We start from the raw sequence: 144179 nt of genomic DNA, 5'->3' as shown, positions 1-144179 counted from the left end.
CGTGTTCTGCAGGCATAGCCGTGTTCTGTTGCAGACATAGCCGTGTTTTGTTGCAGGCATAGCCGTGTTCTGTTGCAGACATAGCCGTGTTCTGTTGCAGGCATAGCCGTGTTCTGTTGCAGACATAGCCGCCGTGTTCTGCAGGCATAGCCGTGTTCTGTTGCAGACATAGCCGTGTTCTGTTGCAGGCATAGCCGTGTTCTGTTGCACGCATAGCCGCCGTGTTCTGCAGGCATAGCCGTGTTCTGTTGCAGGCATAGCCGTGTTCTGTTGCAGGCATAGCCGTGTTCTGTTGCAGGCATAGCCGTGTTCTGTTGCAGGCATAGCCGTGTTCTGCAGGCATAGCCGTGTTCTGTTGCAGACACAGCCTTGTTATCCAGGCATAGCTGTGTTCTGACATAGCCGTGTTCTGCAGGCATAGCCGTGTTCTGTTGCAGACATAGCCGTGTTTTGTTGCAGGCATAGCCGTGTTCTGTTGCAGACATAGCCGTGTTTTGTTGCAGGCATAGCCGTGTCCTGTTGCAGACTTAGCCGCCGTGTTCTGTTGCAGGCATAGCCGTGTTCTGTTGCAGGCATAGCCGTGTTCTGTTGCAGGCATAGCCGTGTTCTGTTGCAGGCATAGCCGTGTTCTGTAGGCCTATATAGCTGTGTTCTGCAGACATAGCCGTGTTCTGTAGGCTATATAGCTGTGTTCTGCGGAGATAGCTGGGTTCTACTAGCATACCCACGTTCTGCAGGCATAGCTGTGTTCTGCAGACATGGCCGTATTCTGCAGACATGGTCGCATTCTGCAAGCATAGCCGCATTCTTCAAGCATAGCTGCGTTCTGCAGGCATAGCTCTGTTATACTGGAATATCCACGTTCTCCAGACACAGTCATTCTGCAGACATAGCCGTGTTATCCAGGCATAGCCATGTCCTGTTGCAGACATAGCCATATTATCCAGACATAGCCGTGTTCTGAGATAGCCGTGTTATCAAGGCATAGCCTTGTTCTGCAGGCATAGCCTTGTTCTGACATAGCCGTGTTATCCAGGCATTGCCTTTTTCTGCAGGCATAGCCTTGTTCTGACATAGCCGTGTTAGGCTACGTTCAGACTAGCGTTGCGCGCCGCTGCGTCGGCGACGCAACGCACGACGCACACAAAAACGCGGCAAAACGCACGCAAAAACGCTGCGTTTTGCGACGCGTGCGTCGTTTTTTGCCGAAAATCGGACGCAAGAAAAATGCAACTTGTTGCGTTTTCTTGGTCCGACGCTAGCGGCAAAAAAGATGCAAGTGTTGCAAAACGCAACACACAAAAACGCATGCGTCTCCCATGTTAAACATAGGGGCGCATGACGCGTGCGTCGCCGCTGCGTCGCCCGACGCTAAGGCGACGCACACTAGCAGAACGCTAGTGTGAACGTAGCCTTATCCAGGCATAGCCGTGTTCTGTTGCAGACATAGCCGTGTTCTGTTGCAGACATAGCCGTGTTCTGTTGCAGGCATAGCCGTGCTCTGCAGACATAGCCGTGTTCTGTTGCAGGCATAGCCGTGTTCTGTTGCATGCATAGCCGTGTTCTGTTGCAGGCATAGCCGTGTTCTGTAGGCCTATATAGCTGTGTTCTGCAGACATAGCCGTGTTCTAAGGACATAGCCGTGTTCTGTAGGCTATATAGCTGTGCTCTGCGGAGATAGCTGGGTTCTACTAGCATACCCATGTTCTGCAGGCATAACTGTGTTCTGCAGACATGGCAGTGTTCTGCAGACATGGCCGTGTTCTGCAGACATGGCCGTGTTCTGCAGACATGGCCGTGTTCTGCAGACATGGCCGTGTTCTGCAGACATGGCCGTGTTCTGCAGACATGGCCGTGTTCTGCAGACATGGCCGTGTTCTGCAGACATGGCCGTGTTCTGCAGACATGGCCGTGTTCTGCAGACATGGCCGTGTTCTGCAGAACACAGCTATGCCTTCAGAACGTGGGTATGCTAGTAGAATTCTGCAAACATAGCCGCATTCTTCAAGCATAGCCGCGTTCTGCAGGCATACAGTTAGGGCCAGAAATATTTGGACAGTGACACAATTTTCGCGAGTTGGGCTCTGCATGCCACCACATTGGATTTGAAATGAAACCTCTACAACAGAATTCAAGTAGACACAAAAGAGAATGGTAAAACCAAAAACACTCAGTTTGAAAAAATGTTTGCAGTAATCCGCAAGTGCTAGTAAAAGATGTAAATAACAGGGTATTTGGTTGATACGTTTTTTGCAAAAAATGTATACTAAGCTGCTCTACCAATCTTCACGGTATACCCATATCAGAGCAGTCCTAACTAATGTATGCAATCCCTATCTGATGTATTTAAAAACCTGATCATCTGTATATTACCTGTGTGAACAGGGTTCAGAGAGGAAAAATCCATGTGTGCATACAGGGCAGAACAGCTTTTGTGCAGCTAGCCCAAGAGGAGTGGTGGAACTCCCCAGTCTTGTAGACACAAGAGAACAATCATGGAAACAGGAACACATGGGCTACTTGCACAGTGAACAAGTCTGTAAGAACATGTTCACATACCACCAAGAAACCTGAAGACACAAAAGAGAATGGTAAAACCAAAAACACTCAGTTTGAAAAAATGTTTGCAGTAATCCGCAAGTGCTAGTAAAAGATGTAAATAACAGGGTACCTGAGGTTCCACCACTCCTCTTGGGCTAGCTGCACAAAAGCTGTTCTGCCCTGTATGCACACATGGATTTTTCCTCTCTGAACCCTGTTCACACAGGTAATATACAGATGATCAGGTTTTTAAATACATCAGATAGGGATTGCATACATTAGTTAGGACTGCTCTGATATGGGTATACCGTGAAGATTGGTAGAGCAGCTTAGTATACATTTTTTGCAAAAAACGTATCAACCAAATACCCTGTTATTTACATCTTTTACTAGCACTTGCGGATTACTGCAAACATTTTTTCAAACTGAGTGTTTTTGGTTTTACCATTCTCTTTTGTGTCTTCAGGTTTCTTGGTGGTGTGTGAACATGTTCTTACAGACTTGTTCACTGTGCAAGTAGCCCATGTGTTCCTGTTTCCATGATTGTTCTCTTGTGTCTACAAGACTGGGGAGTTCCACCACTCCTCTTGGGCTAGCTGCACAAAAGCTGTTCTGCCCTGTATGCACACATGGATTTTTCCTCTCTGAACCCTGTTCACACAGGTAATATACAGATGATCAGGTTTTTAAATACATCAGATAGGGATTGCATACATTAGTTAGGACTGCTCTGATATGGGTATACCGTGAAGATTGGTAGAGCAGCTTAGTATACATTTTTTGCAAAAAACGTATCAACCAAATACCCTGTTATTTACATCTTTTACTAGCACTTGCGGATTACTGCAAACATTTTTTCAAACTGAGTGTTTTTGGTTTTACCATTCTCTTTTGTGTCTTCAGGTTTCTTGGTGGTGTGTGAACATGTTCTTACAGACTTGTTCACTGTGCAAGTAGCCCATGTGTTCCTGTTAACAGAATTCAAGTGCAGATTGTAACGTTTAATTTGAAGGGTTGAACAAAAATATCTGATAGAAAATGTAGGAATTGTACACATTTCTTTACAAACACTCCACATTTTAGGTCAAAAGTAATTGGACAAATAAACATAACCCAAACAAAATATTTTTATTTTCAATATTTTGTTGCAAATCCTTTGGAGGCAATCACTGCCTTAAGTCTGGAACCCATGGACATCACCAAACGCTGGGTTTCCTCCTTCTTAATGCTTTGCCAGGCCTTTACAGCCGCAGCCTTCAGGTCTTGCTTGTTTGTGGGTCTTTCCGTCTTAAGTCTGGATTTGAGCAAGTGAAATGCATGCTCAATTGGGTTTAGATCTGGAGATTGACTTGGCCATTGCAGAATGTTCCACTTTTTGGCACTCATGAACTCCTGGGTAGCTTTGGCTGTATGCTTGGGGTCATTGTCCATCTGTACTATGAAGCGCCGTCCAATCAACTTTTCAGCATTTGGCTGAATCTGGGCTGAAAGTATATCCCGGTACACTTCAGAATTCATCCGGCTACTCTTGTCTGCTCTTATGTCATCAATAAACACAAGTGACCCAGTGCCATTGAAAGCCATGCATGCCCATGCCATCACGTTGCCTCCACCATGTTTTACAGAGGATGGGGTGTGCCTTGGATCATGTGCCGTTCCCTTTCTTCTCCAAACTTTTTTCTTCCCATCATTCTGGTACAGGTTGATCTTTGTCTCATCTGTCCATAGAATACTTTTCCAGAACTGAGCTGGCTTCTTGAGGTGTTTTTCTGCAAATTTAACTCTGGCCTGTCTATTTTTGGTATTGATGAATGGTTTGCATCTAGATGTGAACCCTTTGTATTTACTGTCATGGAGTTTTCTCTTTACTGTTGACTTAGAGACAGATACACCTACTTCACTGAGAGTGTTCTGGACTTCAGTTGATGTTGTGAACGGGTTCTTCTTCACCAAATTAAGTATGCGGCGATCATCCACCACTGTTGTCATCCGTGGACGCCCAGGCCTTTTTGAGTTCCCAAGCTCACCAGTCAATTCCTTTTTTCTCAGAATGTACCCAACTGTTGATTTTGCTACTCCCAGCATGTCTGCTATCTCTCTGATGGATTTTTTCTTTTTTTTCAGCCTCAGGATGTTCTGCTTCACCTCAATTGAGAGTTCCTTTGACCGCATGTTGTCTGCTCACAGCAACAGCTTCCAAATGCAAAACCACACACCTGGAATCCACCCCTGACCTTTTAACTACTTCATTGATTACAGGTTAACGAGGGAGACGCCTTCAGAGTTAATTGCAGCCCTTAGAGTCCATTGTCCAATTACTTTTGGTCCCTTGAAAAAGAGGACGCTATGCATTACAGAGCTATGATTCCTAAACCCTTTCTCCGATTTGGATGTGGAAACTATCATATTGCAGCTGAGAGTGTGCACTTTCAGCCCATATTATATATATAATTGTATTTCTGAACATGTTTTTGTAAACAGCTAAAATAACAAAACTTGTCACTGTCCAAATATTTCTGGCCCTAACTGTAGCTCTGTTATACTGGAATATCCACGTTTTCCAGACACAGTCATATTCTGCAGACATAGCCGTGTTATCCAGGCATAGCCGTGTCCTGTTACAGACAGCCATATTATCCAGACATAGCCGTGTTCTGAGATAGCCATGTTATCAAGGCATAGCCTTGTTCTGCAGGCATAGCCTTGTTCTGACATAGCCGTGTTATCCAGGCATAGCCGTGTTCTGCAGGCATAGCCGTGTTCTGTTGCAGACATAGCCGTGTTTTGATGCAGGCATAGCCGTGTTCTGTTGCAGACTTAGCTGCCGTGTTCTGCAGGCATAGCCGTGTTCTGTTGCAGGCATAACCATGTTCTGTTGCAGGCATAGCCGTGTTCTGTTGCAGGCATAGCCGTGTTCTGTTGCAGGCATAGCCGTGTTCTGTAGGCCTATATAGCTGTGTTCTGCAGACATAGCCATGTTCTGTAGGCTATATAGCTGTGTTCTGCGGAGATAGCTGGGTTCTACTAGCATACCCACGTTCTGCAGGCATAGCTGTGTTCTGCAGATATGGCCGTGTTCTGCAGACATGGCCGTATTCTGCAGACATGGCCGTATTCTGCAGATATGGCCGTATTCTGCAGACATGGCCGTATTCTGCAGACATGGCCGTATTCTGCAGACATGGCCGTATTCTGCAGACATGGTCGCATTCTGCAAGCATAGCCGGATTCTGCAGGCATAGCTTTGTTATACTGGAATATCCACGTTCTCCAGACAGTCATATTCTGCAGACATAGCCGTGTTATCCAGGCATAGCCGTGTTCTGTTGCAGACATAGCCGTGTTCTGTTGCCGACATAGCCGTGTTCTGTTTGCAGGCATAGCCGTGTTCTGTTTGCAGGCATAGCCGTGTTCTGTTTGCAGGCATAGCCGTGTTCTGTTTGCAGGCATAGCCGTGTTCTGTTTGCAGGCCTAGCCGTGTTCTGTTTGCAGGCATAGCTGTGTTCTGTTGCAGGCATAGCCATGTTCTACGGACATGGTCGTGTTCTGTAGGCCTATATAGCTGTGTTCTGCAGACATAGCTGGGTTGTACTAGCATACCCACGTTCTGCAGGCATAGCTGTGTTCTCCAGACATGGCCGTATTCTGCAGACATAGCCGCATTCTGCAAACAGCCCCGTTCTGCAGGCATAGCTCTGTTCTACTGGATTACCCACGTTTTCCAGACACAGCCGTGTTCTGTTGCAGGCATAGCCGTGTTCTGTAGGCCTATATAGCTGTGTTCTGCGGAGATAGCTGGGTTCTACTAGCATACCCACGTTCTGCAGGCATAGCTGTATTCTGCAGACATGGCCGTATTCTGCAAGCATAGCCGCATTCTTCAAGCATAGCCGCGTTCTGCAGGCATAGCTCTGTTATACTGGAATACCCACGTTCTCCAGACACAGCCATGTTGTGCAGGCATAGCCGTGTTATGCAAAAAAAAAAAAAGGGAAGAAGCCAGCACTGCTTATGGTCAGAACGCAATAACTGAAGTGCAATTGCACATAAATTCTAACTGTATTTCAAATATGAGACATTTAGCAAACAATTGATCAATTCTTTGAGCTACCCCGCCACTTCACGGCAATCTCATAATGGGGCAGTCCTAATCTTCGTATTTTATTTACGTTGTGCCATTATGGCTTCCTGAATGTATAAAAAAAAAAAAAAAAAAAAAAAGGACCACATTAAATGCGAACTGTACCTGGAGCATTTTCAGAATCACTCCCTTGGTGCCAGGAAAGGCAAGCGCAGGTAAAGGCCGATCAGGTCCAGTGCGGACATTTCAGATCTGGCTTCCACACTGCCAAACCCGCACCAAAGATGAAGGGTGAGACAGGCTGAGACACAGGTGCCCTCTTTTTTTTATTTTTTTTTTTTATACTCTTTATACATTCAGGAGGCCATAATGACACAACGTAAATAAAATACGAAGATTAGGACTGCCCCATTATGAGAATGCCGTGAAGTGGCGGGGTAGCTCAAAGAATTGATCAATTGTTTGCTAAATGTCTCATATTTGAAATACAGTTAGAATTTATGTGCAATTGCACTTCAGTTTTTGCGTTCTGACCATAAGCAGTGCTGGCTTCTTCCCTCTTTTTTGCATAGCCGTGTTATCCAGGCATAGCCGTGCTCTACAGGCATAGCTCTGTTCTACTAGAATACAACGTTCTCCAGACACAGCCATGTTGTGCAGACATAGCCGTGTTATCCAGGCATAGCCGCGTTCTGCAGACTTGGCCGTATTCTGCAGACTTGGCCGTATTCTGCAGACTTGGCCGTATTCTGCAGACTTGGCCGTATTTTGCAAGCATAGCCGCATTCTTCAAGCATAGCCGCATTCTGCAGGCATAGCTCTGTTATACTGGAATACAACGTTCTCCAGACACAGCCATGTTCTGCAGACATAGCCGTGTTATCCAGGCATAGCCGTGCTCTGCAGGCATAGCTCTGTTATACTGGAATACCCACGTTCTCCAGACACAGCCATGTTGTGCAGACTTGGCCGCTCTGACTTCTCCAGTGATGATTTGCATCCGGTGCATTGGCCAGAACTGTTCACACAAGAGACTTCAGCTTGGAGAAGGTTATAAAATGCTTTACAAGGACTGAACACATTCTTAGTCAGTTTTGAGGGGGTAAGAGAGAAAACGAGAGCTCTGCGGGTGATAAATCCATTCCAGGGATCACTCTGCAGAGGGGACTGTATATGTAACACATGAGCATGGCGACACTCACCTACCAGCACTCACCTGGACCCTGTGCAGGCCGCTCTGGGGCAGGAAGCAGTGATGTCACTGTCCAACCACGCTGTGATTGGCTGCCACGGTCAGATGACCCGTGCAAAGTGTCATCGGATATTTTATGATGGTGTGCTGCTCAAAGTCACCTGACCGCTGCAGCCAATCACAGGCCACCTAAATCTAACGGTTGGTGGAGCGGTGACATCGACGTATTTTGTCTCTGCACAGACTACGGAGCAGCTGGCGCTTCGTACAGGTGGATGACAATAATTATCACCGAGGTTATTTTTTACATATCCAGTCCCCTCTGGAGAGACAATCCCTTTTATGCATTTGTCACTAGCCAGTGTTCTATTTTTCCCTCTCAGAGGTGACTTTGTTCTAGTTTATCAGGATTTTGGATGAGATTTGCCCATTTAAATCTACAGGTGGGCAAAAAATAACCCAGATCCCATACAGATCAACTATTTATCATCCGATTTTTACAGATACATTGCAATTCTTACCAGAGGGAACTGTATTTGTTCTTGTAAATGTTAATAACTGCTGATGTAAAACACGGAGTGCATACTGACCACCACACGGCTGAAAATGGGCTTTTTTTTTCTGGATGTGTGAACTTAGCAGAAGTTGTAGAGCATTGGTTCCAGCCATGACCAGAGATGAGACATGGTGGCATCACTGACAATGAAGTCAATGAGAGAACTTTCCATTTAGTGACCTCCAAGGAACAATGTCCTTCCCTTCACTTATAGAAAAAATTCCCGTTTCCCTCACCAAGATTTTCCAACAGTTTGAAGAGATTTCCCAGCACGTTGCATAATCTTGACGAACTCAATATCGGCCTTGAAAATGGCTTTTCTCCATGTTCCATCTTATCACTCAGACTGGTGAAGATCTCCTGTGTTGTGAGAAAACCTTCACATTAGAGTCTGTTCACAATAGTCCTTATTTCTTGCAGTATTCTACTGGTAACATCTAAAAAATCATGTACCTGCACATTTTTCTGGTGCTTTTTTGGATTTTGCAATTTGCTGAGCTTTTTTTTTTTACAGCCATTTTCATGTGCATTTTAGCAGGCAATTTTATAGCCTTACAGAAAAGCCTATGAGATATTGAAAACCTAAGACCTGTTGCTTTTTTTTTTTTTTTTTTTATAGAAAGATGACATTGACACAAAACAATACACCAACAGCTGTTTCATTATTGCATTTGAGCCTTTTTTTTGTCTCCTTTTTTGTTGTTTTTCATTCGCGCTTTATTCTTCTTTTAATTTGCACCTTTGTTAAAGTCTATTTTACATATTTTCACCTGTTGTTTTTTTGTGTTATATTTGATGTTCATCGGTGCTTGTGGGGTTTGTGGTTTCCAGTCGTTTTTGGCTGACTTAGCAATTGTGGCTTTTTAAAAAGTTGCTTTATATGAATTCCGGAGTGATGTTATACACCGCCTGAAATTTTTGCACAAATGTACTCCGCACCCCCCCCCCCCCCCCGGAGTGATTTCATACTCGCCTGAAATTTTTGCACAAATGTACTCTGCAGCCCCGGAGTGATTTTATACACCGCCTGAAATTTGTGCACAAATGTACTCCGCACCCCCGGAGTGATTTTATACACCGCCTGAAATTTTTGCACAAATGTACTCCGCACCCCCCCGGAGTGATTTCATACTCGCCTGAAATTTTTGCACAAATGTACTCTGCAGCCTTGGAGTGATTTTATGCACGCCTAAAATTTGTGCACAAATGTACTCTGCACCCCCCGGAGTGATTTCATACTCGCCTGAAATTTTTGCACAAATGTACTCCGCACCCCCGGAGTGATTTTATACACGCCTGAAATTTTTGCACACATGTACTCTGCACCCCCTGAAGTGATTTTATACTCGCCTGAAATTTTTGCACAAAATGTACTACTCACCCCCGGAGTGATTTTATACACGCCTGAAATTTTTGCACAATTGTACTCCGCACCCCCTCGGAGTGATTTTATACTCGCCTGAAATTTTTGCACAAATGTACTCTGCACCCCCAGAGTGATTTTATACATGCCTGAAATTTTTGCACACATGTACTCCATGGAGGTTAGTATAACTTCTCTTATTATTTTTCCAGCAATGCCTGCATTGTTTTGGACAGTCCAACAACATTTTTAGGCTATGTTCACACATTGTGCTTTTGCAGCATTTTTATTTTTTAATTCGGCTTTTTTATGCAAATTTTAAGCTGCCTTTCACAGTAGCGGCAAAGTCTGAGATTTCAGAAATATCATGCACACACATTGGTTTTAATTTCCTGGCTGTTTTGTAAAACTGCTTCGTTTTTGCAAACTGCCACATGTCACTACTTTTCAGCGTATTTGCAGCGTTTTTTTCACCCATAGGAAACAATGGGTAAGTGCAAAAACGCAGCAAAAAAGCAGGTATCAGTGTTTGCTGCATTTGTGGTGCACAAACCTAAGGTAGTTTAATCAGGCTTTTTTGGGGGTACAGTAGACTCTTATCAACATGCAAAAGAGACAATAAAAACGCAGCAATAAAAATGCAGCAAAAACTAAGCAAAACCTGCTTTTTGTAAGCAGCTTAAATTTTGCAAGAAAAAAATATATATATACAGCAAAAACGCAACATGTGCACATAGTCTTATTGTGGATCCTGCAGTTTTGGCAGCATACCCTTTACTACCTGCGTTTATTACAGTCACCTCGTGTTTGTAAGAGCCGACCAATGCAGATTGAGCAGGATCACTCTTGTACAACTAGAAAAAGCAGAGGTTACTAAAACCTTATCAGCTGGTTTGGATTTTCGTTTTTTGATCCCAGACTAAACAGTAGAAAGTTAGATAAGTCGTCATTGTCCATGTGACATCTCAGTACTCGTGGTCAGGTCATACAATCATGGTCCGGGCATGCACAGGAGATATATATAGAATGGATGTGTAACGGACACCATGTGATTGTACACATGGGCGCAATTGTTACGAGGTCCCACGAAAACTTTCTGGCTTTGAATCATTGGCCAAAATTGAAATTTGTTTTACAGTAGTCAGTTCCCTTTTTATTGAAGTAGGTCCACTGGCCGGGGGCCCAAGGTTATAATGATGTGGTCGTTACTTGGACTACCCCTTTTCAATCCCTATGTTGACCGCAGCAAAATTACAAGACTTAGGCCGGAGTCACACTAGAGAGGAATACGGACGAGTGCTATGCGAGAAAAAATTGACCAATGCTAATCTATGGGGCAGCTCCCATCAGCCGTATATTTCTCGGCCGTATTATACGTGCGAGTGAAATTGCAGCATGCTGCGATTTGCAGCGTATATGGGCTGAGACTCACCAATGCAAGTCTATGGGTGTGAGAAAAACTCGCACACCACATTGACCATCAGTGTGACTTGCGAGAAAAACGCATCGGTGTCCTATAGAAAAGCCAGCAATTCAGTGCGGTGTACAGTAAAATCACACTGACAGGTTGGAATAGAATAGATACATGTCTACACATAGTATAGGTATATATATATCTACTATATAATTGTCTATGGGTCACTTCCATCTTTCTGTCTGTCCTTCTGTCTGCCCTTCTGTCTGTCACGGATATTCATTGGTCGCGGCCTCTATCTGTCATGGAATCCTAGTCGCTGATTGGTCTCGCCAGCTGCCTGTCATGGCTGCCGCGACCAATCGGCGACGGCCACAGTCCGATTAGTCCCTCCCCTGCAGTCAGTGCCCGGCGCCCGCTCCATACTCCCCGCAGTCACCGCTCACACAGGGTTAATGCCGGCGGTAACAGACCGCGTTATTCCGTGGGTAACTCACTCCGTTACCGCCGCTATTAACCCTGTGTGACCAAGTTTTTACTATTGATGCTGCCTATGCAGTAAAAACATCTAATGTTAAAAATAATTAAAAAAAATAAAAAATCATTATATACTCACCTTTCACGACGCTCCAGTGACCGATCCATGCAAGTGGCAGGTTCTGGTGCCAAGGATGGTATGGGAGAAGGACCTGGCATGATGTCACGGTGACCGCAACATCATCACAGGTCCTGCGCGCCTGAGCGAGAAGGACCTCCATGACGTCACGGTCATGTGACTGAAATACAAGGGGCCCTCGGAAGGTGAGTATATGTTTATTTTTTAACCTGTGACATACGTGGCTGGGCAATATACTACGTAGCTGGGCAATATACTATGTGACTGGCCAATATACTACGTGACTGGGCAGTATACTACGTGTGCTGTATACTATGTTGCTCTGTGCTGTATACTATGTTGCTCTGTGCTGTATACTATGTGGCTCTGTGCAGTACTACGTGGCTGGGCAATATACTACGTGGCTCTGTGCTGTATACTACGTGACTGGGCAATATACTACGTGACTGGGCAATATACTACGTGACTGGGCAACATACTACGTGGCTGGGCAATATACTACGTGGCTGGGCAATATACTACGTGGCTGGGCAATATACTACGTGACTGGGCAATATACTACGTGGCTGGGCAATATACTACGTGACTGGGCAATATACTACGTGGCTGGGCAATATACTACGTGACTGGGCAATATACTACGTGGCTGGGCAATATACTATGTGGCTCTGTGCTGTATACTACGTCGCTGTGCAATATACTACATGGCTCTGTGCTGTATACTACGTGACTGGGCAATATACTACGTGACTGGGCAATATACTACGTGGCTGGGCAATATACTACGTGGCTGGGCAATATACTACGTGGCTGGGCAATATACTACGTGGCTGGGCAATATACTACGTGACTGGGCAATATACTACGTGGCTGGGCAATATACTACGTCACTGGGCAATATACTACGTGGCTGGGCAATATACTACGTGGCTGGGCAATATCCTACATGACTGGGCAATATACTACGTGACTGGGCAATATACTACGTTGCTGGGCAATATACTACGTGGGCATGCATATTCTAGAATACCCGATGCGTTAGAATCGGGCCACCATCTAGTATATATATATGTCAGTGACACACACACATATATACATATATCACCTCACCTACTGTATCCTCACCCATCCCTTGTAGATTGTGAGCCTTCACGGTCAGGGTCTTCTCTCCTCCTGTACCAGTTGTGACTTGTATTGTTCAAGATTATTGTACTTGTTTTATTATGTATACCCCTCCTCACATGTAAAGCTCCATGGAATAAATGGCGCTATAATAATAAATAATAATAATATATATATATTTCATAGAGAGTTATGTAGCAGAATAGCCGATAATTCAATTGTTGGGTTCAGTAAAATCATTACAGAACCCGACAGGATAGGAGACATGGTTTACATACAGTTAACCTTTGCATATCCGTTAGATTTTTATATGTCCCTCACTAATAATGTTAGTAGTGTGTGTGTGTGTGTGTGTGTGTGTGTGTGTGTGTGTGTGAAATTTTGGAGATGTAGATGTTAAAAGATTAATTCACGGAAAAAACTGGCGTGGGCTCCCGTGCAATTTTCTCTGCCAGAGAGGGAAAGCCAGTGACTGAGGGCAGATATTAATAGCCTAGAGAGCGACCATGGTTATTGCCCCCTCTGGCTAAAAACATCTGCCCCCAGGAACCCCAGAAAAGGCACAACTGTAAGATGCGCCAATTCCAGCACTTACCCGCTCTCTTCCCATTGCCCTGTAGTATTGGCATATGGGGTAATAAGTGGTTAATGTCACCTTGCTATTGTAAGGTGACATTAAAGGGAACCTGTCACCCCCCAGGCGTTTGAAACTAAAAGAGCCACCTTGTGCAGCAGTAATGCTGCATTCTGACAAGGTGGCTCTTTTAGTTATTGGTGCTGTAAAGGCAGAAATAATCCGTTTTTTAATTTGTCCGAAATACCTGTCTTCAGTCCTGGAGGCAGGTCTTTCCCCCCCGCTGCAGATGCCTCACAGCCGTCACTCAAGTCTTCTTGGCGCCGGGCGCCGCTTCCTCGGCGCTGTTTTGAAATCTGCCGGCGCCTGCGCTCTTTTGTCTTGCCTGGGGCAGGCGCAGTGAGCGCTGCCCATCTGTCCTCATATGCAGTCTCGCTGACCTGTGCGGCCGCCCTGCTTGTGAATCCCAGCCCCTCAGTGTCTTATGATTTATTCACACTGCGGGGCTGGGATTCCTGGGCATGCGCACTTTGACCTGGGTGAGTGGCTTAGACACGCAGTGCGCATGCCCAGGAATCCCAGCCCCGCAGTGTGAATAAATCATAAGACACTGAGGGGCTGGGATTCACAACCAGGGCGGCCGCACAGGTCAGCGAGACTGCATATGAGGACAGACGGGCAGCGCTCACTGCGCCTGCCCCAGGCAAGACAAAAGAGCGCAGGCGCTGGCAGATTTCAAAACAAACAGTGCTGAGAATATGTCTCATATCCTGTCGGGTTCTGTAATGATTTTACCGAACCCGACAACTGAATTATTGGCTATTCTGCTATCTAGCTCTGTGTGAAATATATATATACACTGCTCAATAAAATAAAGGGAACACTAACACTTAAACAACAGAATATAACTCCAAGTAAATCAAACTTCTGTGAAATCAAACTGTCCACTTAGGAAGCAACACTGACAATCAATTTCACATGCTGTTGTGCAAATGGAATAGACAACAGATGGAAATTATTGGCAATTATCAAGACACCCTCAAAGGAGTGGTTCTGCAGGAGGGGACCACAGACCACATCTCAGTACCAATGCTATCTGGCTGATGTTTTGGTCACTTTTGAATGTTGGTTGTGCTTTCACACTCATGGTAGCATGAGACCGACTCTACAACCCACACAAGTGGCTCAGGTAGTGCAGCTCATCCAGGATGGCACATCAATGCGAGCTGTGGCAAGTTTTGCTGTGTCTGTCAGCATAGTGTACAGAGGCTGGAGGCGCTACCAGGAGACAGGCCAGTACACCGGGAGACGTGAAGGGGGCCGTAGGAGGGCAACAACCCAGCAGCAGGACCGCTACCTCAGCCTTTGTGCAAGGAGGAACAGGAAGAGCACTGCCAGAGCCCTAGAAAATGACCTCCAGCAGGCCACAAATGTGCATGTTAGAAACTGACTCCATGAGGACGGACTGAGTGCCCGACGTCCACAGATGGGGGTTGTGCTCACAGCCCAACACCGTGCAGGATGCTTGGCATTTGCCACAGAACACCAGGATTGGCAAATTCGCCACTGGCGCCCTATGCTCTTCACAGATGAAAGCAGGTTCACACTGAGCACGTGACAGACGTGACAGTCTGGAGACACCGTGGAGAGCGATCTGCTGCCTGAAACATCCTTCAGCATGACCGGTTTGGCAGTGGGTCAGTAATGATGTGGGGTGGCATTTCTTTGGAGGGCCACACAGCCCTCCATGTGCTCGCCAGAGGTAGCCTGACTGCCATTAGGTACCGAGATGAGATCCTCAGACCCCTTGTGAGAGCATATGCTGGTGCGGTTGGCACTGAGTGTGTCAGCAGTTCCTGCAAGATGAGGGCATTGAAGCTATGGACTGGCCCATCTGTTCCCCAGACCTGAATCCGATTGAACACATCTGGGACATCATGTCTTGCACCATCCACCAATGTCACGTTGCACCACAGACTGTCCAGGAGTTGGCGGATGCTTTAGTCCAGGTCTGGGAGGAGATCCCTCAGGAGACTATCCACCGCTTTATCTGGAGCTTGCCCAGGCGTTGTACGGAGGTCATACAGGCACATGGAGGCCACACACACTATTCCGCATCATTTCCTTGCCTTGAGGCATTTCCACTGAAGTTGGATCAGCCTGTAACTTAATTTTCCACTTTGATTTTTAGCATCATTCCAACTCCAGACCTCCGTGAGATATTAGTTGTGAGTTATGCTGATAATTTTTAGATTTAATTGTTCTCAACACATTCCACTATGTAATGAATAAAGATTTACAACTGGAATATTTCAGTGATATGTAGGATGTGGGATTTTAGTGTTGTATAATATATATATATATACTAGATGGTGGCCCGATTCTAACGCATCGGGTATTCTAGAATATGCATGTCCACGTACTATATTGCCCAACTACGTAGTATATTGCCCAGTCACGTAGTATATTGCCCAGCCCACGTAGTATATTGCCCACCGCGCGTAGTATATTGCACAGCCCGCGTAGTACATTGCCCAGCCCATGTAGTATATTGCCCAGCCCGCGTAGTACATCGCCCAGCCACGTAGTATTTTGCACAGCCCACGTATTATATAGCAATGTCAATGTGGGCATCATATCCCTGTTAAAAAAAAGAATTAAAATAAAAAATAGTTATATACTCACCTTCCGTTTGCCCCTGGATCCAGGAAGCGTTAAGGCTGGTTTCACATTTGCGTTTTTTACAGCTGTGTTTAAACGCATATAAACACATGCGTTTTTTTTCCTTTATTTAACATTAAAAACGAATGGCCGCGTTTGACGACGCATGCGTCGTTTCTATGCTTGCGTTTTTTTGCGGAAATGCAACATGTAGTAATTTCTAGATGCTTTTTTTGCCGCAAAAAAAAGCATACTTTTTTTGCGGCAAAAAAAGTATTGCTGTTTATGTAAACGCATGCGTTTTTAAGCACGTGCGTTTGGTTGTGTTTTTAAACACATGCGTTTCAATAGAAAAAAACAAGTCTACACACTGATAAGCCACCCCCCACCATCAAGGTGATAAAGGGATCCAAACCCTAACACTAACCCTAGGGATCCAAACCCTAACACTAACCCTAGGGATCCAAACCCTACCCCTACCCCTAGGGTTCCAAACCCTAACCCTACCCCTAACCCTAGGGATCCAAACCCTAACCCTAACCCTACCCCTAACCCTAGGGATCCAAACCCTACCCCTACCCATTTTTATTTATAGTGGGTTTTATAGTTGATTTTTATGATTGGCAGCTGTCACACACTAAAGACGCTTTTTATTCCCAAAAATATTTTTTGCGTTACCACTTTTTGAGAGCTACAATTTTTCCATATTTTGGTCCACAGACTCATGTCACACACCCTCTGTAGTCCCATTGGCGGTGTCTGAATCTTGATTTTTCTCTTGTGAAATTTCTCATCATGCGTATCAAAAACATGAACGTAGGAAAAAACGCATGTAAACGCGTAAAAACGCGGCGGTTTTTTACCGCATACGAAAACGCATGCGTCTAAAAAACGCAGCGTTTGTATGCGTTTACATGCCTTTTTTTCACCACCTGCGGATGCGTTTTAAACGCTACGTTTTTAAACGCAAATGTGAAACTAGCCTTATCGACGGTCCTCGTGCGCTCCGGTCTGAAGATGGCATTGCGGTCTTGCGAGATGATGACGTAGCGGTCTCACGAGACCGCTACGTCATCATCTCGCGAGATCGCAATGCATGAACTGGTCGCCGGAGCATCGCGAGGAGCGGGAAAGGCGCTGGAAGCTGAGTATATGATGATTTTTTTATTTGTTTTATTATTTTTAACATTAGATCTTTTTACTATTGATGCTGCTTAGACAGCATCAATAGTAAAACAGTTGGTCACACAGCGTTAATAGCAGCCTTATTGGAGTGCGTTACACCGCGGCATAACCCGGTCCATTAACGCTGCCATTAACCCTGTGTGAGCGCTGACTGGAGAGGAGTATGGAGCGGGCACTGACTGCGGGGAGGAAGGAGCGGCCATTTTTCCGCCGGACTGTGCCCGTCGCTGATTGGTCGTGGCTGTTTTGCCACGACCAATCAGCGACTTGGATTTCCATGACAGACAGAGGCCGCGACCAATGAATATCCGTGACAGACAGACAGAAGTGACCCTTAGACAATTCTATAATTATATAGTAGATATAACATGATATATATATATATATATATATATATGTGTCTCATTATATAGACTTTATATATGTTTTCACAAATATTTGAGGCCATGGATCCATTATACAGTATGTCCATTTTGCAAGCCGGCGAGAAAATATCGCCATACGGATGTCACACGGATAATTAGATGCGAGAAAATCGCATCCTCGCATTGCACACGAACATACGGATCACTGTTCAGAGAACATTTGTGCGATTCTCGGCTGTGAAAAACGGACCGACTTTTTTATTTTTTTAGACGTTATGTGCGACTGCAGCCTTATACCTCTGTTCCAGCGGTGTCGGCACTTGCTCTCCCGGTGATCGTGTGACATTGTTATGTTACGTGATCCCGGCGTCCAGTCTGCACTGGTTTTAATTCCACCACGTGTCACCTACATCCTGAAGAAGTGATGTCTTGATTTGTCCGAAGCCGGGGAGAGTGACGCCATCACCGATTGGATGCATAACAATGTCACGCCATCCCCGGGAGAGCCTCTGCCAACACCGCTGGAACTACTCCGACAGCTGAGGTGAGTATAGGTGATATTACTTTACAAGGGGAAAACATAGGGATTGAGAAGGGGTTGTCCGAATAGTAGACAACCCATTTACTGATTAATTCCAGTTTACTTCACTAGGAGCTGAGTTGCAGCGCCTGAGAACGGCCACTGCACAGTACGCAGAGCTGGTGCATGCCGTAACATATTTATCACGTGAATTACTCCAGTTGTTTTTGCTCCAAAATATTGTAATTTGTGCAAAGTCTTGCAAAAAAAATAAAAAATAAATTTACACAATTTTTTTCAATTTCTGCACCATGCTCACTAAAAGTAGAATGCAAACTAATTATGTAAAAATCATACAATGTGATTTTCTGGTGTTTATTTTTAGATTGTGTCTCTCACAGTTGAAGTGTACTATGATAAAACTACAGACATCGACAATCTCTGTCGGTGGAAAACCTGCAAAATCTGCGGCAGAGTATCACATACTTATTATCCCCACTGTATAGACCGGATGTACACAGTATACACCCCATGTACTCCCCTGTATACAGTATACTCCCCGTGTACTCCCCTGTATGCAATATAGACCCAGTGTATTCCCCTGTATACAGTATACACCCCGTGCCCTCCCCTGTATACAGTATACACCCCGTGTACTCCCCTGTATGCAGTATAGACCCAGTGTATTCCCCTGTATACAGTATACACCCCATGTACTCCCCTGTATACAGTATACACTCCGTGTACTCCCCTGTATGCAGTATAGACCCAGTGTATTCCCCTGTATACAGTATACACCCCATGTACTCCCCTGTATGCAGTATAGACCCAGTGTATTCCCCTGTATACAGTATACACCCCGTGCACTCCCCTGTATACAGTATACACCCCATGTACTCCCCTGTATACAGTATACACCCCTTGTACTCCCCTGTATACAGTATACACCCCGTGCACTCCCCTGTACACAGTATACACCCCATGTACTCCCCTGTATGCAGTATAGACCCAGTGTATTCCCTTGTATACAGTATACACCCCGTGCACTCCCCTGTATACAGTATACACCCCTTGTACTCCCCTGTATACACCCCGTGTACTCCCCTGTATACAGAATACACCCCATGTACTCCCCTGTATACAGTATACACCCCTTGTACTCCCCTGTATACAGTATACACCCCGTGCACTCCCCTGTATACAGTATACACCCCATGTACTCCCCTGTATACAGTGTACTCCCCTGTATGCAGTATAGACCCAGTGTATTCCCCTGTATACCGTATTCACCCCGTGCACTCCCCTGTATACAGTATACACCCCATGTACTCCCCTATATACAGTATACACCCCATGTACTCCCCTGTATGCAGTATAGACCCAGTGTATTCCCCTGTATACAGTATACAACCCATGTACTAGCCCTGTATACAGTATACACCCCGTGCACTCCCCTGTATACAGTTTACACCCCATGTACTCCCCTGTATACAGTATACACCCCATGTACTCCCCTGTATACAGTGTACTCCCCTGTATGCAGTATAGACCCAGTGTATTCCCCTGTATACCGTATTCACCCCGTGCACTCCCCTGTATACAGTATACACCCCATGTACTCCCCTATATACAGTATACACCCCATGTACTCCCCTGTATGCAGTATAGACCCAGTGTATTCCCCTGTATACAGTATACAACCCATGTACTAGCCCTGTATACAGTATACACCCCGTGCACTCCCCTGTATACAGTATACTCCCCGTGTACTCCCCTGTATGCAGTATAGACCCAGTGTATTCCCCTGTATACCGTATTCACCCCGTGCACTCCCCTGTATACAGTATACAACCCATGTACTCCCCTGTATACAGTATACTCCCCGTGTACTCCCCTGTATTGCAGTATAGACCCAGTGTATTCCCCTGTATACAGTATACAACCCATGTACTAGCCCTGTATACAGTATACACCCAGTGTACTCCCCTGTATACAGTATACACCCCATGTACTCCCCTGTATACAGTATACTCCCCGTGTACTCCCCTGTATGTAGTATAGACCCAGTGTATTCCCCTGTATACAACCCATGTACTAGGCCTGTATACAGTATACACCCAGTGTACTCCCCTATATACAGTATACACCCCATGTACTAGCCCTATATACAGTATACATCCGGTGTACTCCCCTGTATACAGTATACTCCCCGTGTATTACCCTGTATACAGTATACAACCCTGTCCTCCTCTATATACAGTATACACCCCATGTACTAGCCATGTATACAGTATACACCCGGTGTACTCCTCTATATATAGTATACACCACAGGTACTCCCCTGTATACAGTATACTCCCCGTGTACTCCCCTGTATGCAGTATAGACCCAGTGTATTCCCCTGTATACACCGTCCTCCCCTATATACAGTATACACCCCATGTACTAGCCCTGTATACAGTATACACCCGGTGTACTCCCCTATATACAGTATACACCACAGGTACTCCCCTGTATACAGTATACACCCGGTGTACTTTCCTGTATACAGTATACACCTGGTGTACTCCCCTATATACAGTATACACCCGGTGTCCTCCCCTGTATACAGTATACACCCGGTGTACTCCCTTGTATACAGTATACACCCCTGTCCTCCCCTGTATACAGTATACACCCCTGTCCTCCCCTGTATACAGTATACACCCTGTGTACTCCCCTGTATACAGTATACACCTTGTACTCCCCTGTATACAGTATACACCCCTTGTACTCCCCTGTATACAGTATACACCCAGTGTACTCCCCTGTATACAGTATACACCCCGTGTACTCCCCTATATACAGTATACACCCCGTGTACTCCCCTATATACAGTATACACCCCGTGTACTCTCCTATATACAGTATACACCCCGTGTACTCCCCTATATACAGTATACACCCCGTGTACTCCCCTATATACAGTATACACCCTGTGTCCTCCCGTTTACAGTATACACCCCTGACCTCCGCTGTATACACCCCGTGTCCTCCCCTGTATACAGTATACACCCTGTGTCCTCCCCTGTATACAGTATACACCCCTGTGTCCTCCCCTGTATACAGTATACACCCCTGTCCTCCCCTGTATACACCCCATGTCCTCCCCTGTATACAGTATACACCCCTGTCCTCTCCTGTATACAGTATACACCCGTCCTCCGCTGTATACAGTATACACCCCTGTCCTCCGCTGTATACAGTATACACCCCGTGTCCTCCCCTGAATACAGTATACACTCGTCCTCCGCTGTATACAGTATACACCCCTGTCCTCCGCTGTATACAGTATACACGCCATGTCATCCGCTGTATACAGTATACACCCCTGTCCTCCGCTGTATACAGTATACACCCCGTGTCCTCCCCTGTATACAGTATACACCCCTGTCCTCCCCTGTATACAGTATACACCCCTGTCTTCCGCTGTATACAGTATACACCCCATGTCCTCCCCTGTATACAGTATACACCCGTCCTCCCCTGTATACAGTATACACCCGTCCTCCGCTGTATACAGTATACACCCCTGTCCTCCGCTTTATACAGTATACACCCCGTGTCCTCCCCTGTATACAGTACACACCCGTGTCCTCCGCTGTATACACCCCGTGTCCTCCCCTGTATACAGTATACACCCCGTGTCCTCCGCTGTATACAGTATACACCCCGTGTCCTCCGCTGTATACAGTATACAACCCTGTCCTCCGCTGTATACAGTATACACCCCTGTCCTCCGCTGTATACAGTATACACCCCGTGTCCTCCCCTGTATACAGTATACACCCCTGTCCTCCGTTGTATACAGTATACACCCGTCCTCCGCTGTATAGAGTATACACGCCATGTCCTCCCCTGTATACAGTATACACCCCTGTCCTCCGCTGTATACAGTATACACCCCATGTCCTCCGCTGTATACAGTATACACCCCTGTCCTCCGCTGTATACACCCCGTGTCCTCCCCTGTATACAGTACACACCCCTGTCCTCCGCTGTATACACCCCGTGTCCTCCCCTGTATACAGTATACACCCCGTGTCCTCCCCTGTATACAGTATACACCCATCCTCCGCTGTATGCAGTATACACCCGTCCTCCGCTATATACAGTATACACCCGTCCTCTGCTGTATACAGTATACACCCCCTGTCCTCCCCTGTATACAGTATACACCCCGTGTCCTCCCCTGTATACAGTATACACCCCTGTCCTCCGCTGTATACAGTATACACCCCTGTCCTCCGCTGTATACACCCAGTGTGCTCCCCTGTATACAGTATACACCCCTGTATACACCCGTGTCCTCCCCTGCATACTGTATACACCCCGTGTCCTCCCCTGTATACAATATACACCCCTGTCCTCCGCTGTATACACCCCATGCCCTCCCTATATACAGTATACACCCCGTATACAATATACACGCCGTGTCCTCCGCTGTATACAGTACACACCCCTGTCCTCCCCTGTAAACAATATACACCCCGTGTCCTCCGCTGTATACAGTACACACCCCTGTCCTCCCCTGTATACAGTATACACCCCTGTCCTCCCCTGTATACAGTATACACCCCTGTCCTCCCCTGTATACAGTATACACCCCTGTCCTCCGCTGTATACAGTATACACCCCTGTCCTCCCCTGTATACAGTACACACCCGTCCTCCCCTGTATACAGTACACACCCGTCCTCCGCTGTATACACCCCGTGCCCTCCCTATATACAGTATACACCCCGCTGTATACAGTATACACCCCTTGTACTGCCCTGTATACAGTATACACCCCGTGTCCTCCGCTGTATATAGTATACACCCCTGTCCTCCGCTGTATACACCCCGTGCCCTCCCTATATACAGTATACACCCCTGTCCTCCCCTGTATACACCCCGTGTACTACTCGCTCTCTCCCCGCAGCACTTCTCCCTCCCTCTCTCACACTCGGTCACACATTTGTGCCGTGGGAACAGGGGCGGGGCGCACGTCGTCCACTGTCCTGGTAGCGGCGTCTGGTGGGCGTGGTTAGGCCTCGTATGGGCGGTGCTTGGGGGCGTACTACCAAACAACAGCCTGCTTCTCGCGAGGTTTGGAGTTTTGGCGAGAGTTTGTGGAAGATGGCGCCTGTTGTGACAGGGTAAGTCTGGGGAGTCGGGGCGGCTGGTAGGGGGGAGTTTGTGGGCCGGAGGGAGCGGGGCTCAGCGGAAGTCTGTGCGGGCTCGGCTCGCTGGGCAGGGGGAGGCTCCGGGCCCGGGCTGCACGGCGGCGGTAGTTAGCGGCTGTAGGGGCTCGGGACCCGGGCTCCGGGCTCGCTGGTGGCTGTGCGCTCCGTCTCCTGTGTCTGCGGGGGAAACGAGTCTTTGTCTGTCCGGCTGTGTGCGGAGAGGCCGGTGCTGCAGAGAACCCGGGTCCGGAGACATGTGGCCGGCCCTCCTGCTGGGATCTCTGCGGCCGGCGGTGCCCTGCTGTCCCTGTGCCCCCCGGTGGGGGTGCCCTGCTGTCCCTGTGCCCCCCCCCCCGGTGGGGGTGCCCTGCTGTCCCTGTGCCCCCCGGTGGGGGTGCCCTGCTGTCCCTGTGCCCCCCCCCCGGTGGGGGTGCCCTGCTGTCCCTGTGCCCCCCGGTGGGGGTGCCCTGCTGTCCCTGTGCCCCCCCCCCGGTGGGGGTGCCCTGCTGTCCCTGTGCCCCCCCCCCGGTGGGGGTGCCCTGCTGTCCCTGTGCCCCCCGGTGGGGGTGCCCTGCTGTCCCTGTGCCCCCCCCCCGGTGGGGGTGCCCTGCTGTCCCTGTGCCCCCCGGTGGGGGTGCCCTGCTGTCCCTGTGCCCCCCCCCCGGTGGGGGTGCCCTGCTGTCCCTGTGCCCCCCGGTGGGGGTGCCCTGATGTCCCTGTGCCCCCCCGGTGGGGGTGCCCTGATGTCCCTGTGCCCCCCCGGTGGGGGTGCCCTGCTGTCCCTGTGCCCCCCCCGGTGGGGGTGCCCTGCTGTCCCTGTGCCCCCCCCGGTGGGGGTGCCCTGCTGTCCCTGTGCCCCCCCCGGTGGGGGTGCCCTGCTGTCCCTGTGCCCCCCCCGGTGGGGGTGCCCTGCTGTCCCTGTGCCCCCCCCCGGTGGGGGTGCCCTGATGTCCCTGTGCCCCCCCCGGTGGGGGTGCCCTGCTGTCCCTGTGCCCCCCCCGGTGGGGGTGCCCTGCTGTCCCTGTGCCCCCCGGTGGGGGTGCCCTGCTGTCCCTGTGCCCCCCCGGTGGGGGTGCCCTGCTGTCCCTGTGCCCACCCTACAGTGCTCTGCACTCCTGGAATCTCTGCGGCTGTCCAGTGCCCGGCCCTCCTGAGATGAGGCCGTCCAGTGCCCGGTTCGCCCTGTGCCTGCCGTCCAGTGCCGGCAGGGCTGCTTGCATCGCAGCGGGGGCTATGCTCAGTGTGACCGGAGACCACCTGACCCAGGACCACTGGAGGTTTCTTCCAGATCTGTGCAGAAAATACAGCGGCTCCAGCTAGTGCTGGAGGACCCCAGTGATGTAGAGGCTGAGGGTCTGTTATCCGCAAGGTGACGTTCACTTTGCGGATTTTTTTCCTGCAGACTTGTCCCTTTGGATGTGTAAGGTGACTGTAGAAGGAGACACCAGCAGAACTTCTGTAGAGATGGGTAATAACTGGTCGCAGATGTCTGACCGCCGGCCTCTGTGCTGAGCGCCTGTTATCACTTTTATGCCCTTTGCAGGATGGCGTGTCAGGTTGGATGCTCGACCGCCGCTGCTTCATCCACCTGCTGTACGGCCCCGGAGAAAGGTGAGAGCAGCCATTGCCATGTGCCCTGCCGCTCCTTTCTAACAGGATGAGTTCCCCATTCGGTTGATCAGTGCAGGTCACGGTGCTCGGACCCCCATGATCTGTAGGTTTTCCTGTGGAAAGTTGGTAATTTGTTTTCACCGAACATCCCTTTAAAAAAAATAAACAACAAAAGCAATGCTTATGGACAGAACTTCGCACGTGTGTGCATGGAGGGCTCCTAACATAAACCTGCTCCATACATGACCGGTACCATTCAGATTGTGAGCCCCATCGGGGCCGGCGATGATAATGTGCAAACTGTAAAGCGCTGCAAATGTTAGCACTGTGTAAAAAATAAAGATCATTATTATTACCAGCTGTTAAACAGCCGGGACCTGAGCTCGGTCTGATCGCTGCTGTGTAACAACTTCATTGCCCCTCAATCTCTGACAGCAGCAGATAAATGGCTCAGTTGCCCTTGTGCATCGGCGCCCATTCTCCCCCCTCCTTTCTTATGTGGGGTGTCAGAGGGTTGCTATAGGAGTCGGGGGTCTGCTAAATCCCACATCCCCCTTTAGTTATCCTTTGATTTCCGGCCTCGTAATTGGACGTCATATTTACAGTGTGCAGTACAAGTGTACTTATGGAGACAAAATTGTTTTAAAAAAAAAAAAGCCTATTAAAAGAAAAAAAAAAACCTGCCGTCCTTTTCCCAATTAAAAAGTTAAATCAAATGAACTCTTATTTCCATATCCGTACTATGACCAACATGGTTTTCAAGCCTTAAAGGGAACCTGTCACCAGATTTGGCCGATATAAGATATGGCCACCGCCTTTCAGGGATTACCTAGAGCATTCTATAATGCTGTATATCTGCCCCCGCTCCGACCTGTGAGAGAAGAATTATAACTTTTATTATCCTCACCTGCGGTACGGTCCGATGGGTGTCGTAGGTCTGGTGCTTCCCATCTTATGATCGCCGCCCTCCTGTTGCTTCATGGTCCCCGGCATCGCGCTCCGGCGCAGGCGTACTTTATCTGCCATGTTGAGGGAAGAGCAAAGTGCTGCAGTGCGCATGCGCTGGGAAAGGTCAGAGAGACCCGGCACCTGCGCACTGCGGGAATTTACTCTGCGCTCAACAGGGCAGAAAAGCACGCCTGCGCAGGAGTGCGATACTGGGGAGCTATGAATCAAGCATGGGAGGCGCCGGACTCCGACCGGGGGGGGGGGAGTATAATGAAACGTATTATTCTTATCTTGCAGGTCGGACCGGGGACAGAGATATATATATACTTTAGAGAATGCAGAATGCTGAAAGGCAATGGCTGCATCTTATAGCGGCCAAAACAGCTGACAGGTTCGCTTTAATTGACAGGATGTGAATGTGAAATCCACCGCGCGGGTCAGTTTCTGTAATACTGTTGATGTGTATGCTTACATATCTGTACAGTATACAGTGACATGTAAAAGTTTGGGCACCCCTTGTCAAAATTACTGTTATTGTGCACAGTTAAGCAAGTTGAAGATGACCTGATCTCTAAAAGGGCTGAAGTTACAGATGACACATTTCCTTTGTATTTTAGGCAAAAAAAAAATGTATTTTCATCTTTCACATTTTAGAAATAACAAAAAGGAAAATGGGAAGATGCAAAAGTTTGGGCACTCTGCATTGTTAGTACCTAGTATCACACCTTTTGGAAAGTATCACAGCTTGTAAACGCTTTTTGTAGCCAGACAAGAGTCTTTCAATTCTCGTTTGAGGGATTTTCATCCATTCTTCGTTGGAAAATTCTTCTAGTCCTGTGAGATTCCTGGGTCGTCTTGCATGCACTGCTATATTGAGGTCTAGACACAGATTTTCAATGATTTTCATATCGGGAGTGTGAGGGCCATTGTAAAAGCTTCAGCTTGCACCTTTTGAGGTCGTCTATTGTGGATTTTGACGTGTTTAGGATCATTATCCATATGTAGAAGCTTTTTACAGATGTTTACATCAAGAATTTAACATTTCATCAAATTCATTCTTCTCTCTACCCATGAAATGTTACTTGCGAAATTGGCTGCAACACAACCCCAAAGCATGATTGATCCACCCCCATGCAAAATGCTTGATGAGATGTTCTTGTCCTGAAATTCTGTGCCCTGTTTTTTCTACACTTACCTTCTTTAATCATTGTGGCCAAAGATATTTATTTTGACCTCATTGGTCCACAGGACTTGTTTCTAAAATGTATCAGGCTTGTTTAAATGTTCTTTTGCATGCTTCTAAGGCCGGCTTCACACTTGCGAGTTTTACGGACGTAAGAGCGCAGAAACTACGTCCGTAAAAAAACTCGCAAAACATACGGCACAATTATTCTCTATGCCCCTGCTCCTATCTGCCGTATTAAACTGATCAGTATTATACGGCTTTCTACGGCCTTAGAAAATCGCAGCATGCTGCGTTTGTCACCGTATTGCGCAAATAAAACGTCAAAGAAAGTCTATGGAAGCCCCAAAAATACGGATTACACACGGACCAGCAGTGTGACTTGTGACAAATACGCAGCAGTGTTAGCGAGAAAAGCCGGTAATTCATTGCGGTGTACAGTAAAATCACACTGACAGCTGACATTAGAATAGGTAGAATAAATGTGTACACATAGAATAGAGATAGATATATATATATATATATATATATATATATATATATATATATATATATATATATATATATATATATATATATACATACAGTATATATGTTTTTTTTTTTTTTTTTTTTGTATGTCGGTTTTGCAAGCCTGCGATAAAAACACGCAGTACGTCTGCCATACGGATTACATACGGAGGATGCCATGCGCAAAAAACGCTGAAACACCCTGCCTACGGAGGAGCTACGGACCACTATTTTCGGGACTTTTCAGCGTATTACGGCCGTAATATACGGACTGTATTTTCATACGCTGAGTGTGAAGCCGGCCTAATGCTGAATTTTATGGTGATGACGCAGAATAGGTTTTCTTCTGATGACTCTAACATGAAGGCGATGTCTGTGCAGGTTGTCTCTGAACAGTAGCACAAAGTACCACAGCTGCATAGTCTGCTTAATCTTTCTAAGGGTATGTGCACACGTATTCTGGAGGACTGCGGATTTTTCCGCAGCGGATTTGGAAAAATCGCAGTGCAAAACCGCTGCGGTTTCTACTGTGGATTCCGCTGCGGCTTTACACCTGCAGTTTTCTATTGGAGCAGGTGTAAAACCACAGCGGAATCCGCACAAAGAATTGACATGCTGCAGAATATAAACCACTATGTTTCCGCGCTTTTTTTCCTGCAGCATGTGCACTGCGGATTTCGTTTCCCATAGGTTAACATGGTACTGTAAACTCATGGGAAACCGCTGCAGATCCGCATCTGCGGAAACGCTGCGGATACGCAGCAAAATCCGCAGCGTGTGCACATACCCTAAAGGTATTTTGAGTCAAGCAGGGGTTCTGATTTGCCTCTCTAGCAATCCTACAAGCCGCTCTCAATGAAATCTTGCTTGGTCTTCCAGACCTTGTCTTGACCTCCACTGTTCCTGTTAACTTCCATTTCTTAGTTACATTTGGAACCGAGGAAACTGCAACTTGTAACCTCTTTGCGATCTTCTTTTAGCCTTCTCCTGCTTTGTGAGCCTCCACCATTTTCATTTTCAGAGTGCTAGGCAGCTGCTTAGAAGAACCCATGGCTGCTGATTTTTGGCACAAGGTTAGACTAGGTTCACATTGCGTTAGGGCAGTCCGTCTAGCGCATAGCGCTACGGACTGCTCTAACGCAATGTCCCAAAAGGGATCGCGTTTGCCGATCCCGCTAGCGCATATGCCCGATCTGCAGTAGCGAGGAACAAACCGCGAACGCTGTAAGCAGCGTTCGAGGTCCGTCACTCAAATGACGGCATATCGCTAGCGCACGCCCAATGTGGGCGTGCGCTAGCGATGCGTTCGCCATTACAAGCAATGGCGGCGTTAACGGACTACGTTACACCGCGTTATGCTGCGGTGTAACGTAGTCCGTTAAGCGTACCACCATAACGCTATGTGAACCTAGCTTAGGAAGCTGGGTTTTTATAAAGAAGGGAAATTTGCATTACCTGGCCTTTCCTAAGGATTACCGTGAACAAGCCATAACCCTAAGGCTACTTTCACACTTGCGTTGTGTGACGTACGTCGCAATGCGTCGTTTTTGAGAAAAAACGCAACCTGCAAAGTTGCCCCCAGGATGCATTTTTTCTCCATAGACTTGCATTAGCAACGCATTGCGACGTATGGCCACACGTCGCATCCGTCGTGCATGGATGCGTCGTGTTTTGGCGGACCCTCGGCACAAAAAAAGTTACATGTGACTTTTTTTGTGCGTCGAGTCCGCCATTTTCGAGCGCGCGTGGGCGGATGGAACTCCGCCCCCTCCTCCCTGGACCTTACTTACAATGGGGCAGCGGAAGCGTCGTAAGACTGCTTCCGCTGCCCACGTCGGACATTTCTTTCACAACGTGCGTCGGTACGTTGGGCCGACTCATGGCGACGGCCCCGTACCGACGCAAGTGTGATAGTAGCCTTAGGGGCTACTTAAGGTCTGAAACCTTGGTCAAAGTTATAGAAATCTCTAAGGTTCCAACATGTTTGCATCAGCACACTTTTCATATTTGTAATTTTTAAAATGATTATATATATATATATATATTTTTTGCCTAAAATAGAAAGGAACTGTCATCTTTCATGCTAATGAACTGTTCACAATAACAATGATTTTGAGCAGGGGCGCCCAAACTTTACATTCCACTGTCAGTGTGGTATGATCAGAGCCCACCTCAAGTCCCATATACACAGGCCTATTTCAGGCCGGTATCAATTGCTGATCGACTCTTTAATGCTTTTAGTGACCAAACCATATTTTTCTTATGGCATGTGGCAATAATTCTGGAATGTTTCCACACATCCACTGTTTCTATATGTCAAATGTCCTTTTATTTTTTGAATGTGTAAACCTTTGTTTCTCAAGGAAATTTTCAAAACTTTTTTTTTTTTTTAAGGACCTATTCAATTTTGAAGTGATTTGGGGGGATTGATATATTGGAAAAAAAATTAAAAACATCACCACTTGGTATATCCAGACCTGTTGTCAAGTCAGGTAGTTTATTAACCCATCAGGTGCTTTTCATGGATGAATGCAAAGTGGCATTTGCGGGGAAAAGAAAATGGCCCACTGCCCTCACATCCTCTGAGAGGAGGGGATTGGGCTGTACAGCAGCTTGCCTCCACTTGGAATGGAAGGATGGGGCATGCTAAATCCAACATGTCCAACCCTTTAGATGGTCTACTGATGTTCAGTAAATGTTTTTTTCTTTATCAGTGTAACTAGTTAGTTTTTTTTCTCCCCGTCACCAGATGGGTGTGATGAAGAACACAATGGTCCTTTATTCTTCTGATAATGCGGCGATCTGATGCGTGCACCTGCTTTGTGTAGTCAAAATAGCAGAAATGACGGGCGCTTTGTATGGCGATGTGATGAGCAGGTTCTGCCGTACGCTTCCTCTGATCACAGGCAGCAGAGGGAAAAGCAGCTCGCCGTCCCCGTATAATTATAGTGCGGGTGAATGCGGCTTCTGTATAGGAGCGTCCATAAACCCCGTGTTTACTGCCGCACAGTTATTACTGAGCCTGGGTGTACGTCAGTTTACTGTCCTGGCTCGCAGCGTGCGGAGCTACCTGCTGCTGACTTGTCTGCTGTATGGATATTACGTGTCGTACTGCCTGTAACCCACAGTGGCGATATGTGAGGCGTAGATGTCCTGATCCTGTGCTTCAGTGTCGGCGTAAATGGGGCTCAATTTGAGCTCTGTATCCAGCCACAATGTAAGAGTGCGCTCACACTCCTCAGGTTCACCTTTGGCATAGTTAAATCCAGAAATCCAAAGCGGACACTGCCATCTCTGCTGTGCTGGCGGACCCCACGCAGATTAGTGGCCGCTTAGGGCCAATTAGGTGACATGCGTTTTTGCCTTTTTTTGGCATGTCACACTTTGTCTTTTTTTCCCTGATATTTGGCTATTGGCAAAGCTTTATTGATACTATCATTTGTTGATTACCAGTGTTTTTCTTTTTTTTTTTTTTACCTATTGATTTTCTGCCTCTAATACATATCTATGGGGAAAATCCAAACGCAAAACTCGGAGAACCCGAAATTAATATGTTGCGAGGTCAGAAAACGCACCAGAAGTTTGCACTGTTTAAAAAAACCAAAAACCTTAGATTTCTATAAATGTCATCAAGTTTTTGTGCTTAGTGAAAATATGCAGGATGAAATACTCATGTCGGGAACATACCGGTATAAGGGAGGTCCACTACAACCCCTTCTCAATTGCTGTATTTCCTCACATAAATAAGAAGTGGCTATACTCGCCTCCGGCGCCCTTACAGCGATGATGGTATTGGCTTTTTTGTGCTCGCATGTTATATCTTGTGAACCCTGCAGCTAATCAGCGGCTGCTTGCTTCCTGCCAAACTGGAGAAAGTCTGAGAACAGCAGCAGAGATCTTCTAGGTGTCCGTTCTATCTGAAGGAAGTGTCACAGGGCTCATGTAGCATAATAGCGTCACGTGAGCCCAGGGAGAGCAAGTGCTGACATCTCTGGAGCTGCGTCCCCGGCGTCGGCCGGCTGGCCCTCATCCCCGGCGTCGGCCATATTCTTATGGCTATGTCCCTTTAGCACTGGAAGTAGTACCGGACAGTATGGCTTCTGTGGCTGAACTTGCGGCAGAAAATCAGCTCTGCGGCAGCCATTCACGCAACGCTCTGGTGAAGTTGTAGTAGACTTGTCAGACTTATTTTGTATATAAAACTTGTATTTGGATGCGAGATTCCTCCGCACCCGGTGGTGATAGGCTGGGCATGTAGGGTAGTCCTGTGTCGGAGACGCCCCGTGATGTGTGTGCATGCTGTACTGTACAATATTAATGGCTTCTGTTTAATGCCATGGCCACAATTGTGGGGAAAACTGCCAGACAATAAAGCCTGCTGTGCATACATAAATCAGTAATGGTGCCATACTCTGCCTTCCCATTCCCAGCGCCTTTCTGTGGATGTTTCGTGTGGCGTGACCTGTGAGGAGCAGATTGTGAGAGTGCAGGCATGTTCCCCTTATCAGGGCTGAGATAGGACATATGATCAATGGTGTTGTTGTGCGGCCCACCTGCTGGATTCCCACAGTGGTAAGCCAAGCCGTGACCACGAGCTCTCGTCATTATCCTGCATGACAAAGGCTTGTGGTTTTCTGAGCATTGCACTCATTTCCAGCAATATAGTAAATGCATTAGGTATGAGTGGCCTTACTGTGTAGGTGATTGTAACCCGACATGGTCAGGGGGTCTCATGCTTACTTATGTGGTCTCCTGTGTACGGTGCCCCTATAGTTCGGGCAGTGCCACCTGTTTTACAGTCATAGCAAAGTGAATGAGGTTTCTGAAATCTGATGTACACATGCTGCTTATTTTCCCTTGTTTTTGTATTTCTTGCATATTTGCACCTTCAAAGCATTTGTTCCTGTTGACACTATAGTATTTGCAACAGAGGTTTTTTTTTTTGCTGCAAATACCAAACGTGCATGTAATCTTCCACGTTAGATCCTGCATCACTGTTCTTTTTATTGTAGACCTGGACACATCTGAGCTCTAGGGCTGTGTCCTTTATTGTAGACCTGGACACGTCTGAGCTGTAGGGCCATGTCCTTTATTGTAGACCTGGACACTTCTGAGCTGTAGGGCTGTGTCTTTTATTGTAGACCTGGACACGTCTGAGCTCTAGGGCCGTGTCCTTTATTGTAGACCTGGACATGTTTGAGCTGTCGGGCCGTGTCCTTTATTGCAGACCTGGACACGTCTGAGCTGTCGGGCCGTGTCCTTTATTGCAGACCTGGACACGTCTGAGCTGTCGGGCTGTGTCCTTTATTGTAGACCTGGATATGTCTGAGCTGTCGGGCTGTGTCCTTTATTGTAGACCTGGACGTGTCTGAGCTGTCGGGCTGTGTCCTTTATTGTAGACCTGGATATGTCTGAGCTGTCGGGCTGTGTCCTTTATTGTAGACCTGGACACGTCTGAGCTCTAGGGCCGTGTCCTTTATTGTAGACCTGGACACGTCTGAGCTCTAGGGCCGTGTCCTTTATTGCACAGTCATGGCCAAAAGTTTTGAGAATGACACCAAAATTCTATTTTCACATGATCTGCTGCCCTCTGGTTTTTATTAGTGTTTGTCTGATGTTTATATCACATACAGAAATATAATTGCAATCATATTATGCGTACCAATAGGTTATATTGACAGTTAGAATGAGTTAATGCAGCAAGTCAATATTTGCAGTGTTGACCCTTCTTCTTCAAGACCTCTGCAATTCTCCCTGGCATGCTCTCAATCAACTTCAGGACCAAATCCTGACTGATAGCAGTCCATTCTTGCATAATCAATGCTTGCATTTTGCCAGAATTTGTTGGTTTTTGTTTGTCCACCCATCTCTTGATGTTTACCACAAGTTCTCAATGGGATTAAGATCTGGGGAGTTTCCAGGCCATGGACCCAAAATCTCTATGTTTTGTTCCATGAGCCATTTAGTTATCACCTTTGCTTTATGGCAAGGTGCTCCATCATGCTGGAAAATGCATTGTTGGGCGCCAAACTGCTCTTGGACGGTTGAGAGAAGTTGCTCTTGGAGGACATTCTGGTACCATTCTTTATTCATGGCTGTGTTTTTAGGCAAGACTGTGAGTGAGCCGATTCCCTTGGCTGAGAAGCAACCCCACACATGAATGGTTTCAGGATGCTTTACAGTTGGCATGAGACAAGACTGGTGGTAGCGCTCACCTCTTCTTCTCCGAATAAGCTGTTTTCCAGATGTCCCAAACAATCGAAAAGGGGATTCATCAGAGAAAATGACTTTGCCCCAGTCCTCAGCAGTCCACTCCCTGTACCTTTTGCAGAATATCAGTCAGTCCCTGATGTTTTTTCTGGAGAGAAGTGGCTTCTTTGCTGCCCTCCTTGAAACCAGACCTTGCTCAAAGAGTCTCGGCCTCACAGTGCGTGCAGAAGCACTCACACCAGCCTGCTGCCATTCCTGAGCAAGCTCGCCACTGCTGGTAGTCCGATCCCGCAGCTGAAACAGTTTTAAGATATGGTCCTGGCGCTTGCTGGTCTTTCTTGGGCGCCCTGGAGCCTTTTTGACAACAATGGAAGCTCTCTCCTTGAAGTTCTTGATGATGCGATACATTGTTGACTGAGGTGCAATCTTTGTAGCTGCGATACTCTTCCCTGTTAGGCCATTTTTGTGCAGTGCAATGATGGCTGCACGTGTTTCTTTAGAGATAACCATGGTTAACTGAAGAGAGAGAATGATACCAAGCACCAGCCTCCTTTTAAAGTGTCCAGTGATGTCATTCTTACTTAATCATGACTGATTGATCGCCAGCCTTGTCCTCATCAACACCCACACCTGTGTTAATGGATCAATCACTAAAACGATGTTAGCTGCTCCTTTTAAGGCAGGACTGCAATGATGTTGAAATGTGTTTTGGGGGTTAAAGTTCATTTTCTGGGCAAATATTGACTTTGCAAGTACAGTAATTGCTGTTAAGCTGATCACTCTGACATTCAGGAGTATATGCAAATTGCCAATAGAAAAAATGAAGCAGTAAACTTTTGAAAAATTAATATTTGTCTCATTCTCAAAATTTTTGGCCATGACTGTAGACCTGGACATGTCTGAGCTGTAGGGCCGTGTCCTTTATTGTAGACCTGGACATGTCTGAGCTCTAGGGCCGTGTCCTTTATTGTAGACCTGGACATGTCTGAGCTCTAGGGCCGTGTCCTTTATTGTAGACCTGGACATGTCTGAGCTCTAGGGCCGTGTCCTTTATTGTAGACCTGGACATGTCTGAGCTCTAGGGCCGTGTCCTTTATTGTAGACCTGGACACGTCTGCGCTCTAGGGCCGTGTCCTTTATTGTAGACCTGGACACGTCTGCGCTCTAGGGCCGTGTCCGCACCACTCGTTAATAACAATTGCTGCAGTTTTCACCTAATGTCATGCAAATGGTGGTGATCTCTAGACAGATATTGTGCCGTGCCGAGATATGCATACATGCACGATTTGGATGTCTGTGGGAATTTTTCCCATTCATTCAGAAGAGCATTTGTGAGCATTTGTGAGGTCAGACACAAATGATGGAGGAGATGTCGGGCTCACAATTTATTTTGTAGATCGTCATAATGATGTAAGATGGGGTGGAGGTCCGGGCTCTGTGCGACCCTTTTTATGCCTGTATGGACCTTGTGCACTTGGCACAGTCATGGAGGACTGTTCCTACAAAGGTGGAAGCTATAATAGTCCATAATGTCCTGTATGCTGCAGCATTAAAGGGAATATGTAATCACGTGACCTCTGTAAACTATTGATATGAGCATACGGGCAATAGACCGCTCCCTGTATGTCTCATATCGGATGTCTTGTTGTGGATAAATCCTATTTTATGACTTTATATAAATGACCTCTTCTTTGGAGATAACTCTGCCTCCATGATACATGCAGAGGAGTACCAGTGTGATGGCCGCTCTCCTGATCTCACTGTGGCTGGCACATCTGACAGGCAGCCATTGTAGACCTTACAGTACAGCAGAGCTGAGAGGGCCGCGAGGGGCCGGAGGTTATACAGGTGGGGCTGAATGAGAAGCAAATTCATTGATCAGGACATGTGTCCGAATACTTATGTCCATGGAGTGTGTGTAATATATACAAGATAACTTTTGCTAAAAACTCTCCTGGGAGTGTAGCTGTATTTGTAGAAAACAGAAGTGCAGTGTGCACCCTTGATCGATGGGGATGATTATACACAGATCCCTATTTTTTTTTTTTTTTTGTTCATCTTACAGAATTAACATGAAAGGTTGTGTTTTTTTTTTTTTCGTGTATTATAGCTGCAAGCATATCTAAAAAAAAAAAAAGCACAAAAGTAATCAGATACAGTAATATAACAAATGTATGAAATCCAATATAAATATAAAGACACAGAATGGGCACATGATTAACAATATCATGAACTACACGATTTGTGGAGAAAAAAGGGGGTTTCCTTATTGTCAAGAGAATCACACAGCTGAAAAGACAATAAATTAATATTTCTCAGTCGCCCATGACAGCACTACCAGAGCGAGGGGATCCGCCCTTCAGGGACAGGAAACCTACAGGATAAAAGGGCGGTACCTCTCCCCTGCATCAGTTTGGTTTCCTGTCCCTGACGGGGAACCTTCTCGGACGGTACCTGTCATGAACGACCGGAAGACTAACCTGGCGAAGATCCGGAACCGGCCAGTCCGAGTTCTGGCGGCGGGGAGGCCCCTGCCACGGCTGGTCCGGTATCCGAAGCCGCCACGACTTCGACCGAGGGGTCTAGAAGCGTGAGCGGGGGGAAGCGCCGCCGCCACTCCGGATAGGAGTTGGAGCGCTCCAGCACACTGCCGCAGGACGCCAGGATCCAAGATGGCGCCGCATCGGAAGTAGTGGAGGGACTTCCGGTTCGGGGGCAGTGAGGTGAATGGCTACACCAAGATGGCGCTGCCCCGAAACCGGAATCCTTCATTTTCCTATCGCCACGACAGCACCCATACGAGAGAGGGGATCCGCCCACCATCTGGACAGGAACCTACAGGATTTAAAGGGGCGGTCCCCCTCACCACTCCAGTTTGGGTTCCTGTCCGGATGGTAGGACCCTGCAGGATGTCTCTTACCCAGGTCCACCAGGCCTCTGCGCGGTATCCTTGAGAACGGCAGAATCGGGGACTCTGGAAGCAGCGTCGGGGGTGTTCTTTTTCAGACCCCTCCTCGTCTGGCCGTACGGATGCGATCCCAGGGGTCGGGCAGTGCCGCCCTGGGTCGCGTGAGCGCGCTCAGCGTCCCTTCATACCGATGACCCGGAAGTGGAAGGTAGGACTTCCGGGGGAGGCTGGGGGAGGAGGCGCGGCTGCGGGTATTAAGCGGCAGAGGCTGCAGAGCAACGTGCGGCAAAGAAATGTCCTCGGTTGCGGACACAGAGCACCTTCAGGTGGAGGTGCCTGACCAGCGCAAGAAGAGCGACAGCAGCCGCTCCAAAAGCAGCAGCAGTGTGGTACGGGGGCAGCAGCATGCGGGTGCCTCAACGTCACATACGGATTCCCCTCAGAGACCGGTACTGCGCAGTTCAGCCTTGGTGAGTGTCATGACGAAAATCACCTGGTAGCTGATATAGTCTGTCTGTCATTGTGCTTTGTTTTAGGCAAAGAAATCAGCCAAATCTAAGCACAGGCAATGTGCCCTATGTACAGTTCCCTTACCTGATAGTTATCAGAAAAGGCTCTGCCAAACTTGTATTTGCCAGACCTTAGAAGAAGAGGCTCCCCTTCGTGCATCAGATCTCAGAGCAGTTATAAGGGAGGAAATTGATTGTTCCCTTAGAAGCAGTCGGCATGAGAGATCCAGGGGAGTATCACCAGGATCCAGTCCGTTGTTGCAGGAAGGTGAATGCTCACGTTCATCATCACCGTCCTCTTCGGACGAAGAAGGGAGACCTTGTTTTTCAGTAGATGGAATGGACGTACTGGTTAAGGCAGTTCGCACAACCATGGGGGTTGTAGAGAACAAGGAGCCAAGGTCAACCCAGGACTTAATGTTTGCAGGGTTGTGCCAGAGAAGCCGTAAATCGTTTCCTGTGGTAGATACTGTGAAGGACCTTATTAAGCGTGAGTGGGACAAACAGGATAAGGGTTTCCTACCATCATCAGCAAAGAGAAGGTACCCTTTTGATGATAAAGTCCTAGCAGAGTGGGTGAAAATACCTAAAGTGGATGCGGCTGTGGCCTCCACATCTAAATCAGGCACCTTACCACTGGAGGATGTAGGTCTTCTGAAAGACCCTTCGGATAGGAAAGCAGACATGTTTCTTAAAAAAGTTTGGGAAGCATCGTCAGGTGCTTTTAAACCAGCAATCGCAGGTACCTGCACAGCCAGATCAGTTATGGTCTGGGTAGCCCAGCTGGAGGAGCAGCTTAAAACTAAAATACCTCGTGATAAGTTGCTGGATTCACTGTCCCAGATTCGGGATGGTGTGGCGTATTTGGCGGATGCCTCGGTGGATTCCTTGAAACTGGCGGCCAGATCAGCAGGACTTTCAAATGCTGCCCGGCGGGCTTTATGGCTTAAAACCTGGAAAGGAGACGCACAGGCTAGAGCTAAACTATGTACCATTCCATGCAGGGGTGAGTACTTATTTGGCCCGGTGCTAGATGACATCCTAGCTAAGGCTGAGGATAGGAATAGAGGTTTTCCTAAAGTGTTCAATCCCACCTTTAGGAATACCTTCAAGAAACGCTTCCCGTACCGGAGACCCTACTCAGCCCGAAATTGGGAGGCGCCAGAGCCGAAGAAGAGAAGTTCAGACTTCAATACATCATCTTCCTCAAGACGTAGGCGAAACTATCGTTAATTCAAATCTTCCTGTAGGGGGCAGACTAAAACATTTCTATACTCAGTGGGCCAGGATAACTTCCAGTAATTGGATCCTGGGTATAATTAGGTCAGGATTGAGATTAGAGTTCCGGGAAAAACCTTCAAATTATTATATATTGACTGCCCCTAGTTCCTTAGACCAACAGAAGGCCCTGGAAAAAGAGATTCAGACACTGAGACAGAAAGAAGTTATTGTAGAGGTTCCAAAAGAGCAGGAGGGGGAAGGATTCTATTCCCCTTTATTTTTAATCTCCAAACCTGATGGTTCCTTTCGAACCATCATAAATTTACGGAAACTGAACAAATTCCTACAATACCATGCTTTTAAGATGGAATCAATTAAATCAGCGACTAAACTTCTTTTTCCCAGGTGTTATATGACAGTCCTGGATCTAAAAGATGCGTACTACCATCTGCCCATTCACGAAGATCACCAACGGTTCCTCAGAATGGCGGTGTGCTTAAACAATCAGGTCAGGCACTTTCAGTTTACGGCAATGCCATTTGGATTATCTATGGCGCCAAGAGTGTTTACTAAAGTCATTGCGGAAGTAATGGCTCATATCAGAGAACAGGATACATTAGTTATACCCTACTTGGATGACTTCCTAGTAGTGGGTAATTCGTTTGTTCAGTGTAAAGATCGCCTAAACTGTATAATATCTTCCCTACAGGACCTAGGTTGGCTGGTCAACTTAGAGAAGTCAAAACTAAACCCATCAACAAATTAGATTTTCCTGGGTATTTTGCTAAATTCAGAACATCAGCTGTGTTTTCTTCCAGAGGAAAAGAAGCAGAAGATTATACACAAAGTCAGGACTGTGATAAAGAAACCGGATCTGACCTTAAGAGACGCAATGCCCCTATTGGGATCGTTAACATCATGCATACCGGCTGTTCAGTGGGCTCAATTCCACACTCGGATATTGCAAGCCCAGGTCCTGGATACAGAGAGGAGTCTTCAAGGTCACTTAAGCGGAAGACTCAAGCTATCTACCACCACTCTAAAGAGTCTAGAATGGTGGCTAAATATGGAACATCTGGCAAAAGGGGTACATTGGGAAATAGTTCCAGACAACACGGTCACAACCGATGCCAGTCCAATAGGATGGGGAGCTCACATAGGAGAGGTTTGGGCTCAAGGACAATGGTCTCGCTTAGAGGCCCAAAGATCCTCAAATTGGAAAGAGCTTATGGCAGTAAAAAATACCCTGCTCAGATGGCTACCGTTCCTGCGGGGCTCGCATGTAAGAGTTCAGTCGGACAACACGACAGTGGTCGCATATCTCAACCATCAGGGAGGAACGAGGTCAAAGTCTCTGATGATCACCACCGCAGACATATTCAACATAGCCGAAGCTCATTTTCATTCTCTTTCAGCGGTTCACATACGAGGAGAACACAACATAGAGGCAGATTACCTCAGCCGTCATTCTCTGCGTCAGGGAGAGTGGGTCCTAAATCGGCTAGTTTTCAAACAGATAGTGGGTCTCTGGGGGTTACCTGTTATAGATCTGTTTGCTACGAGGGAAAACAGACAAACCAAGAAGTTTGCATCCCTTCGGGTAGCGGACAAACCTTCTGTAGTAGACTCCCTTCAGATTCATTGGGATTTCCCTCTAGCCTACGCATTTCCCCCACTATGTCTGATCCCTCTAGTTCTCAGGAAGATCAGGAAGGAGGGGGCGAGAGTAATCCTAATTGCCCCCTTCTGGCCCAGAAGGGCATGGTTCTCCTTACTCAGGGCAATGTCCGTGACCGACCCCTGGGTGTTGCCGGTGAGTCCGGAACTCCTTTCTCAGGGTCCATTTCGTTATCCGAATGTGGAATCTCTGCATTTGACGGCATGGAATTTGAGAGGGAATTATTAAAAAGGAGGGGTTTTTCTGACGCTTTAATATCTACCCTTTTAAGTAGCCGGAAAGAAGTCACTACTAAAATTTACTGTAAAATCTGGAAAAAATTCCTTGCCTTTTATCAACAGCCCTTTACGGATAAAATTCCAATTCCGGCTATTCTGGAATTCTTGCAGAAAGGCCGAGAATTGGGTTTGGCGGTAAATACCCTTAGAGTTCAGGTATCTGCCCTGGGGGCATTATACAATAGCAATGTGGCAGGAAATAGATGGGTATCTAGATTCATGAGAGCTATGGAACGTAGTAACCCTGTACATATTGTTAGATTACCGCCATGGGATCTAAATTTGGTTTTGGATGCTTTAACAGAACCCCCCTTTGAGCCATTAGATTCTGTCTCCATTAAAAATTTAACTTTAAAGACGGCTCTGCTAGTGGCCTTGACTTCTGCTAGAAGAGTGAGTGATATGCAAGCGTTGTCGGTAGACCCTCCTTATCTAATGGTCTTTCAGGATAGGTTAGTTTTAAAACCGGATCCAGCATATCTGCCAAAGGTAGCTTCTAAATTCCATAGAAGTCAAGAAATATATTTACCATCATTTTGTGATAATCCAGTTTCAGCAGAGGAGCAGAAATGTCATATGCTAGACGTTAGAAGAGCAGTATTACAATACCTGCACAAAACAGAACCTTGGAGGCAGAGTAGGGCTCTGTTTGTTTCCTTTCAGAATCCAAGGAAGGGGGCGAGTGTAACAAAGGGCTCTATTGCCAGATGGATCAGAGATGCGATATGCCTTGCCTATACTGCCAAAGGTCAAATTCCACCAGAAGGCATCAAGGCCCACTCCACCCGAGCCATGGCCTCATCCTGGGCGGAGAGAACGGACGTCTCCATAGACGTGATATGTAAGGCGGCAACATGGTCATCTCCTTCCACCTTTTATAATCATTACCGTCTTGATCTATCATGTAAGGCCAATTTAGACTTTGGCCGTTCAGTACTTAGTGCTGTAGTCCCTCCCAGGTGATTGGTCTTTTAAAGTCTCTCGTATGGGTGCTGTCGTGGCGATAGGAAAACCGGTTTTTACGTACCGGTAATAGGATTTTACAGAGTCCACGACAGCACCCGCACATTCCCCCCCGTAGTTAATCACTGGTTTCCTGCACTCTATTGGAAGGTGTGCTTTTAATTGTCACTCTCTAGAAGGTGATGGTATTTAGTAATGTTTAAGTATTTATGATTGTGTACTAACTCAATGGCGGTGTCCCTTATACTCTGAAACACAAACTGGAGTGGTGAGGGGGACCGCCCCTTTAAATCCTGTAGGTTCCTGTCCAGATGGTGGGCGGATCCCCTCTCTCGTATGGGTGCTGTCGTGGACTCTGTAAAATCCTATTACCGGTACGTAAAAACCGGTTTCCGGGTCGTCTAGCTGCGCGCGCATGCGCAGTGGCTAGGAATGGGAAAAAAAAAAAAAAAAAAAAGAGCGCTTCCCCCAAACAGTGCAGCCACGGGGGGAGGGGGCCAAGCGCCACCCTTTAAAAGAAGGTGCGCTTGACAGACCCTTGCTGCATGCTGTTCCAAGATGGAAGACAGCGATCTGCAGCTCCAGCCGCCGCCACCGCAGCAGCAGCAGCGCCATCATCAGCGCCAGAAACCAGATGCCCAGGGGAAGAACTTCTGCAAGCAACCGAAGTTCCCGATCCAGTAGCTATTCCACACCATGTAGTTCCAGTGTGGTAAACCTGCGGCCGGCCACGGATCATACGCCTCAGGATCCTACCCCTCCTCCAGAACCGGTACCTGTGGCTGCGTCAGATTGGTGAGTGATCTTCGTGAAAGCTCATTTTTTGTAATTGGGGTTCCCCTTCTCCCTTATCTAGGCAAGGAAGAGAACGGGGAAGATGAAAAATAGGACCTGCCCCTTATGTGAGAAAGCATTACCACAGTCCTGGGAGAAGAAATTATGCGACTCCTGTATTGAGCGAGTCCTCTGTGAGGAGACCCCGAACTTCGCCTCTGAGTTACGCTCTGTAATTAAAGCGGAGGTTGAGACGGTGTTTAACTCCCTTAAAAGCGACAGGAGATCTACTAAGAAATCAGTTCCTGATAGAAATTCCTACTCTTCTAGCTCCGAGAGTAAAAACTCGGATACGCAAGATTTATCCCTCTCCTCTTCAGACAGTGAAAGTGGGGGTCGTCATTGCTTCCCCTTAGATGAGGTTGACGGCCTTGTAAAGGCTGTAAGATCGACGATGGGGGTGTTAGATCCTCGTCCTGATAAAACGGTACAGGACATTATGTTTGGTGGTCTTTCCCAAAAAAAAGCGTAAGGTGTTTCCCCTTAATGAAAATATTCAAACGTTAATTAAGAAGGAGTGGGAGAAACCTGAGAGGAGAAATGCATCGGTTCCCTCTATTAAAAGGAAATACCCCTTTGAAGAAGAGGCTTCGGTCTCGTGGGATAAAGCCCCCAAACTCGACGTTGCGGTAGCTAAGGCCTCGAAAAAGTTTGCATTACCATTTGAGGATATGGGAACCTTGAAAGACCCTCTTGACAAAAGAGCAGATACTTTTCTTAAGGGGGCCTGGGAGTCAGCCGGAGGATGCTTAAGGCCAACTATAGCAGCGGCATGTACGTCACGTTCCTTAATGATTTGGGTCGACAACTTAGAGAAACAGATTAGAGATGGGGTCCCTAGGAATAAAATTTTAGAGTCCATCCCTATGATTAGAGGAGCCGCGGCATTCTTGGCAGACTCTTCGGCCGACTCCATTAAATTAACATCTAAATCGGCAGCTCTCTCAAATGCGGCACGTAGAACCCTATGGTTAAAAAGCTGGCCGGGGGATTTACAAACTAAACACAAACTGTTCAATCCCCTGTGAAGGTAAATTTCTCTTTGGAGAGACTTTGGACGATATTCTGCAAAAAGCAGGTGATAAAAAGAAAGGTTTTCCCATCCTGGCCCCAACATATAATAAACGGCCCTTTCGGAACAGAAAATTTTTTAGAAGGAGACCACCGAGGGAGCAAAACCGATGGGATGACGGGAGAAGGAAAGACAGAGGTTTCCTTTTTGGTAACTCCCCTCGAGATAGGAAACCCCCCCCCCCCCCAAGTGACGTCTTCCCCAGGGTGGGAGGGGGATTGACTCAATTCCTCCCGGCCTGGGAGAAAATTTCGACCAGCCCTTGGATATTGAAATTAATAGGAGAAGGGCTTCGCATAGAATTTTTATCCTTACCCCCACGGAATTATGTGGTAACACCGCTGAGATCATCTCCTCATCAACAAGAAGCTCTAGAACTAGAAATTGTAAAACTAGTAAACAAGGCTGTCATCCAAGAAGTCCCCCCTCTGGAGAGAGGGAAGGGATTCTACTCTCCATTGTTCCTGGTTCCCAAACCGGACGGAACCTTCCGAACTATAATAAACTTACGGAAGTTGAATACCTATGTAAAAAACTACAGATTCAAAATGGAGTCAATAAAATCAACGATAAAAAATCTGTTTCCCAACTGTTTTATGATAGTTCTAGATCTCAGCGACGCATATTATCACGTCCCCATCCACAAGACCTCTCAGAAATTCCTCAGACTGGCAGTAGTCATAAAAGGACAGACCAGGGAATACCAATACAGGGCTCTTCCCTTTGGCATATCAATTGCTCCCCGCATCTTCACAAAGTTGATAGCGGAGATGATGGCACATCTGAGAGAGGAAGACGTCTTGATTATTCCATATCTAGACGATTTTCTGATTGTGAGCAACTCGGCCGAACTCTGCCGTCAACAATGCGACAGAGTCATAGACACCTTAACAAAATTGGGCTGGCTGGTGAACCTCCAAAAATCAAAACTGGAACCAACCAAGGTTCAAGAATTCTTGGATCTCATCCTGGACTCAAGTTCTCAGGTTTGTTACCTACCAGACAAGAAAAAACAAAACATAATCCACCTAGTGTCACAAGCGCGTGCAAACCCTACCATGACTCTAAGAAAGGCAATGTCATTACTGGGATCCCTGTCTGCCTGTCTCCCAGCGGTTCAGTGGGCACAGCTCCACACAAGGACACTTCAGTGGGATATTTTAAGGAACCAAAAAATACTAGGAGGACGGTTAGAAAATCGAATGACTCTAAGTTTACCCACTATTCATTCCCTGGGCTGGTGGCTGAATCCCAACAACTTATCAAAAGGGATTCCCTGGGTAATAGAGGCGTCTCAGATAGTTACCACAGATGCAAGTCCCACAGGGTGGGGGGCTCACCTAGACGACAGAGTCACTCGGGATATGGACAATTCAGGAGCTCAGATCTTCCTCAAATCAAAAAGAGTTGAGGGCCGTGAATCATGCACTACTGTACTTCCTAGACCAACTGCAAGGCCATCATGTCCGAGTATTCTCGGACAACAAAGTAGTAGTAGCTTACTTAAACCACCAGGGGGGAACCGGGTCTCAATCATTAATGGAAACTACCTCCGAAATTTTCAGCCTGGTACAAAACAACTTCCTGTCCCTATCAGCCCTACATATAAAGGGGGTGGAAAACCAAAAAGCGGACTTTCTGAGTCGTACCCAACTAAAGCAGGGGGAGTGGTCTCTAAATCAGGACATATTCAACAGAATTACAGATCTATGGGGAACCCCTGTAATAGACCTCTTTGAAAATATGCACAACAAGAAAGTGGAAACTTTGTTCCCTAGATCCCAGGGGGAATCCTCAGGCCGTGGATGCATTCACAATACCCTGGACACAGACCCTAACATATGCATTTCCCCCTACTATTCTCATTCCAGCAGTTCTGAGAAAGATCAGGCAGGACAAATCCAGACTCATCTTGATAGCCCCCTTCTGGCCCAAGAGAGCCTGGTTTTCATGGCTGAGGATGTTATCAATCACCGATCCCTGGGTGCTTCCGGATCTTCCAGACCTCCTGTCTCAGGGACCGGTGTTCCACCCTCAATCAGAAAATCTCCATCTGACAACGTGGCTTTTGAGAGGTCACTATTGAGGGAAAGAGGGTTTTCTGACAAACTAGTGTCTACACTAATGAAAAGTAGAAAACCTGTGACCACAAAAATATACGGCAAAACATGGAAACAATTTTTGTCCTCCTCTGGGGTAAAATTGCAAGATGGTGTTCCAGTGTCTGAAATACTAGAATTTCTACAGAAGGGCTTAGACTTAGGCCTTTCGGTAAGTACCTTAAAGGTACAGATAGCAGCTCTAGGAGCTTTATACTGTGAGAACATAGCAGCCAATCCTTGGGTTATACGGTTTATCAGAGCAGCCGCAAGGTATAAACCGCTAACTATAAGTAGATTACCAACCTGGGATCTGAACTTAGTTCTGTCAGCCTTAACAGACTCCCCGTTTGAGCCCATAGAATCGGTACCCCTTAAAATTCTTTCTCTTAAAACGGCCCTCCTAATAGCCCTGACTTCGGCCCGTAGGATAAGTGACCTCCAAGCCCTGTCTGTAAACCCTCCATTTACACAAATTCTGGATGATAAAGTTATATTAAAAACAGACCCTTCCTATCTACCGAAAGTTGCGTCAACATTCCATAGATCCCAAGAAATAATCCTTCCTTCTTTCTGTCAAAACCCTAAAAATAAGAAGGAAGAGAAATTCCATACACTAGACGTTAAAAGGTGCCTGGTCCAATACATAAAAATCACCCAGCAGTATAGGAAGGAAGGGTCTCTTTTTATCTGCTTCCAGGGACCCAGGAAAGGACTCAAAGCTTCTAAGGGCACTATAGCTCGATGGGTCACAGACGCAATAGCTTTGGCGTACTCATCCTCCGGGAACGCCATTCCGCAAGGACTGAAGGCACATTCTACAAGGGCTATGGCGACCTCCTGGGTCGAAAGGTCAGAGGTACCATTAGATCAGATCTGTAAGGCGGCCACCTGGTCATCACCTTCAACCTTCTTCAGACACTATCGCTTAGACCTAGCCTCTTCGTCTGACCTAACCTTCGGGAGAAGGGTTCTGCAGGCTGTGGTCCCTCCCTAAGCAATGATCTCTGTAATTCTCTCTGGTAGTGCTGTCATGGGCGACTGAGAAAAGTGTAGTTACTCACCGATAACGGTGTTTCTCAGAGCCCATGACAGCACCTGCTTATTACCCCCCTCATCACGTGTGCGGTGAGCACATTATTTGTGTGAAGTGGTTTTTTACATATAGACACGGTGTTCACTGTTAAGCATTATGATTAAATTGCATATTTTTTGTGTTGTTGTGACTAACATAGTAACATAGTTAGTAAGGCCGAAAAAAGACATTTGTCCATCCAGTTCAGCCTATATTCCATCATAATAAATACCCAGATCTACGTCCTTCTACAGAACCTAATAATTGTATGATACAATATTGTTCTGCTCCAGGAAGACATCCAGGCCTCTCTTGAACCCCTCGACTGAGTTCGCCATCACCACCTCCTCAGGCAAGCAATTCCAGATTCTCACTGCCCTAACAGTAAAGAATCCTCTTCTATGTTGGTGGAAAAACCTTCTCTCCTCCAGACGCAAAGAATGCCCCCTTGTGCCCGTCACCTTCCTTGGTATAAACAGATCCTCAGCAAGATATTTGTATTGTCCCCTTATATACTTATACATGGTTATTAGATCGCCCCTCAGTCGTCTTTTTTCTAGACTAAATAATCCTAATTTCGCTAATCTATCTGGGTATTGTAGTTCTCCCATCCCCTTTATTAATTTTGTTGCCCTCCTTTGTACTCTCTCTAGTTCCATTATATCCTTCCTGAGCACCGGTGCCCAAAACTGGACACAGTACTCCATGTGCGGTCTAACTAGGGATTTGTACAGAGGCAGTATAATGCTCTCATCATGTGTATCCAGACCTCTTTTAATGCACCCCATGATCCTGTTTGCCTTGGCAGCTGCTGCCTGGCACTGGCTGCTCCAGGTAAGTTTATCATTAACTAGGATCCCCAAGTCCTTCTCCCTGTCAGATTTACCCAGTGGTTTCCCGTTCAGTGTGTAATGGTGATATTGATTCCCTCTTCCCATGTGTATAACCTTACATTTATCATTGTTAAACCTCATCTGCCACCTTTCAGCCCAAGTTTCCAACTTATCCAGATCCATCTGTAGCAGAATACTATCTTCTCTTGTATTAACTGCTTTACATAGTTTTGTATCATCTGCAAATATCGATATTTTACTGTGTAAACCTTCTACCAGATCATTAATGAATATGTTGAAGAGAACAGGTCCCAATACCGACCCCTGCGGTACCCCACTGGTCACAGCGACCCAGTTAGAGACTATACCATTTATAACCACCCTCTGCTTTCTATCACTAAGCCAGTTACTAACCCATTTACACACATTTTCCCCCAGACCAAGCATTCTCATTTTGTGTACCAACCTCTTGTGCGGCACGGTATCAAACGCTTTGGAAAAATCGAGATATACCACGTCCAATGACTCACCGTGGTCCAGTCTATAGCTTACCTCTTCATAAAAATTGATTAGATTGGTTTGACAGGAGCGATTTCTCATAAACCCATGCTGATATGGAGTTAAACAGTTATTCTCATTGCGATAATCCAGAATAACATCCCTCAGAAACCCTTCAAATATTTTACCAACAATAGAGGTTAGACTTACTGGCCTATAATTTCCAGGTTCACTTTTAGAGCCCTTTTTGAATATTGGCACCACATTTGCTATGCGCCAGTCCTGCGGAACAGACCCTGTCGCTATAGAGTCACTAAAAATAAGAAATAATGGTTTATCGATTACATTACTTAGTTCTCTTAGTACTCGTGGGTGTATGCCATCCGGACCCGGAGATTTATCTATTTTAATCTTATTTAGCCGGTTTCGCACCTCTTCTTGGGTTAGATTGGTGACCCTTAATATAGGGTTTTCATTGTTTCTTGGGATTTCACCTAGCATTTCATTTTCCACCGTGAATACCGTGGAGAAGAAGGTGTTTAATATGTTAGCTTTTTCCTCGTCATCTACAACCATTCTTTCCTCACTATTTTTTAAGGGGCCTACATTTTCAGTTTTTATTCTTTTACTATTGATATAGTTGAAGAACAGTTTGGGATTAGTTTTACTCTCCTTAGCAATGTGCTTCTGTTTCCTTTTTGGCAGCTTTAATTAGTTTTTTAGATAAAGTATTTTTCTAACCTGGAGGACCTCCGATGCTCTGTAAACAAAACTGATGCAGGGGAGAAGTACCGCCCTTTTATCCTGTAGGTTTCCTGTCCCTGAAGGGCGGATCCCCTCTCTGGTAGTGCTGTCATGGGCTCTGAGAAACACCGTTATCGGTGAGTAACTACACTTATTCTCATTATACCCAAAAAATAGAACGGCCTATCTGTATGACGCTTCCAAAACGAACCACAGAAATCCAACATATGCAAAATATGGAAGCACTAGTCATAAATATAATCCAAAAAATGCTTTATTAAAGATAATAAGTTTATCCACAAGTAATAAAAAAATAGTACATAAAAAATGGAGATGCACATGGAACACCACAGCAGGTACATCATCACATCTATAGGTAAATCTCTAACTTTGCATACACAGAGAGTATATATAAAGCTATTGCACACACAGTACATATCTAAGCCCAACTCCATGTTGTATATAAATGAAATTAAGTAAAGGTGATACGTGACCTGCACTAGCTGTGAAGAGCCCCAACGCGCGTTGCGCGTTGGCTTCGTCCGGGGGTTGCTAGTGTGGGTGTTAAAATGTGGGGTTTTTATAGTTATACCTTCATTTACTTAATTTCATTTATATACAACATGGAGTTGGGCTTAGATATGTACTGTGTATGCGGCAGCACTTTGTGATTATTAACATTTGGCTACTACCTGATGGACTGTCTGATAGGGCGTCATGAGAACTTTACCTGTGTGCACTGGCATTTGTTATAAGAACGCGCAGCATTGTTCTGGCCTCACTGGCAGATGCTAATGTGGCCTGTATATGTCATTTAGTTCAGCTTTCCGTAATTACTTGGATGGTGTGTGCAATAGCTCTATATATACTCTGTGTATGCAAAGTTAGAGATTTACCTATAGATGTGATGCTGTACCTGCACCTGCTGTGGTGTTCCATGTGCATCTCCATTTTTTATGTACTATTTTTTTATTACTTGTGGATAAAATTATTATCTTTAATAAAGCATTTTTTGGATTATATTTATGACTAGTGCTTCCGTATTTTGCATACGTTGGATTTCTCTAATATATTCTCATAATGATACAATAATGATACAGTAAAGGCTGAAAACACAAAGTGGTGAGCAAACAATAAGGTCCTGTGACCATCAGGTATCAGAGAGAAGTGTGTAAAAGGTGGTCTGCAGAGGATAAAAATCAGAGGAGCCGGGGAGTGCGGAAACAGAGCGGTCAGATAGCCGCCATACCTGGTTTGTGCAAGAGGGTGGAAAACAAAGATCGTGCGACATAAAGAAAGTCTAGAGTCAGAAACGGTCACAGTATAACAGTAATTACCTGGTGGGAACCAGGACTGACCCAGGCGGTGGGGGCAGGTTGCCATGTGCTTGTAACCAGGACGGACCCAGACGGGGGTGCCACCACCGCCTGGGTCCGTCCATGTTACAAGCACATGGCACCCTGCCACCACCATCTGGGCCGTCCTGGTTACAAGCACATGGCACCCTGCCACCACCGCCTGGGTCCGTCCTGGTTACAAGCACATGGCACCCTGCCACCACCATCTGGGCCGTCCTGGTTACAAGCACATGGCACCCTGCCACCACCGCCTGGGTCCGTCCTGGTTACAAGCACATGGCACCCTGCCACCACCGTCTGGGCCGTCCTGGTTACAAGCACATGGCACCCTGCCACCACCGCCTGGGTCCGTCCTGGTTACAAGCACATGGCACCCTGCCACCACCGCCTGGGTCCGTCCTGGTTACAAGCACATGGCACCCTGCCACCACCGCCTGGGTCCGTCCTGGTTACAAGCACATGGCACCCTGCCACCACCGCCTGGGTCCGTCCTGGTTACAAGCACATGGCACCCTGCCACCACCGCCTGGGTCCGTCCTGGTTACAAGCACATGGCACCCTGCCACCACCGCCTGGGTCCGTCCTGGTTACAAGCACATGGCACCCTGCCACCACCGCCTGGGTCCGTCCTGGTACCCACCAGGTAATTACTGTTATACTGTGACCGTTTCTAGACTTTGTCGCACGATCTTTGTTTTCCACGCTCTTGCACAAACCAGGTATGGCGGCTATCTGACCGCTCTGTCTCCGCACTCCCCGGCTCCTCTGATTTTTATCCTCTGCAGACCACCTTTTACACACTTCTCTCTGATACCTGATGGTCACAGGACCTTATTGTTTGCTCACCACTTTGTAGTTTCAGCCTTTACTGTATCATTATTGTAGATGTCGGGATGTCCCCGAGAATATATTCATTTATTGTTTATTCAGCTGTGTGATTCACTTGACAATAAGGAAACCCCCTTTTTCTCTACAAATCGTGTAGTTCATGATCTTCTTAATCGTATGTCGATTCTGTCTCTTTATATTTATTTGATTTCACACATTTGTTATATTATTTGATTACTTTTGGGCTTTTATTTAGATAATCTTGATAAAGGCCAAATTATGGCCGAAACGTTGTGTTCTGTTATAATAATCTTTATAATAATCTTTATTTTCTGTTAAGCATTGAGTAAATAAACACACATTTTGCAAGCAAATTGTGCTTTGTGCCTCAGGTTTTTTTATTAGCTGACTTAGTTTTTTCCTGACTTCACTGCTATTTAGAAAGCATTCCCTGTTCTCTTTGGTATGTAGCTGCAGGTATGTTTGGTGCTGCAGCCACAAGGTGGCGCACCCTGACAGAGCAGCGTCACCGCGCTACTTGTGATCTAGGCCTTACAGTTGGAATAGGAATGTGTAAGAGATTAGGACATTTATGAGTTAATTGCGGGCGGCCTTCATCAGGACCACGAGCAGTGATTGCCCAGTGTCTGACATGACAGTGCATTACTGGAATCCCACTGGTTTCATTGACTATAAGAAAATGACACAGTAATTGCCCCCAGATGGCAGCCCACTGGCGGTAGCCCCTTTAGTAGGATAGATTGTATTACATGGATTATCCATAGCCGAGAACCCTTGAAAAGCCAACTTTACAGGCCGGTGCGAGCAGGTCTGTGCATAATGTCTCTGTATAATGTCTATATATGTGGCGGGCTCTACAGCTCAGTAGTGGGAGCTGGGACTATTAGTCCGCACGCTGTTTTGCCGGCCGCTCCTCTTATTGGTCCTGTTTGATCTGTTACTGACCCTCATGTCACAGGGAGGTGGCGTTCTGAACCCCAACACACAGGGATTTGCAGTATTTTTTGAGGACTACTTAAAGGTGTTTATTTGAAACCTTACAGCTAATTGTCTTTTTTTTTTTTAGGTATACACTAGTGGTCTCTTATTGTAGCATGTCCAGCATGTGTTTGTCAAGAAGCCTGTCAGATTGCTAAATACAACATTCTACATGGTTGTTTTTTTGGAATAATTTGTCCCTTTTTTTTTATTTTTTTGTTCTTTTTATTTTAGTACATGCACTTTAGCCTTTCACGTTTTTCCCCATTTTTAAAGTTTTTTTTAAGGAGAACTTAAAAAAAAAAAAAAATAAAAAAAAAAAGGCCACTTTTCACTTGGTGACACTTTCACTTTAAGATGTGTTCTTTTTGTTTTGGCACACAAGTCATCGATTGCCACAAGACAAAAAAAAGTGACTTGATTAAAAAAACCTTGCAAATGATGCATGGAGGCCATTGTGTGTAGTGAATGGTATGGGAGCCCCGTAAGCTGCTCTTCTAGTTAGCGGACCAGACACCGCGTCATGTGCACGTCACCCCCGACACTGACGTCACGCAGAGACTGCGGTCTCCCGACAGGTAGGAGGCGCTGCACAGGGCCTCTCATCCATACAATAAGAGGAGTGCATGTACCCCTCTGTATAGCTGCAGTTTGTCCATTTACACATAACCTGTAGTAAAGCACGGTCTGGATCTCCCCACCACCATGCTTTACCGCACACATCACTCGCGTGTTTAGCAGCTGTCCAGATTCTCATGCTCAGCAAGTTGCTGTCTAGTCTGTTTCAGTGGAATGTTCCCCTTTATCTGCCAGCACTATATGTACAGGAACTTGCTTGTCTCACTTCCCAGCATGCATTGCATCGGTCACTGTCTCTTTGCTCCTGCAGTCATTGGATACTGCTAGAAACTTGGTCATAGGCAGTGAGCTGTCAGTTAGACGAGGATCACCGTAGGAGCGCCATGTTTAATATATATGTGAGGGTAAAGCTAAACCTTGTTAGCGCGTGTCTTATAGGAAGCCATTCACCTACAAGCCTTAGTAATGAAGGGTCCTGGATCTGTGGATGTTACCTATGCTGCGGGGTCCCCTGCGGATCAAAGCAGCAGGTAAATGGCCGGAGCCTGTGATGTGTAAGGTGGCAGAACTTTTATATACATACATACATACATACATACATACATACATACATACATACATACATACATACATACATACATACCCAAAAACAGTTTAAATGATCGTTTCTGCTGAGATTTCTTCTTTCCATGGTAGTGAGGGTGAAAGCCTCTTATTACACCTTTAGCTGTGGATTCATCACACACTGCTGCCCTTCGTGTGGACCTACACTTCTGGTTTCTGGTATGTTCACACCTTGTGATTGGGAACCTCATGGGTTTAACGAAAAAAAACAAAAACTACATGGTCAATAACACGGCAGCGAATTGCACTGTTTTCTGATGTGGTTTACATCTATGATGTGTGAGAAATGCTACGGACAAGTGGCGAGTGCTGAAATCTAAATCTATCTCCTCCCAAACTGGTGAAGCACCGCACACGGAGAGGCCGTGTTACATATGGAGGAGACGGGTGGGCAGGTCTCAGCTCTTCATCAGCTGCCATTGAGGAGGAAACCTGTAATACTGATGTCAGAGCCACTAAATCATGTCCGCAACCGTATTCAAATGAAGAAATGGTGGACAGTGTCTTTCAGTCACAAGTCGGTTGGAGGACCTCTGCCCCAGGGGTTGTCCTCTGCCCCAGGGGTTGTCCTCTGCCCCAGGGGTTGTCCTCTGCCCCAGGGGTTGTCCTCTGCCCCAGGGGTTGTCCTCTGCCCCAGGGGTTGTCCTCTGCCACAGGGGTTGTCCTCTGCCCCAGGGGTTGTCCTCTGCCCGGCATTCCCTTCTGAATCATGTTGTAAAATAACACTTGTACTGCAGTGGTGTCGGCACTGGCTCTCCCGGGGCTCGCATGATATTGTGTCACGCCATCCCTGCAGCCATCAGCATTGGCTTCTCACCTCGTTCGATCAAATCGGACATCCGGAGGCAGTGAGAAAGCTGCGTCCTCTACCTTCACTGGATGTCTATTACATCCAGAGGAGAGGTCTGTGAAGCAGCCGCTGATTGGCCGCAGGGATGGCGTGACATCCCCAGGAGTCAGTGCTGACACTGCGGTTATTTTATAATGGGGAATCAATGATTGAGGTTGTCCAAGTAGTGGACAATGACTTTAAGTGTTTGGTGCAGATATTAGCATAGGTGAAAAACTCGGAAATAATTTCCACTCTGCAGATGTTAGAAAAACAAGTTGTGTGTGCAGGAGACATCAGGAATGTCATTCATTTTGCCAGTACTATAAAATCTGCGTGTTTTTTTTTTTTTGCTGCAGAAATGTGACATGTGAACCTAGCCTAACGAACGATAAGTGAGTCGCCGTTACGTCACTGGATCGCTGCTGCATCGTTCTGGAGCTGCTGTGTTTGACGTCTCTACAGCGACCTAAACAGCGACGCTGCAGCGATCGGCTCGTTGTCTATATCGCTGCAGCGTCGCTGAGTGTGGCGGTACCTTTAGAGTAATTGTCTTATCTGCTGGCACATCATATAGTAACAGGATTTGCTCCATGGCCCACTAGCCCCAGTAATGAACTGATTCAGTGCTCTACTACCCCTGATTCTACTGATACTTGGGCCTTGCACGATGCTATTTCTGTCTGTGGATGTGGTGTTTGTGTTGATATTCACAGAGAATAGCTAATTTTTATATTTTTTTCCTCCTCCATTTTATTTATTTTCCTTACTTTTATATAACACCATTAATTTCACAGCGCTGTGCAGAAATTTTCATCGCTGTCCCCATTGGGGCTCACAATCTACATTCCCTATCAGTATGTCTTTGGAGTGTGGGAGGAAACCGGAGAACCCGGAGGAAACCCACGCAAACACGGGGAGAACATACAAACTCCTCGCAGATGTTGTCCTTGGTGGGATATAAACCCAGGACCCCAGCGCTGCAATGCTAACCACTGAGCCACCGTGCTGCCCATTTTGATCTGTATCTGGGTGATAGGATGTATCTGAGAAGGGTTAAATCCTCCACCGCCTTCCTGGAGTCTTCCTGTTATCAGTCAGAGCGGTGGAAGTTGTAGTGATGTGTGTTGGGGCTGGTTTTGTTGCGCGTGTGTTTTTTATTAGCTTCCTCTGCTTTCTCAGTTTCATTTCTCATATCAGAAACCGGGACTCATCTGATAAGAACGCAGAAAGTCCATTTTCCATATTGTTGGTACTATAAAGCCCACAAAACTCTTGAGTATTAGGGCATTTTTTTTCCTTTTTTGCATTCGTTCGCAGCACATCCTTTCATATTCCGTACATAATGTTTAACCTGCTGCAGAATGAAGCCACATCACGGGTCCAGTTCTTAATTTTTTTTTCCTCTCCCCCAGTACGCAGATGAGATTTGTTACACTTTTCTGCTACCTCGCTGATGCATCAATGTGTCCACTGAGACGTTTCTGCATGGTCTTCTGCAGATTGTACTCCAGAGATGCTGTGGATTTATCACCGGTGTATTCTAGTCTCGGATCCGTGGCACCTGTGAATTTATGCTTCAGAGATTCTCTGCCACATGTGGGTGACTCCAGTCACTTAAGGTACCGTCACACTAAGCGACGCTGCAGCGATACCGACAACGATGTCAATCGCTGCAGCGTCGCTGTTTGGTCGATGGAGAGCTGTCACACAGACAGCTCTCCAGCGACCAACAATGCCGAAGTCCCCGGGTAACCATGGTAAACATCGGGTTACTAAGCGCAGGGCCGCGCTTAGTAACCTGATGTTTACCCTGGTTACCATTGTAAATGTAAAAAACAAACAAACACTACATGCTTACATTCCGTGTCTGTCCTCCGGCGCTCTGCTTTCCTCTGCACTGTCAGCGCCGGTCAGCCGGAAAGCACAGCGGTGACGTCACCGCTGTGCTTTCCGGCTGGCTGGCGCTGACACAGGATGCAGGAGGAGTGCAGAGAAGCAGAGCGCCGGGGACAGACAGCTGAAGGTAAGTATGTAGTGTTTGTTTTTTTTTAACGTTTATGCTGGTAACCAGGGTAAACATCGGGTTACTAAGCGCGGCCCTGCGCTTAGTAACCCGATGTTTACCCTGGTTACCAGTGAAGACATCGTTGGATCGGTGTCACACACGCCGATCCAGCGATGTCTGCAGTGAGTCCAGCGACGAAATAAAGTTCTGGACTTTCCTCAGCGACCAACGATCTCCCAGTAGGGGCCTGATCGTTGGTCGCTGTCACACATAACGATTTCCTTAACGATATTGTTGCTACGTCACAAAAAGCTACGATATCGTTAACGATATCGTTCATTGTGATGGTACCTTTATGTAATGTGGTCACTATAGAACCTGCACTGACGTCCTCATTGTGTCCGCCCCATGTGTACACAGCCTTGTAGCGGCAGTCCACGGAGTAAAGGCCCCTTCACATTTAGCGACGCTGCAGCGATACCGACAACGATCCGGATCGCTGCAGCGTCGCTGGAGAGCTGTCACACAGACCGCTCTCCAGCGACCAACGATGCCGGTAACCAGGGTAAATATCGGGTAACTAAAGGTACCTTCACACATAACGATATTGTTAACGATATCGTTGCTATTTGTGACGTAGCAACGATATCGTTAATGAAATCGTTATGTGTGACAGCGACCAACGATCAGGCCCCTGCTGGGAGATCGTTGGTCGCTGAATAAAGTCCAGAACTTTATTTCGTCGCTGGACTCCCTGGAGACATCGCTGGATCGGCGTGTGTGACACCGATCCAGCGATGTCTTCACTGGTAACCAGGGTAAACATCGGGTAACTAAGCGCAGGGCCGCGCTTAGTAACCCGATGTTTACCCTGGTTACCATGCTAAAAGTAAAAAAAAACAAACAGTACATACTTACCTACCGCTGTCTGTCCTCCAGCGCTGCGCTCTGCACTCCTCCTGTACTGGCTGTGAGCCGGAAAGCAGAGCGGTGACGTCATCGCTCTGCTTTCCGGCTCCCAGACAGTACAGGAGGAGAGCAGAGAAACAGAGCGCAGCGCTGGAGGACAGACGGCTGTAGGTAAGTATGTACTGTTTGTTTTTTTTTACTTTTAGCATGGTAACCAGGGTAAACATCAGGTTACTAAGCGCGGCCCTGCGCTTAGTTACCCGATGTTTACCCTGGTTACCAGTGAAGACATCGCTGGATCGGTGTCACACACGCCGATCCAGCGATGTCTCCAGGGAGTCCAGCGACGAAATAAAGTTCTGGACTTTATTCAGCGACCAACGATCTCCCAGCAGGGGCCTGATCGTTGGTCGCTGTCACACATAACGATTTCATTAACGATATCGTTGCTACGTCACAAATAGCAACGATATCGTTAACAATATCGTTATGTGTGAAGGTACCTTAAGGGCTCGTTCAGACAAGCGGGTAAATCGGACAGTAAACCATTTAAGCACCCGGACCCTTGGTCAGTGGGACTGATCAGATAACAGATTTTTCACATTGTCCTTGAGAGCAAAATCTTATCATGCACTTGTCTGATTAGTCCTAAATAATGCATGGAAACGGCTAGCAGCTCTCGCATTCACCCGTTATTCGGGCGAGCACATGGAGCAATAGACGGACATGACTGTCCCGTGATTTCATACGGCCAATCGATCCAGCCTAATACACAATATAGACAAAAATATTGGGGATATACTCCCCCAGAAGGTTTTATGACGCTCTTCTGGGAAAGGTTTCTGCTAGAATTTGAGGGTGTCGGTGGGAAGTTTTGTTCCTTCGCCCAGAAGAACATTTATGAGGTCAAACACTGATGTTGGGGAGAAGCCGGACTCTCAATCCCAGTTCTAGATCATCCCAAAGGTGATGGATGGATGAGGTTGAGATCCAGACTAAGTTCTTCCACCAGACTCTCCCAACCATGACTGTATGGACCTTGTGCACTGGGCACAGTCATAGGGAACCGAAAAGGGCCTCCCCCAAAAATTAGACATTCCGTACAATTGTCTGGAGAATCTTTGAGTTCAGGAAAGCTTTATAACGAGTCAATAGCTGTTATAGAAGGTAAGGCTTTCTTACTGCTACCGATAATTGCCTTCATAATGTGAGTCAGAGTTTATGATCACTACGGTGGGGAAAGGTTCAGAGTCCGTTTTATCAGAGAATTTTCCACTCGTAAAACACACAAAGGTGTTTTGAGACTTTAACCGTGGAAAGTGCAGAATGGACACTGCCGTATGGATAGTCTGAGATTTGTAGGCTCCATGTCGGAGCTCCCACATCACAAGCAGAAGTCCTCCCATCTCCTGCTATTTTGGCCTCCAGGACCGTGTAGCTGGGAACAACTTCAATCTTCTGTTCCTCCAGAGACTTGCTATATACTGTTAATAGACCAGCTCATCCATGCGTCCCGAAATCTGTGTTTCCCTCCATATAAAACAAGCCATATGTGTTTGGCAGGCTTTAGAGCTGTTCCACGTCAGAGCTTAGATTTCAGTCCAACTTCTTGTTTCCTAATTATTTTGTGTTTTTTTTTGTTTTTTTTGTTTTTTTTGTGAGTAGTGATGTGAATTCTAATATAGACATCATCTCATAAAAATGTGCCTGCCTCATACTGCCATGTCCTAATGGCTGTACTCGGGGGATGAGGTTATCACTTTATATCCTATGGTCAGATCGTACATGAGCCGTATGTGTGTAGCGTATAGTCGCTGATGTCGTGCGCTCTGATGTGGAATCGGATGTCTTGGACTTTCGTGGAGCTTGATATTGATGATCTATTTTCAGGGTTCTGGATTTGATGGGGTCCATATTCCCGCTCTTGAAGGAATGATGGCAAAGCGCTGCAGTACCAGGCTCAGCAAGTGTGAAATGAACAGAGCTGTTTCTGGGGCAAGACCCTGACTGATCACACTGTGGGTGATCGGGATATTCCCATTTAATAAACGCACTAATATTTGCTGAATGATTTCCCCTCCTCTCACTACAGTAATATGTTTTGTTACCTATTACACGCCAACGTGTTCTGCAGCGCCATACAGAAATCCTATCTGTCACTGGCTTCTTGTGCCGGTCATTTTTTAGTATCGCGCACCAAAGCCAGTTTTATGGGAAAGCCATTTTGGCTGACAAGCGTATAGTTGGTCATTGTGCTTAATTTTTTTTTACCCTTTTGTAGCTGATGGTCTGTGGGTGAGGTGGAGTCTGCGACATTCCCTGGTGTGGTCTTAAGGTCCAGGCTAGTGGAGGCCAGGTGTGGTCTTAAGGTCCAGGCTAGTGGAGGCCAACAACAAGCAGCTCCCGCACCCGACCATACATACTACCGTGCCAGGGAGCAGAAGGTCCAGTCAGTTTCACCCTTTTTGGAAATGACTGGCCCAGGTTCTAGTACAGCTGTCTGATCCCGGCCTTTGGGGTATGGGAGGAAAACAGAGCACCCGAAGGAAGTCAACACCAAAGAGTCAACAAAACTCCACATGGCGTTTAAAAGGATTGTCCATTGGGGACCTGTGCCGCCTCTGCAGCTTGGCGAGCCCTAAGGATGCGTAATCTACGTGACTCGTCAGATGCTGGCTAGATTCTGATCCACTTCTCAATGTTCTGTCGATGGAATGTTCTGTTGATGGATCTGAATGAGGATCTAGTCGGTATGGTAATTTGCATCGTTGGGTTTGTGTGGCCATTCTAACTGGCAAGCACAGCCAAATATGTACAGTTTGTGTCTATTACACGCCGATAAAATTCGGCATCCTCCAGTGTTTGCTGAAAACTTCCCCCAAAGGTGGAATGGAGCCACCTCAACTGTGGCGTACTATGTCTGAGTCTGGAGGGGGCCCCAGATCAGAAGTCGTAACCCACCATTCTGATTGAGTATAAAGGGTATTCCCTGCTATTAAACTTCACTGTAATTTCCATATAAATATAGAATGGAGAAATAGTAGTAACTGCTTCCCTTGTGGCCGGGAGAGGAGATTAATCGTGATTCAGAAACCTTATTTCTACTTTTTAATTAATTTTAGCGTTCCTGAAAACAATTGTGGTAATTTTTGGGGATCTTGAGTCCCCAGTAAGTTCCTGAAAGGCTTCGCACCTTGCGTTGTTCAGGAAGTAAAAGTAAGGGCGACCCTTGGCTCCACGGCGAACTGCAGGTTGTAGCTAAAATCCTACGATTCAATGGCCACTTTATCTCCAGACAGATCTTAGTAATTGGTCATATTTGAGCTATTGGGCCCGTGGGGTCATTTATCCTACCTTTTTTTCTCTCCACTTTTTGCCCCCCACCCCTTTCCCCTATAAAAGAAAAAAAAAAAAAGTCTTCAAGGTGCTTAGTGTATCATAGTTCATTTTCACTACAGGAAATCACATGACCTAATCTTACTGGACTTTTAGGAAAGTTTCAGCAATGAGGACTATTGACATCACTTCGTGCTCCGCGGTCACTGGATAAAGCCCCTTGCAAACTGCCAGCGTGCCCTCCACATTGGCCATCAGATTGCAGTCATAAAACTGGTCCATTTCTGCCACTTTATTTTAGGTGAAAATGCAGGGAAAAGAACTTGTGTGGGGGGCCGAGCTGGAAGTCTGCAGGGTGATGCTTCCGCCAATTATTGGAAGGCAGGAAGTTCTCAGAACGGGCATAACTTTGGCATCTTCAGCAGCCATTTGTAACTTAAAACTAGTTTAAAGGGGTTTTACGCTTTAAGAAAAGTGGTTCTCGAGCAATGGATATACATGTGTATACAGAGCAGTCGCTCTCCCTCCCTGGCTCCAGCCGCTGTTCTGGTCCCTGTGTTTTGGCTGCGGCAGTGATGTCCTCTCGGCAGCTTGTGAGCTGTTGACATCACTTCTGCCGCCATTGCAGAGACTGTAACAGCGGCTGAGCGCTGTGCTGGACCCAGCGAGGGGACGAGCTGCTCTTGTGTTTTGTACATAAGAGAGTTTGGGGTCCACTTTTTACTTAGTGGAAAGTCCCATTGACTACTACTGTCTCCAAAATACTGATCTCTTTATTTTAGGGACTTAAATCTTCTGGTCGTTCTGCACAAAATGGAAGCCCTCTAGCGGTCGACATATCAATTTATTGCCTCGTGCTTGTTAGTTATTGTGTCGTTCGATGACTTTGTCTAGATATTTCCTATGACAGTAGTTACAGCACCTGGCGGCATAATTTGTTAATGTGTCATATGTGTCATGGGTTTACCGCTACAGGGGTCAGAAGACCACGGCGTCTCATTCCACGTACTCCTGCACAGATTAGAAGCGCTTCACCATCATATTAGGCAGTGCACGTTTCTGCTAGCAGTTGAGAGGTTAATCTGTTCAGTTGAGAGCTCCTGGAGTTTTCCTGATTTGATGGTCTCGGCTGTTCAGTGTTGGCCATTTCCCTCTGCTGAATACTCTCCTCTGGTAAGCAGGTATTTCCAGTGTTGGTTTCATACCGCCTGGTTCTGGATTTCGAGGTGTTGGTTGTTTTGAGGAGGCGTTTGGAGTGTTCAGAAGACTGTTGCTTGGTGATTTGTCTGTGTGCAAATCCTCATCCTCTCCAATTTTTTTTCCTTCCTTTACATAGTTAGGGCCAGAAATATTTGGACAGTGACACAATTTTCGCGAGTTGGGCTCTGCATGCCACCACATTGGATTTGAAATGAAACCTCTACAACAGAATTCAAGTGCAGATTGTAACGTTTAATTTGAAGGGTTGAACAAAAATATCTGATAGAAAATGTAGGAATTGTACACATTTCTTTACAAACACTCCACATTTTAGGAGGTCAAAAGTAATTGGACAAATAAACATAACCCAAACAAAATATTTTTATTTTCAATATTTTGTTGCAAATCCTTTGGAGGCAATCACTGCCTTAAGTCTGGAACCCATGGACATCACCAAACGCTGGGTTTCCTCCTTCTTAATGCTTTGCCAGGCCTTTACAGCCGCAGCCTTCAGGTCTTGCTTGTTTGTGGGTCTTTCCGTCTTAAGTCTGGATTTGAGCAAGTGAAATGCATGCTCAATTGGGTTTAGATCTGGAGATTGACTTGGCCATTGCAGAATGTTCCACTTTTTGGCACTCATGAACTCCTGGGTAGCTTTGGCTGTATGCTTGGGGTCATTGTCCATCTGTACTATGAAGCGCCGTCCAATCAACTTTGCAGCATTTGGCTGAATCTGGGCTGAAAGTATATCCCGGTACACTTCAGAATTCATCCGGCTACTCTTGTCTGCTCTTATGTCATCAATAAACACAAGTGACCCAGTGCCATTGAAAGCCATGCATGCCCATGCCATCACGTTGCCTCCACCATGTTTTACAGAGGATGTGGTGTGCCTTGGATCATGTGCCGTTCCCTTTCTTCTCCAAACTTTTTTCTTCCCATCATTCTGGTACAGGTTGATCTTTGTCTCATCTGTCCATAGAATACTTTTCCAGAACTGAGCTGGCTTCTTGAGGTGTTTTTCTGCAAATTTAACTCTGGCCTGTCTATTTTTGGTATTGATGAATGGTTTGCATCTAGATGTGAACCCTTTGTATTTACTGTCATGGAGTCATCTCTTTACTGTTGACTTAGAGACAGATACACCTACTTCACTGAGAGTGTTCTGGACTTCAGTTGATGTTGTGAACGGGTTCTTCTTCACCAAATTAAGTATGCGGCGATCATCCACCACTGTTGTCATCCGTGGACGCCCAGGCCTTTTTGAGTTCCCAAGCTCACCAGTCAATTCCTTTTTTCTCAGAATGTACCCAACTGTTGATTTTGCTACTCCAAGCATGTCTGCTATCTCTCTGATGGATTTTTTCTTTTTTTTCAGCCTCAGGATGTTCTGCTTCACCTCAATTGAGAGTTCCTTTGACCGCATGTTGTCTGCTCACAGCAACAGCTTCCAAATGCAAAACCACACACCTGGAATCCACCCCTGACCTTTTAACTACTTCATTGGTTACAGGTTAACGAGGGAGACGCCTTCAGAGTTAATTGCAGCCCTTAGAGTCCATTGTCCAATTACTTTTGGTCCCTTGAAAAAGAGGACGCTATGCATTACAGAGCTATGATTCCTAAACCCTTTCTCCGATTTGGATGTGGAAACGATCATATTGCAGCTGGGAGTGTGCACTTTCAGCCCATATTATATATATAATTGTATTTCTGAACATGTTTTTGTAAACAGCTAAAATAACAAAACTTGTGTCACTGTCCAAATATTTCTGGCCCTAACTGTACTATTCCACACTGTTGTTTAGGAGTGCATCTTTGTATGCTTGGTATTTTCATTTATCTCTGTACGTCTTCCCGGTAGTCTGGTTTGTGTATTCTTATACACTACAACTCCCTGCTTCTGAGTGGGGGAGGGGACAGATGAGGGCTTATTTTGACGTTCAACAAGGCATGTGGTTCCGGCATCTTCCCCACCAGAAGTAATCCGGGGAGCAGGGATTGCTACTGCGCCCCTAACTTTAGGGATAGGGAAGGAGTCCCCAGGCCCGGGATAGCATCTACATTTGTTGTCCTTTTTTTCTTGAACTGGTTGCTTACATTTTTTTTTTAAAGAGAATTCCTTACTGAATAGTAAAACGTAATTGGTAAAAGCGGCTGTGCAGAATTGGGGGGAGGACATCACACGATCCTGTCTTGCAGCCACAAAAAGACACGTGTGAGGCTATGTTCATACATTGCATTTTTGCCTTGTGTGTGTTTTTTTTTCTTTTTTTTTTTGCATGCAAATTTTAAGCTCCATTTTACAGTACCAGCGAATTCTATGAAGTTTCAGAATTTTTTTTTTCCTGACTGAATTGTAAAACTAGTATGTCTTTGAAAACTGCAGCATGTCCCCTCTTTCCATGTTTTTCACCATTTTTTTTCAACAATAGGAAGCAATGAGTAGGTGCAGAGCCACTCAAAAAAAAAAAAAAACAACCGCAGGTATCTGGTTTCGCTGCATTTTTGGTGTAAAAACCTAAGGAAGTTGCATCAGGTTCTTTTTTTTTTTTTTGGATAATGGAGATGTTCTGTCTTTCTGCACTTTTAAATAAAGCGTATTCAACCTAATACAAAAAGGGTAATGTAATAGATCTTATGATCATACTGGATAATTTGACTTCATGTTAACCTGTACTATAGCGATGGATATGCCTGCAAGTTGGGTGGTTGACCAAGTTGTAACCGTTGAGGCCATACGGTTATACAAATCTGCAGCTAAATTTGTACAGGACAAAGCATTTGACAACAAAAGTATCTTACTTGTTCGGGTTTGGGCCTCTTGGTCTTGTTGTATGTCTGTGTACACGAGCAGTGTTCAGGTCTCCTGCAGCACCTCCACAGGACAAAAGAAGAATTACCCAGTTTTCATTAAAACCAGTGGGCTTTTGTGTCCTCCAGAACAAGAGCTTCTCTTCTGTAGCTGAAAGATGAGAACCTCCAATTTTGTTCTGGTTTTTCCAGAGTGGTCTACTAACCTCTCTTCTGACCAAACTGTTGATCTATATACCATAATCTTTGACCAAGCTTCGGCCTCAGTTAAGAAGATGCAGATCTGTTATTTGACATCTTCAACTGCAGCACCTGTCAAAAGCCAGAAAAAATCCATTACAGCAGATCAACTTCAAAATCTAGCTGCCATCGATCAGCATATGTCATGATGGCTTGCATGTTTACAAGGTGCTGAAAGAGCTTGATAAGAGTGCGGGCATGGATGGACGAGGCCACTGGGTGCCTCTCTGCCGCTCTGTTTGAGGAGTCTTGGACTTATTTTTTCTCTACAGTGTAAATGGTTAATGAAGCTGAGCTTAGGGATGAGTAGTCAGAGGGATCAACTGATATGGCCAAAAGTTTTGAGACTGACGCAAATTTTATTTTCAGAATAATTTTGGAAAGTTATGAAATGACCTATAAATGTCTGTTCTGTTCCCGATCTAAGTATCTCTGCTTTTTAATTGAGATGAATCTGTGCTGCTCAGTAGTGACCAGTGCTGTGGGGCGGGGAGATTGAGGAGTCTGAAGTTGGGCCTACCGACTCCACAGCCCTACTTCTGCACCCCACCCCGGCAGCTAGATCTTCGCATCTGGGCCAAATCCTGACTGATGACTGCACATTCTTACCTTATCAGTGCTTGGAGTTTATCGCATTTTCTGAATTTGTCCACCTGCTATTTGAGGACTGACCAGGTTCCTATCGAGATTGAGATCTGGGGGGTTTCCTGGTCGTAGGCCCAGAATTTCAATGTTTTGTTCACTGAGCCACACACTTATCACTTTTGCCTTGTCCTATGGTCTTCATCATGCTGAAATACGTATTGTGCATCAGCAAATTGTTCCTGGATCCTTGGGAGAAGTTTGTCTTCAGGATGTTTAGAATTAGCTCATATTTTTATTCATGGCAGTGTTCCTTGGCAAAATTGTGTGTGAGCCCATGACCATGTATTAAAAGCTCTCACACAGGAATGGTCTCCAAGATGCTCTACTGTGGCATGACACAGGACTCATGGTAGTGCTCACCTTCTCCAATCATTCTTTCAGGTGTCCCAAACAGTCTGAAGGTTTTTTTTTTAGATACATGGCTGCTTTCCTTCCCTTCTTGAGACTAGGAAGCCTCCACAATCCTTTGCCTTGCATTGACAACTGCCTTCTACCATTCCTGATCAAGCTCTGCACTTGTGTTTACGATCCCATAGCTTCAGCCCCTTTAGGATTTGGTCCTGGTGTTGCTGGACTTTATTGGATGCACTGAAGCCTTCTTCAGAGCAGTTGAACCTCTTTGAAGTTCTTGAACCTATAAATGGTCAGGTTGCCCCTAAACCAACACATGGTAATGTCCTTGCCCTGATGATGCCTGCACGTTTCCTTGGAGGTAATCGTGGTTCACAGACCTTTTCAAGCACCAGCCCTTCTCTGAAGGAGTCTGCTCTTATAACGCAATCATCATGACAGTGATATCAGATGCCTTGTCCTTGATGACCCTTCTGAGATGACAAGATCACTTGGACACAACAAGGCCATGTTGTGTTAGGGCTGAAAATGAGTGGAAATGGGAATTTGTGATTAAATAAGTTTTATCCTCTTAGTATGTTTGTCATCATATTATATAGCACTGTGTACTTACAATTGCTCATTTTGCCTTTCTACCCAGATAATTCTGTTTTCTCTGCTCCTTCCTCCCGGCTGCCAGGGACTTTTGTAGTGAATCCTGCAGAGAAAGAGACCACCTACCTCTACATAGAGCTTAGAAGGGGTCAGCTAGTCAGTTTTTAATGATATGATGTAATAGGAAAGAGAAGAATTATCTGTGTAGAAAGGTAAAGTGAGCAATTGTAAGCACACACATATTCACATTATTTTATTTCAGGGCTGATGTCGCTCTATGAAGCCATCTGTGATAGATTGCAGTCCGTGGGTTTGATCTGTTTGCTGTTGATATAAGAATGTCCTCACCGTCAGTAATCTATGACTTGTTTGTTCTCTCTCGTAGCAGGACCGGTCCTGACCGACCACTCCAGCTCCTCACTATTGTACACGATAATGGTCAGGACCCCTTGTTTGTCTCTGGAAAACATGGATTTACGTCATTGGGTTACTTGTGCATAGAAACCGAAACCTAAGCAAATATTGTGATTTACTAACGAAACGTCAGCCTGGTGAAATGGTCAGCTTGATTCTCGTCATGAGGAGGCAGAACATGGGTTTTAAGTTCTTGATGGTGCAAAATCACATTGTTTTGCCCCGCTAATAAAGTAGCATGTTATAGCTGATGCGGGTTATATTTAGGGTCTACTCAAATGGCGTTTATTTTATCAAGAGCTCCTGTGCATGTGACGGCCAGAATAGTTATTAAAGGGAACCTGTCACCCCCAAAATCGAAGGTGAGCTAAGCCCCCGATGTATCCTGAAAAAGGAGAAAAGGAGTTTATATTATACTCACCCAGGGGCGGTCCCACTGCGGTTCTGCCCCGGTGGGCGTCGCGGTCCGGTGCTTCCCATCTTCTTACGATGACGTCCTCTTCTTGTCTTCACGCTGTGGCGCAGGCGTACAGTGTCTGCCCTGTTGAGGGCAGAGCAAAGTACTGCAGTGCGCAGGCGTCGGGGAAAGGTCAGAGAGGCCCAGCACCTGCGCACTGCAGTACTTTGCTCTTCCTCAACAGGGCAGATAAAGTACGCCTGCGCCGGAGCTGCAGCGTGAAGACAAGAAGAGGACGTCATCGTAAGAAGATGGGAGGGACCGGACTGCGACACCCATAGTACTGGGACCGCCCCTGGGTGAGTATAATCTAACCTCTTTTTCTCATCTTTCAGGATACATTGGGGGCTTATCTACAGCATAACAGAATGCTGTAGATAAGCCCCTGATGCCGGTGGGCTTAGCTCAACTTCGATTTTGGGGGTGACGGGTTCCCTTTAAATGGAAAAATTTTTACTAGTAATTATTGACTTTTTTTTTCTCTTTTGTAATCTTTTTAACTGCAAAAAAATCAGCCAAAGTCAGAGGTCAAATTAGATATTCTGCAGCGGGGTATAGATGCTCACGTGTTTTTGGAGCGCTTTTAACCAATGAGATGTGGGTGTGGTTTAGGGGCGTGGCTTCATAAGTCCTAATGCTCAGTACTTGTGCTCCGGCCTGCGATGTTCCCCTAAAAGTTTTGTCCCGTGGACAAAGTACATTTTAATTTTGCAATGATAGTTTCCACAATTGAATATATTAGTAAAGCAACATTCCTGCGCTGAGATCTTATAAATGTGTCCCTGCTATATACGGTTTGCTGTGTTCGACCATGCAGAGGTGCTTCAGTTCATGGTGGCCCCACATACCGCTGCTTCTGGCCAGTGGAGATAGCATAAATGTCTTAGTATGAGTGAATGTACAGAGCACACAGCAGGGGCCCACATCTGCTTCTTCTTGAGGGAACCCGTTTTCCTGTTTGTTTTATCACAGGAGTGCGTTCTTCTGCCACGTCCCTGTGAGCTCTTCCCTTTGGCTGCCTGAGCTCCTACATGGTGTACTTTGTGGGATGGCCCCTTTATGATTCAGGCTAACCTTGCCATCAGAGCCATGCGGCTAGCCATTCCCACCCTCCGTCCCCCCTTCATATATGGGGACTACCTGACTGCTCACGTGGCTGCTTGTATCCCATCGATCAAAAGGATCAGCCATTGAAATTCAACTGGATGGATCCTTCTTTCCTCTAACATAATCTGTCGGAAGAGTTGGGCGGCCGATCCTGTTGAAAACTGCTTGTTTATGGGACCTTTCTGCAGTGTATGGAGGCCTTAAAATGAATCTGTCACTTTGTAATCTGAGCGCCGAATAATGTAAGGATGGACCCGGAATCCAGTGTGTCACTTACTGGGCTGCTTGCTGTAGTTTTAATAAAATTACTGTTGTATTAGCAGGAGATTGTTACTAGAGGACTAGTAAACCTGCTGCCAGGTAGTCCTCCATATTCATGAGTTCTGTATTCCCCCGCCCCCACCAGTGATTGGCTGCTTTCTGTGTACACTGTATATGGGCCAATCAGTGGTGGGGGCGGGGTTATACACAGCTCAGCATTCAGAGAACTGCTAGACCTGCTGCAGATAGAACACTGAGTTTTATCAAAATGACAGCAAGTAGCCCAGTAAGTGGCACATCGCTGTGATCCGTGTCTCTTCCGCTACATTATTCTGCTGTCAGATGGGCTAACAAAAACCTGGTGATAGATTCTCTTTCAGAATATAGCAGGGTCCAGCCATGGATATTGCATTGTGTTTGTATCAATGTAGCAGAGCTGAATGTAAAGCGTAGACTTTGTCTTTTTTTTTTTCTCTCTATAAATCATCAGTATATGTAAAAATGATGAACTTGGTATTTATCTTATCGGATAAATCCGCTTCCTTATTCTCCTGCTCTGATGTTTAAAGGGAACCTGTCCCCACAAAAAGCTGCTGTTAATGGTGTTCTGAGCCTGCCCGACAGCGCACTTAGCTGAACGCTGAGGGGAGAAAATGAACTGTATCTCCCCCCCTCCATATTGTTCAGTTTCAGTCACGGGGGCGCTGTCGCCACGGGTTCAGTCACTTCTGAGAATACAAAGCGGTGGCTGTAATGGCGCCCCCGCACTGGCTAATAATCACATTGTATAGCTGCCAGCTGGGAGTCAGGGGCACGGGTACAGGTGACTGAAACTGGCACGCTGCCCGAGAGATTGAAGTTCATTTTCTCCCTGCAGTGTTCAGCTAAGTGCAGGCGCCGGGTAGGTGTAGATTAACCCCATATCTGCAGGTTAAGGCTATGTGCACACGTTGCAGATTTTGATGCTGATCCGCAATGTTTTTGGATGCGTGGAATTGCATGAAATCCGCACTGCAGTGCACAAGCAATGTTAGTCTATGTGAAATTGACATTTGGTGTGCACATGCTGCGGAAAAAAAACACGCGGAATCGCACAGGCTTTTTCTCCGCAGCATGTCAGTTCTTTTTGCAGATCTGCAGCGTTTCTGGCCGGGGTCACACTGGTGAGAAACTCTCCCGAGTCTCTCGCCTCAATGCTCGGCACTGCCGCCGGGAGCGGAGTGTGCAGCCTCATGTATTTCTATGCAGCTGAATGCTCCAGTCCCGTGTGCCGGCGGCAGTGGCGGGTATTGAGGCGAGAGACTCGGGCGAGTTTCTCACCAGTGTGACCCCGGCCTAACGCAGGTTTTATGTGTCTTTCTCTTTTACAATGCCTACAAGTAGTATTCAACCCCCCTGCAGATTTAGCAGGTTTAATAAGATGCAAATAAGTTAGAGCCTTCAAACTTCAAACAAGAGCAGAATTTATTAACAGATGCATAAATCTTACAAACCAAAAAGTTTTGTTGCTCAGTTAAATTTTTATAAATTTTAAACATAAAAGTGTGGGTCAATTATTATTCAACCCCTAGGTTTAATATTTTGTGGAATAACCTTTGTTTGCAATTACAGCTAATAATCGTCTTTTATAAGACCTGATCAGGCCGGCACAGGTCTCTGGAGTTATCTTGGCCCACTCCTCCATGCAGATCTTCTCCAAGTTATCTAGGTTCTTTGGGTGTCTCATGTGGACTTTAATCTTGAGCTCCTTCCACAAGTTTTCAATTGGGTTAAGGTCAGGAGACTGACTAGGCCACTGCAACACCTTGATTTTTTGCCTCTTGAACCAGGCCTTGGTTTTCTTGGCTGTGTGCTTTGGGTCGTTGTCTTGTTGGAAGATGAAATGACGACCCATCTTAAGATCCTTGATGGAGGAGCGGAGGTTCTTGGCCAAAATCTCCAGGTAGGCCGTGCTATCCATCTTCCCATGGATGCGGACCAGATGGCCAGGCCCCTTGGCTGAGAAACAGCCCCACAGCATGATGCTGCCACCACCATGCTTGACTGTAGGGATGGTATTCTTGGGGGTCGTATGCAGTGCCATCCAGTCTCCAAACGTCACGTGTGTGGTTGGCACCAAAGATCTCGATCTTGGTCTCATCAGACCAGAGAACCTTGAACCAGTTAGTCTCAGAGTCCTCCAAGTGATCATGAGCAAACTGTAGACGAGCCTTGACATGACGCTTTGAAAGTAAAGGTACCTTACGGGCTCGTCTGGAACGGAGACCATTGCGGTGGAGTACGTTACTTATGGTATTGACTGAAACCAATGTCCCCACTGCCATGAGATCTTCCCGGAGCTCCTTCCTTGTTGTCCTTGGGTTAGCCTTGACTCTTCGGACAAGCCTGGCCTCGGCACGGGAGGAAACTTTCAAAGGCTGTCCAGGCCGTGGAAGGCTAACAGTAGTTCCATAAGCCTTCCACTTCCGGATGATGCTCCCAACAGTGGAGACAGGTAGGCCCAACTCCTTGGAAAGGGTTTTGTACCCCTTGCCAGCCTTGTGACCCTCCACGATCTTGTCTCTGATGGCCTTGGAATGCTCCTGTCTTTCCCATGTTGACCATGTATGAGTGCTGTTCACAAGTTTGGAGAGGGTCTTAAATAGTCAGAAAAGGCTGGAAAAAGAGATTATTAATCCAAACATGTGAAGCTCATTCTTCTTTGTGCCTGAACTACCGTATTTTTCGGACTACAAGACGCACTTTTTCCCCCCCAAAAAAGGGGGGAAAATGGGGGGTGCGTCTAATAGTCGCAATGCAGGCTTACCGTGGCGGCAGAGGTGCAGCGGCAGAGGTGCGGCTGCAGAGGTGTGGCGGCAGAGGAGGCGCAGTAAGCGGGGTCCCTTTCTCCGGTGAGGTGATGCAGCAGCCCGGTATGCAGCAGAGCCGGGTGAATCCTGTTGTTATCGGTGGTGGCGGCCATTTCCCCGAGGCCGCGCGTGCGCAGATGGAGCGCTCTGCTTCCCGGGGCTTCAGGAAAATGGCCGCCGCGATCTCCATCTGCGCACGCGCGACCTCCCGCGGCCATTTTCCTGAAGCCCCGGGAAGCAGAGCGCTTCATCTGCACACGCGCGGCCTCAGGAAGATGGCCGCGCCCACCGATAACAACAGGATTCACCCGGCTCTGCTGCTTACCGGGCTGCTGCATCACCATACCGGGAAAAGGGACCCCGCTTACTGCGCCTCCTCTGCCACCGCACCTCTGCTGCCACGGTAAGCCTGCATGGTAAGCCTGGGACCCCTCTCACGCCATACCTCTCACTGCACCTCCTGATCCCCGCACCTCCTGATCCCCGCATCTCCTGATCCCCGCACCTCCTGATCGCCGCACCTTCTCATCCCAGCATCACCCCACCTCTGCCGACACCTTGCCTCCTGTGACCCTGCTCTGCCACCGCCAGCCCTCAGGTAAGATACCGTAAATTCGGACAATAAGACGGACCCCCATCTTATAAAAAAATCTTTTTTTCTGCCATTTTCACCCCAAATTTGGGGTGCGTCTTATGGTCCGGTGCGTCTTATAGTCCGAAAAATACGGTACTTCTTAATACTTTAGGGGAACCAAACAGAATTCTGGTGGGTTGAGGGGTTGAATAATAAATGAACCTCTGAAAAGACTTTTTCACAATTTAAAAAAAAAATAAACAAAGAAATAACATTCTTTTTTGCTGCAGTGCATTTCACACTTCCAGGCTGATCTACAGTCCAAATGTCACAATGCCAAGTTAATTCCAAATGTGTAAACCTGCTAAATCTGCAGGGGGTTGAATACTACTTGTAGGCACTGTATGTACCATTTTATGTTTATTACTGAACATCGGGCTTAGTATTATCTATTACATATCTATCTGCGTGTGTAAACATTATTCTTCAATGGAGTATATAAATGAAGAAGAGGTTGAACAAGAAATGACATTTTTTTTTTTGTTCAATAATAGATCTTTATTTAGCTTTTAAAAAACACATACAAATCCGCATGAAAAAAAAAGCATCAAAAACATCAAATCCACCCAGATTTTTCCGTGCGTTTTCTGGCAAGAGATGCATATTCTGTGCACATACCCGACTAGCGGGTTCCCTTTGATCTTCCAATTCAGTGTGTACAGAGGTTCCCATTACGGACATAGATGATAGTTGGTGCTTATAACGTTCTATGGAAAACTATCTGTTTCAGGATCATGTGCAGCTGAACGTCTGTGTCCAACACCGACTGCCATCTCTCTCGGTAATGGTGAAATCCGTCTGCATTTAATACATATTTTATCAATGAATGGAGAATGAAGCTTCAGTCCAGGAGGACGGGTGTACCTTAACATCTTCACCACATATGAATTATATATGTCGTGTCCCTGACTTTGATGCGGGCACATGATGGCTGATTTAATCGTCTGTCATGTGCCTTTAACAGTCGCGGGTGGATCGGAGCTCCACCAGCGGCTGCTACACAGTTAAATCTCGCTGTCAATCTCTGACATTGGGATTTAACACGGGTCAGCCAGAAATGCGTCACAAATGCCACCCATCGGCACCCCAGTCATATGATCCGGTGGTGCCAGTTGGGGGTCTGCCGAAGACCCCGTGCCTGTCATTACGATACTCCTATGCATGCCGGCTTGTGGCCGGGGTTCATAGAAGATGGTGACTTCTGCTATACATAGCATTGCTGACGCCCTGCTAGGAGGAGCACAGGTGACCGGACGAGCACAGCTTCGTCTCCTAAGGGGACTATTACATTTTAAGTAAAGATTAGTAAAAAAAAATTTTTTTTTTTTAAAAATATGAATAAATAAAAAAACACAAGTTCAAACCACCAGCCTTTTTGCCCCATTGAATATAAAACTATTAAGAAAAATCCACACTTGGTATCTCTGTAACTCCCGATCTATCAAAATATAATTATCCGATCAGTAAACTTCATAACGAGCAAAAAATACAAATATCAGAATTGCGTTTTCTGACCGCCGCAACATTACAATAAGAGGCAATGAAAACCTCGTATCTACCCCACTAAAAACGTCAGCTCAGGGCGCAGATAATATGCCCCCTCACCCAGCCCCAGATCCCGAAAAATGAAAATGTTACAGGTCTCGGAAAATGACCACAAATGCAAACTTTTTTTTCATACAAATTTCTGATTTTTTTTTTTCTCCCCACCACTTAACTAAAAAATCAGCTATTCGTGTTTGGTATCTGCGTACTTGTAATCACCTGGGGAATCATACTGCCAGGTCAGTTTTACCGTACAGTGAACATCGGAAATAAAAATACCCCAAAACAATAATGGAATTGCACTTTTTTTTCTTCCTCTGCCAATGTCATCACGCTTGGAGTACAATATGTGGTAAAATCAACGATGTCATTCAGAAGTACAAGTCCCGTACAAAACAATCTCTCGTGGCCTTATTGATGGAATAATAAAGTTGAGATGATCTTGGAAGAAGGGGAGAAAATTAAAGAGGAAAAAAATAAAAAGGCGTGAAGGGTTAACATTTGTGGGGCTGTACTTTGATAAATCAGGTGCAGTCCTGTGGAGAACTGCTGAAAAACACTGGTTTTATTGTGATTCAGCCCTACTACGTCTCTACATTACATATGGACACTTTACATGGGACTGCAGGAAATCCCCACTGCCTTAACTTAAAGGGAATCTGTCACCACTTGTTTGGGCTACCAGGTAAAAATACCATTCAATTCAGTGCCCCCTATGCATTGCATTATCGTAAAGTCAGTGCACAGATGTAGCAGAGTTGTGACTGCTGCAGTCCAAGGTCTAACCAAATCCTAGTGTGCCCAGATGTAGCTGTAATGAAGCGGTCGCGTAGCTGTAATGAAGCGGTCGCGTAGCTGTAATGAAGCGGTCGCGTAGCTGTAATGAAGCGGTCGCGTAGCTGTAATGAAGCGGTCGCGTAGCTGTAATGAAGCGGTCGCGGCGCTGTAATGAAGCGGTCGCGGCGCTGTAATGAAGCGGTCGCGGCGCTGTCCCGCGGGTCGCGGCGCTGTCCCGCGGGTCGCGGCGCTGTCCCGCGGGTCGCGGCGCTGTGCCGTGGGTCGCGGCGCTGTGCCGTGGGTCGCGGCGCTGTGCCGTGGGTCGCGGCGCTGTGCCGTGGGTCGCGGCGCTGTCCCGTGGGTCGCGGCGCTGTCCCGTGGGTCGCGGCGCTGTCCCGTGGGTCGCGGCGCTGTCCCGTGGGTCGCGGCGCTGTCCCGTGGGTCGCGGCGCTGTCCCGTGGGTCGCGGCGCTGTCCCGTGGGTCGCGGCGCTGTCCCGTGGGTCGCGGCGCTGTCCCGTGGGTCGCGGCGCTGTCCCGTGGGTCGCGGCGCTGTCCCGTGGGTCGCGGCGCTGTCCCGTGGGTCGCGGCGCTGTCCCGTGGGTCGCGGCGCTGTCCCGTGGGTCGCGGCGCTGTCCCGTGGGTCGCGGCGCTCTTGTTTGTCTTTATCGTGTCCCTGAGGCTCGGGGAGGAGCTGCAGTGGCCTCGGCAGCAGATGAATGACTTTTTCCAGGGCATCAGCCACGTTCTAGTTAAACACCAAACTGCACCTAAGTACAGGAGGAGACTTGGGGCTTGTTCATATGTTGCTGCTTTTTTTTTTTTTTCTTTTTCATAAAACATCAGTGTTTTAAAGTAACTGAGCATTCTGAAATCTCATGAACATGCTGCTTTTTGCAGAAGTGAAGCAGTTTTTCACCTTTCACAGCACTTTCCACCCTTCCAAATGAAGAGTAAGGAAAACCTGCAGTTTTTTTGCTGCTGAAAGCTCTGCTGCAGCTCCTCTCGATGTGCACGTAGTAGTATACGGAGGGCTTTTTTGCGTACACCAGCCTGTGCCGGCGTCTGACGCTTGCACAGGTGTTGTTGTGGCCGTGCGGTTTTGCAGATACAGCAGCCGTTCTCCTGCACAATGTAAGGAGCATGACGATGGCCGTGTGTGAACGCATCCTCAGAGGCCGGGCTGCCACTTCAGGATGTGCTCCTATTTACACCAGATTGGCACATCCGCGTCTCACAGCCCAACGTACGGACCGTGATGCCACGGCTGTGCCTCACCGTCCGTACTGTGCGACTCCGGCCAAGAATGGGACATGGATCGTATGTCCACATAGTGCCCCCGCACCAGCGTTGTGCCGGTGTATCCGTAAGTTCCGGGAGTTTTTTTAGTTGCACCTCTTCTCCGGCTTCATTACATGATCAGCTGATATTGTGCGGTAGAGCTGATGCTGTTGTGGACGCTCGCTCCTGCCGCACCGAGATCCTTTCATCCTCCTAAAAACGAGTCGATCTTGACCTTTTTACTTTCATCTCTCCGTCGTGTCTGGGTAGTTGCCTTGATTCTTAGTAAAGAGGAAACGCTTCCACCTACCGTATGTGGTTAGATCTCGGAGCTCTGGTGAAGCTGAAGAGCAGAAGACGTCGTCTCTGACCTCCACAGATGAGCTGGCTGGATAGCCGGCTGGTGACCATGGACTGGCGGCTGCACTGCCTGTTCCGAAACGGCTTCAGGTAGGCGCCGGCCCCGGGCTGCTCATCTATATGGCCGGGGACTCATATCTTTTATCATTTATTGAATCTTTACTAGGTCTGTTTTTTTACATTTTTTTTTTGAGTACTTCAGCTTCTTATCTATATTGTTTTCCAGCCCCATCAGTTTTCGTTTATTTTATCTAGTAATTTATAATGTTTCTTTGACGTCCTGTAACATCTACAAATTAAAAATTGCTTTTTTTTAATTTTTATCTTTTTTGTGGCAAGCTTGTTTCTCATTAAAATTAGACTTTTTGTGGCTTTTTTTTTGCCTTTTATGGGAGTTTCTGAATAACATTTAAAAAAAAAAATGGGATGGAGAAAGAATCCAAAAGTTCTAAAAACTTACAATTGTTTAAAGAAAAAAAAAAAAAGGTCCACCTGAATAGCAATGTTTATATTGCTTCTCTTATAACACATTTGTATGGATTGCTAGCTATCATAGAACCATCTTGTTTTTCTTATTGAAAATTGGCAAAAAAAAAAACCCCCGATAAAGGCAGCTTGTCTCACATCTTGTTACAAGAAATAAAATGTATTATTATTTCTAGACTTATTTTTTTTTTTGTTCCTTGAACGCCACATACGTGAGCTCAGATGTTTCCTCCTCAGCCACCTGACCACATACAGCAGATGTTTGGAAATGGTGACTGTGCGATTACTATGTGATTTCGGTGACTTTAAGTCTGTGTTGCGGTATTACGGTCGGAGTCCTGGCATTGTTTTTCTTGAATATGGTTGTATGATTCCTGGACTGTGGGGAATGTGTTGTGTCCTTTGTGTATTACCTTCCTATAACGTCTATCTGTACTAGATGATCTTTTCTATACGTTTCAAGGCAGGAGACCCCATAAAGGAACGTGACTTCTAGTCAGCGAAGGAGAAAGGAAGTGGCTAAAAAATATGACCAAAAATAACACAGGAAAGCTTCCTTTTTATTGTCAAAGATCGGCACTTTCTCTGGGCTTGGCATTTTGTAATAAACATTATTATTATTATTATTTATTGTTATAGCGCCATTTATTCTATGGCGCTTTACATGTGAGGAGGGGTATACATAATAAAACAAGTACAATAATCTTGAACAATACAAGTCACAACTGGTACAGGAGGAGAGAAGACCCTGCCCGCGAAGGCTCACAATCTACAAGGGATGGGTGAGAATACAGTAGGTGAGGGTAGAGATGGTCATGCAGCGGTTTGGTCGATCGGTGGTTACTGCAGGTTGTAGGCTTGTCGGAAGAGGTGGGTCTTCAGGTTCTTTCTGAAGGTTTCGATGGTAGGCGAGAGTCTGATGTGTTGTGGTAGAGGGTTCCAGAGTAGGGGTGATACGCGAGAGAAATCTTGTATACGATTGTGGGAAGAGGGGTGTAAGAGGGGAGTAGAGAAGGAGATCTTGTGAGGATCGGAGGTTGCGTGTAGGTAAGTACCGGGAGACGAGGTCACAGATGTATGGAGGAGACAGGTTGTGGATGGATTTGTATGTCATGGTTAGGGTTTTGTACTGGAGTCTCTGGGTAATGGGGAGCCAGTGAAGGGATTGACAGAGGGGAGAGGCTGGGGAATAGCGGGGGGACAGGTGGATTAGTCGGGCAGCAGAGTTTAGAATAGATTGGAGGGGTGCGAGAGTGTTAGAGGGGAGGCCACAGAGCAGGAAGTTGCAGTAGTCTGGGCGAGAGATGATGAGGGCATGGACTAGGGTTTTTGCAGATTCTTGGTTGAAGAATGTACGGATTTGTGAAATATTTTTGAGTTGAAGTCGGCAGGAAGTGACATTACCAAAGCGCTGCAGGCTGTTTGTGTACGATGATCAGCAGCCTCTCGTGGAGGATGCGGCATAGTCACCCGTCATGGAGGCAGTAGGCTGGAATCTTGGCGGACAGCCGTGTACAGTGGCTGCCGGACACTTGTTACATAGATTATTGTCCAGGACCATAGCACTGCGGCCCCCGTCATGGCTCCACACTAACGTATAGACAAACATCTGACACTGGTCACTTCCGTTATGGAGTGACCACTCATGTTTGGACTCTACGGTAAGTTAATTTTTTTTTTTTTTTTTTTCACTTTTCCGGCAAGGGGTCGATGAGACTTGTTAGGTTTCGTCCACTTTGCTGCTACAATAATACAGTGCAGATTTCCCGCATGGGATACCTTGGCCGAAAATCTGCAGCTTTTTAGCGAAAACTCCGTAAACTAGAAACGCACATTGAGAATTTAGTTATTTTGACCCTTCTGATTCTTTTTGACACGTTTGTTGGGCCTCACAGCTAAAAGACTGTTCACATTTTTTTTTCTGCTGAAACCTTTTGGTTTGTGTTGTATGAATGCAAGTAAAACTTAAAGGGGTTTTCTTGAAGAGAAAAAAAAAAAGTTAATCTCAAAATCCTTTTTCCATGTCAGCAATAGGAAAGAAACGATGTGTCCAAATATGCGGTGTAAATGGGTGACGCCGACTCCAATACACAAGTTATTCACAATGCCAGGAATCTCGCTGCCCGATTAATGCCACACTGATAATTCAGTGTTTTACCCAAGGCACCGCTCTTACTTTAGATAGTATTGTGGGTAGACCCCAGCCGATGGCTGTAGCTGCTGATTTCCTCTTTGGCCGGAGATGTGGGATGGTGATGGTGCACAAGCCTGGTTGCTGAGGGTTGGTGGTTTCTGCCACATAACCAGTCCCCTGCCTGTATAGGCCATTTGTTTATCTGACATGTAATATAAAGGGAATTTTCATCAGATTTCTGCTGTCTAAGCGACAGGCAGCATAAATGACAGAATGGCTGCGTGATTGCTGCAGGGTTTCAGAGAATACTTGGCTTGGAAAGCTGTAAACTGTGACAGGTGCGGTATGGCCGGGTGGCCCCGCTCCGCTTGCTAAGAACTTGCCAGTCTTTACATACGTGCATGCAGACAGTGAGACCGGTCTCTAAACTGAGAAGCCGGACTAGTCTGGCCTGTAGCCACATTTCTTAGGCAGCTTTTGAAAGCGTGTTCTCCTTGAAGAGCTGCAGCGTTTCACCAGAAAACATACCTGGGTGCTGGCAGCCGAGGAGATGGAGAAATTACTTTCTCCATCTCATCCACACCTGTGCTCCGATCCTCGCATGCGAATGGGACTCCGGCCTAACTCTAAAAAATGACTCCCTAGCGCAGGTTTTACTAGACCTCTCCCATCCATGTAACCCCCTCTGTCTGCTGTCGAGTGTAATCCATCTCCAGCAGCAGAGACGCCAAGACTGATTGATTGCATGGGGTGGGGGCAGGGGATTGTCTGTTCTTGCTTTACCGGCTGTCAAACTGCATATGGAGGTTACAGCAGGAGATTGGCGTTTAGTGAAGCACAATCATGTCCTTGGATCACGCATGCATGCTGGAGAGTTTAGGGGAAGGATGTTCCAGTACCTGTAGTTCTGGCAATGCTAATAAACTGAAACTACCCACTGAAAGATTGGATGGCAAATTACAGAGCATGACAATTTAAGATCCTGCAAATATTTAGTATCTTCACCAAAATCGGTTTGAACTTGGGAGAAGAGGGCAGGAGGTCAGGGCAGGAGGTCTGTGGTATTTGGCAGGTTTTGTGTGAGAAGACTGATGCACATGTGGCCGAGAATCCATTCTTCAGCTAAAGGTGTCAGATGATGTCCGCTTTGCTGCCTTATCTCGTCCTGTATGAGGAGGGTGAGTGTGGTCGGTGGTCCCTATGTACATTGCGCTCTTCTGTGTAGCCCCCGGGGCCGGTCCTGTAGCCGCTGGTTAGGAGACACTACGTGGACGTCTGTGGGCACCTTTCTGGTGTTCCCCAGCAGTGTTAGCATAAGTCAGACACTGTGCTCAGTTGGTTGTTGCTTGTATTGTATTATGTATTTCTGCCACTAATTGATCTTTCTTATTGTTTACAGGAAGTTTGGGGAGCGGCCTCAACCCAAACACCTCACAAGGTAAACCTCACTGCAGCTTCCTATCTGTCTGATGGAGCGTCTGTAAAATACTGTGCCTCCTGCCACCCTGATGAGATCGCAGGTGCTGAGGTTGTATGGTGATGCGTGCCAATAAGAGCCTTCTACTTTCACACGCCGCTGTATGGCCGCCCATGTTCTCTGCCCCATAGTCTGTGATTGGTAGTCCACCTGCCGGCTATTCGTACAGTCTACCCACAAACTGGAACACCAAGATGGTGGCTACCTCATGTGTCGTGCCGTAACCACAGCAGAGGGGTCTTCTTGGTGGTCATTTCCCTCTCCGGGATCTTCCCATTGTCGGAGCACTGTTGCACTTTGTGCTCGCACATGGCAGAGGCTGGGCTTACACTGCCCCCAATAAGCAGCATTTGGGATAATTTATTAGGGTCTTCACACACAGATACACACTGTATGGGGATGGAATGATCTTATTGCCATTGTCCACAGCACATTCCTACATGACAACCACAGTTTTAGGCCCAGCATAAAAGATCTAATCAGCTGAAGCCCCATTGTATTGCTCCTTCACTGGCCGATCATTGGGATCCTTCCCTCGGCCAGTGATCAGTAGCGATCGATCAGCCGGTGATCAGCCCATGGGAAGGGACCACTCCGCCGTATTCACAATACTGTATTATTGTTCTGCTGTCAGAGCAACCAGACTTGACGGCGGAGCCATACTGTATATCTCCAGCGCAGCACGCCCACGTTATATTCTATGTGTTTGCGCAGTGTTTTAGGCGCAACCTGCAGCATCACAAACCAAAAACAAAAAGTAGATCAGCTCCCCGCTCCAAGATTCATCCAGCATAGGAGACAGTTTTGATCTTTGGGGCAAGAGCAAAATAACAGGACCGGCTTCTGAGCAACAGGACATGCAGATTAAAAGGAGAAACCAGCGCTTTTTGAGCGAGAAAATTGCTCTTACTCATGATAAAAGACCATCCACCATGAGCAAGTTTTTATTTTTTACGTGAACCGCGCTGGATTTTTTGAGTGCTGGGCACTGATGTGTAGTGACTTAGGGTATGTGCACATTTATTCTCAGCAATTCAAATCTGAGCAGTTTGCTCTAAATTACTCTGACTAGTACATATATCCACCATCTAGCGTAGCCAGCTTCTAAACTTAACATTTAATTTATACGATAAAAAGACAAAGAGACAAAAAATTATAAAGTGCTCAAAAATACATGTAATAAAATGGTACAATCTCACCCAATTGTTTCCTGATTTTCCACCATTCATAAAGGATCAGGACAGGTGAACTTGAAGTACCGAGAGGAAAAAAATATGGGGGGGGGGTCTGACTTCCCTGTCGTGCCCTCTGCAAAAAGACTCCTGCCCTTACAAGGCAGTACCCAAGTATAGATCTACTACACGGTGCCCATGACAAGTATAGCCTCCCTGAGTAATGTGTCTTCCTTTCCCAACGCGTTTCCTCCCCTGTTCAGGGGGTCCATCAGGGGAAATAGTTCAGGTTCACAAATGTCTCCTGCAGTGGCAGGTCTGACCTTCCTATGATAAGTGTCCCAGTGTGAGGGTAAAAGATCTTTCAAATAAAGCCTGCTGTCTTTCTATAGGGAGTGGGCGGTACTTCTGCTACCATGGCGTCTGTCATCACTCCCTACTGTGGGTTAAATGTTCCCTTTCATCAGGAGTATAAATCATACCAGACACCCAATTAATAGCGAAGTCTCTTATTTAATTAGACATCACTTGTATGATACGCCTCTTTTGTAAACGCGGCTAAATAACAGGTAGCGTTTAAGTTCTAAGATGCCTTGCCTCCCGGTCACCTGACCACAGGTCCTGTTCAGCCATGTATCAATCACCATTACTGCGTGTGTGCGCTTGTTACGGGAGGCCCGATCATGTGACCGCAGGTCCTAGACTGCACCGTTCTCTAATTCATCGCGCATGCGTACTTACCTACAGTCTTATCAAGCCATATATCAGTCAGCATTACTTCGCATGTGCGCTTGTTACTGGAGGCCCGGTCATGTGACCGCAGGTCCAAGACTGCACTTTTCTCTAATTCATCGCGTATGCGTACTTGCCTAGAGTCCTATCAAGCCATATATCAGTCGGCATTACTGCGCGTGTGCGCTTATTTTTGGAGGCCCAGTCATGTGACCGCAGGTCCTGGACTGCATTTTTCTCTGATCCTACCGCGCGTGCGCACTTGCCTGCAGACCCAGGTCCTGGTTTCACTTTCGTCACCCGGATCTCACTGCGCTTGCGTTAGAGTAATTTAGATTCACTTATAAGTACAAAAAAAAAAAAAAACCTCCCTTTTTTTTTTCTTTTTTTTTTTTCCTTTCCCCCTTTTTTCTATTTTTTTTTCCCTTTCCTAGGTACAAAAAAAAATCCCTCTTCCTTTTCTGTGCAGTTACATTTACATATATTGTTTGGTAACAGAATAATACTACCGTTAAGCTCTACAGGTACCACCCACATTCCATTAAAATATATAAACTGTAGAAGGCCCTAGCTCACCAATCATTGGTGCCCGCAATCATAAAGCCATATTACTGCAGTGAATTTTATGAACCCATAGCCTAGGCTCGGTATGTAGGTCATTTAGCCAGACCTTTCTACTTTAGGTAATTTCATAGGTCCCATCCACTATTATCCGTCCAGATACTCGTCATGCCTGGTGGCCGTCAAATATACCACTTACTGAGATTATTATGAGGTTGGGGGGGGAAGAGGGGAGAGGGGAGGAAAGGGGAAATCAATATTTCAAAGAAAACAACTGAAATTAAGCTGCTCATTGAGTCCCAGGGGCTGTTGGGTATCTAACCGGTATATCCAGCGACATTCTCTCTGCAGGACTAATTTATCGTAGTTTCCCCCTCTGATGGGTGGTTTAACTCGATCAATGCCCATAAATCTGACAGCGTCACATCTACCACCATGACAACAGTTTACGTGTTTTGCTAGTGGCATGTCTCTATCATTGCGGATGTCTCCTAAATGCTCCCCAACCCTCCTCTTAAACTCCCTGACCGTCTTACCCACATAGGATTTACCACATACGCAGGACGCCTTGTAGATCACACCTGTAGTTTTACAGTTAATAAATTGCTTGATCATGAACTCCTCCTGTGTAGTATCATTTGCAAATTTATTTCCTGTTTGTACATAGTCACAGACCACACATTGTCCACATTTATAACATCCTTTTGGTTTTTCGGGTAGCCAAGTTCTTTTTACTTTTGGTCTGGCTAAATGGCTATGCACCAATCTGTCTTTAAGCGATCTGCCCTTTTTGTACTTGATTTGAGGTGTATCCCCAATGACATCCGCTAAATCTTGGTCCATTTGAAGTACCTTCCAGTGTTTTTTCAATATATCACGTACTGCTGATGCTCCATTATCAAAAGTTGTAATCAGGCGAATAACGCCCTGATTCTCCTGATTTCTGTTTCTAGGTTTTAACAGACCCTCTCTGGATTGCGTTTGTGCATATTGAAATGACTCCCTCAGGACCCGGTCAGGGTATCCCCTCCTTTGGAATCTCTTTTAAATCATTAGCCCAGAATTTGAAATCATCATTATCTGAGCAATTCCGTTTCAATCTTGGGTATTGTCCCTTTGGTATACCCTTTTTTTGTGTGGTGGAGTGATGGCTATCCCATCTTAACAGGGAATTTGTTGATGTCGGTTTACGAAAAATAGAAGTTCTCGGTGTGCCTCCATCCATTGTTTTGCTGATGTAAATGTCCAAAAAGGTAGCCCTTGTGTCTCAATAACTGAGGTAAAACGAAGACCAATTTAATTAACGTTCAGGACAGTTACAAAAGCTTCAAACATGTCCTTCGTACCCCTCCAAAGGATAAAGACATCGTCAATAAATCTCACCTATAAATCTGGTGAATTTATTTAGGACCTCTGAAAAGACCACTGTATCCTCCCACGAGCCCAGGAACAAATTTGCATAACTTGGTGCAGATGGATTACCCATCGCGGTGCCCCTGAGCTGGTGGTAGGTCCATCAAATGTAAAAAACATTATTACGGAGAGAGAATTCCAAGAGTTTCACAACAAATTCATTGTGTTTTTCAAATTGACACCCCCTGGACGGAAGGAAGTGTTTCACCCCCTTTATGCCACTGTCATGGGGTATCGAGGAATATAATGTTTCCACATCGATACTAGCCAACAAAACTTCTTTATCAATTGGTATTCCCTCAAGTTTCTGGAGAAGATCTGTCGTATCTCTAATATACGAGGGTAATGTGCTCACAAAGGGTTTTAGAATGTGGTCAACATATATCCCAATATTATTACAGATACTCCCAATTCCAGAAACAATTGGTCTTCCTTTGAGGGGAGTATACCCCTTGTGCACTTTTGGAAGGCTGTAGAATGTGGCCATGACCGGGTACTGAGGGAGAAGGAAGGCAAATTCATCTTGACTAATTAATTGAATAGTTTTGGTTTAGATAATAATTCAGTCAGAACATCAATACATTTCGGCATTGGATTGTCCTTTAATCACTTTGTATGTCATAGTATCTTGCAATAAGGAAAGACACATATCCTTATATTGTTGTACATCCATTATAACAAAGTTCCCCCTCCCATGTCAGAGGGTTTTATTGTTATGGAGGTGTCCTTTCAAGGTTACACAATACCTGCATTTGTTCCTTAGAAAGATTATGTGGTATTTTCCTATCGCCACGACAGCACCCACAACGGGAGAGAGGGGATCCGCCCACCTTCCGGACAGGAACCTACAGGTTAAAAAGGGGCGGTCCCCCTCGCCCTCCAGTTTGGGTTCCTGTCCGGACGGCGGGAGCCTACAGGTCGTTTCACCTACCCGGGTCCGCCAAGCCTCTGTGCGGTGTCCGGGTGAGAACGGCAGAGTCGGGGGCCCGGAAGCAGCGTCGGGGGAAGTCCTGTGTCCAGCTTCCCCCCTCGTCTGGCAAGGAGCGGCTGAATGCCGAAGTGGCGTTCCCAGGGGAAGGCACGCCGCCCTGGGTCGTCCACACGGGCGCGACGCTGCGGGAGCAGGTCGGCGCTTATGACCCGGAAGTGATCGATCGACTTCCGGAGGAGACCGGGAGGAGGAGCGCGGGACTTTTGAAAAGGAGCAGCGCTCAGGTGAGATGTGTGTGCGATATGTCTTCAGCAGGAGACTCTGAACACCGACAGGCAGGAGAGCACAGGTCTCATAGCGGCGAACGTGGGCAGCAGGATCCTGGCAAACCAGCGTCACGTCGCGCCTCACCCCCTCAAAAACCGGTACTCTACATTTTTTCAGCAGTGGTGAGTGTAATATGTAAACCATTGCCTGATACAGCCGTTTTCTACACTATGCTTTATTATAGGGGAAAAAGGTCTCCAAATCCAAGCATAAGCAGTGTGCTGTATGCACAGAGCCTCTACCTGACACCCATGTTAAAAAGTTATGCCAATTATGCATATGTCGTATGTTAGAAGAAGAGGCCCCTCTCCGGGTATCGGATCTGAGGGAAGTAATTAGGGAAGAAATAAAATCATCCCTTAAAACCAGACGGCATGAAAAAAGCAGTGTGGAGTTGGTGTCCGATTCCAGCCCTTCAGTACAAGAAGGCGAGTGTTCGGAAAGTTCTTCGGCATCCTCTTCAGATGAGGAGGGAAGACCTTGCTTTTCCATGGAGGGTATGGAAACCTTAATTAAGGCAGTCCGTGCAACTATGGGGGTTGCAGAGAGTAAAGAACCAAAAACAACCAAGGAGATCATGTTCGCAGGGCTGAGCCAGAGAAGTCGGAAAGCCTTCCCAGTGGTGGATTCTGTTAAAGATCTGGTCAGACGGGAGTGGGACAAGCTGGATAAAGGGTTCTTACCTTCAGCGGCAAAAAGAAGGTACCCCTTTGAAGATGACACTTTGTCACAGTGGATGAAGGTTCCTAAAATAGATGCGGCAGTAGCCTCTACTTCAAAAACAGCCTCACTTCCGTTAGAAGATGTAGGGCTCCTCAAGGATCCTTCAGACAGAAAGGCTGACATGCTCCTTAAAAAACTATGGGAGTCATCATCTGGAGCCTTTAAGCCGGCTATTGCAGGCACCTGTACGGCCAGATCAATCATGGTCTGGGTGACTCAGCTGGAGGAGCAGCTTAAAGCGAAGGTACCCAGGGATAAGTTGCTGAATTCCCTGTCTCAGGTCAGAGAAGGAGCAGCTTATCTAGCAGACGCCTCAATTGATTCTCTGAAATTGGCTGCAAGATCGGCAGGTCTTTCGAATGCAGCCAGACAGGCTCTATGGCTAAAGACATGGAAGGGGGATGCCCAGGCTAAGGCCAAACTTTGCTCCATTCCATGTAGGGGTGAGTACCTATTCGGCCCGGTGCTGGATGACATCCTTGCAAAGGCAGAAGATAGGAAGAAGGGATTTCCTAAAACGTTTAATCCCACTTTTAGGAACGCCTTCCGAAGACGCATGCCCTTCAGGAGATTCCAGCCAGACCAGCAGGGGTATAATCGCGATTCGGAAACATCAGATCATAAGAAGAAAGGTGGATACTATAAGAACCCTTCATCTTTCTCAAGACGTAGACGTAACTACAGATAGAACAGATCTACCAGTAGGGGGAAGACTAAAGTTCTTCTCAGATAGATGGAAAAAGATTACTTCTAGTGCCTGGATAATGGGGGTGGTTGAGTCCGGATTAAAATTAGAATTTTTGAGAACTCCCCCAGATCATTTTGTGATAACATCACTGGACACTCCGGCCCAACAACAGGCCTTAGAATTAGAGATTCAACAATTGCTTACAAAGCGAGTTATTGAAGAAGTACCAAAACATCAGGAGAAGACAGGCTTTTATTCTCCGCTATTCTTAATCTCTAAACCTGATGGGTCCTTTAGGACTATCATAAATTTACGTAAATTGAATAGATATCTTCAGTACCACGCTTTTAAGATGGAATCCATTAAGTCAACAACTAAGCTTTTGTTTCCTAGGTGCTACATGTCGGTCTTGGATCTAAAAGATGCGTACTACCATCTTCCAGTTCACAGAAATCACCAGCAATTCCTCAGGATGGCAGTATGGGTAAACCATCAGATTAAACATTTTCAATTCTTGGCACTGCCCTTTGGCCTGTCCATGGCACCTAGAGTTTTTACTAAGGTTGTTTCTGAAGTAATGGCCCATATTAGGGAAAGAGAAACCCTTGTGGTGCCCTATCTAGACGATTTTTTGATAGTAGGAAATTCAATTGACCAGTGTACGTCTAGGGTAAATGCCATAATATCATCCCTACAGGATCTCGGATGGATAATCAACTGGGAAAAGTCAAAACTGGAACCCACAAGACGTCAAATGTTCCTAGGAGTTCTTCTAGACTCAGAAGATCAGTCATCCTTCCTACCAGAAGAGAAGAAGCGGAAGATCGTTCAAAGGATCACGGCCGTAAGAAAAGCTCCAAACTTAAGTTTAAGAGACGCAATGTCTCTACTAGGATCTTTGACTGCGTGTATATCGGCGGTAAGATGGGCTCAGGCTCATACCCGAATACTTCAGTACGAAGTTCTTCGAGCAGAAAAAGATCTTCACGGTGCTCTGAGCAGAAAGTTCAAATTATCACCCGCCACTCTTCACGATCTGAGATGGTGACTCAATCCAGCACATTTGTCAAAAGGAGTTCTCTGGACCATCACTCCGAACAATACAGTTACAACAGATGCCAGCCCGTTCGGTTGTGGAGCCCATATGGGAGACATTCTAACCCAAGGGCGATGGTCGAGTCAGGAGTCCCAGAATTCCTCGAATCTAAGAGAGCTTACTGCAGTCTATCAGGCTCTTCTTTCCTTACTACCATCCCTGAGGAATACGCATGTACAGATACAAACAGACAATATGACTGTGGTAGCCTACATCAATCATCAGGGGGGGACAAGGTCTCGATCCCTGATGACCACTACAGCACAGATATTGTCCCTGGCCGAGAAACACTTACAATCCCTGTCGGCAGTACATATAAGAGGGGAACTCAATATAGAGGCGGACTACCTCAGTCGCCATTCCCTTCGTCAGGGAGAGTGGTCCCTAAACCAACAGATATTCGATCAGATAGTCAATCTGTGGGGGTTGCCGACAATAGATCTGTTTGCTACGAGGAGGAACAGGAAGGTCAGGAAGTTCGCATCCTTACATATAACAGACCAACCATTTATAGTGGATTCCCTTCGTGTCCGTTGGGACTTCCAGCTGGCATATGCCCCCAATGTGTCTGATTCTGATAGTTCTCAGGAAGATCCGGGAGGAAAGAGCCAGAGTGATCTTAATCGCCCCCTTCTGGCCCAGGAGGCCTTGGTTCTCTCTCCTCATGACAATGTCTGTGACCGATCCCTGGGTGTTGCCAGTGGTTCCGGAACTCCTCTCTCAGGGTCCATTTCATCATCCAAATTTGGAGACTCTTCACTTAACGGCCTGGAATTTGAGAGGGAGCTTCTGAGGGAGAGGGGGTTCTCTAACGCTTTAATAGCTACTTTATTGAAAAGTAGAAAGGAGGTCACTACAAAGATCTACTCGAAAATTTGGAAAAAATTCCTTTTGTTTCATCAGCAACCATTAGGAGATAAGGCTCCGATTTCAGCTATTTTAGAATTCCTTCAGAAAGGCTGGGAATTGGGCTTAGCGGTCAACACTCTAAGAGTTCATGTTTCAGCCTTGGGAGCTCTATATAACAGTGATATAGATGGGTTGCTAGATTTATTAAGGCATGTCAGCGTTCTAACCCAATCCATATTGTAAGAATACCCCCTTGGGATTTAAATTTGGTACTTGAGGCGTTGACTGAACCTCCGTTCGAGCCATTAGACTCTATTTCAATAAAAAATTTAACCTTAAAAACAGCTCTACTCTTAGCATTAACATCTGCCAGGAGGGTCAGTGATATACATGCGTTATCAGTAGATCCTCCCTATCTAATAATTCTCCAGGATAAGATTGTCTTAAAGCCTGATCCTGCATATTTACCAAAAGTAGCATCTAAATTTCATAGAAGTCAGGAGATTTATTTACCATCCTTCTATGAAGATCCAGGTTCAGAAGAGGAGAAAAAATATCATACTCTAGATGTAAAGAGGGCGATATTAGAATACCTGGATAGGACACAAAGCTGGAGACAGAGTAGGGCTCTGTTTGTTTCTTTCCAGAATCGGAAAAAGGGTTCTGGTGTCACGAAGAACTCTATCGCTAGATGGATTAGAGAAGCGATATGTCTTGCCTATTCTGCCAAGGGAGTAACACCACCAGAAGGCATCAGGGCGCACTCCACTCGGGCCATGGCATCATCCTGGGCGGAGAAGGCAGATGTCCCCATTGAAATGATATGTAAGGCGGCAACTTGGTCATCACCTTCCACCTTTTATAAGCACTATCGCCTTGATCTATCTGCTAATTCCAGCTTACAGTTTGGCCGTTCAGTACTTAGTGCTGTGGTCCCTCCCAGTTAAATAGTCTTTGAAAGTCTCTCGTTGTGGGTGCTGTCGTGGCGATAGGAAAACCGGTTTTTACGTACCGGTAATAGGATTTTACAGAGTCCACGACAGCACCCATACATTCCCCCCCGTATTTAGTTTCTTATTCCTGCACTCTGTTGGAAGGTGTGCCGTAGAGTTCACTCTATAGAGGTGGTGGTATTTAGTATTGTTTAATATGATATTGTCATGTACTGATTCATTGGCGGTAACCCTTGTACTCTGGAACACAAACTGGAGGGCGAGGGGGACCGCCCCTTTTTAACCTGTAGGTTCCTGTCCGGAAGGTGGGCGGATCCCCTCTCTCCCGTTGTGGGTGCTGTCGTGGACTCTGTAAAATCCTATTACCGGTACGTAAAAACCGGTATGTGTCTTCCCTATTTGTTTGACATCCATTGTAACTAGATAAAAAAAAAAAACGCCAATAGCCGACACATCTCCTCCAATAGGAGGCATTTTAGTGCTTGAGTTCCTTAGGGGGGTGAATGGACCCAGGCCCGCCGATATTGGTACTGTCTCATCCAAAGTGGCCAAACACCGTACATCAGACAATAATTCAGAGGGAATATTAAACTCTCGACATGTTCTATGATCCCTCTCTTTGAAAAATTTGTGCCACCTGAGCTTCCTCACAAACAGGTTAACATCTTTAATCACATCAAAAGTTATCATATCAGTCGTGGGAACAAATGACAATCCCTTACTGAAGACCGTCATCTCTACATCCGTAATAGGTCTCTGTGATAAATTACTTGTAAATCTACTCCTTGTAGGGGGATTGTTCCGATTTCGTAGGGGGTATACCCGATCTAAAAAAAAAAAAAACCCTCTTGGTGAGGGTGATGTATAACGCTCCTTTCCAGAAAAACCTCTCCGTCTTCCCCTCTGTCCCCCCCTGTGACTCCTTTGTCTAATGTCACTGTCTGATTGTTCAGTATCCGTGGATGAAATATCGGTCTCTTTCCCTCTCCTGTCTGCCTCCTAAGTAATAATCTTTATTTTTATAATAATAATAATCTTTATTTTTATATAGCGCTAACATATTCCGCAGCGCTTTACAGTTTTGCACACATTATCATCACTGTCCCCGATTGGGCTCACAATCTAGAATTCCTATCAGTATGTCTTTGGAAGTATTGGGAGGCTATACTTGTCATGGGCACCGTGTAGTAGATCTATATTTGGGTACTGACCTTATCAGGGCGGGAGTCTTTTTGCAGAGGCCACGACAGGGAAGTCAGACCCCGAGACACCCCCCCCCATATTTTTTTCCAGACCCCAGACGTGAAGCTTTTCCAAGTAGATTTTCTCTGAAATGCCGCAGCTTTGCAGAGTGATGCAGACCTGCCTGCCATAACCCAGCGAATGTCTGATTCTTGCTGCCTGTGGTTTCTGGCTTTGTCTTGTGCCCTTTTGTTGGCCATGTCCTGAACCATGTGTAGGAACATGCAATAACGAAGTATACTACCTTATTCTATATATCCTGGACCAGTGGCCTCTACATGTGTGGTTTTTCTAGCAACTAGTTCTTGCCGTGCAGTCTGAGACCTTGTCTCCTGCCAGATGTTCCTTTCATATACCCTTGTGATGACTTGGACAATAATATCGAAAGTTTGTGTGGTGAGAGTGCTTTGGCTCGATCACATGCATGTCAGACTTTCTGTAGGATTCACCATTCATCAGAGATAACGCCACTCATTCCTGCCCAAAAGATGAATTTTGACTTGATTAGCACCTTTTTTTTTTGTCTGTTATGATGGTAGACCACCTATTTGCATCGGCAGTTGCATGATGTTCTTTAAAGCAAGCGAACCAACTTCCCAAAATGGGTATAAAAATATACTGTTTGGTTGCTATGTGTATGTGGTTGCCATTTCCTATTGATTTTTGTTTCGCAACCTGTGCCCGGTTCACAAGTGCAGTTGGCATCCTAGTGCATAAGGGGAACTAGATCTTTTGCTGATATTTTTGTTATTTTTTGTGCACCATGGAGCCACATCCTTTACAAAGGGCACATAGGTCAGAGCGGCAATATTACTAGCTAGGCTTCTGCTTGGTCTTGGCACTGAATGTGTGACCAGTGTCCATATTGCTTAATCAGCTGTAAGAAGAATGAATCATAAGATACAATTATTTCCATAAATCTAGACACCCCCCTCTCTGGGATAATACCAATCATGGAGCCAGCTCTGGAAACTCAAAAGCCACCAATGATGTAATCCTAAACTTGGTGTCCTCCCTTTAACGCCTTTAAGTCTTAGAGTCTCGAAGAACATGCATTGCATGCATGCATGCATGCATGCATGCATGCATGCATGCATACATGCATACATACATACATACATACATACATACATACATACATACATACATACATACATACATACATAGCTGGTCCCAGCAAAACTGACTCAATTGTTGGGTCCGACGGATGCGGAAACCCCGACAGGCTACACAGAATAAAGGGGACACGTGAATAGGGCGGAGGTCCTGCATTGCTCGGCTATGGGGCTGACATGTTTTTGACCCTCTAATTTCTGTGATCAATCGGGGTTAGTAGGATCATCCAAGAATTTCTGACAGCAGGAAATTGGCTAAATTAATAAAACAAATTTGTCTTTATCTCCATTGCCACCATTTTGGTTCTTACCGGTCTTTGTATTGGTCACTTGTATAGGCCCATGTGATGGCTGCAGCCATTTGGTGGTCCTATGCCGTACATGCAGGTTTGTGGTTTTCTGCATTGCCAACATGGTCAATAATGGCATCAAAGGTGTAGGGACTTCCTTTTTTTTGTTTAATTCCGGGTATTCCCTTTCATTGTGTTAAAGGGCATTAGGTGGTTGGTGAACCCTGATGTACTGTAGCATTGAGGTAACGTGGGCACTGTCACTGTGCCCCCCGGATCACCAGGGGCTGGCTGTAGAACCCAGCTGCTATTCCATCACAACTGATAATTTATCTCACAGGGTTGGAGATTTCTATGATCAAGGATGGCGCAATCAGGTCTAAATGGGGCTTAGGACCCCCAACAGCTTTAGTTGTAATCCTGTAACACTGTAGAAACAGAAATGTGCACCTGTAAAGGCACATTAGGGTTTATCAGTGTATGTACAAGCATGATGGAAAGTATATTGATTGGCTGCATTAAAATCTATTTATGAGAATTAAAACACACACACACACACACACACACACACACACACACACACACACACACACACACACACACACACACACACACTATAATAAAACCCCCGAAACTTTGATATCCCGATCACCGACAGTCACGACATGTGCTAGAACTATAGACACTTACTGTGGGTCAGTGATGACAATCGTCAGATGAAATGTTTTCATTCCCCAAAATCGAATGTAGAAATAATGTACCCCCCAGCATATATGCCTCCAGTGTTCACCTGTCAGCACTCCCAATTAGTTAGTTAATTTGTGACCAAGCAAATTGTGAGCAGAAATGTTGCCGAAAACTCTGTAACCAAGAGCTGGCAGCCGGAGTCACCGGGTACTTTGTGGTGATATTATGTGAGAAGATCTGTGACTAGGTGAGAACTCTGTGAGCCACATATCCGAGTACAAGCACATGAGCGCGTGCCCTGACCGGCTCGTAGAAACCACAGGAAAGACGTACAGATTGCATCTGTTCTGTGAGCAGCTCACAAGGTACAAAAGCTCCTGTGGCCTCCCAAGAAAGAGGCCAATAATCTGCAGCGTGGACCTTCTCGGACGTCCTGGTGTAACGCTGACCGCTTTATTCTTGTGTTTCAGGGAAGCGATGCGAAACTATTTAAAAGAGCGAGGCGATCAGACCGTACTCATCCTCCATGCTAAAGTTGCACAGAAGTCCTACGGCAATGAGAAAAGGTTTGTGTTCTGCTTCGCCCTGTTTTATTCTGGTAGGCCATTTCCATGGAAGAAGACGATGTTATGACTCATGACCCAAAAGTGGCGCAGGGCAACCATCGAGGGGATCCAATCCTTTCTTTGCAAATCAGTTAAAATCTCACAGGCAACAGGGGAGTGAGCGGCGGTGACTGCCCTTGTTCATAGTCCCTGAAGGGGAACGTGTCCGGTCCCCTGACTTTCCCCAATTCCTACTACAGCGCTATAGGCGCATATCACATTATTCTCATGAAGAAATACTGTGGTGGAACTGATCAGGGCTGCACAATGTAGTTGTGTTTTTTTTCTACTGCAGCTTTTCATATGGTAACGAGTCATGACTAGTCTGTTAAAGGTCTCTTCCTCCGGACTAGTCCTGCCGCGGCTCTTCTGACCCCGCCTCACTGGGTGTGATTGGCTGCCAGCATTCATTCCCCTTTGTCAGGACCATGGTGCCGGCTGTCAGCGAATCACTGGGGGGTTCTCAATTAGTGGCCCCAAAATGGTACATGTCTAGGGCTCTGAATATGCTGGGAGCTACTTACTTGCTACTTTTAGACACAAAAGAGAATAGTAAAACCAAAAACACTCAGTTTGAAAAAATGTTGCAGTAATCCGCAAGTGCTAGTAAAAGATGTAAAAAACAGGGTATTTGGTTGATACGTTTTTTGCAAAAAATGTATACTAAGCTGCTCTACCAATCTTCACGGTATACCCTTATCAGAGCAGTCCTAACTAATGTATGCAATCCCTATCTGATGTATTTAAAAACCTGAATATAACCTGTGTGAACAGGGTTCAGAGAGGAAAAATCCATGTGTGCATACAGGGTAGAACAGCTATTGTGCAGATAGGGGGCTACTTGCTACTTTTGTGGAAATAATAAGGTTATGGACTGCATCTATAATACTAGGGTTCGATTTGTTTTGCTTAGTTTTTGTCTATTGCGCCTTCCTTTATATATTAATTTCTCCGTTAGTTTTTTTTTTTTTTAGTTCAATGGGTTTCGAATTCCAGTTGTTTTTGCTTGATTCAGAATTTGCAACCTTTTAGAAAAGTCGCCCATTTTCTGTACTCCAGAAATATTTACCTAAGTTTTGACCTTTTTCAAAAAATTGAAAAACAGGTTATAGAGGTATTCTAATCTCCAATATTTTATCCCAATATGTAGTAGTAATATTATCAAATACCCCCAATTAGAAATGTATAGTTCTTCCAATTTACTATGTTGCTTACCCTATGTGCCAGGCAGTGCAATAGCTTGGGTATCCATGGTTACGGCCACTCCTGTAGTGACAGTTAGTTGTTAGTGGTGGTATCCATGGATACCTAAGCTACAGCAATGCCCTGCACATGGGGTATGCGACATAGCAAATCTATACTACATTTCTAATTGGAGGTATTTGGTAATATTATTACACCTACATAGTGGGATAGGATCTTGGTGATGAGAAAACCCCTTTGATGGCAAAAATGTAAAGCACTTTTTATGTTTCATAAAATGAACTGCCTGAACTATATAGAACTTGCACAAAATGTCAGTGAATGCCACAAAGCAAAGGAGGCTTCAAAGAAATCACAACTGATGAATATGGCTTTTGAAATTTTAATTTTTTTTCCCCCAACAAAATGGATTGTTGTGATACCCAATATAGTGATTTACAGAATAATGACAATAAGGTGCTGTGATATCTAATTTTTTCCATCAACATAGCCAAATGATGGCTTGGGCTGAATTATGAGGGTCGAGTTGCAGTTTTGGCTGACAGTTTATCATATCTTGTACTGAAAATTGGAAAAGAAATGTAAGTGTTGGGACGTCGCAGGAAAAAAAAAATCAGCAATTGCTTTTTAGTCTTTGTTTTTGGGCCTTTTTTTTTCTTCCCGTGGGGGTAAAGTAAATTTTTCAGTGGCTTACAAAATTATGAATTTCTTTTTCATCAGCATTTTCCTAGACTAATAACTTTTTCATCTCCTTGTTGATGGGGTGGTGTGAGCTCTTGTCTCTCATGGGCTGAGCTGTAGTTTTTGTTGGTACCATTATGGTTATATTTGGAGATTTGTTTGCTTTGGCATGTCCTTTTTTTTTTTTTTTTTCTCTCTCTTTTAAGCAGGTGCTGTAACCGTAAAAATAGCAATCGCATTGCGGCTCCTTGCTGTTGGAGGTAGATGCTGGCTGTATAACCCAGCTGGACACGGCCATGTTACAGCCGCCCCATACACTCTCCTCATGACGTATGGGTACATCCTGGGGGGGAGAATTTAAGCCTAATTGTTTATTTGGACGACCCCTCTAGTCCTCATGTTGTGGACCACATTGCTTTTATGCCAATGTGCAGCATGAATGTACTAGTGCTTCTCACTAAATTAGGATAGCATCAAAAAGTGAATTTATTTCAGTTCTTCAATACAACAATTGAAACTCGTATATTATATAGTCATTAGACTCCCTCATACATGGCTCATGTTTAAGTGATACGTTTACTGTAGTAAAATGCTACCGTAACATCAGGCTTTAAAATCATTATTCTGATACAATAATCAAGCCTTTTAGATAGAACATAAAATATATTTATTGGAATAAAACTTTAGAACAAAAACTGTAAATATGCAAAAGTTTTTATTATAGAGTATTCAGTAAGTGGGAAAAAACAGTTTTCAACAAAAACGTACTGAATAGCATTTGTGCAGTCTATGAATTTTTTCTGAGAAATGGTATCGCCTCCATCAGATCCTCCTTTATAGATTACCTCAAATCTGACCTACAGTATATACTCGAGTATACTTGCTTTTGGCCGTCCTGTAGCCCACTCATCCTAACTGCTACCTCAATCAGAGCTTCTTTTCCTTTTGTAAGCTGTTGATAATCCAGCAATATACTATGACTCGGGTCCACATAAACAGCTGCCAGAAGAATTTTATTTTCTAAGAGCAATGTCTCTCTCCGTTTCATTGAAGCAGCAATGCCATCTGCGATTAAACCTCCTCTTTGGGACTGGCAAAACAAAAAGTTCTTCCACTCCTTTATAAAAATGCCCGGAGTTATAACTTTAGCTTGTAACTTTTTAGTCACTGTAAATGGGTGATGAAGCAATTCCTCCAATTCAGCCGCCTGTGTCCATTGACCTTCATGTAGTGTTACTTGAGGGTTGGCCATATCTACAAGGAAAAGCTTCAGCTCAAGCAATCGCTCAATCATTAAATAGGTGCTGCCCCCACCAAGTGGCTTGATCCACAATTGCCCCTTTTCCAGCACGTCTCTTCAAGATGGAATCAATTTTAGAGGTTCTGGCAGCAATAGCCAATTTCCTCACTATGCTAATCAGAGTTCCAGCATGTCCCTCTTGCAGACTATCTCTTGTTGCCAGCTGCAGCGTGTGCACAACACAGCGCATGTGATGAATAGGAAAGAGGTGTGAAGCAGTTTCAACAAGATCCTCATATAATTGTAAAGAATTATTTTGCTATTACTCTGTAGTAATATCTGTTTGTTCCTCCATTATGGGAACAGGACTGTGGCCTTCCATCTCCAACATACTGAATGTGAAATGTTTTTCTAGCTGCTGTTCACCTTCATTATTCTCATTCATTGGTTTAATTGTACTTATGTTTGAAACATCAGTTACAATAGCAAGAACCTGTTCTTTTTTGAGTTCATAATCTTGCAGAACTTTTTCCACTAAGGTCTGGAGAAACTGGCTGCTGTGATGAACTTTAGTATCTTTTACTGCCAGCGTCTTGGCAACAATTTTTTTGTCGTCACAAACATATCAAATGTTGTTAGCAAAATAGTTCACTCTGTCATGTGTGCAGGCATCCATTTTAAGAAACACAGTGTCTCTTGAGTCCTTTTAACCCCTTCATGACCCAGCCTATTTTGACCTTAAAGACCTTGCCGTTTTTTGCAATTCTGACCAGTGTCCCTTTATGAGGTAATAACTCAGGAACGCTTCAACGGATCCTAGCGGTTCTGAGATTGTTTTTTCGTGACATATTGGGCTTCATGTTAGTGGTAAATTTAGGTCAATAAATTCTGCGTTTGTGTGATAAAAACGGAAATTTGGCGAAAATTTTGAAAATTTCGCAATTTTCACATTTTGAATTTTTATTCTGTTAAACCAGAGAGATATGTGACACAAAATAGTTAATAAATAACATTTCCCACATGTTTACTTTACATCAGCACAATTTTGGAAACAAAATTTTTTTTTGTTAGGAAGTTATAAGGGTTAAAATTTGACCAGCGATTTGTCATTTTTACAACGAAATTTACAAAACCATTTTTTTTTAGGGACCACCTCACATTTGAAGTCAGTTTGAGGGGTCTATATGGCTGAAAATACCAAAAAGTGACACCATTCTAAAAACTGCACCCCTCAAGGTACTCAAAACCACATTCAAGAAGTTTATTAACCCTTCAGGTGCTTCACAGCAGCAGAAGCAACATGGAAGGAAAAAATGAACATTTAACTTTTTAGTCACAAAAATTATCTTTTAGCAACAATTTTTTTATTTTCCCAATGGTAAAAGGAGAAACTGAACCACGAAAGTTGTTGTCCAATTTGTCCTGAGTACGCTGATACCTCATATGTGGGGGTAAACCACTGTTTGGGCACACGGCAGGGCTTGGAAGGGAAGGAGCGCCATTTGACTTTATGAATCAAAAATTGGCTCCACTCTTTAGCGGACACCATGTCACGTTTGGAGAGCCCCCGTGTGCCTAAAAATTGGAGCTCCCCCACAAGTGACCCCATTTTGGAAACTAGACGCCCCAAGGAACTTATCTAGATGCATAGTGAGCACTTTGAACCCCCAGGTGCTTCACAAATTGATCCGTAAAAATGAAAAAGTACTTTTTTTTCACAAAAAAATTCTTTTAGCCTCAATTTTTTCATTTTCACATGGGCAACAGGATAAAATGGATCCTAAAATGTGTTGGGCAATTTCTCCTGAGTACACCAATACCTCACATGTGGGGGTAAACCACTGTTTGGGCACATGGTAAGGCTCGGAAGGGAAGGAGCGCCATTTGACTTTTTGAATGAAAAATTATTTCCATCGTTAGCGGACACCATGTCGCGTTTGGATAGCTCCTGTGTGCCTAAACATTGGCGCTCCCCCACAAGTGACCCCATTTTGGAAACTAGACCCCCCAAGGAACTTATTTAGATGCCTAGTGAGCACTTTAAACCCTCAGATGCTTCACAAATTGATCTGTAAAAATGAAAAAGTACTTTTTTTTCACAAAAAAATTCTTTTCGCCTCAATTTTTTCATTTTCACATGGGCAGTAGGATAAAATGGATCATAAAATTTGTTGGGCAATTTCTCCCGAGTACGCCGATACCTCATATGTGGGGGTAAACCACTGTTTGGGCGCACGGCAGGGCTCGGAAGGGATGGCACGCCATTTGGCTTTTTAAATGGAAAATTGGCTCCAATCATTAGCGGACACCATGTCACGTTTGGAGAGCCCCTGTGTGCCTAAACATTGGAGATCCCCCAGAAATGACACCATTTTGGAAACTAGACCCCCAAAGGAACTAATCTAGATGTGTGGTGAGGACTTTGAACCCCCAAGTGCTTCACAGAAGTTTATAACGCAGAGCCATGAAAATAAAAAAAAAAAAAATTATTTTCTCAAAAATGATCTTTTAGCCTGCAATTTTTTATTTTCCCAAGGGAAACAGGAGAAATTTGACCCCAACAGTTGTTGTCCAGTTTCTCCTGAGTACGCTGATACCCCATATGTGGGGGTAAATCACTGTTTGGGCACATGCCGGGGCTCGGAAGTGAAGTAGTGACGTTTTGAAATGCAGACTTTGATGGAATGCTCTGTGGGCGTCACGTTGCGTTTGCAGAGCCCCTGATGTGGCTTAACAGTAGAAACCCCCCACAAGTGACCCCATTTTGGAAACTAGACCCCCAAAGGAACTTATCTAGATGTGTGGTGAGCACTTTGAACCCCCAAGTGCTTCACAGACGTTTACAACGCAGAGCCGTGAAAATAAAAAATCATTTTTCTTTCCTCAAAAATTATGTTTTAGCAAGCATTTTTTTAGATTCACAAGGGTATCAGGAGAAATTGGACCCCAGTAATTGTTGCGCAGTTTATCCTGAGTACACTGATACCCCATATGTGGGGGTAAACCACTGTTTGGGCACACGTCAGGGCTCGGAAGTGAGGGAGCACCATTTGACTTTTTGAATACGAGATTGGCTGGAATCAATGGTGGCGCCATGTTGTGTTTGGAGACCCCTGATGTGCCTAAACAGTGGTAACCCCTCAATTCTAACTCCAACACTAACCCCCCCACACCCCTAACCCTAATCCCAACTGTAGCCATAACCCTAATCACAACCCTAATTCCAACCCTAACCCTAAGGCTATGTGCCCACGTTGCGGATTCGTGTGAGATATTTCTGCACCATTTTTGAAAAATCCGCGGGTAAAAGGCACTGCGTTTTACCTGCGGATTTTCCGCGGATTTCCAGTGTTTTTTGTGTGGATTTCACCTGCGGATTCCTATTGAGGAACAGGTGTAAAACGCTGCGGAATCCGCACAAAGAATTGACATGCTGCAGAAAATACAACGCAGCGTTTCCGCGCGGTATTTTCCGCACCATGGGCACAGCGGATTTGGTTTTTCATATGTTTACATGGTACTGTAAACCTGATGGAACACTGCTGCGAATCCGCAGCGGCGAATCCGCAGCCAAATCCGCACAGTGTGCACATAGCCTAATTCTAAAGGTATGTGCACACGCTGCGGAAAACGCTGCGGATCCGCAGCAGTTTCCCATGAGTTTACAGTTCAATGTAAACCTACGGGAAACAAAAATCGCTGTACACATGCTGCAGAAAAACTGCACGGAAACGCAGCGGTTTACATTCCGCAGCATGTCACTTCTTTGTGCGGATTCCGCAGCGGTTTTACAACTGCTCCAATAGAAAATCGCAGTTGTAAAACCGCAGTGAAATGCGCAGAAAAACCGCGGTAAATCCGCCATAAATCCGCAGCGGTTTAGCACTGCGGATTTATCAAATCCGCAGCGGAAAAATCCGCAGAGGACCAGAATACGTGTGCACATACCGAAACCCTAACCCTAACCCTACCCCTAACCCTATTCTAACATTAGTGGAAAAAAAAAAATTTCTTTTTTTTTTTATTGTCCCTACCTATGGGGGTGACAAAGGGGGGGGGGGTCATTTATTATTTTTTTTATTTTGATCACTGAGATATAATCTATCTCAGTGATCAAAATGCACTTTGGAACGAATCTGCCGCCCGCTATTTTGGAAGATGGTGGCGCCCAGGGAGAAGACGGACGGGACCCCGGCTGGATCGGTAAGTATGATGGGGTGGGGGGGACCACGGGGGGGATCGGAGCACGGGGGGGGGGGGGGGAATCGGAGCACGGGGGGTGGAACGGAGTGCAGGGGGGGTGGATCGGAGTGCAGGGGGGGTGATTGGAGCACGGGGGGGGTGATTGGAGCACGGGGGGAGCGGACAAGAGCACGGGGGGGAGCGGAGCACTGGACGGAGGGGAGCCGGAGCAGTGTACCGGCCAGATCTGGGGGCTGGGGGGGCGATCGGTGGGGTGGGGGCACATTAGTATTTCCAGCCATGGCCGATGATATTTCAGCATCGGCCATGGCTGGATTGTAATATTTCACCCGTTATAATAGGTGAAATATTACAAATCGCTCTGATTGGCTGTTGAAAGTGAAACTGCCAATCAGAGCGATCGTAGCCACGAGGGGGTGAAGCCACCCCCCCCTGGGCTAAACTACCACTCCCCCTGTCCCTGCAGATCGGGTGAAATGGGAGTTAACCCTTTCACCCGATCTGCAGGGACGCGATCTTTCCATGACGCCACATAGGCGTCATGGGTCGGATTGGCACCGACTTTCATGACGCCTACGTGGCGTCATGGGTCGGGAAGGGGTGGACACCGCGTCTGACAGCACCACCATCCAGCTCGGTCTCCTCAGTACCGCTCCTATCTGACTCACACATAAGACGCTGCTTTTTTGTACCCTATGACCATACGGTCTATTCTATTATTCTACAGTACGTTACTGACGAAGGTCCATTCAAGGACCGAAACGTTTATTGGGTACTACTACGATTAAAATTGCACTAAAGCATCAGTTGAGTGCTGGGTTCTTTTTCTTTATAGTCTATGAAGGTGTGGGAACCTAACCTAGCACCATTCTTCTCCAGTAGTGCACACGGTTTTTGTATCTGGGAAGGGGTTAAGATCTTCCTTTTGATTAAGGGCTTCTTCAGTCACTAAGTTTCTAATACTTTATCTTTCCAGAGAAACCAAGTTTGCGGGCCATTTCTCCATTAAAAGCTGTAAAAGCTGGTCGTGCAAATAATGATAATGGTACACTCTTTCACAGCAAGCTCGATGAGCTGTTTTTTAAACACATCTGGTGTCGTTACAGTAACTTTACAAAATATCTTGTAACTGATGTTTGAGACTCTCTTCCTCCTCCTTTGCCTGGCGGGAAGTGCTGGTTTCTTGGTGCTGCTGTGATCTATTTCAATCACAGCTTTGTAAACGTCTTGGTGACAGCATTGTAAATGTCGTTTTAGATTGGAAGCTCTTGAAGGAGCCTTTGTGTCACTGCCAGAGTATACTCTGATTTTGGCATCACCGTATTTTTCATCTGGGTCACTTATACACTGACAAACAAAATGTTTTTTATCTTGAGTCAGTGTAAAATGCTCAAATACAGCTGACTTCATAAGATGCTTCTCAGACATTTTGTAATTATGTAAATTCGCTCTCAAAATCTTGTCCTGTAATAAAAAAAAGTATATTGTAATTCTTGCAAGAATAGGGAATCATGCACTGTATAAGGATAGAAATAAAACACTTTGCATAAATCAATAGGACAAATAAGTCTAAAGTCTGTAAAATGTTGTTGTATAGCTTTACTCTGAACTTTCAATGTCAGGCTTGTCTCAGGGTACAGCTCACTAAATGCTACACATCGTATTTCTTAACAGTATATGAAGAGAGGGAGAAGGGAGGGTGCATGTTTGTGCTGAATCTTATTCCAGAACACACGCTCACACAAAAATATATAGGTCCTCATTGATCCAGTTACTGTATTTCCAAATTTGAGAGGTTAGAAAATAAGGGGAAAGACTGTTTTCTATGTATACTGTATATAAGTCATCAGAGCAGATAATTTCTCCAAACATGAGCTAAGAGGAAAAACAAACTAAAACATCAAGCTTATGCACAGTTTATTGAAAGTTTAGATATGCTTTAAGAAGTACTTGTCTTAATCCCTTCATGACCTTGGGATTTTCCATTTTTCCGTGTTTGTTTTTTTGCTCCCCTTCTTCCCAGAGCCATAACTTTTTTTATTTTTCCGTCAATATGGCCATGTGGGGCTTATTTTTTGCGAAACAAGTTGTACTTTTGAAGGACATCATTGGTTTTAGCATGTCGTGTACTAGAAAACACGAAAAAAATTCCAAGTGCGGTGAAATTGCCAAAAAAGTGCAATCCCACACTTGTTTTTTTGATTGGCTTTTTTTACTAGGTCCACTAAATGCTAAAACTGGCCTGATATTATGATTCTACATGTCATTACAAGTTCATAGACACCAAACATGGCTAGGTTCTCTTCTATCTAAGTGGTGAAAAAAAATCCAAACTTTGCTTAAAAAAAAAAAGCCATTTTTCGATACCCGTAGCGTCTCCATTTTTCATGATCTGGGGTCGGGTGAGGGATTATTTTTTGCGTGCTGAGCTGGCGTTTTTAATGATAGCATTTTGGTGCAGATACGTTCTTTTGATCGCCCGTTATTGCATTTTAATGCAATGTTGCGGTGACCAAAAAAACGTAATTCTGGCGTTTCAAATTTTTTTCTCGCTACGCCGTTTAGCGACCAGGTTAATCCTTTTTTTTTATTGATCGGGCAATTCTGAACGCGGCGATACCAAATATGTGTAGGTTTCATTTTTATTTTTTTTTTATTTATTTTGAATGGGGCGAAAGGGGAGGGTTTAAACTTTTTATATTTTTTTTTAAAAATTTTCCCTTTTTTTTTTTAACTATTGTTTTTTACTTTTGCCATGCTTCAATAGCCTCCATAGGAGGCTAGAAGCTGGCACAACGCGATCGGCAGGTGTGCTATGAGCGCCGACCACAGGGTGGCGCTCACAGCAGGCCGTCATCAGTAACTATAGAGGTCTCAAGGACCTCTATGGTTACAATGCAGAAGCATCACTGACCCCCGATCATGTGACGGGGGTCAGCGATGCGCTCATTTCCGGCCGGAAGCGCCGGTTAAATGCTGCTGTCAGTTTGACAGCGGCATTTAACTAGTTGCTGACATGTCCCGGCTTTGATGCGGGCTCACCGCTGGAGCCCTGCATCAAAGCGCGGTATCTGATCTCGGACGTACTATCCCGTCCGAGGTCAGAAAGAGGTTAATCCTGCTTTCCTGTTCACTCCAGAAGTTCTGAGATAAATGCAGGCATTCCTTCCCTGTGTCTTTAGGTACCTTCACAGATAACGATATTGTTAACGATATCGTTGCTATTTGTGACGTAGCAACGATATCGTTAATGAAATCGTTATGTGTGACAGCGACCAACGATCAGGCCCCTGCTGGGAGATCGTTGGTCGCTGAATAAAGTCCAGAACTTTATTTCGTCGCTGGACTCCCTGGAGACATCGCTGGATCGGCGTGTGTGACACCGATCCAGCGATGTCTTCACTGGTAACCAGGGTAAACATCGGGTAACTAAGCGCAGGGCCGCGCTTAGTAACCCGATGTTTACCCTGGTTACCATGCTAAAAGTAAAAAAAAACAAACACTAGATACTTACCTAATGCTGTCTGTCCTCCAGCGCTGTGCTCTGCTCTCCTCCTGCACTGGCTGTGAGCCGGAAAGCAGAGCGGTGACGTCACCGCTCTGCTTTCCGGCTCCCAGACAGTACAGGAGGAGAGCAGAGAAGCAGAGAAGCAGAGCGCAGCGCTGGAGGACAGACAGCGGTAGGTAAGTATCTAGTGTTTGTTTTTTTTTACTTTTAGGATGGTAACCAGGGTAAACATCGGGTTACTAAGCGCGGCCCTGCGCTTAGTTACCCGATGTTTACCCTGGTTACCGGCATCGTTGGTCGCTGGAGAGCGGTCTGTGTGACAGCTCTCCAGCGACCAAACAGCGACGCTGCAGCGATCCGGATCGTTGTCGGTATCGCTGCAGCGTCGCTTAATGTGAAGGGGCCTTTTGTTGTTTTTTCCCCTTATCTGTACAGGAGTATCACTACTTATCATGAACATAAGCTGCAGCACAGATTCATCTCAGCTAAAAGTCTACACCTTAGATCAGGAATAGGACAGACATTTATAGGACATTTAATAACTTTCCCAAATGAAAAAATATTTCCCCACAAACTGCATTCAACTACTTTACCCAATTTATTATATATTTTCGGAGTTGGTCCATTGTATTCCGACTCCACCAAAATGGCCTCCGGCTCCACAACTCCGACTCCACAGCCCTGATTACAAACGGTGATCTTCTATTTCAAGTGTTTTTTTCTGTTAATGTTGATGATTATGGCGTACAGCTAATGAAAACCCAAATCATTATCTGAGTAAATTAGAATAATTAACAAAAAACACCTGCAAAGTCTTCCTAAGTGTTTAAAAAGGTCCCTTAGTCTGTTTCAGTAGCTCCACAATCATGAGGAAGACTGCTGACTTGACAGATGTCCAGATGGCAGTCATTGGCACACTCCACAAGGAGGGTAAGCCACAAAAGGACATTGCTAAAAAAAGTTGGCTGTTCAGAGTGTTGTACCCAATCATATTAATGGAAAGTTGAGTGGAAGGAAAAAGTGTGGTAGAAAAAGGTGCACAAGCAGCCGGGATATCCGCAGCCTTGAAGGGATTGTTAAACAAAGGCCACTCAAAAATATGGGGGAGATTCTCAAGGAGTCGACTTCTGCTGGAGTCATTGCTTCAAGAGCCACCACACCCAGACGTATCCAGGACATGGGCTACAAGTGTCACATTCCTTGTGTCAAGCCACTCGTGACCAATAGACAACGCCAGAAACATCTTACCTGGGCCAAGGAGAAAAAGAACTGGACTGTTGTCAGTCTTCCAAGGTGTTTTCAGATGAAAGTAAATTTTGCATTTCATTTAGAAATAAAGTTCACAGAGTCTGGAGGAAGAGTGGAGAGGCCACAATCCAAGCTGCTTGAGGTCTAGTGTGAAGTCTCCACAATCAGTAATGGTTTGGGGAGCCATGTCATCTGCTGGTGCAGGTCCACTATGTTTTATCAAGACCAAAATTATAGAGCACTTCATGCTTCCCTCTGCCGACAAGCTGTTTTGTACAGCTGACATGTGCCCGCAATAGCGGCAGGTGAAATAGCGATTCACCCGCCGCTATTAACCTGTTTAATGCCGCTGTCAAACGCTAACAGCAGCATTTAACTACCACTTCTGGCCGCGTGGCCGGAAATGAGCGCATCACCGACCCCGTCACATAATTGGGGGTCGGCGATGTGTCAGGATGGTAACCATAGAGGTCCTTGAGACCTCTATGGTTACTGATGCCGGCCTGTGAGCACCACCCTGTGGTCGGCGCTCATAGCAAGCCTGCAATTCATCTACATAGCAGCGATCTGATGATCGCTCCCACATAGCTGAGCCGAGCGAGTGCTGCCAGCTTCTAGCCTCCCATGGAGTCTATTGAAGCATGGCAAAAGTAAAAAAAAACAAATGTTTTTAAAAATATGAAAAAAAATATAAAAGTTTAAATTGCCACCTTTTGCCCCATCCAAAATAAAACAATAAAAAATATTCAAACCTACACATTTGGTAGTGCTGCGTTCACAATCGCCTGATCTGTCAATAAAAAAAAAATTAACCTGATTGCTAAACAACGTAGTGAAAAAAAAAAAAAAATCGAAACGCCACAATTACGTTTTTTTGGTCGCCGCAACATTGAATTAAAATGCAATAACGGGCGATCAAAAGAATGTATCAGCACAAAAGTGATAGTAAAAACGTCAGCTCAGCACGCAAAAAATAAGCCCTTACGAAAAATGGAGATGCTACGGGTATCGGAAAATGTCACTTTTTTTTTTTTTTTTTTAGTAAAGTTTGGAATTTTTTCACCACTTGGATAAAGAAGAACCTAGACATGTTAGGTTTCTATGAACTCTGAAAAAACAACACAAGAAATAGACCATAAAAGGGGATCACCCAAGGCAATGGATTAAATATGAAAATTACAAATTTTATTAGAATAACACTCATGGACATTGGAAACAACCACATGGAGCACACAATTAAAAGCATTTAAAATTGGTCACACATAGGACCTAGAAACATGAACAAATGGCCCATAATAGAACCCTCCTCCTAGATGCGATCCCTCCCCAAACGCACTGTAATGGCTAATAATAATATATAGTACAGTGTAAGATGTCTGCATGAACAGCACTATTGGAATATAGGGTAAAGCAACACAACCTAAGGAGTATAGTTGTGACCATGATATATAATGCACCAGTCTGTGAATACCTCACACCAGCAGGATTACCTATATAACACAAACAAGCAGATATGCAAAAAAAAAAAAAAAACACCTTTTTGCAATAACGTAAGACATAGACAAAAGCTTAATAAAGCATACACGGTGAATCAAATTGACTCCAAACCACACATATGGCATGTAGGTCTACTCCATTAAGGTATGTTAGTTGTGTAGCGATTCCACTGGTCTAGTCTAACGTGGTATATAACCCGTGCCGTTAAATTGCAAAAGCTCCCATAGTAAGGGAAATAAAAGATCTGCTGAGGAGTGAGGATTCAGATCACCAATAACAAAAAACCAGTATGCAAACCCAGGAGCTGTTCAAGCTCTGTACATAGCCAAGGGGGGTATCGACAGGAGGAGCAGAGGCCCCCGCTCTAGTTATTAGTGTCTATGAACTCGTAATGACCTGGAGAATCATATCAGGTCAGTTTTAGCATTTAGCGAAGCTAGCAAAAAAGCCAAACAAAAAACAAGTGTGGGATTGCACCTTTTTTGCAATTTCACCGCACTTGGAATTTTTTCCCCGTTTTCTAGTACAAGACATGGTAAAACTAATGGTGTCGTTCAAAAGTACAACTCATCCCGCAAAAAAATAAGCCCTCAAATGACCATATTGACGGAAAAGTAAAAAAGTTATGGCTCTGGGAAGGAGGGGAGCGAAAAACGAAAAAGGGCCTTGGCAGAAGTCTTGTAATTTTTGCACTGGCCACTGAGACTTTTTAAGGAGATGTGCACTATACATGTTGCAGATTTGGTGCGTTTGTGCCATGCAGATTATTGTAGAAAAACCTGAAACAGTCCTGATGCCGGCAAAGTGAATGAGAAACCTCTTTATGTCCAGCTGACTGAAGAAGATGTGTATTGTCCACAGAGAGACAGGAAAGGTCTTATTGGGGTCTGAAATGGATCAAAGAAGATCTCACCCTTTACAAACCAATCGCCACGGCAGTACAATGAGAGCACACCGTATGGAATAATCCAATATGGAATATTTGATTTTCTATACATCCAATATTAAGGAGACATGCATTGTTGGCACCGAGATAACTAGGAAAAAACACGTGTTTTTCTCATAATTATAATCCCCACCAAAAAGCCCCAAATCCATAGTGGCCATATAACCACCAGCAGCTAGGCCATGTTTGGTCTCCACGCGTAGATAAAATCCCGAGATGAAAGATGACATCAGTCTCGATCTTCTGTGATCGCACTATGAGGAGTTATTGCATAAATTGGGATTTCCTAAAATGATGAAGGACGGAGACCAGCGCACAACAGGGACCTTGTGAGGTCATGATAAAAGACCAATCCCAATTATCAGCGTTCGTGCAGAGAGCTACATATCGTGTATGTACGCCGGGCCTTATTCATCGACAGCCAAATCGAAGCACTCTCCTTCGGCTAAACCTGAAGCGTCTCTGCGATCGGTGTAGTAAGTGCTCCTGTTAATTCCTTTTATTTTATGTACCGTAACTGTTTGTTGTATTGTTTTATCCTACTTGTAAAATCTTTGGTATCATTTTCACAAACACGGCCTCCCTTTGCATCAAATATAAAATGTAATGGTTTTGTTCTGTAAACTATGCCTCGAAGCCATAAGGTACAATAAACGGTGTCTGTTCGACTGAGACAGAGTAGTGGTGGCGGCGAGTAGTCTGGTGGTGTTGGAGAGTTAGCTGGCCGACGGCAGTGCCGAGTATTGGAGCGACTTTCTCGCATTGCACGTAAGTGCGACCCCGGCCTTAAAGTCAGGGTGAACATTGTAAGATGACAATTTTTTTATGTATTTTTATTTTTTTAAATCAGGTTAAGAAGAATACATTAAACATAATCCGATTTAATCGATAGGTTATTTTCTGGTCGCTCCCCTTTAAACAGTGATCTAGGTAGATTGTGGGGACCATTAGTGTGAAATTGCCTATCGTGGTCTAGTGGTGATCCTGCATGGAAGGCCGTCCAGGTGCTGAAGCGTTAACCTGTCTGCTCCGTTTTCTGCATTTGTTAATGGGGCCAAGAGGGACTTCCGCCATCTCCGGCTGTACATTCCCCAGCCTGGTTTATGAGTGTCTCCTTGAATGTTAGTTTTGTGAGCGCGGAGGAGCACAGAGCTCTCCTCTTATTTTATATTGTTTTTTAAATCACAGAAAAATAATAAAAATAAATGACAATTACTGCCACATTGTATTAGGTTTCATGTGTTCCTGGGGAGAATAGAGGTCACCACTGAGGGAGCGGCCCCGTTAGTGCAGCACGTCACGCAGGACTCGCATGTTATGTGTGCGCAGATGTAAACTTGTTGCGTACGTCTTAAACGGTTTTCAGGGTAAGTCACAGATTTTGCATCCATGATCTCAAAATTACAAACATGGTCTTTATTTATTTTTTTGTTCCCAATCATTTTTTTTCTTTTTTTTAATAAAGTTTCCAGCCACTAAATGTTTTCACTGTCTTGTTGCTAGAAGATTTTAGACATTTTGCACTTCTGGTAGCAAGGATAATTTTTTTTTTTTTTTGTATGTACTAATAAAACCAAAATTACAGAGGGAAATAATAGTAATCCACGTTACAACTATATTCTCTGACAGGGGGCACATTAAAAAGGCCACTCGGCACTTTATACATTCGGCCCATCCATGCACATTTGTTATAAAGTTATGTGCACATAATGTCTTCTTCAGGCAGAATCCACCTGAAGAAGCTCTGCGAAACGGGCACAAAAAAAGAAGGCAATGCACAGCAGTGTAAGAGCGATGTTTCAGTCTTCAGAAGTGGTTAAAAGTAGCAGCATGTTTATTCATCAGGTAACTTCTGTTAGATATAGATTACACTGGAGAGAAAAGTCCAGCATAAATGCCGGCGAAGCTGCTGCAGGTAAAGACTGCCACCTTTTCACTGAAGTTACTTTGTGCAGTAAAACCTTATATAAAGTATGTATTAGGCTATGTGCACACGTCCAGGATTATTTGCAGAAATTTCCTGAACAAAACCAGACTTTTTCCACAGGAAATCCGCATGCGTTTTTTTCTCGCTTTTTTTGTGCTGATTTTTTGCATTGTTTACGGAGCTTCCCAATGCATTGAATAGCGGGAAATCCACGAAAAATCCGCAAATAAATGAACATGCTGCGGTTTATTTTTCCACACTGCGTTTTTATCGCGGAAAAAAACGCAACGTATGCACAAAAATTGCGGATTGCATTCTATTAAAAGGATGCTTAATGGATGTGTTTTTTGCAGTTTTATTGCGTTTTTATAGCAAAAAAAAAACCGTGAAAAATCCGGAATGTGTGCACACTGCATTGTGTGGACACACCCTAAGTGATTTTTTTTTTTTGTCCTCAATGCATAAAATTTAGTTGCTAAGTGTGACCCAAACATAAAGCTGGTACCACTCCTCCTTTAACCCCTTCCAGACAGCCAGTTGCCATAGTTTTAAAATTTGCCCTCTCCTTTTTACAAAAGCCATAACTTTTTTTTAGTTTTCTGGCCACAGTCATATGATGGCTTGTTTTTTTTTTTTTTTTTTTTTTCGGGACGAGTTGTACTTTTAACACCGTTCATTTTACCATAAAACAGGGAAAAAATTCCAAGTGTGGTGAAATGGCAATAAAAAGCAGTGGCTGCATTATTTTTTTTATTTTTTACAGCGTACATCGTGTAGTAAAAATTAACTGGCTATTTGATTTTCCTCAGTACGATTTAGGGCAATACCAAACATCTTCAGTTTTTTTGTTTGTTTTTTTTAGTGTTAAAAAAAAAAAATCGAAAAATGGCAATAAAATTTTTTTATTTTCTTTAGGCTTCTAAGACCTTAATGCTTTCATTTTTTGATCAATGGTGCTGTGTAAGGGTATTTTTGTTTGTTTTTTTGTTGTTTTTTTTGTGATTTTACTGATACAATTTCGGGATAGATATGACATTTTGTACACTTCTTACATTTTTTGCGGTGTTGCAGCGACCAAAATAAAACACAATTTTGGCGTTTTTGATTTTTTGTTTTGTTTTCTTATCGGGTTAATGTGTGTATTTTGTATGGACTTTTCTGCGGCGATACCAGATGTGCGTACTTATTTTTAATGGTGGGTGAGTTAACTTTTGTGTGTTTTTATCTTTTTCAGATATTTTAAAACTTTTTTTTTTTCCCCTTAAAACAATCCCTGTATTTACTAGTCTTTTTTTGGGGAACTTGAAGCTACGACCGTCTGATCACTTCTACTATATGCTTATTCTCTTTTAATCACTTAATTTCATCTTTTGTGAGACTTCTACCATTTTTTTTTGTTACAAGTGACATAAACTGTGATAAATGGCTTTTACTCATTTTATAGTTTTGGCCATTATTGAAGCAGTGTTAATAAATGTGTAACTGATTTATACATTTTGTTCTCCCCATTAATATCCCATTTAATAAAAAAAAGTCCTCAACAACAGGTTGTGTATGCGGGATTGTTTTTTCCATGTGGACCTAAGATTTTAAGTGGCATAATGGTACAATGCCAAATCTGTGTAGTTTTCCTCCTCCATCCCGTAATAAAGGACTTGATAATCGTGTAACCTCATGAATGGCTGTTTTATATCTAAATATATTAAACTTTTATATAAAACCTATTGTTAATTCACATATCGTTTTAAGGTTAGGCTCACACAAGCGTATAACAGGAAATTTAAAATTTATTTACCGTAGTTTGATCCAGCAATAAAATCAATTGTCATCCATATGCAGGCTGGTTTTATACAACAGCAGATTATCAAGAATTAAAATCTATCTGATAAAGCGTGATGCTATATGATTAATCTGTATAAAATGCTTTTATTTTTTATTGACCCACCCATAGAATTGAATAGACAAGTGTCGGCTGACATAAGAACTGGGTTATGTTGCATGTGTTCCCCTCTCTCCATGTACAGGAATAGAAAAACACATTGGGACAGCCCAAATGAATAACGTGGTTTTTTCCCGCACGGACAGCCAACCAGCATACCAGCATTTTCTAATGTCCACCACCAGAAACGGCGTACAAGATAAAACCTTTACCTGGTTATCGGTTTTCTTAACTGTTTGTCATTTCCAGATTATTTTGTTACTGCCTGGTAATGGCCCATGTGTCACCTGCTCAGGATTATGGTCATTGCCCGGTAATGGCCCATGTGTAACCTGCTGAGGGTCATGGTCAGTGCCCGGTAATGGCCCATGTGTAACCTGCTGAGGGTCATGGTCAGTGCCCGGTAATGGCCCATGTGTTACCTGCTCAGGATTATGGTCACTGCCCGGTAATGGCTCATGTGTCACCTGCTCAGGATTATGGTCACTGCCCGGTAATGGCTCATGTGTTACCTGCTCAGGATTATGGTCACTGCCCGGTAATGGCCCATGTGTAACCTGCTGAGGGTCATGGTCAGTGCCCGGTAATGGCCCATGTGTCACCTGCTCAGGATTATGGTCACTGCCCGGTAATGGCTCATGTGTTACCTGCTCAGGATTATGGTCACTGCCCGGTAATGGCCCATGTGTAACCTGCTGAGGGTCATGGTCATTGCCCGGTAATGGCCCATGTGTCACCTGCTCAGGATTATGGTCACTGCCCGGTGATGGTCAGTGGGTCACCTGCTCAGGATTATGGTCACTGTCCAGTAATGGCCCATGTGTTACCTGCTCAGGATTATGGTCACTGCCCGGTAATGGCCCATGTGTAACCTGCTGAGGGTCATGGTCACTGCCCGGTGATGTTCAGTGGGTCACCTGCTCAGGGTCATGGTCAGTGCCCGGTAATGGCCCGTGGGTCACCTGCTGAGGGTCATGGTCACTGCCCGGTAATGGTCGGTGGGTCACCTGCTCAGGGTCATGGTCACTGTCCGGTAATGGCCCGTGGGTCACCTGCTGAGGGTCATGGTCACTGCCCGGTAATGGTCAGTGGGTCACCTGCTCAGGGTCATGGTCACTGCCCGGTAATGGTCAGTGGGTCACCTGCTCAGGGTCATGGTCACTGCCCGGTGATGGTCAGTGGGTCACCTGCTCAGGGTCATGGTCAGTGCCCGGTAATGGCCCGTGGGTCACCTGCTGAGGGTCATGGTCACTGCCCGGTAATGGTCGGTGGGTCACCTGCTCAGGGTCATGGTCACTGTCCGGTAATGGCCCGTGGGTCACCTGCTGAGGGTCATGGTCACTGCCCGGTAATGGTCAGTGGGTCACCTGCTCAGGGTCATGGTCACTGTCCGGTAATGGCCCGTGGGTCACCTGCTGAGGGTCATGGTCACTGCCCGGTAATGGTCAGTGGGTCACTTGCTCAGGGTCATGGTCACTGCCCGGTAATGGTCAGTGGGTCACTTGCTCAGGGTCATGGTCACTGCCCGGTAATGGTCAGTGGGTCACCTGCTCAGGGTCATGGTCACTGTCCGGTAATGGCCCGTGGGTCACCTGCTGAGGGTCATGGTCACTGCCCGGTAATGGTCAGTGGGTCACTTGCTCAGGGTCATGGTCACTGCCCGGTAATGGTCAGTGGGTCACTTGCTCAGGGTCATGGTCACTGCCCGGTAATGGTCAGTGGGTCACTTGCTCAGGGTCATGGTCACTGCCCGGTAATGGTCAGTGGGTCACTTGCCCAGTAATGGCCCGTGTGTCACCTGCTCATCTTGTTTCCAGTATTTATAGAGCAATGTTTCTCATCAGAATAAAGTTTCCTTATGGTTAATGAAACATGTGCGCCACCTAGTGGTCATGTACTCACCAGATCAGTAATCTTTGTGTAACCAAGCATTGTGGGGCCACGACTTGTGTTATTTCTTCCCCCTCAAGAATAAGTGGGCTTCAGAATTGTCTTTCTCCTCTAGTTGTGACAACCTAGGAGACATTATACCTGAAATGTAGCCTATTTTGTTTTCTGGAACACACAGACCAAAGATGAGCCAAATGTGTTTAGGGATCTGCTTCTTACTCTCGGGGTGGGGGGCTTCTGGTTTACACTTGGGGTGCTTGCCAAAAACAAATCTTTTTTTTGTCCAGCTCTTTCTTTATATTTTATATTATTATTTTGGAAAGCCAGGGTTTTGAGCCCCCTGCAGAGGTTTACACTGAGCGTTTCTAGAATATTGAGTGTAAAATCCATCTGGTACCAAGGATTGGATGTGGCGGAACGATTAATACGAGTCTACCTTTTAACCCCTTGCAGGTTTTTTTGCCCTCCCCCTTGTGTCTATCTTATGGGAAATGGATGGAAGAAAAAGAAGGATCAGATGGAACGAGACGGCTGCTCGGAGCAGGAGTCTCAGCCTTGTGCCTTCATTGGCATCGGGAACAGTGAGCAAGAAATGCAGCAGCTGAACCTGGAAGGAAAGGTGGGTGTTGTAATAGTCCACGGCCTAAGATTGCCTTAAAAAGACCGTCTCTTGGCTGCAGTTCGTTTATTTATTTTTTTAAAGGGAACCTGTCACCCCGTTTTTTCAGATTGAGATATAAATACTGTTAAATAGGGCCTGCGCTGTGCGTTACTATAGTGTATGTAGTGTACCCCGATTCCCCACCTATGCTGAGAAATACATTACCAAAGTTTTCGCCTGTCAATCAGGCTGGTCAGGTCGGGTGGGCGTGGTCACATCGCTCTTTTCCTCCCCAGCTTTCCGTTGGTGGCGTAGTGGTGTGCGCATGTCCAGAGTTCCGAATCCCCTGCACGCACGTGAAGCAAAAGCGCGCGTTCTGCGCTATTGCCCCTGTCATCGGTGGGGGCGGCCATCTTCCTGAGGCCGCGCGTGCGCAGATCGAGTGCTCTGCTGAACGGGGCTTCAGGAAAATGGCCGCGGGATGCCGCGCGTGCGCATTAGAGATCGCGGCGGCCATTTTCCCAAAGCCGAGTTTGCATCTCGGCATAGGTGGGGAATCGGGGTACACTACATACACTATAGTATGTACACTATACACTATATATACACTATAGTAAAAATAAAGATCATCATATAGTAACACACAGCGCAGGCCCTATTTAACAGTATTTATATCTCAATCTGAAAAAACGGGGTGACAGGTTCCCTTTAAAGCTTTATTCCTCCTCCCCAGGTCCAGCACCAAGTCTCCCACCGCTGCTCTCAGCGTCGTTTGATGTCCATGGCGCTGATGTCATGTCTGCAGTGCTGGTGGCAATCGGTAGCTCGGCCTCTTTGCCCCAGGTGACTATTCAAGCTGCTGAGCTCAATAATTGTCTGCAGTGCTGCAGGCACTGGGAGCAGCGGTGGAGACTCTGCATCGGACTTGGGGAGGGTGAGTAAAGCATGCTTTCTTTTACCCCTCTGAGACCGACGGTGTGGGGGGAACACAGTTATCAGATTAGTAATCTATTTCCAGACCAACAGAGTAAAAGACGAAAACTGCTCCAATGTTTTCCAAGATCTTACTAAGATGGAGAAGTGTGGAGCAGTGAGAGGTCGTCCTATAGTCAGCGCCACCGTCCTCTATGTAAAATATTAGGAGAACCCTCTGCAGCCATCTCTTGTGCTATAGCGTTGTTTCCCAACCTGCGGCTCTCCAGCTTTTCCAAACCTACAACTCCCGTCATTCCCCGACAGTAAGAGACCGTCACGCAATGATGGGATCTGTGGAGCCGCCAGTTGAGGAGCACTGTGGGAGACAACCATCCGAGCCTTTCCCATTGCAGTGGCATGCGGCCCTCCGGTGGGTGAATATTGGTGAGGTGAATAATTTTCTGATGGGCCAAATACACTGGGATGGAGGAGGACTTGAGCAGTCGGTCCTGGAAAAGAAATCTGGGGTGCCATCAGCTTCCCAAAGATGAAGCGACAAAGCTGTCAGGAATAGTTGGGAGCACTTGCGTAAAGGATGCGAAATGTTGGCTTGGACTGGAGAACATATTGCACTCTACTTTTATTTATTTTTTTTTTAATACAGAATTTTCTGATTTCTCCCTCTAGAACTATTGCACTGCCAAAACCCTGTACATATCGGACTCGGACAAGAGAAAGCACTTCATGTTATCAGTGAAAATGTTTTATGGAAATAGTGACGACATTGGCGTGTTCCTCAGCAAACGTATCAAGGTCATCTCTAAGCCATCGAAGAAGAAGCAGTCACTAAAAAATGCTGACTGTAAGTGCGAGCGGCTCGGCCTCCTGTCTCCACCATCGGCCTCACCCAGCGAAGCACGGTCCCGATTATTTCTAGTATTGCCTTGCTAGCTTCTGAGCGCCTGGGGTTTAATGCTTAATGGAAGTTTTTGTATTGCATTTTCTGATGATCTTTCGGTCTACCCATCTTTTGAAGGGTTGATACAACAGTAGGAGATTCCATCACTCTGTAATAAGTGGGGTTAGCCCTATGGGACCTTCTTACCCTCACAATGAAGAGACTGCTATGAGTTTCTCCTGCTCAGTTGGTGCTCTTGACCACCCAGCCGTGCAGAAAACTGCTGCAGCGAGTGAGTGAGATGATGCCGCAGTGTCTGGTTGTGCTGCTGGTTTGGGCAGTCTGGTTCCCTGTAATAAAGCCTAGCCCTAGTTTATCGGCAGTGATTCTTTTTTTTTTTTTCTCTCCATGTTTTTCTTGCATGACATGAAATCCTGACCTCTGGGGGACGAGCCTGGTATTTAGTGATTTTGTTCTGTGATGATGAATTTGCTAGCTCTTCTATGGGGTATAATATTTCATAGTTGATGTTGTATTTTCTAAGTCTCGCTCTCTCCCGCAGTGTGTATTGCATCAGGGACAAAAGTGGCACTATTCAACCGGCTGCGATCACAGACGGTCAGTACAAGATATTTGCACGTCGAAGGTGGAAACTTCCATGCCAGTTCGCAGCAGTGGGGAGCGTTTTACATCCATCTCTGTGAGTACCAGTATTGTATTAGGCTTCATATAGGTAATTACCGCAGACAATTGATGACCAATCCAGGACTGTAGTACAGCTCCGGGGGCAGTGCTGGCAGGTACAGGTCACCCACCGTGTAACGTGCGGGCCTGAGCTTTGCTAGCACTGTCTGGATCACTGTGTGCACATGGAGGAACGGGAAGAATATCTAGAGTCATACCTACAGATAACGTACATGTCACAATGGTCAGGCCTGTAATATTTCTGTCTGATTTCTCCAGTGGACGATGAAGAGTCGGAAGGAGAGGAATTCACCGTGCGGGATGGTTACATTCATTATGGCCAGACAGTAAAGCTTGTATGTTCGGTTACCGGCATGGCACTCCCTAGGCTGGTAAGTAGTCATCCATTACTGCAGACATTAACACCTTTCACGTGGAATTGTGATTTTCATTCCATGTGTCAGCACCACTGCATTTTTCAGAACAGCAACGGTGCCTTGAGAAAGTATTCGACCCTCTGGAATTTTTCAACTTTTTTTCACATATCATGGTTCAAACATAAAGATACCAAATGTAAATTTTGGGTGAAGGATCAACAAGTGGAACCCAATTGTGAAGTTAAACAAATTTTATTGTTTATTTTAAATTTTTGTGGAAATTCAAAATCTGAAAAGTGGGGCGTGCAATATTATTTGGCCCCTTTGCTTTCAGTGCAGCAAATTCACTCCAGAAGTTCATTGTGGATCTCTGAATGATCCAATGTTGTCCTAAATGCCTAATGATGATAAATATAATCCACCTGTGTGTAATCAAGTCTCCGTATAAATGCACCTGCTCTGTGATAGTCTCAGGGTTCTGTTCTGAAGCACAGAGAGCATCATGAAGACCAAGGAACACAACAGGCAGGTCCGTGATACTGTTGTGGAGAAGTTTAAAGCCGGATTTGGATACAAAATAATTTCCAAAACTTTAAACATCCCAACGAGCACTGTGCAAGCGATCATATTGAAATGGAAGGAGTGTCATACCACTGCAAATCTACCAAGACCCGGACGTCCCTTTAAACTTTCATCTCAAACAAGGAGAAGACTGATCATAGATGCAGCCAAGAGGCCCATGATCACTTTGGATGAACTGCAGAGATCTACAGCTGAGGTGGGACAGTCTGTCCATAGGACAACAATCAGTCGTACACTGCACAAATAATGGCAAGAAGAAAGCCATTTCTCAAAGATATTAATAAAAAGTGTCATTTAAAGTTTGCAACAAGCCACCTGGGAGACACCAAAACATGTGGAAGAAGGTGCTCTGGTCAGATGAAACCAAAATCAAACTTTTTGGCAACAATGCCAAACGATATGTTTGGCGTAAAGGCAACACAGCTCATCACCCTGAACACACCATCCCCACTGTCAAACATGGTGGTGGCAGCATCATGGTTTGGGCCTGCTTTTCTTCAGCAGGGACAGGGAAGATGGTTAAAATTGATGGGAAGATGGATGGAGCCAAATACAGGACCATTCTTGAAGAAAACCTGTTGGAGTCTGCAAAAGACCTGAGACTGGGACGGAGATTTGTCTTCCAACAAGACAATGATCCCAAACATAAAGCAAAATCTACAATGGAATGGTTCACAAATAAACATATGCAAGTGTTAGAATAGCCATGTCAAAGTCCAGAACTCAATCCAATCGAGAATCTGTGGAAAGAGCTGAAAACTGTTGTTCACAAACGATCTCCATCAGACCTCACTGAGCTCGAGCTGTTTGCCAAGGAAGAATGGGCAAGAATTTGTCTCTCGGTGTACAAAACTGATAGAGACATACCGCAAGCGACTTGTAATCGCAGCAAAAGGTGGCACAACAAAGTATTAAGTTAAAGCGGCCGAATAATTTTGCACGCCCCAATTTTCAGTTTTTGATTTTCCACAAGAATTTAAAATCATAAATTTCATTCCGCTTCACAATTGTGTTCCGTTGATTCTTCACCAAAAATTTACATTTTGTATCTTTGTTTGAGGCATGATATGTGGGAAAAGGTTGAAAAGTGCCAGGGGGCCGAATACTTTCACAAGGCACTGTATTTTACAGTTTTGGCACTGAAAAGGCTGTGATTCTGCAAAATTATATGCCTACTAGTGATGAGCGAGTATACTCGTTGCTCTGGTGGTCTCCGAGTATTTGGATGTGCGCGGAGATTTAGTTTGTCGCCTCAGCTGCATGATTTGCGACTGCTAGACAGACTGAATACATGTGGGGGTTGCCTGTTTGTTAGGGAATTCCCACATGTATTCGGCCTGTCTACAAGTCACAAATCATGCAGCTGAGACGAGGGAAACTAAATCTCCGCGCACATCCAAATACTCCGAGATTACTCGAGCAACAATCCTACTCGCCCATCGCTTATGCCTGCCTGACAACACAGTAGGCAACCAGCCACCGTGGCTTTGAGCTGTTCTGTATGACCAAGGCTTGTTTCACAAATCCTACATTCCAAGTCCTAACATGGCCGCTGGACTCCGGCCCCGGCCTCCACAGCATTGTAGGCATATATTGAAGCAGTTGAGAGTGGCTCACAGGGGCTGTAGTCTGGACATGTCGGATGTTTGAAGTGTGCCTCACCCCGAAACCAATATGTATAAACCTATAACGGGGCCCCCATGGCGACACTGAGGCGCCCCTTCCTTCATTACTACGTACGTCTTATGTTCTGTGCAGATTATCAGGAAGGTGGATAAACAGACGGCCTTGTTAGACGCAGATGATCCCGTTTCTCAGCTCCACAAATGTGCGTTCTACCTGAAGGACACGGAGAGAATGTACTTGTGCCTTTCTCAGGAACGAATCATTCAGTTTCAAGTGAGTGTTTGCCTTGTGATCCCTCCCTATACTGCTAATAGAGGAGTGCACAACCCAAGACTGATAGTAATGTCCGGAGACCTTCAGCACGGAGTTTCCCCATTCTTTTTTTTCCCCTATGAGATTCCAGTGTTGGCGCTGTGTATTGTCTGTACCGTGGGACAGGTCATTTTTTTTCTAATCTACCTAGTAAGCCAATATTCAAATTTCCCTACTAAGTTTTTTTTTCAGTATATTATATGCAGTTTTTTTATCTGAGTTTCTTGTGCCATTGTTTTTGTTTTGTTTTTTTTTTTTCTCTTGTCCTTCTTAAAAAAAACAAAACGATTATCCCAAAAACTTTTTTCTTTTTTTTTTTTTCAGGGTGTAAAAGTAAAATTTGGTAAAGGCTAAACATTTATACTTTAAATGAAGTGATGGGGAATTAAAATGTTTTATTTTTTTCCAAAATACTCAGTTTCTCCAGCTGCTGCAGTGATGACGTCCATCCATAGGGGGTCTCCACAGCAAATAACTGACTGTAGCACAGAGGTGCACAACTTTTTCTGGTCTAAGGGCCCCATTGTCATGTTAAGTCACGCACACAATGACTTGGATGGTTATCGCCGTCTGAGACATTTTGTAGCATATTGACCTGATATGCCTAAAGGTACCATCACACTAAGCGACGCTGCAGCGATACCGACAACGATCCGGATCGCTGCAGCGTCGCTGTTTGGTCGCTGGAGAGCTGTCAGACAGCTCTCGAGCGACCAACGATGCCGGTAACCAGGGTAAACATCGGGTTACTAAGCGCAGGGCTGCGCTTAGTAACCCGATGTTTACCCTGGTTACCATCGTTAACCCCTTCCCGACCTGTGACACAGCGTATGCGTCATGAAAGTCGGTGCCAATCCGACCTGTGACGCATATGCTGTGTCACAGAAAGATCGCGTCCCTGCAGATCGGGTGAAAGGGTTAACTCCCATTTCACCCGATCTGCAGGGACAGGGGGAGTGGTAGTTTAGCCCAGGGGGGGTGGCTTCACCCCCTCGTGGCTACGATCGCTCTGATTGGCTGTTGAAAGTGAAACTGCCAATCAGAGCGATTTGTAATATTTCACCCATTATAACGGGTGAAATATTACAATCCAGCCATGGCCGATGCTGCAATATCATCGGCCATGGCTGGAAATACTAGTGTGCCCCCACCGATCGCCCCCCCAGCCCCCCGATCTGGCCGGTACACTGCTCCGGCTCCCCTCCATCCAGTGCTCCGCTCCCCCCCCGTGCTCTTGTCCGCTCCCCCCGTGCTCCAATCACCCCCCCCGTGCTCCAATCACCCCCCCCTGCATTCAGATCCACCCACCCCGTGCTCCGTTCCACCCCCCCGTGCTCCGTTCCAGCCCCCCGTGCTCCGTTCCACGCCCCCCGTGCTCCGTTCCACGCCTGCCGCGCTCCGATTCCCCCCCCCCCCCCCCCGTGCTCCGATCCCCCCCCGTGCTCCGATCCCCCCCCCCCCCCCCGTGCTCCGATCCGTGGTCCACCCCACCCCATCATACTTACCGATCCAGCCGGGGTCCCGTCCGTCTTCTCCCTGGGCGCCGCCATCTTCCAAAATGGTGGGCGCATGCGCAGTGCGCCCGCCGAATCTCCCGGCCAGCAGATTCGTTCCAAAGTGCATTTTGATCACTGAGATAGATTATATCTCAGTGATCAAAATAAAAAAAATAATACATGACCCCCCCCCTTTGTCACCCCCATAGGTAGGGACAATAAAAAAATAAAGAAAAATTTTTTTTTTTCCACTAATGTTAGAATAGGGTTAGGGCTAGGGTTAGGGTTTCGGTATGTGCACACGTATTCTGGTCCTCTGCGGATTTTTCCGCTGCGGATTTGATAAATCCGCAGTGCTAAACCGCTGCGGATTTATGGCGGATTTACCGCGTTTTTTTCTGCGCATTTCACTGCGGTTTTACAATTGCGATTTTCTATTTGAGCAGTTGTAAAACCGCTGCGGAATCCGCACAAAGAAGTGACATGCTGCGGAATGTAAACCGCTGCGTTTCCGTGCAGTTTTTCCGCAGCATGTGTACAGCGATTTTTGTTTCCCGTAGGTTTACATTGAACTGTAAACTCATGGGAAACTGCTGCGGATCTGCAGCGTTTTCCGCAGCGTGTGCACATACCTTTAGAATTAGGCTATGTTCACACGGTGCGGATTTGGCTGCGGATTGGCCGCTGCGGATTCGCAGCAGTATTCCATCAGGTTTACAGTACCATGTAAACATATGAAAAACCAAATCCGCTGTGCCCATGGTGCAGAAAATACCGCGCGGAAACGCTGCGTTGTATTTTCCGCAGCATGTCAATTCTTTGTGCGGATTCCGCGGCTTTTTACACCTGTTCCTCAATAGGAATCCGCAGGTGAAATCCGCACAAAAAACACTGGAAATCCGCGGAAAATCTGCAGGTAAAACGCAGTGCCTTTTACCCGCGGATTTTTCAAAAATGGTGCGGAAATATCTCACACGAATCCGCAACGTGGGCACATAGCCTTAGGGTTAGGGTTGGAATTAGGGTTGTGGTTAGGGTTGTGATTAGGGTTATGGCTACAGTTGGGATTAGGGTTAGGGGTGTGTTGGGGTTAGTGTTGGAGGTAGAATTGAGGGGTTACCACTGTTTAGGCACATCAGGGGTCTCCAAACGCAACATGGCGCCACCATTGATTCCAGCCAATCTCGTATTCAAAAAGTCAAATGGTGCTCCCTCACTTCCGAGCCCTGAAGTGTGCCCAAACAGTGGTTTACAACCACATATGGGGTACCAGCATACTCAGGATAAACTGCGCAACAATTACTGGGGTCCAATTTCTCCTGTTACCCTTGTGAATCTAAAAAAATGCTTGCTAAAACATCATTTTTGAGGAAAGAAAGATGATTTTTTTATTTTCACGGCTCTGCGTTGTAAACGTCTGTGAAGCACTTGGGGGTTCAAAGTGCTCACCACATATCTAGATAAGTTCCTTGGGGGGTCTAGTTTCTAAAATGGGGTCACTTGTGGGGGGTTTCTACTGTTTAGGCACACCAGGGGCTCTGCAAACGCAATGCGACACCCACAGAGCATTCCATCAAAGTCTGCATTTCAAAAGTCACTACTTCCCTTCTGAACCCCGACGTGTGCCCAAACAGTGGTTTACCCCCACACATGGGGTATCGGCGTACTCAGGAGAAACTGGACAACAACTATTGGGGTCCAATTTCTCCTGTTACCCTTGGGAAAATAAAAAATTCTGGGCTAAATAATTATTTTTGAGGAAAGAAAACGTATTTATTATTTTCACGGCTCTGCATTATAAACTTCTATGAAGCACTTGGGGGTTCAAAGTGCTCACCACACATCTAGATAAGTTCCTTTGGGGGTCTAGTTTCCAAAATGGGGTCACTTGTGGGGGGTTTCTACTGTTAAGCCACATCAGGGGCTCTGCAAACGCAACGTGACGCCCACAGAGCATTCCATCAAAGTCTGCATTTCAAAACGTCACTACTTCACTTCCGAGCCCCGGCATGTGCCCAAACAGTGATTTACCCCCACATATGGGGTATCAGCGTACTCAGGAGAAACTGGACAACAACTTTTGGGGTCAAATTTCTCCTGTTACCCTTGGGAAAATAAAAAATTGCAGGCTAAAAGATCATTTTTGAGAAAATAATTTTTATTTTTTATTTTCATGGCTCTGCGTTATAAACTTCTGTGACGCACTTGGGGGTTCAAAGTCCTCACCACACATCTAGATTAGTTCCTTTGGGGGTCTAGTTTCCAAAATTGGGTCATTTCTGGGGGATCTCCAATGTTTAGGCACACAGGGGCTCTCCAAACGTGACATGGTGTCCGCTAATGATTGGAGCTAATTTTCCATTTAAAAAGCCAAATGGCATGCCATCCCTTCCGAGCCCTGCCGTGCGCCCAAACAGTGGTTTACCCCCACATATGGGGTATCAGCGTACTCGGGACAAACTGGACAACAATATTTGGGGTCCAATTTCTCCTATTATCCTTGGCAAAATGGGAAATTCCAGGCTAAAAAAATCATTTTTGAGGAAAGAAAAATTATTTTTTATTTTCATGGCTCTGCGTTATAAACTTCTGTGAAGCACCTGGGGGTTTAAAGTGCTCAATGTGCATCTAGATAAGTTCCTTGGGGGGTCTAGTTTCCAAAATGGGGTCACTTGTGGGGGAGCTCCAATGTTTAGGCACACAGGGGCTCTCCAAACGCGACATGGTGTCCGCTAACAATTGGAGCTAATTTTCCATTCAAAAAGTCAAATGGCGCGCCTTCCCTTCCGAGCCCTGCCGAGTGCCCAAACAGTGGTTTACCCCCACATATGAGGTATCGGCGTACTCGGGAGAAATTGCCCAACAAATTTTATGATCCATTTTATCCTACTGCCCATGTGAAAATGAAAAAATTGAGGCGAAAAGAATTTTTTTGTGAAAAAAAAAAAAGTACTTTTTCATTTTTACAGATCAATTTGTGAAGCATCTGAGGGTTTAAAGTGCTCACTAGGCATCTAAATAAGTTCCTTGGGGGGTCTAGTTTCCAAAATGGGGTCACTTGTGGGGGAGCGCCAATGTTTAGGCACACAGGAGCTATCCAAACGCGACATGGTGTCCGCTAACGATGGAAATAATTTTTCATTCAAAAAGTCAAATGGCGCTCCTTCCCTTCCGAGCCTTACCATGTGCCCAAACAGTGGTTTACCCCCACATGTGAGGTATTGGTGTACTCAGGAGAAATTGCCCAACACATTTTAGGATCCATTTTATCCTGTTGCCCATGTGAAAATGAAAAAATTGAGGCTAAAAGAATTTTTTTGTGAAAAAAAAGTACTTTTTCATTTTTACGGATCAATTTGTGAAGCACCTGGGGGTTCAAAGTGCTCACTATGCATCTAGATAAGTTCCTTGGGGCGTCTAGTTTCCAACATGGGGTCACTTGTGGGGGAGCTCCAATTTTTAGGCACACGGGGGCTCTCCAAACGTGACATGGTGTCCGCTAAAGAGTGGAGCCAATTTTTGATTCAAAAAGTCAAATGGCGCTCCTTCCCTTCCAAGCCCTGCCGTGCGCCCAAACAGTGGTTTACCCCCACATATGAGGTATCAGCGTACTCAGGACAAATTGGACAACAACTTTCGTGGTTCAGTTTCTCCTTTTACCATTGGGAAAATAAAAAAATTGTTGCTAAAAGATAATTTTTGTGACTAAAAAGTTAAATGTTCATTTTTTCCTTCCTTGTTGCTTCTGCTGCTGTGAAGCACCTGAAGGGTTAATAAACTTCTTGAATGTGGTTTTGAGTACCTTGAGGGGTGCATTTTTTAGAATGGTGTCACTTTTGGGTATTTTCAGCCATATAGACCCCTCAAACTGACTTCAAATGTGAGGTGGTCCCTAAAAAAAATGGTTTTGTAAATTTCGTTGTAAAAATGACAAATCGCTGGTCAAATTTTAACCCTTATAACTTCCTAACAAAAAAAAATTTTGTTTCCAAAATTGTGCTGATGTAAAGTAAACATGTGGGAAATGTTATTTATTAACTATTTTGTGTCACATATCTCTCTGGTTTAACAGAATAAAAATTCAAAATGTGAAAATTGCGAAATTTTCAAAATTTTCGCCAAATTTCCGTTTTTATCACAAATAAACGCAGAATTTATTGACCTAAATTTACCACTAACATGAAGCCCAATATGTCACGAAAAAACAATCTCAGAACCGCTAGGATCCGTTGAAGCGTTCCTGAGTTATTACCTCATAAAGGGACACTGGTCAGAATTGCAAAAAACGGCAAGATCTTTAAGGTCAAAATAGGCTGGGTCATGAAGGGGTTAAAGTAAAAAAAACAACCACTACATACTTACCTACCGCTGTCTGTCCCCGGCGCTGTGCTTCTCTGCTCTGGCTGTGAGCACAGCGGCCGGAAAGCAGAGCGGTGACGTCACCGCTCTGCTTTCCGGCTGCCCGGCGCTCACAGCCAGAGCAGAGAAGCACAGCGCCGGGGACAGACAGCGGTAGGTAAGTATGTAGTGGTTGTTTTTTTTACTTTAACGATGGTAACCAGGGTAAACATCGGGTTACTAAGCGCGGCCCTGCGCTTAGTAACCCGATGTTTATCCTGGTTACCAGCGAAGACATCGCTGAATCGGCGTCACACACGCCGATTCAGCGATGTCAGCGGGAGATCCAGCGACGAAATAAAGTTCTGGACTTTCTGCCCCGACCAGCGATATCACAGCAGGATCCTGATCGCTGCTGCCTGTCACACTGGACGATATCGCTAGCCAGGACGCTGCAACGTCACGGATCGCTAGCGATATCGTCTAGTGTGACGGTACCTTAAGGCCTCTTTCACATTTCCGTCGGTACGGGTCCGTCGCTATGTGTCGGTCCGACGGACGTTGTGAAATTTGTGGACGACATGGGCAGTGGATGCAGTTTTTCAACGCATCCGCTGCCCATTCTGAAGTCCGGGGAGGAGGGGACAGTTTCGGCAGTGCATGCGCTGTCGAAAATGGCAAACGCGACGGACAAAAAAAGTTACATTAAACTTTTTTTTGTCCGACGTGTCCACCAAAACACGACGGATCCGTCGCACGATGGACGCGACGTGTGGCGATCCGTCGCTAATACAAGTCTATGGGCAAAAAAACGCATCCTGCATGCACATTTGCAGGATCCGTTTTCTCCTTCGCCTCATTGGGGGACACAGGACCATGGGTGTTATGCTGCTGTCACTAGGAGGCTGACACTAAGCTGAGACAAAAAAAGGTTAGCTCCTCCCCTGCAGTATACACCCTCATGCTGGCTACCAGAGACCCAGTTCAAGCTTAGTGTCCGTAGGAGGCACACTGTTTTTTCACGATTTTTCCCTTTTTAACTTCCTATTCGGACGAAGGGGGCGACGGATTCTTTCAAGGTCCGATCTCCCCCGAAACAGCAACAGGCGAGCACGGGAGTTTCACCTCACCGTATCCTCTCCTGCGACGAGGGAGCCACTGCCTGAGCTGACCTTTTTTGGGCAACGGTTTTTTTCCCCAAAAAGGGCGCCGATCTCCCCACTTTATACAGACGAGCACTGGGTTTTACCTCCAGTATCCTCCTCTGCAGCCAGGCTTTTTATTGCCGGACATCTGCCCTGTCCACCAGGTTTTACCCTCGGCTGTACAGAAGCTCTATTTCTGTGACGTCCGTGCAGACCACACTGCATCACCAATGCTCTTCGTGATTCAGGTGGTGGACGGTTCCTCTCCACCCCCCTGTCTGGGGTTGGTGGATAGAGGCTTCCCAACCCCTGCACCGTCCCTGCCAGCCTAAGGCACCTCTCACCTCCATGGGGTAAGTGTCTCATGGGGGGTCGCCGGTCTTGCGGTCCGGAGGGCTCCTCGTGGGTAGAGCACATAGTGGCCTGAAGCATTCCCCAGTTTTTTGGCACTTTGCGCCGCGCGCCGGGCCGAAGCCGCAAATTTAGTCCCCGGCTTCGGCTTAGCCGCTGGACGCTGCCGATAGGCTCCGCCCCCTGCTGCGCGTCATCGGCGGCGCCGCCCCCCGGTCCTGGCGCTTCTCGCAGCCTCCGAGATCTCTCTCCTGATCTCGGCGGCCATCTTGGTCCCTCACTGCACGCCGCAGCTCAGCCTCTGCCGCAGCGTCCAAGTGTCACAGCGCCCACGTGCAGCCGGTTTCATCTCTGGCAACACAGTTTGCCCTCTCTGGAACGGGACACAGGACCAGGGTAAGGAGACCTCGTCAGCTCTCCTCTGCAGCGTCGCCCTCGGCTTCCCCACAATTATAGATCCTGTGATCTAATTTTTTCCATTAGAATCATGTCCCAGTCAAGGACCAAAAAATCCTCTAAGGTGCATACAACCTTTTTTTCTGCGTGTACCACCTGCCAGGCCCCACTTCCTAGGCCTCAAAGTTCTCCCCTCTGCTCTGCCTGCGATGCTCCATGTGCCCAGGAGCCCTCCACCGCCACCGACTCCGGCGTACCTAGTCCCCCCCCGTGGGTTGCCTCACTTTCACAGTCCGTGGATTTTTTAGCCAACGCCATCAAATCCATTCAAAATCCTCCCGGGGAACGGGGCAATCCGTTACAGGTGTTAAGAGATCCCTCCATAGCAGGGGAATCGTCGGCCAGCAGGGGCCGCTCTCCACTTAAAGAGGCACGGTGATCCAGAAAACGGATCCGTACTACCTCTCCTGAGCGTTCACCTCGCCACTCAGACTCTGGCAGCTCCACCTCTCGCTCACCCTCTCTGGGGGCTCGCAGCGTTCACGACTCTGAACATGAGTCCGAAGTATCATTGGACCCGGAGGCTCTGGAGTTCAGAGCTACGGTTGACTCCCTCATTGTAGCAGTCAATCACGCGCTTAAGGTGGATGATGACTCTAATTCCGCTCCGGAACACGCGGTCTCTTTTACCAGAGCCAAGCGTTCCCACAAATCTTTTGCCTCTCACCCAGCTTTTCTAGATATAGTCAAGCGACACAGGGAGCGTCCAGATAAGCGTTTCTCGGGTAAGAAGGATCTGGTATCAAAGTATCCCTTCAGCAGATCTCGTGAAAGACTGGACGGATCCCCCTATAGTAGATCCTCCGGTCTCGCGCCTGGCCTCTAAAACGCTTCTTTCAGTCCCGGACGGCGCTTCAATTAAGAGTCCCACTGAACGCCAGCTAGACTCTCTAGCTCGCTCAGTGTATGAGGCCTCAGGCTCTTCCCTGTCCCCCTCCTTCGCCGCGGCTTGGGTGACCAAGGCAATGGTTTCCTGGGCGGATGCTCTAGCGAAATCCATTCATGAACAGGACCTCCCGTCCGAGATGGCGGACCTGGCTAAGCAGTTAGCCATGGCTAGTGATTATGTGATGTTCGCATCCCTCGACGCGGCGAATTGCGCAGCATCGGCGGCTTCTAACGCCATCGCTATCAGAAGGGCTCTTTGGCTCAGAGAGTGGCGCGCAGACTCCTCCTCTAAAAAATCTCTGATCTCTCTCCCTTTTCAAAGCGGGCGCCTTTTCGGCGAAAAGCTTGACCAGCTTATTTCCGACGCCACGGGGGGAAAGAGCAAGTTCCTTCCCCAACAGAGGCCCAAGGCGGCTTTCCAGCGCCAGCCTTATTTTCGCTTTCGGCCCTTTCGTACCAGCCCAGCCTAGTCCAATCCTACCGGTCTTCCCAGATCGGACCGATCCGCTCGCACAGACAGAGACACTCGCCCCCCCTTCAGGACGATCCCTTCCTGGCGCGGAAAACCTAGGCAGCCCAGAACCCGAGGTTCCAGACCTCCCAGATTCCCGTCTCAATGACTCGGGAACGGCGCCAGTCGATACCACCAGAGTAGGCGGTCGTCTACTCCTTTTTCAGCAGGCCTGGCTCTCCGTCGTTCACGACGAATGGGTCAGGGATCTGGTATCGTCTGGCTACAAAATAGAGTTCTCCTCTCCTCCTCCAACTCTGTTTTTCCCCTCTCGTCTTCCCAGTTCGGGAGCTCAGTCTCGCGCCCTTTGCGCCATTCACGCTCTTCGCCAGAGCGGGGTCATTGTTCCGGTCCCGGAACACGAGAGGTTCAAAGGTTTCTACTCAAACCTCTTCGTTGTGCCAAAGAAGGACGGAAAAGTGCGCCCCATTTTGGATCTGAAACTCCTGAACAAGTGCGTAAGAGTCCGCCACTTCAGGATGGAATCGCTCAGATCGGTCATCTCTTCGATGGAAAGAGAGGAATTCTTGGCCTCGATAGACATCAAGGATGCCTATCTTCACATCCCGATTTTCCCGCCTCATCAAAGGTTCCTCCGCTTTGCCGTTCTGGAGGACCACTTCCAGTTCACGGCCTTACCCTTCGGTCTTGCCACGGCGCCCAGGGTATTCACCAAGGTCATGGTGGCTGTCATGGCCATCCTTCATTCTCGAGGAGTCGTCGTGTTACCTTACTTAGATGATCTCCTCATAAAGGGCCCGTCCTTCCAAGCCTGCGAGTCAAGCGTCCACATTACCCTGGATTCTCTTTCGCGCCTGGGCTGGCTGATCAACTTGGACAAGTCCTCTCCCGTTCCTGCCCGTCGGATCTCCTTTCTGGGAATGATCCTGGACACTTCAAGGGGGCTGGTCTTGCTTCCTCGGTCCAAGGCCCAAGCGCTCCAACAGGGAGCCCGAACGCTATGCCATCCTCGTCCGCTAACCATTCGGTTCGCCATGAAGATCCTGGGAAAGATGGTTGCATCAATCGAAGCGGTTCCCTTTGCTCAACTCCATCTCCGTCCCTTGCAACAGGCTCTGCTGGACAACTGGGACAGGAGTCTCTCATCTCTCGACCGCCCTTGCCCCCTGTTCCCGCGGGTCAGACAATCTCTCGTATGGTGGACCCTGGGCCCATCGCTTCTCCAGGGGAAGTCCTTCCTCCCGATCCGCTGGTTAGTGGTAACCACCGATTCCAGTCTTCTCTGCTGGGGGGCAGTGTTTCTTCAGCACTCTGCCCAGGGCCGTTGGACAGTTCGGGAATCCAGGCTCCCCATCAACATCCTGGAGATTCGTGCTATCAGACTGGCTCTGAGTCATTTTCACGCTCTGCTCGCGGGTCACCCAATAAGGGTCCAATCGGACAACGTCACGGCGGTGGCTTACATCAACCACCAGGGGGGTACCCGCAGCAGGGCGGCAATGCAGGAAGTCTCTCTCATCCTTCGTTGGGCCGAAACCAACCATTCCATCATCTCTGCGGTGCACATTCCGGGAGTCGAGAACTGGGCGGCGGACTTCCTGAGCCGCCAGGGCCTTGCCTCGGGGGAGTGGGAACTCCACCCAGAGGTTTTTCATCAGATCTGTCTTCGCTGGGGGACCCCGGACGTGGATCTGATGGCGTCCAGATTGAACGCCAAGGTCCACAACTTCATTGCACGTTCTCGGGATCCCCAGGCCATAGGAATAGACGCGCTGATTTCTCCATGGCATCAGTTTCCGCTCCCATACGTGTTTCCTCCCCTTCCCTTACTGCCGAAGGTGATCCGAAAGATCAAGACGGAGGGAGTTCCGGTCATTCTGGTCGCCCCAGACTGGCCTCGTCGCGCTTGGTACGCGGAACTCGTTCAGCTCGTAGCCGACGTTCCCTTGCAGTTACCAGACCGCCCAGACCTGCTTCGCCAAGGTCCGATCTTCCACCAGAGCTCAGGGGCCCTACGTTTAACGGCGTGGCTGTTGAAACCTGGATTCTAACTCGCGCCGGTTTCTCTCAGCAGGTCATTCCCACCATGTTAAGTGCTCGCAAGGCGTCTTCCGCCTCCATTTACCTCCGCGTTTGGAAATCTTTCTTCTCATGGTGCAGGCTCCGAGGGCACCCTCCGCTCGTTTTCTCGTTCCCGCGCATCCTGAGTTTCCTTCAGTCTGGTCTGGACTCCGGCTTGGCCCTGAGTTCCCTCAAAGGTCAGATCTCCGCGTTATCCGTGCTGTTCCAACGTAGGATCGCCGCCAACCTTCAGGTCAAGACCTTCATCCAGGGAGTCTCCCATGTGGTTCCTCCCTACAGGATGCCGTTAGAGACCTGGGATCTCAACTTGGTCCTGGGGGCTCTTCAGGAACCTCCGTTCGAACCCCTTCAAGACGTTCCGCTCTCTGTCCTCTCATGGAAGGTCGCCTTCCTGGTTGCGGTGACGTCCATCAGAAGGGTTTCAGAGCTCGCCGCTTTATCCTGCCAGGCACCTTTCCTTGCCTTTCATCAGGACAAAGTAGTCTACGTCCTTCCCCGGAGTTTCTTCCGAAGGTGGTCTCATCTTTTCACCTTAACGAGGACATCATTCTTCCCTCCTTTTGCCCGCAGCCCAAACATAGGGTCGAGAAGGCTCTCCATTCTCTGGACGTGGTACGGGCTCTCAGGAGGTACATTTCCAGAACGGCTCATTTCAGAAAATCGGACGCCCTTTTCGTGCTCCCGGAGGATCACAGAAAGGGTTTGGCTGCGTCTAAATCCACGATAGCCAGATGGATCCGATCCGCTATCCAGGAATCCTATCGGGTCAGGGGCAGTCCTATCCCGGCGGGGATTAGAGCTCACTCCACTCGGTCGATGGGTGCTTCCTGGGCCATCCGGCACCAGGCGACAGCGGAGCAGGTTTGCAAGGCCGCAACTTGGTCCAGCCTGCATACTTTCACAAAGCATTACAATGTCCACATTCACTCCTCTGCGGACGCGGCCCTTGGCAGGCGTATCCTGCAGGCGGCCGTTGTGCATTTGTAGTCAGATGGTACACTGAGTTATTTGGTTGTATTGTTTCCCTCCCAGGGACTGCTTTGGGACGTCCCATGGTCCTGTGTCCCCCAATGAGGCGAAGGAGAAATAGGGATTTTTGTGTGTACTCACCGTAAAATCCTTTTCTCCGAGCCACTCATTGGGGGACACAGCACCCACCCTGGTAGCCCTACGGCTCGTTACCTTTTTTGGTCTTTGACTGTTTGTTTGACATGTTATATTCTAATGTTACTTGATATATTGTTATTATCCTACTGCTTTTGCACTGAACTGGGTCTCTGGTAGCCAGCATGAGGGTGTATACTGCAGAGGAGGAGCTAACCTTTTTTTGTCTCAGCTTAGTGTCAGCCTCCTAGTGACAGCAGCATAACCCATGGTCCTGTGTCCCCCAATGAGTGGCTCGGAGAAAAGGATTTTACGGTGAGTACACACAAAAATCCCTATTTTTGCCCAAAACGACAGATTGCAGCGGATCGCCACGCGACGCAAGTGTGAAAGAGGCCTAAGATGTCAGACAGTAGCAGAGACAGTGGGATCTGCACTTCTGCAATGATGAAGGACCGCTTTACCCCCAGCGAGCACATTGAAAAGGGAAGGCCATGCATGTATGTGGGTCTCCCCAATGTAAACTTATATGCTGCAAACTACAATGTACAGTGCCGCAAGCACAGCTGACCATTTACATTTTTCTGGAGGTGTCATGGGACCCCATTCTTCTAAAACTGTTTGGGGTGACACAGAGAGGGCTATGTGCCACTCATCTTATTCTTTGCATGTAGTTTCCATAACAAACAGCCACACAAGCAAGCATTTCTGAGTAGATTGAGTGGCACAGTATTGCATAGCGGGCCACGTGTGGCCCCCAGACTGTAGGTTGTGTACCCCTTTATGTGGTGGATCACTACAGCAGCATCTGGGAGTCGCCAAAGTGAGCGTGGATTTTTTTTTTTTCCAGAAACCTCCTTTATTAGTGATGAGTGAAGGTACTCAGATAAGGTGTAATCCGTGTGCGGGTGTAATCCGAGTATCTTCGCCGTGCTCAAATATGTTCAAGTCCTCGCGGCTGCATGATTCGCAGCTGTTAGACAACACATGCAGGGAATCCCTAACAAACAGGCAATGCCTGCATGTGTTGTAACTGTCTAACAGCCGGGAGACATGCAGCCGCGGGGACTAGAACATATTATTCGAGCACACCAAAGATACTCGAATAACACCCGAGCATGACCAGATAACACCTTATATGATCACGTTCGCTCATCACTACTCTTTGACAAACCTTTCTGCATGTCCCACACACAAAATAAAGCCATGACCCTTCTCTGCAGATCTGATCTACATACACACAGTCTGTGATATGTTCGCAGAAAATTCATCAGTGTCCGTTTGCAGTGATGTGCGATTTCACCAATTTCTCATCAGCACGGTACCTGTCAGGTCCCCTACCATGGACCGAGGATCTAGACTTTGCTATGTCTTGTTTTCACCTTATGACTCGCCACCATTTTAACATTTTGTTTCTTTCCCCCTAAACAAAAGGCCACTCCATGCCCCAAAGAGCCAAACAAAGAGATGATTAATGATGGCGCTTCATGGACAATCATTAGCACAGATAAGGCAGAATACACGTTCTATGAAGGTATGGGACCCGTACATGCACCTGTGACCCCTGTGCCTGTCGTGGAAAGTCTTCAGGTAAGGCCTTGCCGAGTCTGCAGTTGAAGGATACTGCTTTAAAGGGACTCTGTCACCTGAATTTGGAGGGAACAATCTTCAGCCATAAGGGCGGGGTTTTTGGGTGTTTAATTCACCCTTTCCTTACCCGCTGGCTGCATGCTGGCTGCAATATTAAATTGAAGTTCATTCTCTGTCCTCCATAGTACACGCCTGCGCAAGGCAAAATTGCCTTGTGCAGGCATGTACTACGGAGGACAGAGAATGAACTTCAATCCAATATTGCAGCCAGGATGCAGCCAGCGGGTAAGGAAAGGGTGAATCAAACACCCAAAAACCCCGCCTCTATGGCTGAAGATTGTTTCCTCCAAATTCAGGTGACAGAGTCCCTTTAAGACCTCCAAATGTTTATAGGGTGTGAGATACAGTAACGCCATTAGCAATGACAGTCACTTGTCAGGGATAAGCTGGGATAGAAAATAACCCATCCGCACCTGACAGTAGCCCTGCAGGAGAAGTGTCATCTGTAGAACACAGCCGGCACCTGACAGTAGCCTTGCAGGAGAAGTGTCATCTGTAGAACACAGCCGGCACCTGACAGTAGCCTTGCAGGAGAAGTGTCCTCTGTGAAACACAGCCGGCACCTGACAGTAGCCTTGCAGGAGAAGTGCCATCTGTAGAACACAGCCGGCTTTTTATCATTTATTACTTTTCACAATGGTGGAGAAGTGTTAGTTAAATCCACAATATGCTTTTTATTTTAGATTCAAGTCTGTGAGAAACTGTTTGAGCCATAGAAAGATGGCTATCGCTATACATAATATGACTTTTGTTCTTTTCTCTTTTGTTATGAAGCTCAGTACGGACACCACATTGAAGGCACATATTTTAATCCAATGGTTTTGGGTGCGTAGTGTATTGCTGTTATCAGCACATCTCCTCCTGTTTACAAGGACTGTGTGCTGCCGAGTGATTATTTAATGTCTGAATGATTCAGTCACCCGGCGTTAGTTTCCCCAGACTAGTCAGCCCTCTTTCCATGTTATCACGCCCCTGTGGGCTTGATAACATCATTTGCACGACCGGTGTCACCGCAAACTAATGCTAATCTGCGCATGCGCACCACTCATTCTGGGAGCATCACTGAAGCTGGGTGTCCATTTCCTGACTTCAGAGGCGCAAGACCAGACGCTATCTTCTAAACCTCCGGACATGCTCATTCCAGCTTCATTGATGCGACCAGAATGAGCGGCACGCATGCGCTAGATTTGCATAAGTGGTGAAGACGCCGCTGATATAAATGATCAAGCCATCAAGGGGCATGATGATAACATGGAAAGAGGAATGACTAGTCTGGGGAAACTACGGCCCCATCAACTAGTCAAAGCCCTCATTGGCATAGGAAAAGCGGAGGTTATAAATGCGGTTTCAAAGCATTTATTTAACTGAATGATGTTATACAGGGCTGGTGAGGAACGGGGACTAATCACACACAGCTGAATGCTGCTGGGTTGGTGGCTGTGGGTGACCTGACTGGTTCCTTTTTAAGTTTGAAAACTTCTACATTTTTGCTGCATTTCTGAAATTTTCACAACTAAACGCAAGTCATATAGAATAAATTTTATCACTATCACAAAGTACAATATGTCACGAAAAAAAAGTCTCAGAATGTGCGGGATCCGTTGACGCGTTCCAGAGACATTAACTCAGAAAGTGACAGTGGTGATAATTGAAAAAATTGGTCAGGAAGGTGAAAACGGGCTTTGGTGTGAAGGGTTAAAGAATAGCCATCATGTTAATTTTTATTTAATAAATCGATAGTGCACGTGAAAATAAGAAATTTTGTAATATGTTATCAGAGAAATCTTCTTCTTTCTCCTGGACTGATTTCTCAGTCAATGTACACAGTGAATACAGACTTTCCCGTTACTGAGAGAAGAGATGGCAGTTAGTGCTTGTAAGATTCTATGCAGAGGAGGTGGGAGGAGCTATAGTTAGAGCCCCTCCCCCTCCTATCTACATAGAATCTCATCAGCAGTGACTGCCATCTCCTGTCTCAGTAATGAAAGCGTCTGTCTTCACTGTACACGGATTTTGCCCAGGAATTGAAGGCGAGATCCGTTCAGGAGAAAGAAGCAGACTTCTCTGGTGAGATATATTACAAACTTGTCTATTTTCATGTGTGCTTTTGATTTGTGACACATAGTTTTAATTTTTAGGTGTTTTATCTTTGCTTTCAGCAGCACAACAGAACGATCATTAAACGCTCATTCAGACAATGCACGGAGTGGCCGAATGAGCCCGTGCTGTACCCCAACCTACACGGCAGAGCTGACACATGGGAAATGCATCAGTCTGTACTTATTAGAGTTCAGTCATTTATTTGTGCGGTCGGTCTGCAATGAATGAAGAATTACATCTTTCTGTCCATATTTTCCAGCTGAACGGAGGGGGAGATGTAGCGATGTTGGAGTTAACAGGTCAGAACTTTACACCAAATTTGAGAGTTTGGTTTGGGGATGTGGAGGCAGAGACTATGTACAGGTAAGCGTTCCTTTTATTTCATGCATCGCTGTGCTGTTTTTGTATATTTTTTTGTTTTATGCAAATGTTTCTTTTCCAAACCACTAAGAAGGATCATGGGATGCACCTGCAACTCTTCCCGGGCCCCCCTGCCGGTTTGCCCTTGGGGTGCAGGCTTTAGCGGTTGAAAATAACATACTTCTGTAACTTCACTGGCATCTCGCTTGGATGTCCTTATTTACTTGTCTGCCTTGGCAAAACAGGGTCATGTTTAGTACTGTTGAGTATATTGTGGAATTTTTGACCAAAAAAAAAAAATACCCTGTATCCTGACAATGAACCGTTCTTTTGTTTAATTTCTTGGTACCCGATGAGATTGGAACAATTTGTAACAAATTAGATTTTAGCAGCAAGTGGTGAACACACTGATCTCGCCGGAGGCAGGGCGGGAAGAACATACAATGCAGAATATAAGTATTTGATACTCTGCCGATTTTGCAACTTTTCCCACCTACAAAGAATGGGGAGGTCTGTAATTTTTCTTGTAGGTGTAGTTCAACTGAGACAGATTCTTAAGAAAAAAATACAGATAATCACATGTGTTTTTTAAATAATTTAAGTTGCATTTTATGAATGAAATAAGTATTTGATCACCTACCAACCAGCAAAAATTCTGGATCTCACAGACCTGTTAGTTTTTCTTGAAGAAGTGCATTTGTTTGAACTTTAACCTTTTTATAAAAGACACCTGTCCACACACTCAATCCATCACACTCCAACCTCGCCACCGTGGCCAAGACCAACGAGTAGTCTAAAAACAACAGGAAAGCAGCTTGGTTAGACGGCAACAACTGTTGGTACAATGGAAGAAACAAGATGTCTGTCAATCTTTCTCTGGGGCTCCATGCAAGATCTCGCCTTGTGGGGTCAGGATGATTCTGAGCAGGGTCCGGAATCAGCCCAAAACTACACAGGAGGACCTAGTCAGTGACCTGAAGAGAGCTAGAACCACTGTTTAAAACATTACCGTTAGTAACACGCTACGCCGTCATGGATTCAAATTCTGCAGGGCACGCAAGTTCCCCCTGCTCATGCCAGCCCATGTCCAGTCCCTTTTGAAGCTCACCCATGAACATCTGGATGATCAAGAGGAGGCATGAGATAACATCATGTGGTCAGATGTGACCAAAATTTAGCATGATCTGCAGTGATGCTGAAGTTATTGAACCGCCGCACAACCTGCCCTACCCTCTCCTAGTGTTTCATCACCCATCCCCTTCAGACTGTGAGCCCTCGCGGGCAGGGTCCTCCCTCCTTATGTACTCGTGTGCCTTATTTGCTCATGTTTAATGTACTTGTCTATATTTGCCCCGTATTCACATGTAAAGCGCCATGGAAGAAATGGCGCTATAAAAATGTATAATAATAATAACTGCCGTAGACCTGTCGGGCATAAAGCCGGACTGATCCGGATCGTCAGCCGGGTCGCTAACACCTTGGCCAGAAGCTTGACATACGTTGTGAGCAAAGAAATCGGGCGATTTGATTCAGGCTGTCGTAGATCTTTATCCTCCTTCGAGATTACCACTAATATGGCTTCTCTCATGGAAGCTGGCAAGATTCCACTACTCTTAGCCTCCTCCAAGACCACTCTTAATCGGGGCATCAACACTTCCTCCATATCTTTATAAAGTTGGGCTGGTAATCCATCTGCTCCTGGCACGTTGCCATTGACCTTAGTGCATGACTCAGTTCCTCATCTGTAATAGGTGCCTCCAAACTTTCCCTGTCATCCTCACTCAGCTTAGGCAACCCAAGTCCCTCTAGAAATGCCAGTGTCTCCCACCGATGCATCCACCCGAGAGGAGTACAAATCTGCATAAAAATCTGTAAAGACCTTTAAGATCTCTGATGTCTCCAACACTTTTGTACCATTTTCTAAAACCAATGAATGTACAAATTTACTCCTCTGGGCAGAAGCCACCAGTGACAGCATGTGACCCACCGCCTCCCCTCCTGGTAAAAAGCTAGTCTCTGAAACTTTCTTCCTCTCCGCCCTCTCCAAAATTTTATCCATATTATTCTGAGCTTCTTTTAGGCTAGTTTCCTACTAGCGTTTAGCCTGGCTGCGGAGGAATGCGGACTTCCTCCATGAAACCCCGCCCACTTCCGCGCCTCTTCATTCTTCTCCGCCTACGGTCTGCATGCTGCGTGCGCACCCTATCTTTAACATTGGGTACGCAGGCCATGCCGCTGTATGCAGATGCCTCCGCATGTGTCGTTATGACGGTGCGGCATCTGCACGAAATTGCAACTTGTTGTGTTCGGCGCAGGTCGTTGCACCATCAAAACGACGCAAGCGTAGGCATCTGCATACAGCGGCATGGCCTGTGTACCCAATGTTAAAGATGGGGTCCGCATGCAGCCATAGGCGGAGCTGAATGAAGAGGCTTGGCAGTGGGCGGGGCTTCACGGAGGAAGTCTGCAGCCCGGCTAAACGCTAGTTTGAAACTTTGCTGTCTCCCAGCCTCAGGTGTGCCCAGGGAAGCCATCTCATCTTCTGCTCTCAGCCTTTCCCCCACTGCTTTCTCCACCTGTTTTGCCCGCCCAAAATAAAACTTTTTGGTATCAAGTCAACTTGCAATATTTGGAGGAAGATGATGAGTACAACCCCAAGAGCACCATCCCATCCATGAAGCATGGTGAGGGAAACCTCATACTTTGGGGGTGCTTTTCTGTGAAGGTGACCGGATGACTGCACCGTATGGAAGAGAGGATGGATGAGGTCATGCATCCCGAGATTTTGTCCAACAACCTCCTTCCCTCAGAGCATTGAAGATGGGTTGTGGCTGGGTCCAACTAAGGAGTGGCTCCATAAGAAGCATTTCATTCCTGGAGTGGCCTAGCCAGTCTCCTGACTTGAACCCAATAGAAAATCTTTGGAGGGAGCTGAAACTCAATGTTGCCCCACGACCGCTCCGAAACCTGAATGATCTGGAGAAGATCTGTATGAAGATCTGTATGGAGGAGTGGACTAAAATCCCTGCTGAAGTTTGTCCGGTGCCTCCCATCTTCTTGCGATGCCGCCCTCCTGTTGCTTCATTGCTCCCCGGCATCGCGCTCCTGCGCAGGCATACTTGTCTTTCCTGTTGAGGGCAGAGTAAAATACTGCAGTGCGCAGGCGTGGGGAAAGGTCTGAGAGGCCCGGCACCTGCTCACTGCAGTATTTGGTCTGCCCTCAACATGGCAGATAAGTATGCCTGCGCAGGAGCGCGATGCTGGGGAGCGATGAAGCAACAGGAGGGCGGCATCGCAAGAAGATGGGAGATGCCAGAACAGGGCCTGCGACACCTATCGGACCCAAGGGAGAGTATAATAAAACGTATTTTTCTTATCTTGCAGGTCGGAGCGGGGGCTTATTTACAGCATTATAGAATGCTGTAGATAAGCCCTGAAACTGCTGACCGGTTCCCTTTATGTTCTGTTTTTCTATTATATCAAATACTTATTTCATGCAATAAAATGAAAATTATGTAAAAATCATGCTATGTGATTTTCTGGATTTTATTTTAAGATTCTGTCTCTCACAAGTGACGTACACTGTGTTCCAAATTATTATGCAAATTGGATTTAAGTGTCCATAAAGAGTTAATTTGTTTTTCAAATAAACTCATGGATGGTTTTGTGTCTCAGGGCTCAATAGATAACTGAAATCAATCTTAAACGCATGTGATAATTAGTTTTCCAGGTGATTCTAATTAAAGGAAAACTACTTAAAAATGATGTTCCACATTATTAAGCAGGCCAAAGGTTTCAAGCAATATGAGAAATAAAAAGGATCTCTCTGCTGCTGAAAAGCGTTAAATAGTGAAATGCCTTGGACAAGGTATGAAAAAATTAGATACTTCTCAAAAACTTTGATCATCATACTGTGAAGAGATTTGTGACTGAAACAGAGCACAGACAGAGTTCATGCAGGTAAAGGCATAATGAGGAAGGTTTCTGCCAGACAAATTCATTGGATTAAGAGAGCAGCTGCCAAAATACCATTACAAAGCAGCAATTAGTTATTTGAAGCTGCTGGTGCCTCTGGAGTCCCTCGAACCTCAAGGTGTAGCATCCTTCAAAGGCTTGCTGTGGTGCATAAATCTACTACTCAGCCACCCCTAAACAGTGTTCATGAGCAGAAATGGTTGCAGTGGGCCCAGACTACATGACTAATTTCCAAACCGTCTTGTTTACTGATGAGTGTCGAGTAACCCTGGATGGTCCAGATGGATGGAGTAGTGGATGGTTGGTGGATGGCCAACAAGGCTGCGACGTCAGCAAGGAGGTGGAGAAATCATGTTTTGGGCCGGAATCACGGGGAAACAGCTGGTGGGGGCCTTTAAGGTTCCTGAAGATGTGAAAATGACCTCTGTAAAGTAAATAGCGTTTCTGACTGACAACTTTCTTTCATGGTATAAAAAGCAGAAACGTGCCTTCAGGAGCAAAATCATCTCCATGCATGGCAATGCCCCATCTCATGCTGCAAAGAATACCTCTGAGTCATTGGCTGCTATGGGCATAAAAGGAGATAAACTCATGGTGTGGCCACCATCTTCCCCTGACCTCAACTCTATAGAAAACCTTTGGAGTATCATCAAGCAAAAGATCTATGAGGGTGGGAGGCAGTTCACATCAATACAGCGGCTCTGGGAGGCTATTCTGACTTCATGCAAACACGTACAAGCAGAAACTCTCCAAAAACTCAAGAATGCAAGAATTGTGAAGGTGATATCAAAGAAGGGGCCTATGTTGACATGTAACTTGGCCTGTTAGGATGTTTTGGAGTTAATAGTTTTTTTTGTTCAGTGAATGTGACCTCCTAATGCTGCAAATTCTACCAATGAACATTTTCAGTTCTTTAAAACATATCAAATGTTTAGAAATTCTACGATGCCTAATAATTTGGAACAGTGCATTTTGAGTTTTTATTCATTTTGAAGATTATACTGTTATCATTGGGAGGTTTTTTCAATAAAATTAGATATATGTACTCTAACGGGTGATGACTTTTATTAGACTGTCATTTGCACCGACCATTTAGGAAAATCCGAGAAAAATGTCATCTGCATAATAATTTGGAACACAGTGTATACCTACAATGAAAATTGCAGACTTCTCCATTCTTTGTAGGTGGGAAAACTAGAAAACCTGGCAGTGTATCAAACAATTCTTTTCTCCACTATACGTACTTTGTTTTATGCTCCGGCCCTGCGCTCTGTCTAGAGTTCCTCCAACAAATGAAATTGCTTCTTTGATCACCTTCTAGACCTACTAGGGTCTGAACTTCTGAACTTTTTTATTTTTTATTTTGTTTCGTGAATGTGAAAGTTTTTTTTTTCCCTTCAGTTTTACTCTGCAGCCCTGCAGCATTTAGGAGTCAAACCTACCTAGCTGCAGTAATGTAGTTTAGACTTTGGTTCATGCTGCGCGTGGTTTGAGCAGCATGAATGGGATATTGGGATCCTTTTCGCTCACACACCATAAGTGCGGGAATGATTTTGATATTTTGCTCTTTTTTTTTTTCCTGCTTGGCTTAGCGGCATTCTCTGACCTTAGGCCACAAGTCTTCAGTCCCTCTGTAGCTGAAGACTTGTGAACACTTACATCGCGCTCACTATGTGGATTCTACGGTGCTGGCGGCGAGCGAGAGATCGCAAGTATGTGATTTGCGTACATGCGGTCACATGCCAACTAGATGGGCCCAGCTTCGCTCAATACACCTGCACTGAGCGAGACCAGACAAGTCTAGTCGGAATGTGGCCCGGATTATGCATATTATGTATTTGCAGTCACATGGAGAACCTTCACCACATGCAGTGTCTTCCACATAAGGGTTCACACGTCTGCAGTCAAATAGTGACTACAGACTTGTAGCCTAAGGCCAGACAACCCCTTTTAATTGTTTATAAGTTTATTTAGAAGTCTTGCGCAAAAAAATTGTTCAGTAATGGGGGGAAAAAAAACGCCCTCTTACAACTTTTGTTGTAATTCCCAATTCTTTACTGTAAACTTGCTCAATCTTTCTTGTAATCCAAACAATGTTTTGTTTTCCCCAATAGGTGCGCAGAAAGTATGTTATGTGTCGTCCCTGACATTTCCGCTTTCCGAGAGGGCTGGAGATGGGTCCGCCAGCCAGTGCAGGTGCCAGTAACATTGGTCCGGAATGATGGCATAATATATTCAACTAGCCTTACTTTCACGTACACCCCAGAGCCTGGACCTCGGCCTCATTGTAGCGCAGCCGGAGCCATCCTGCGAGCCAATTCCAGCCTCCTGGCTTCTACCGATTCCAGCACGAACAGCGAGGGAAGTTACACAGGCGTCAGCACAAATTCCACCAACGTCACGTCGTCCGCAGCAGCGCTAGTGTCGTAACCACAAACTTTTCTACCAGGACTTCGGCTAAATTAAAAAATTTTTTACATGGAAGGACATGTATAATAACTTTTTTGTTTTTCTCCTTTTTTTTAGGGTTTTTTTTAATTGTTTTTACATAATTTTGAGCTTTCATGGGAAATGTTTCTCCATAATTGTTCATATCGCCTGAACCTTTTGAACTGCAAGTGCTGAGCAAACATTTTAAGCCACGATAACAAATGGGTAAATTATGTAGATATAAATCGCCACTGAAAAAAAAAAAAAAATCTATTTTTTACCCATATTGTCGTTTTTGGAAGGAAAAAAAGTGGCCAGAAATGGTGAATGTGGCTTGGAGGTAAAACCTTCACCTAGAATGCATGAATCTAATTATTATGGACCAAGAAACTTGTATAAGCTTTAGTAAAAGGTACATTTTCATTTTTTCACTATGCCCTCTTTTTATTTTTTAACGTTTTTTCTTTTTTAATATAAATGAGACATAGTACACTTTCTTTTGTTACCAAATTGTTTTTTTTTCCTCAAAAGTATAGTCTGGTTCCAAGCTTGAACATAATCATGTAATCTATTATCATCATAATCTTCCAGTTGCAAAAAGGAAAAAAATAATTAATTATATATATTTTTGGTCAATGGCTGGAATTTTATTTTTTTTAATTTTTTTATTAGTTTTTTAGTTTTTTCCGGCTTGTCAAACTTAAAAAAACAGCATTTTTTATTTCTTGTTGTTTTTTTTTTTTGTTTTTTTTTTTAAAGATTATATGAAGTTTGTGCAAAAGCTTTAAAAAAAACAAAACAAAAAAAGCAAAAAAAAAAAAAAGCCTCTACCTTGCCTGCAATACAAACTTATGTATATGGGATAGTACGTCGTGTTCAGTCATTGTCGGATACACCCATTTATAAATGTAGTTCAGGAGTGGGAAACCTGTGGTTTTTCCAGTCGCCGCTGAACAGGACCTCCTTGTATTGCTAATGCCTAATGTTCGTAGAGCAGCGACTGAAGACCCCCTGCCCCCCACCTAGGGTAGTCACCCCCTAATGTATGTAAATGTATATATGTATTTCTTTCTTGTAGCTTTTTTTTTTATTGATGAGAGTTAATATCAACTCCCATCAATGAAGAAGCTGGTGTATTTATAGAGACTATTTATGGTCCAGAATACCCCTTTTCCCTCCCCCCCCCCCCCCCCCCCAAAAAAAAAAATCATGCAAAATACACATGGCATTTAAACAATCACTTTCATATCTTTCAACTCCATTCAGCAGATATGAATATTTTTTATTTAATACTTAGGTAAAAAAAAAAAACTTTTTGAAGTTTTTCTTTGTACATATCTTGTATTAAGTGTAAAGTGTCTTATTACTTTTTTTTACCTCCCTATTTTTTGTTTCTATTTTTCTTATTTTTCTTTCCTTCCCTTTTGCTTTTTTGCCTTACTGGCAGTAGGCTCTGGGACTTAACCCTGTACAGTAAATGTATGGAGCTGAAAAATGAGCAGTTACCAAATATTTTTCTGCACTGGTTAGAAAGTAGTGGTTGCCCCTTAGATTTGGGGGTCATGTTGTGGCTAAATTTGAGCTAGGTCATCGATTTGATTGTGAACTACCTTACCATGTTTTGTCCCTTGTTTCGGGAGACCTGATGAGATGCAATGGTGCAGCGCCCCCCCAATATTCTTACTGGCACATATTGGATACAGCCGCAAAGCGAGGACTGGCTGCTGGTCTCCCAACCCGAGCATGTTGGGTTCATAGAAATGTATGAGAGACCCGCAGCCAGTCTGTACATTGCGGTCCGGTCTTGGACCGAATTGTAAGGACGTCTGAATGTGCCGTTAGGCTGTCTCTTCTTGGCCAAGTGGGGCTTTTTCTGACCTGTGCCGCAGGCCTCCATTTACCAGGCGGAAGCCAAAAGAACATACCGTACTTCTGTATACAGTTTAATTATATGGGAGAGAGTGCAGCTGCTAAACAGGCTAAATATCAGCGTCCTTATCAGGATCT

General features: G+C 45.9%; 1 protein-coding gene across 2 annotated transcripts; it reads left to right on the top strand.

Annotated features, from left to right (window-relative positions):
- Window positions 1-23313: 23313 nt before the first annotated feature.
- RBPJ (recombination signal binding protein for immunoglobulin kappa J region) lies at window positions 23314-143363 on the top strand. 2 transcript variants are annotated; one of them, XM_069744640.1, is made up of 11 exons: window positions 23314-23369; window positions 79587-79625; window positions 92914-93009; window positions 113784-113949; window positions 115534-115708; window positions 116307-116444; window positions 116708-116820; window positions 119146-119286; window positions 133092-133247; window positions 135667-135770; window positions 141857-143363. In XM_069744640.1, exons 1-11 carry the CDS (start codon window positions 23350-23352, stop codon window positions 142170-142172), a joined length of 1464 nt encoding a protein of 487 aa, XP_069600741.1. In that variant the 5' UTR covers window positions 23314-23349; the 3' UTR covers window positions 142173-143363. The 2 variants fall into 2 exon arrangements, with proteins under 2 accessions (XP_069600741.1, XP_069600742.1); XM_069744641.1 differs by lacking the exons at window positions 23314-23369; window positions 79587-79625 and adding an exon at window positions 89354-89477 and having other exon boundaries at window positions 141857-142318.
- The last annotated feature ends 816 nt before the right edge of the window (window positions 143364-144179 follow it).

The sequence above is a fragment of the Ranitomeya imitator genome, chromosome 1, assembly GCF_032444005.1.
Source record: "Ranitomeya imitator isolate aRanImi1 chromosome 1, aRanImi1.pri, whole genome shotgun sequence".
Taxonomy (NCBI): domain Eukaryota; kingdom Metazoa; phylum Chordata; class Amphibia; order Anura; family Dendrobatidae; genus Ranitomeya; species Ranitomeya imitator.
This window is presented reverse-complemented; position numbering and strand designations above follow the sequence as displayed.

What these genes read in the sequence shown, in the direction of transcription:
- RBPJ (XM_069744640.1), top strand. Translation starts at nt 23,350, where the DNA reads ATGGCGCCTGTTGTGACAGG. An exon ending in GTCACTAAAAAATGCTGACT is followed by an intron (nt 115,709 to 116,306) that starts GTAAGTGCGAGC and finishes TCTCTCCCGCAG; the next exon opens with TGTGTATTGCATCAGGGACA. An exon ending in GCATGGCACTCCCTAGGCTG is followed by an intron (nt 116,821 to 119,145) that starts GTAAGTAGTCAT and finishes TGTTCTGTGCAG; the next exon opens with ATTATCAGGAAGGTGGATAA.